Here is a 110,187-nt window from a genome sequence, read left to right as displayed (position 1 = left end):
GAGACAGATTTTTGCAAAAAAAGATAATTCATATAAAAGTTTGTACTGTGATTACATTACATTTTCTGCATGACGCTGAATAGTATGCATGTAGAATGAGCATATGACACATCAACAACACTAGTGCTAGACATTTCAGTTTAGTGGTCTACACATGTCAGATAAAACACCTGTACTTCTTATTCATTTGTTCTCTTCTTGTAAACATTATACAGGAAATATATTGAAAAATATGAAACCATTTGGTCAGATGGACCAATAAATAGAAGAGATGAAGATGAATTATTTCTGCAGGTAGATAATTATACAAGGTAAACAAGAAATACATTTCTAAACTTATCCAAATGACAAAATAAGTTCCTGTTTTCTCAAACTTTGCCAAAATAACAGTAGAACAAAACTACTTCCTGCTTCACAAGCTTAGCTGCAACATTTTCAAACTTGGACAAAGTGGAAAAAAGAAAAAGACAAGATTTTCAAATCTTAATTTTGGCTTAAATGTCAAAAAATCAGGTTAAAATATAGTCATTGACATCTGGCTAAAATAATAATAAAAAACTAGCCAAGGTACAGTTTTTCAAACTTAGCTAAAATAACAAACAATACAAGATTCAGTCTTCTCAAAGATGGACGAAATGACAAAATAAGATGAGGACCTGCATTCTCAAACTTAGCCAAAATTACAAGAAAGCAAGATGAGATCCAGCCTTCTTATGCATCGTCAACACAACAATGGAAAAATAAAGACAACATCCAGCCTTATGAATCAAAACGAAACAATAGACCACCAAGACGCGATTCAGCCTTCTTATTTACCTTGAAGATGTACATGCAAGGTAAAAGTTATTATTGGACATAAACAAACTTATCTAAAATGCTTCCAGACTGTTCTGAATAAACTAAGAAAATTAGAGAGGGAGGAAAGATAGATGGAGAATATAAATTATAAATAATAATGATCGAATTAAAATTGTACATTCGGAAATAAAAAAGGATCAACTTGGACTAATTGAACTGAATCTTGTTTATAAGCTTTCATGTATAAGCTATTGTTTTATTTTAAAGCTATACAAAGGGACATCTACACCATGTTTATTGCTAAGAATCGAACGTGGGATTTCAGCATAGTAAATCTGTAAATTTGAGGGCAAAGAAATTGGTTATAGTAAGAACTCATTTTATTTTACTTTGGAATATTCATAACAAAGAAATTATGTACTTTAAACTGGTAGTTCTTAATAAATAAATACTTAAACCAATTTGGCATGGTCTCGTCGTTAATGTGCTTGAAGTGTAAATCTGCAAAAACTTTCTTTGCATTCTTGGGCCACGAGTGTGTTATAAGAATGACAAGCAAATCCTATTACTCAGTAAAACAAAATTAAATGGTAAGTGCTGTGGACTAGATGTCTTCTCTAGTCTTAAATTCAAAATTAGGAAAGGCTGTGTGCAGACAGTCCTTGTGTTGCTTGGAGCGATAATTCTAAAAACAAACAAACATACCTGAATTTTGTGAACATCATTTAGCTTCTTATGAATTCGTTCCGGATTTAAGCCCTTCTTCAAACCACAACAGAAAGGCTTTTCGTTCCAAGAAAAAATATTTTCCTGATCATAACGGAATCTACGGTTTGCTCGACGTCAGAAAAAGTTTAAATTGGGATCGCCAGTCTGTTTGTCAAACAGTCAACCACATCAAGTAAATAAAAAAGTTAGTTATTGAGTACAGGATCAATATATATTCATATATATAAACTGGTAAATAGCTGGGTACTATTTTGTACAAACCACAACAGTTAATGTTATCGTTCACTATCATAACATCATGGATTAGGGTAATAGCAAAGGACTATATATGACGGGAGTTCTATAGCTGTTTCGCAGTAAACCCATAACCTGTTCAGAAGTTTCGTTATTATGGTTCAATAATCAACGTTGGTAACAATCAACATGTTTTTTTCATGCTGCTTTAATATTGAGACCATAATCGACATATGAAATTAATTAGTGCCTTGTTAGCGGCCGATAACTTAGCACAGTTACGCAACATTATGTGTAGAGACTAAAGATCAGTTAGTTGATGTTGTGTTTTTCGAGAATATATTTTGCGAACTATAAAAATCAGCTTTATTATAACATTATTTTATTTTCGTGGAGTACATTATTTTTGGACTTACTTTGGCTATGGAAGTCAGTTACATTTTACCTTTACAATTCACGTATGTGAGTTTAATTGAAAAACAAAATTTCTTTAAGATAGAAAAAAAAAATTATATCTTTCAGAACAAAGTTGTAAGGAGAGTAATAATCACTCTTCTTCTAGGTATGGCGGATGTAATAAAACCACGACTAAAAGTAAGTGATTTTATAACAGCGGTGTCTTACGTCAGTGCTCCCTATTGATACAGGCACTGTGTCTGCGGACTTAAAATGCTAGAAACCGGGTTTCAATACTTGTGGTGGGTAGAGCACAGATAGCCTATTGCATTCCTTTGTGCTTAACTTCAAACAAACGTATTCCAGCACTACGAAACACAGGAAGGGGTAGTTAGCCCTATCTTATTTATCATGTATGTGAGTAATATGCCACTGTCGGACCCAAAGTTAGGTTTTGCATCACAATTTGCTGACGATGTAGCGGTTTGGAAAAGTGCCTCCACTCTAAGAGCAGCAACAAACCTCCAACCAGTCCTGAATAACTTAGAAGAATACCACCAGAAATATAGAATAAAGATAAATATTTCGAAAAAACCAAGTAATATTATTCAGCAAATTAAATAAACTAAAAAAAATCCACCAAAATTATACATGAACGGATCACTTGTACAGACTACTCGGCTAAAGTTTTAGTAGAATTAACTTACGATATCAAATTAACGTGGATACAGCATACTAACAATATCCTGACTAGAATCTGGAAAAGAACAAATTATGCAAGAAGCCTATCGGGTAAAAATAAAGGAACATCACCTGATAATATAATAAAAATTTACAAAACATACATTAGACCCATTATAGAATACGCATGTCCAGCCTGGATAAACATAAGACAAAAACAATTACAAAATTCAATCTTAACCTCAGCTTATAAAGTACCCCGCAGTACTTCATCCACATTTGTGCACAAGTATGCAAACTTAGAAACAGTTTCCGATACTCTTGCATAATGCAATAAATTATTTTAATAAAAAATGGCATAAAAATGATTTATTGTGTGATCCCGACAGATACTACGTACATGATGAACATAGTCCTAAGTACTTCTCTGTAATGAATATATATTTAAGAAATATAAATCAAGCTGGCCACAATGCACTAGACGTTTAGAATTGGTATAATATTCATTTTATTTAAATACATATATAAATAGATTTAAAAAATAACAATAATACTAATGAAAAAAGAATAAAATAGGAAAAGAAAAATACATAAAAAGCGTAGCTCAAGACAATATATGGACATTGCCCTGCAAAGGGCCGGAGTACTATGGATTACTCTGGCCCTAAAGGACTACAACTACAACATTGTAGTAGCTGAAATGTAAGTTAGGGATGGAGGAAGAAGTCTTTTGCACCTGACCCTCCTGGGTATCTAAAATCCAACATACCCACAAAGAACAAAGCACTACGAAACATGGACAACAGACTCCAACAAACACTAGCCGTTTACATAACAGTGATTTCTCAACTTCAAATCTTAGATTATTGACGACTTGAGTATTTTTATAACAGGAATTTTTCTATTGGTTCAAATTTGTTGTCCATTTCTAAAAGTGAAGACCTCAAATAAGAAATCATTGTTATAAAAACGCATTTAATGTTCGTCACGGTCTGTTGTCTATTCATCAGATGTGTTAAATTACAAAATAAGTGTTATAAAATCGACTTTTTATCCTATGTCTGTTGTCTATGTATGAATGTACTGAAAAAACCAAAAAGTTTTATAGCGGTGGTTTCTTAACTCTACACCTTTAGATATTAATATTTTTTTGTTTATTTGTTGTTATGCATAAAGCTACACTGGTCTGTGTTGTACCTACCGTAAGTATTGAAGCCCGGGTTTTATATTTATAAGCCCACTGAGTTATCGCTGAACCACTGCGGGCAATATTGACAAAAGATCCCTAACACAGACTAAGTATTTTTAGCATTTTTATTTCTTAACTCAACATCACTAGACATAAAAAACAAACACTAAAAGTTTATATAACAGTTATGTTTAATCCAGATCTTATTAGACATGGACAAAGGCTTAGATGAATAGAATTCGTTTTTATAAAAACTTCTTAATTCATCACTATTAGACGTAAATAACAGACCATGTTTTAATCAGCATTTTCAGACGTGGACAACAAACCTCAATTTAATAAATTTAAAAGCACTCCACAAATAAATCTTTATATATAATGTTAAGCACTGCTTTTATTAAGTTTTGTTGTCATGCTACGAACTAAAAACGTTTGGAGCATTGTAAGTAGAGTAGAGAATTTTTATAATAGCTTTATCTGATACTGGTTGGATTCTCCGACAATTTCTGCAGATTTGAAAATCTTCCCAAACACTGTCAAGTATATCCCTGTTCATAAGACTAAGAGTTTGTTTGTTTATTTATTTGTTTGTTTTTGAATTTCGCTCAAAGCTACTCGAGGGTTATCTGTGCTAGCCCTCCCTAATTTAGCAGTGTAAGACTAGAGGGAAGGCAGCTAGTCATCACCACCCGTCGCCAACTCTTGGGTTACTTTTTTACCAAAGAATAGTGGGATTGATTGTCACATTGTAAGGCCCCCCATGGGCGAGCATATTTGGTGCGACCGGGATTCGAACCCGCAACCCTCAGATTACGAGTCGAACACCTTAACCCACCTGGCCATGCCAGGCCAAGATTGAGAAAGGTAAATTTGAAAATAGGAAAAGAAGAGGCATAACACTTAGATTCAATAATACTGATGTTAAGTGTCTAAGTTTATGTAGTCTTCGGGACAGAAGGGACTGATCTCAAGCATGAGAATTACAGAAAAAATGTCCAGATCTACACTATCAAGAAAACTGAATGAGAATTAAATATATAGTCACGTAGATGTTAAAAAACCTTTATCTCGACCTACAGATATTGTCAAGAGATTGAAACTGTTCAAAAGTTAGAAAAATTGACTGTTGATAGTTGGAAAAGTATTTTATGAACGGATAAGTCCAAGTTTGAAATGTTTTTCAAAACGTAGGTTGTACGTCTAACAGAAGAAAGGTGAAAATAACTTATGGGGGAGGTAGTGTGATGTCTTGAGAGTATTTTTTGCTGAGGCGATAAGAGAGATTTTCAAAACAAGTGAAATAATGGACCAGCACAAGTACCATGAGATACTGATCCATCACAACATACCCAGTGGTTTGCATATTACTGGCAAATGATTCTATTACCAAGAAGATAACGACCCCAAACATTCATGCAACCTATACATAAGTTATTTAAGTTAAGAAAGAAGCTGCTGAAGTCATTCAAATAATGCAGTGGTCCCTACAGAGCCCCGATCTCAACCTAATTGAGCAGATCTGGGTTTTGACAGATCAAAAACTTGACAATTGAAAAGTTACTTCCAAAATGCTTTATGGAAATGTATTTGAAGTGAAATCTTAAAAAAGACACATTGCTTTAATATTTTGCAACAATGCCTGAAAGCCTGTCTGCAGTTATTAAAGCAATATTAACTGTTTCCTAAACTCAAGCACTTTCACTTTCTGTTGTGATAAATACGAAGTTTAATAACATTTTAATGTTTTACCTGACACTATTTTTTACAAATAGCCTGAAATCTGATTTTTTACTTTGTTCTAACACTTTTACACAGTACTGTACATCCGTAATGCAATATATGATACACAATCGTATACTGACCCTTGGAACTGATATGTATCCACAAAACCTGTAACCATCCTAAGGGAATAAATATACTCTTCAAAAAAAAAAAAAAAAGAAACGCAAAAGGCAAAATTTGAGACAAATTGTTAACAAGTTTATTCCGGGTAGTTCTGTATGACATGTGTGAAACTTTGCACATTCACTGCTAAACATCCAAAGTCTGCAAAGGCGAAGTCCACGCTCACTAGTTGATGTTTAACGTCACTCAACGTCAATAACGTGTATGCCCCCCGTGAGCATCATTAACTGCTTGGGATCTCCTGCCCATGGAAGCGATGAGATGACGAATCACATCCTGTGGAATGGCTGTCCACTCAGCCTGCAAAGCTGCTGCAAGCTGAGGTACAGTCTACGGTTGAGATTGTCGCCGTCGCAGACGTCGGTCCAACTCGTCCCAAAGATGTTCGATGGGGCTTAAATCTGGTGATCTGGAGGGCCATGGAAGAACGTTGATGTTGTGGTGTCTCAAGAAGACAGTGGTGAGTTGGGCTGTGTGAGGACGGGCGTTGTCATGTTGAAAAACGTCATTGACGTTCACCATGATGGGTTGCACATGGGGCCTAAGAATCTCGTCGACGGTTGCGTACGGTCTGATCGGAAATCCTATGCAGCCCTGGTATGGTTGAGGCAGAAGACGTCGCAGTGGTGGTCCTATCCCGAAGGTGAAGTAACCGGATGTAGCGATCTTGCGCGGGCGTGGTCACACGAGGTCTGCCAGATCGTGGACGGTCACAAGTTGATCCATGTTGTTGGTGACGATTCCATAGCCTTGTGATGGTGCTTGGGTGGACATTCACAGCTCTGGCAATATCTGATCGAGATTCGCCTGCTTACAAGCGACCAATGGCGTTGTTGCATTGTGCTTCAGTCAGTCTTGGCGTAACTGTATTGCGTGTCGGTGGCTTAACACTGAGCTATGGAAACCGAGAACCCGTCACTTTTATAGGGATTTTGCACATGTTGCACTTGCAGAACATGCAGATCTCTCAAACAAATTTATTGACACGAATGCGCTTTGGCGAAAAATCCGATGTTTTCCTCCGTTTTCAAAGTGCACAACTTTTATTGTCATTTTGGTCTGACAATCAGTGCCTCAACACGTGTAACATCACATACTCTGAGCTTGTAACGTTATTACATATATTTCTCTTTAAAATAACAAAAATATCCCTTTTGCGTTTCTTTTTTTGAAGAGTATATTTTGTTTTCTATAACTTTGAGTATGTTGGTTTGTCTGGAATTATATGCATACTTATATTCATATTTATATACATGCACATGTGCATGTTTTCTTATGTATAAGTTTTAATTTTCTTAAAATGAAAATGTATTTCACAATATTATCTTTTCTCTTTTTGTGCTGGCCTGGCATGGCCAGGTGGTTAAGGCACTCGACTCCTAATCAGTGGGTCGCGGGTTCGAATCCCCATCACACTAAACATGCTCGCCCTTTTAGCAGTGGAGGCGTTATAAAGTGACGGTCAATCCCACTATTCGTTGGTAAAAGAGTAGTCCAAGAGTAGGCAGTGGGTGGTGATGACTAGCTGTCTTACCTCTAGTCTTACACTGTTAAATTAGGGACGGCTAGCGCAGATAGCCCTCGAGTAGCTTTTCGCGAATTTCAAAACGAATGTACTTTTCATTGGATATTTTCTCCAGGTTTTTGAATGATCAAGATGGACGTTTCCAATGCTTACCTACACATTCTTTTGGCGGAACATTCACTTCCATAACTTCAGTTTGCCCATTGGGGGTTGTTTAATAGTTTCATGCTTTATCTTCTAGCCAAGTTTTAGTACTATCTTTTTGTGTTGCCCTCTGTACGTGAATTTTTCAAAAAACACATGCCACAAGCCTTCATCATCCCTCTATTGGAATCCAAAGTTCCTTCACGTCTCTCATGCAAATCATCATGCGTTACCTCTCCACCAATAGGAGAGTACTACTTTCGTGTGAGGAATGTAATTCTCTTTACGCACCACTATTAAACTACCATTTCGAAGTCTGGCTGAAGGTTCAAGCACCAGAAAATTGTGGGAAAGACGGGTGGGAGTGTGAAAAAAGGGAAGTACATTTTCATTTAGGAAACTTATTCAAGGTTAGCTTGAATTCCACATTGAAATGGAGGAGGAACTAGTAAAGAAAAGCACAGGCTATCCACCAGAAGTGTCTAGATGACATGATACCCCCCAAAATGTAAGGAAGATATGAAGATGATCTAAGGAGGAACAGTGCACCACATCTAAGCCAGGTACCTCTTCAGCAGAAACATCGACATGATCAAGAGCATCAGACATGGCAGAACATGAAGGGTGCACATCCACATAAAAAAGAATAGTTTAGTAATGAGATATTAAACAGAAAGCAGAATCACTCAATCCCACAATGGAAAGTAAGCAAGTGAGGATGTGTCCCATGACGTAGAGTAGCTAGAGTGTAACAGACTACATTCGGTAAGTCAATTACATCCAAAACCTCATTTACCGGGTACGAACATCCTCTCGAGAGTATGTTAAAAATGATACTGTCTTAACCTCTAGTCCCAGAATTAAGAGTGTACCTAATATTCAATTCCAGGAATTCACAGGGTAGCCTAATGCCAGAGATCCAGAAATGTGTCATCTAGAATCTGAGGGAGATCCATCACATGCATGCAATTATGAAACTAACCCCAAACGACCCTAGGTCAGTAATAACCTCGTCACCAAATTAGGGAAATGGAGGACAGAAGTCGAAACAGGCCACATAGACCTTTTGATACCCATAATACAGAATAAAAGTCAAGAGGAGAATATGGGCAACCAAAATCTTGTGTGAGGACTTACTTGATTGGTTCACTTACTTGGTATCAACATTAGTGCGAGGGTAGAAGAATGGCACCCAAGTGGAGGGATGAACTGCATTTTGGCATATCAACTCCAGAAGTTAGTTAATCATCTGGAGAAGCTTGTAACTCTTTCTATACTGGTAAAACAACACTACCCTACTCTGAGCTGAATGGTTAGAGCCACCACTGTGGAACTCACCCAGCAGGTTGCCTCCATGTTCAACCATCCCAGTGGCTGAGAAGTAGTAAAGACTCCCGTACTCCACTGGATGAAAGGAGGAAGTGCAACACCCGATACAGTGCGATGGGTAATCACGAACCCTATTTTTGAAACAGACCATACCAAACTATTCAATCTAGGCATGGCAAGGATGAGGAAAAAAATTCCATTTTGCTTTACTCATGCCTTGTATGAGAAGTATGTTCAAAAGAAGCATATTATGACGCAATTATCACGAAGAATTTACACTACAGTGATCTTGTGAAACAATCTATCTCATGGGCGAGCACACATATTCAGGGAAAATGTATATGAATCGGCATGGTTTACAATGCAAAATTTAGAGCAAGAGGTCTTTGAATGGTTATAAATATTTAACCGGAACTCATTCTGAGTATACACAGAATACTTGGTCAAGCACCACTCGCCACAGAGTGAGATCCAAAGTGAAGCTGAAACATTGGCACTTGAAAAGGTTAGCGTAGGTAGAGACTTACATTGTGTCACAGCCACACCAAATTCTGTAGAGTAACCACAGACAGCAGATGATACCTGACGAAACAAAAACAGCAATATTGTGTAGGTAGTGGGAGATGAATATGTGCAGAATCATTCACGTGTCAAATTAAAAAAAAATTCTTTACATGACAAACGAAGATAAGGGATAGAGAAAGGTGATGGATTTTATGTGTTGAAATGTGAAAGAGATCATGCTAGGGAGGAGAAAAGGAGAAATAAGTAGACTGGATCAAACGTCAAACTCAATTGGTCAGAGTATCTAGAGAAACATCACGAGGAAAAGAAGGTTGCAAAGGGATAAAAATGTGGGAATGAAGACCTGGAAGAAACCATGCAAGCAATATAACAACAAAGGGTATGGACAGGACAGAGAAGTCTATCTAGAGCTGAGAAACAGAAGAGAGACAAGGGGAAAGGAGGACTGATCTTCTCGAACCACAAATGCCTTAGGGACGAACGCATGATCCAGAAAAAATGGGGTAGAATGAGTGGTACAAGATCCTGGTAATGTCGGGAGTAAAAATATCTAACCTACAATATTCAGACTAGAGCAGTTCTCAAACATGTGAAGGCATGAAGAACCACATTAATATTCCAGTCTGGGAGCAATGAACGCCTTGGTCGCCAATGGAAGAAGAAGAAATGGATTAACAGGGAAAGGAAGGGAAACAAAGACCCTGTGGAAATGGGAAAAATAGAAGGTATGAGATACTGCCACCAAAAACCGAGAAATTGAGGAAAATAGAAATGTTCTTAAAGAGCCACATGAAAAATTCAAAGATGCAGCCAATTGTAGGGTAAGAAGCTCAGAAACCCAGTTTCAATGTGCTGGAGCAATGAATGTTCCACTTTCATGGATAAATGATCAAAGAATTAGGACAAATGGAACGGGCTAAATGTGAACATACTCGTTTAGAGAAACTGGAACTCCACCTTAAGGACCTGGCAAAAGCGGGCATGATAATGGATGGTACAGGATGGAGCACTGGTGACTGTGATTGATGGAGCAGGTTGAATCAGAAAGAAAGAGGATGAACTACTTTGATGATTGATATAAGCCACCATGGTAGAGTTGTCAGAATATATCATAATCAGCTTATGGCTGGCAAGAGAAAGAAAATGATTTAAAGCTTGATTAACAGCCATAGATTCGAAATCACTGATGTGGAAAGAACTCTCCTTCACAGATAGCTTAACAGCCTAAACCTTCCTGGTGATCCATTGAGGTACTCAAACCCTAAATGTCTGGGCCATGTTTAACTACCGATGTAAATCATCTACAATAAATAAGGAAAGGGATACAATAAACCTCATGCTCGACAACTGACATGAGATGTGGAAGTCTTCAACATAGTTTGTTAGTATTTGTAGGAGGGAGTTGCCAGTAATGGCATTAATCTTTACAATGAAAAGTGTGACACTCAAGATATAGCCCTATGGGACAGAACTGGAAAGCCTTGTGTCAAACCAATACGGACTTGGAATAACTGGTCCATTAAAAATGGTTGATAAAAATGGGAAACTGGTCAAACAACCCACAAGAATGAAAGTCTCGCAAAATGCCATACCTCTATGTAGTATCATAAGCTTTCTAGAGGTAAAAATGAATAGAAACAAGATGTTTTCACTTGAGAAAGGCTTTCCTGATTGACGTCGGTGGACAAGAGGAGGTTGTATGATTTAAAGAACCAAACAAGACAAGCATTAACCATCTTAAGATCTTATAGAGACAGCTCGTCAAAGACACTGAACAGTAGTTTGAAGGAATCCTTCACGGGCTTGGAAAAAGGGAGGACAATAGCCCGACATCAAAATTCAGGAAAAGCATTCTCCTGCCAGATCTGATTAAAAACAAGTAGAATAGTAGCAAGAGAAGGATGGCACAGCATCTTGTAATGAATTTCATTAGGTCCAACTGATGTATTGCCAAACAAGTGAAGAGCAAAACTTGATTTCCAACAGTGTAAAGTGGCAATTTTAGTCATAGAGATGATTAGTCTGAATGGAAAAAGCGATCTTTCTGCCCGAGCTTTGATGGCTAAGAACGTGGGGTATGAAGCAGAAGTGCAAGATGCACAACAAAAGTTTCTGTCTAGAGTATCAGCAATTTCATGGCCAATAGGGAGCAAGATGAAATGGGGACAGAACTATACTACAGTTTTAAAGTGTGGATACCAACGAAAGATATCCCAGGCCCGTTTTGGGGTTTTCCATACCATGTGGTAGGCAGCATTCTGGACGAGGTTTCAGCAAAACAATGAGGAGCTGCTTAGACAATACAGTCAGTAACTGCTGCCATGCAGTCATATATCGATGGCTTACAGATAACAGCAGAATCAAGTTCTAAGAGAGCACTCAAAACAGGCCAGTTGGCCTGATCCAGCTTCCATTGAGGCACGCAGGTCAGATGGCATTGAACATGGTCAGTCTCTCTGATCAAGTGATCAGAACATGATCACTGCCCCATGAGTTATTGTCAACCCTCCAAAAAAGGTAAGAGAAAAGTGAAGGGGAGCAGAGAGATATCAATAGCAAAAAAAAAGACTGACTAGGTGCATGAAAATAAGTATAAGAATCAGTACTGAAGAGAGAAAGGTTGTAATTCAAGAGCATAACTCTATGAAACAACTCCTCCCATCATTCTCAGCATCACTCCAGAGAGGATTATGTCCGTCAAAATTCCCAAGAATTAAAAAGAAATAGTAACTGTTCAATGAGGGCATTAAAGTCTAATTGATTATAGGTCTCTCCAGGAAACAGGTAGAAAGAACAAATAGTGATGGTACAACTCAAAGAAAAATGGATGGCTGCGGCTTCCAAGGGTGTATTGAGTGGCAAAGATAGAGTGGGTACATGCTGATCGACCAGTAGTGCTGCCCCTCCATCACACAATCTGTCATTTCTGTATAAAGAAAACTGCCAAGAGGTTACTGCATTGGCAGGTTTCAGAAACGTTTCCTGCAAAGACATACACACAAGATGATAAGAGTAAATCAAATCCCCAATGTCATCTATAGTTGAACAAAAACCCCGGCAGTTTCACTGTGTCAAAGTGACCATTTTTATTAATGTGGTGGAGAATGGGATGGGGAGCTCTTTTGTTTTCCACCACGTTTTTTCTTTATTGGACACAGGTTTATCGACCTCTATAAATCCTGCCCTGGGTTGAGTAGATAGGTCTCTGTTTGTGGACGAAGATTCCAGTGACTGAGGGTGTAAATGAATAATGGTTTTGCTCCTCGAGCCTGGAGAAAATGGACTCTAGGAATTGCCCAAATTTGAAGATAAAGGAAGTGGACCCGACAGTGGTGGGGACAGGGATGGGAGCAGACCTAGATTCATCAACTTTTCTAACAATGGAGGGCAAAAGACACTTTGGATGTTTTGCAAACGACTCTGTTAGAGGCACTCCCAATGTGGCAATAGAATAGAGTGCATCAGCAATGTCTGAAATGGAGTGGGGGACAATAACTTCCGAACCTCTTAGTAGGAGATATTGTTCACAGTTTTCAAGTGTTGCACCTCTTTCTCCTCCACATACTTGGGACAAGAACTTGAGTAAGAATGGTGTGAACCACTACAGTTAATACAGTATAGTTTCAGTTTGCACTCATAGGTGTCATGGTCTTTGCCCCCACAACGAATACGTTAAATATACACAACATGATGGCTTCAAGTGACCAAACCATTGACACTAGAAGCATCTGAGAGGGTCGGGAATGCATAGCCCTACCCTACAGTTCAGATAACCTGCAATGACTATGGCAGGTGGATATGATGATGTACACGTCAATATTAGAACATTAATAAGCATTATAATTCCACCTTTGTAAGTGCAGATATGGTGCACTGCAAAAATACTTTGGCTGGAAAAACCAGCAAGAATCTCTGACTCGGTAATGTTCCTCATGTCCCTCTCATCAATAACTCCTCTTGAGCATAGGTAATAATTTCGATTGATATATTCCCAACGCTGTTCAAATTCAGGAGTTTGGTGTGTTGTGGTGAAGATTTTTTCACCAAGATGTCTCCTGAATACATCTTACTGATTTGGGGGAGCCAGCAAGCCCCTCTAACCCCTTTTGTATGGAAAAAGGGGGATACCTACCCTAAACATTTTTCAGACAATTAATGCAGAATGAGAAAATGAAGTGTTGAGACCAACGTTTATGGTGACTGTACAACAGAGTCGTCCACATGTGGTTGTTTTCCAAGAATGTTTTTTTTTTAGATTTTATTTGCAAATGGGGTTATCCATAGCAAAATAAGTATATTTCAGTGTCCACTGTCCCCACCCAACACAGAACCCTACGAGGGGACACACTACAATGCTATACAAGAACATCACAGCAATGCCAGACTTTCATGAGCACCATACCAAACACCAGCAACAGACACAATGTCCACAACACCTGTTGAGAACATCCAACACTGGTACTAGGTTGACCCCAGCCCAAGTGAACTAGTTACTTGACCCTTGGAGGGCCCACCTATCTAGAGGAATGCAAGGCTAAAGTGGTGTGTTAGGGTTGAACCCTTCAATCACCAGGATCCTCTCTTCCCCTTCGTGGGTTGCCATGCACAGCAATCACATGTTCAGATCTTAGAGGAGGTACACTGAAAGTTCAAAACCTTCTCTGGAAGGTTCCCTCACCATGCACAGGTATCCACCTTGAGGGGAGTCAGGACAGAATGATCCAAAGTTCACATAAAATGAAAAATACTAATGCTCGTTTGTTTTTTGAATTTCACACAAAGCAACATGAGGGTTATCTATGCTAGCTGTCCCTAATTTAACAGTGTAAGATAAGAGGGAAGGTAGCTTGCCATCACCATCTACTGCCAACTCTTGGGCTACTATTTTACCCATGAATAGTGGGATTGACTGTCACATTATAATGCCCTTATGGCTGAAACAGCAAGCATGTTTTGTGTGATGGGGATTCGAATCTCAGATTATGAGTTGAATCCCCTAACTGCCTGGCCATGCCAGGCCCATCTTGGAGTTTAACTGTTAGCTGGTTATTTAATCATAAATTTCAAGTATGCGTAAAAATGTTATGATGAAGACCTTGTAATTTAGTTGTTTTCTGTTAAAATGCTAGGACTGAGGACTTGTAGTTTGTTACCTGACTGTTTAATCAGGAACTTCTTGTGTAGAAATGCTAAGGCTTAGACCTCATAATTTAACTGTTGGCTGATCATTTGATCACAAACTTCTAGCATGTATGAAAATGCTAAGATTTATTTTTTCTAAGACTGAAAATGAATTGCCATTAGCAGTAGTGGTTACCAGCACTTCAATGAAATTTCAGAACAGAACTGATGATAAGAGTTAAATGACTCTAAATTTTTAATTTTTCCAAGGACAGCCTTGAAGAACCTAATTATCTCTTGTTGTGACTATCCAAACATTTCTAGATGTGTCCACATTAATGACTGTTTTAACCCATTCAACAGTGTTATGAGATGATTACTTAACAGTAACTCACTTTGTAATTGGTACGCACTTTATTTATTTGATGAATCCATGAAAAATGTTATGATCATAAATTACCATACAGATAAATACCAAAACCACATGCATTTGTAATATTTTTCTATTTCTTTAAATGTTCTTTAATTAATATGGACTATTTTAGTCAGTTTCTTCCTCTTCATTTAGCTCCCATCAATTTACAATTCTTCTCCAAATCTAAGAATTATCTTCAATAAACTATATAAAGTTTTTAAACAACTTAAAAAGCTAGAGAGAAAACTATATAAAAACCTGTTAATCTAAATTAAAATCAGGAATATTTATAAGTGATACCAACAATCCTCTATGAAAATAAATTAGAAAGATATCTTTGCACAAAGAGTGTATTTTATTTATTTAAAAAAATATATTTGTCCTTGGTTTCACCTTATAACATAAAATTCTCCTTGTAAATTAAATTTTAAGGTTTTTACCATTATCCAATATGTAAATATATCAAACATCACAATATAAACAAAAGTATCACCACATAACAAATGTGTCTGCATATGAAAACAAAAACGTATTAAATTGCTAACCATGAAACTGAGAAAACCATACAAAGAGATGAAATAAAAACAAATAAAATTACCAGTACAAACATTAAACTGAAATAAAAATGTGTTAAAAATAATAAATTACTTAATATATAACTTTGCCACAGTACATGTTAAGTCTCTTTAATGGTTATATTAAGAAAATATATTTCTTTATTCTTTTTAAATGGTTTCACATAATTTTGTTTCTTAATTAGTCTAACAGGAGTCTACAAGTGTGGAATTTTAGCATACAATATGTTTTCTATCTTTTTATATTAATATACAAATACTCAAATTTTAGTATTTGTAGTTTTACATAACACATTTGATCAAGGTCATCAAGTTTATTTTGCTCTAGTTACTTATTGTCCTCTACCATTTGCCTATGTTACCTTTTTTTTTTTGGTAAAGACATTTGTAGTAACATAAAGTTACAGTTATATTTTCTATTAGCAGTCAGGTGACCTCCTACAATAACAACCTTTATCATGTTTCATTGGGAATGACCAGTAACAGAGATAAATAACAACTGGGTAAGTCTGACTTTTACAAACAGGTAAATGTAAATTTATTCTGTCTTGAACAAGAGACTGACAGAGCTAGACTTGTTTATGATTCAATATTTTCAAACCTAATTTTTTGGTGCAGGTGACTGTACATTTTGAAAAGTAATGTATATATATATATATTTAGTGAAATTAAATAATTCCATTCAAATGAAGCTAAATGAACAAACAAAATATGGAGGAAAGGCTGTGTTAAAAACAGTACATCCCAACCTCTCATTAATTATATTATAATAATAAATTATCAAGCCATAAATAAAACACATTGACATGAACCAAAATATGCTGCATATTTTTTGAAAAGGATCCTAGGGTATATGCAACAACGTAGGATTATAAAATGTATCCTAGGTTTTGAAAGTGACTGAGGAAGTAGGATCCACATTGCAGTGTGGATACACCTCCTACCAGTCTTAACCTCCAATTCACTACTCTCACATAAGAGAATTAGAAATTAGGAAAGTGAGATGTTGGTGCTCAAGTCCACAACATCCCACATCTACATCACCCTTCACTGCCTGCAGACAGTTGTGGGAAGGTGACTGCTCTCCCAAGTTAAAATAAGAAAAAGATAAACATAAAACAATGAAAAATAAAAAATGAAAATAAGGTACTACCATTTGGGGGTAAGTAAGATAAAACTTACCTCCTGAAGTTGGTATTTCTGTCCCCAATATGGTAGAGGCACTAATTAACACAACATCTGTGAAGTGATGGTTTACCGTGACTGTTGTGCTTTTATATAAGACTTGTATTTTCTTACACGAGACTAGCAAATTGGAGATTAAGACTGAAAGATGGTGTATCCCCACCATAATGTGGTTCCTACTTCCACAGACATCACCAAAACCTAGGACACGTCTTATAATCCCACATTGTAGCTTGTACCCTAGGATCCTTTTTCAAAAATATGCAGAATATTTTGTTTCATGTTAGTGTTTTGTTTATAGCTTAAAAATTTATGGCTATAATATATATTCAGTGTGCCTACTACCCTATACCTGTGATATTTCAGACATGTTGGCTAGAGTTCATAATGGTGAGGCTTAGGCTATTACCATGGGCCTTGAAAGCATTGCAAAGCCAATCAGACCCTTAACTTTAGGTACATCAAAAGAAGACCTTGACTATTTCTTAAAGCATTTAAAGCAAATACCTTACTGAAATGGTTGGTCTCCAAAACAGACTGTCTAATACCTGATCATAAATTTGGATAGCCCAACTCTGTTTGTTAAATTTAATCAACTGTCTTGGATGTATACTTGCTACATGTCATGAGTCACACATAGCAAATAAGTATAGATAAACAGGTTGTTCACTGAACATACTCACGTTTGATGCAGTCAGTCCTGCTCCTTAAAGGTGTGATGTATGATCCTCTCCCTATGGCAGACATCCCATAATGTTTGCAAGAATATGTGAATTCATTAAGATCTGGGTTAGTTGTAATGCTTGAACAATATCAACACTAAGAAAGTTGTTAGAGGACAAAAAAAGTTCTGTGATAAAACAATGAATGAAATTATGTATCAGTGTGGAGACTGGCTATGGCTTTAGTGTGTAAATTGTATAAAAGAAGCTCATTCTAAATGCATAGGACTTCGTTTTGAATTGGAGATTGAGTATGGCTTTAATGTGTGAAGTGCAATCAAAGTGACTTAGTTCTGAAAGTACAGGCCCTTTTTATTTTGTGCTCTGATGAATTGATCTATTAATGTCCAAGTTACAGTGGTTAAATACATTAACAAAAGTGCATTATATAAATTGACTAGCTATATCTATACAATACTGATGAATTTCTAGTGCACTGGATTCAATAAGGAATGAGACCCAGAGGTTTAGGAGGAAAGAGCTAAATGTATTATATAGCTGTTCACAATACACCAAATGAGGAAGTACTGGATTTAGAGGCAAATGACTGCTCTGGTTGTCATCCAAACCACCAACAATAGCCTAGCAATTTATTTTACTGGGATTAAACCTGATCATATGCAGCTAGGATGTCATGTGCTTTAAAGATCACGTACTGAAAGGAAGTAACATTTGCTGCTTTGTGTTACTGCATGACAAAATATTGTATTCAATTTTTTTACAATTATCACTCAGTTACCTTAAGTCAAGATGGCTGGAGTGAATAGACATAATACCTAGTACATCATGCAACAGTTTGCACACTCAAGGTAGTTGCTAGAGGTTCAAAACCTTGTTGAAAGAACACTGTAATGTAAGCCTTGCTTTTTGAACTACTGAGCAGAAATTCATTGAGAGATAATCCCATGGATAACAAATGACAGCTTTCTAATAATCATAAGTTTGAATTGTTTATTGATTGCGATTTGCATCATTACGTTTTTTTTGCTCTAACTACTTAACCGTTCAGTATCATTCACCTAAAATAACATCTTTTGTCTCACTATTTATATTATATATTTAAAATAAGTTAAAAAGTGTTAAGAGATGATTTTATCTTTCCTGGCCAACAATGACTGCAAATGAACTGATTTTTAAAATATTTAGAATGAGTTTAAGCAAAACAGAAAAAAAACAGATGATGACATTTTTTCCTTCAGATTCAGTCCCAAATTTTTGTGGTTGCAATCATACTATAGCTTTTCTGGTCATATAACAAACATCTGATGCATATGTTTACATATGCACATGCACACACACACGAGTGTGACTCATAGATACTCATTAACAATCTGGATACTCACTAACAAACTGTGGGATTAAAAGTAATTTTATTTCAAATATACACAGGTGAATATGGTTATATTAAATGAACAACTTGAGAAAGTGAACTGTAAAAAAAAAGATTATGAAAAATATATTTTCATTTTACTTCCTTTGGTCACTTTTTCCCAAAATGCACTAATTTTTTTTCCACTCAACTAAGACAGTTTTGTCAGCTATGGATCCATACTTAAAATTGCAACTCTTTTTTTTAATTCTTCAAAATAAACTTTCAGTTTATGAATTTGCAAACTGATTTTTCTTACCTTTAACAATAGTAATAAATTTTCTATTTGCTTTATGTTACTATTTTTTGGTAATTGTTGACAACAAAGCATGTTCAAGCCATCATAACTAGCTGAGAAATAGTTCAGCATTTCATTTAGTAATATAAGTGTGCACTTTAATCAATAAGAAAATAAAAATTAATCACATAATAAAAACAGTATCATCAATAAGTTTTATAATAAAAATAACACATTCACAATAAATATAGTATTTTCAGTTTCAAATCAGATGTTTGCAGACAGTTTGAAAATAGCAATATTTCTCACTGTTTAAATTTATAGAACATGCAAGTTTCTCACTGTAAAAAAAAAAAAGTAAAAAAAAACTCCCAGAAGAAAACAATAAAAAAACACTGAATGTAAAGTATATTCTACACTTTCACCTAAAAGAAGTCAAACTATCATAACACAAAAACTTCTTCTATGAAATGAGTTCTCAAAGTTATAGCTTGCATAAAATTACATCAGAAAAACAACACAACTCACATACTTGTATTGAGCAAATGCTGCTATCATTTATTACCATAGAACATCAATAACTACTCTATCAAAGATAATAAATTATATACATTTAAAATGCCCAAATAACCCAGTTATTATATTTAACCACTATTCAACTGCTTCATTAATACCTGAATTCACTATTATAAAGTTTCTTGTTACATGGTTTGATTCACACAATTCAATCAGAACTGTAGTCACAGCAGGGTTTATGTAGATTTTTTTAGATATTTATTTACAAAATGGAGGACATGTTGAGGGTTAAAAATATATAAAAATTAAAAATGGCACTATCAAACTCATATATGAAATGTAAATACTGAGCTCATTACAACCCCTGTTTAATTTATTACAAAACAGTTTCTAAACATAGCTGTACCTTCTATTACAATTCACAGCAACATCTTGAAATTTTGGTTCCAAACATTTGAAATAGAATGCATTCAAGAGTTAATGAAACAACTGGATAGCAGCAGAGTATAAAAATTAGATTATACAGGTTATAAAAACACTAGCTTCCAAATTTTATTGTTATTATTACCTTTTAATACAGAGTTTTCCAAAAAAAATTTTTTTTGAATACATTGAGTTTATAACAATATGAAAAGCAAATTTAAATAAAGAGATTTTAAACTTTTCTATTGCATTAAATTGCCCTATATCATTTAAGTTTCAAATGTTATGTAAGAAACTTTTAATGTATCCATTTACATGCAAGTTTATCATACAAGTCCGTAATTTTCTCTTCATAGCTGACACCCATCATTCAACTTTATATTTTATAAAGGACAGATATCTGAAATACTAAAATGATTTTATGTATACACAAGTTTTGATTTAATGTTTTAAGTGTTTGTCATAAGCCTTTCTGCTAAGTATTTGTGTATGTTAAGGATGGCTTTACATCAACTTAAACCTATTTTTCATAGTCACATTAGTTTTGAAGAGCTCAAAACAACTGTAAAAAAGAAACTCTACAAAAAAAAAAGTCAATTATGTTTCTTGAATAACATAATGAACATAATTTGAACTGAAACAACTATAATCAAATTGTTGTCTAACACTATTAACAACAGATATCATCTATACAGACCCATCATTTTTAAGTCAGTGCAAAAGGTGATTCTAAAGACTTAATTTTGCAACTTGAGAAAATACAGATATTCTTATAATAAGCAATTTTTACCATTTACACAATTAAAACTTTATTGAAGCAATACTTTATACATTTACCCCTTTTCACATTGCTTCACTATTACTTACATATTTGTATTACTATACTTTTTTTTTTATCATTATAATTTATCTTGTCATATACTAACATAGACTTTTGATTTGCTGGTCCTTTGTCTCTATAATACTTGTTTTTTCACACTTCATTATTTCCTATGTGCCTTTAATATAATACCACAAGGTGGAGCTAAAATAAGTTTTTTCCTATAATATTGTATGTTGGTTAGTTTTAAAATTTTCAGCTATAGCTGAGGTTATTTTATTATTTCTTATGTATTCCATATGTTCTTGCAATCTGTATTTTAAATTTCTTTTAGTTTCATCAATATAAATATCACCAAGACAATTATATAAAGTATTTAAAAAATAATGAAATTTTTATTCTATCTTCAAACCAAGAAATAAGATAAAAGACATAAGGAATACTGAAGATAAAACAGAATTAACAGATAAAATGGGTACTCAGAAGATATAATATGAAAGTGGTAGTACTTATATCAATTAAACTAAAAGAAATTTAAAGTAAAGATTGCAAGAACATTAAAGTTTCCATAACTGACAAAATAAAAACCTCAGCTATCATGGCCAGGTGACTAGGGTGCTAAACTCATAATTTACGGGTTGTGGGTTCGAATCCCCATAATACCAAACATGTTCGCCATTTCAGCCATGGGGGCATTATAATGTTCAGCCAATCCCACTATTCATTGGTAAAAGAGTAGCCCAAGAGTTGGCAGTGGGTGGTAGTGACTAACTATCTTCCCTCTAAATTACTGCTAAATTAGGGGCGGCTACTGCAGATAGCCCTCGTATAGTTTTGCTCAAAATCCCAAAAACAAACAAACCACAGCGAGAGATAAATATGTCATAATTATCCAACATGCAATGCTATGGGGAAAAAAACTTTAATTTTAGCTCAGCCTGATAGTATTACAGCACTGAATAGTAAAGAAACATGAGGAATAATGAAATATAAAATACAAAAAAAGTATTTGAGACAAAGGACCAGCAAGTCAAAAGTCAGTATGCTGACATATAGCAAGATTATATACATAATGATCAAAAAGAAGAGAAAAAGTAGACCAAAGAAATATGTAAATAACAGTGAAACAATGTGAAAAGCATGGCTTGTGTCTTGTAAATAACTCCTGAAGATGACATAGATCACATTTACGGTGTTGTTTTAAAGTGGAAACTGTATTGCTTCAATAAAGTTTTAATTGTGTAAATAGTAGAGATTGTTTTTAATTATTACACGTGTGCCAGTAACACAAACATATATTCTTTATGCAAGATATAAATTTTACTATTCATAAAATGCTGTAATGGTTGATTTAAACACCAACAGTATTTTTATTTGTAAGTTAACCATTAAATTTGTTTCTAGTGGCAAGAGAAATTTTAGTTTTACTTCAAGACTTGTGTCTCTCAGTGAACTATGATCAGCTTTTGCAATGATTTATTTATAAATATCCATGCAAGATCACTGTATATCAAAATAATTAAAAAACAATAACATAATTTCATATTACAAACACAATTATCTAATGGATACTCTGAAAACATCATCTTAGCCAAATTAATTATTATGTAATTTCATATATCTTACTGAAACTTCAATGCAACAAAATTGTATGAATGTCACGAGGTTTATTGCTACAACTTTCTTGGATATGTAACAAAAGAAAAACAAAGAAATCAAACATACTCCACATTTACCATTAACTTTTAAATGTTTATTACAGCTTCAATAACATTCTATGAAGATATAATGATTCTGCATTTAACAGTTAACACAATTATGACTTAAACCTTTAAGAAATAAGTACTGCAGTGGTTTATTGAATCTTTCTTTAACAATCAAGATAAGTAATCGTTCACTGAATTTGTTTGACAAACCATAAATTTTATTGAACCTATTTAACACAAACAAACTATGATGGTATACTGAAACTCATGTTCATAAACAAGTGGTTTAATGAATATGTAACTGGAATTCATGAACTGTGAAGTACAAATAATGAATTATAATAAATCAATATACAAGCATAAATAATTTTTTTCAATGTAAGTGCAAAAATGTTGTCAAAGTTGAAAGTGCTTTATACTGAGCAACAATATACAGAAACTCTGAATGCTGAAACTTTGTAGAATGGATAGCAATTCCCTGTTGTGGAGACACAAGTGTAGAGGACAAGGTTTTGAAAGTCTTCTACCTTCCAAAACGTCGTCCTCTACACTTGTATCTCCACAACTGGCAGTTGCTGTCCATTCTACAAAGTTCCATCATGAATACTCTGCCTAAATAATCTATAAAAGAAAAACTCTGAATGCCTTCTAATGTTTGCAATAAAAATAGTTCTAACATATTAAAAGGTCTAAATGATTATGTTTAATAAAGAGATGCATTAGAAGTGACACACTAAACATATTTTTGATATCTGATTAAGTTAACACTGTTTGTAAATATTATTTCAGAGACTTGATTAAAAATGTGCAAGTCTCTGATACTTTATGTACACAAGCTATACTATGTTACCAAAATAGTTCTCCAGGAAAAGCAAAGCAATATGATATGTTAAATATCTGGATATTAAAAGAAAAAAAGATGTCTTGATTTCAGTACCACATACTATACCTAACTACTGAGATGGACTTCAGTAAAACATAAAAGAAAGTTTATAAAAAAACTTATAACAATGAATACATACATCAGCTTTCATTAAATCAGATCTTTTTTCACACATATTTTAACTCTTACTTAATGTTGTACAGACAAATATTTTCTAATCTACCAATCACATTTAACATCACAGAGGTAGGAGTAGAAAAATGACCACAAAACTAACTGCTATACAACTGCTGAGATAATAGCTGTAGCAGTCTGAATGGTAAAAATTAAAACAGGAAAATGCTGTTCTATTAGGCTAAATGAGACAAGTTGGTCTTTGTTGTTAATTAATTCTGCCAGCTCATCCTCTAGTCCAGGAAACAGTGCATCATGGTGAATCTCTGCTTCACTTGGCGATAATACCAAGTGCCTAAATAAATAAAAAATAATAAAGCAAAGTTTATAGATTCTTGATTACGTCTCATGTAAGTTGAGTACTAAATCATTTAATGATGAAGCAAAACACAAACATCATAAAAGGAAGCATTTATGTTTTGGAATCATTACAGTTCCATCATAATTAATCTAGAAGTATGAAACTAACAACCAATACTCATAACTACAACAGCAAATATATGCACAAGAAATAAAAAATTGAATATACAAACAACAACATTTCCTTCATCTGGTTGGGTAATGATAATATTTTTATTTCAAAGAGTTCTTTGACAGCTGTCAGTTTTTCAGAGTTGTTAATCTCAACAAAACTATGTTAAAAAAAACTTGACATTCTTAAAAACTACAATAGATTCAAACTCATAAACAAAGAACCCTTAACCCATACTTTACAACGTGAAGGGAAATCTCAGAGATTTCTTAGAAACCGAAGCTAAAAAGAGATATTTATGATTGTGTCAACAACAATTTATATTCCACGTGGAATATTATATAGTCTGCTAAAAGTTCACAAACCAAAAACTCCCTTCCAACCCATACTTTTTGCCTTAGGTACTCACAGTTATAACCTAACTAAATCCCTTGGCCTCACCTTTTAAGAATGAATTTACAAAATCTGACTACTTACAGTTTCTCCAAAAAATCAGTACAGTACCCACTCTTAAAATCATATGACTAGCTTCAGTATTATATCTTTTTCTTTACTAATATTCCTCTAAACTCCATCATTAATATTGCACTGTCTATAATCTCTTTTTAAAAACATTCTTTTTAAAAGACATTTTAAATCTTACTTCAAATCTATGTTTGAAATCTCAAATAAAGACCATCTTCTCTTCAACAATACTTTACATAAGCAGATAGATGATGCTGCTATGGGTTCCTCACTGGGTCTTATACTTGCTAACATTTCACTCCTGTAACCATGAACAGAAGTGGATTAATAATTGTCCTTTGAGCTTCAAAGCTGTTCTCTACAGAAGGTACATTGATGATACTTTATGTTCCACTGTACTGATCACTTGAATGCTTTCTTGACTATCTTAACTCACAACACTATACAGTTCACTCACAAAACTAAGGCAACTCTATTTCATGTCTGGACATTCTTGTTAACCATAATATTAACAACTTTGCAACTTCTATCTGTTGTAAAAACAAATTCATTGACCTTTTCATTCAGTTTGCATTTGAAAAAGAAGGGTATAAAATTGTCAATCTTATCCCCTGTTTACAAAATAGAGCCTAATACTTACATCATTCTATCTATTGGGTTGAGGAATAATTCGTGAGCATTTTTTTCAAGTTAAAAAAATATATTCATAAATGAAACGCTTTTGCAAAATATTTCATGTCATTTGGTAGATAATTTTTTGCTCTAATAGATGGTGTGTTTGATTTTTATATGTCTTTAATTTTTGCTTTCATTTTCAGCTCATTAAATGGAATGTCAAGTGGACAAAATCGAGCGTTTTCGACACCATCTGCTTTTCGCATTTAATTTCTTGCAATTTCGTTTACAACAATGCATACTATATACCTAGGTATTACATGAAATAAAGTATCATAATAAATGTTTTGCGTGTAATGTGTTCATGCATTGAAGTATTGTATAATCTTGCATGTAATGCTTGAATGAAATTATTTAAAAATGCTCACGAATTATTCCTCAACCTAATAGTACTTCACAGAGCACTAACTTTGAAACAGCTGCCCTAAGCACTTCTTGGAGAAAATAACTCTCTCATTCTTAATTAATTTGTTTGTCAAACCAACTAAGATATCCTCTGTACCCAAACCTCCTTTATACAACTGTTTATTGTACCTCAAGAGACAGAGCTTCCTTATCATGAAACAGTTAAAAAAATTATGTAACTCTCACTATCTCCAAATTGACCTGAAATTTATTATGAAACCCAATTTCAAACTAAAAAAAATTCTTCTCCTACAAAGATCATTTGTTGACTGTGCAATGTTCACATCTTGTCTACTTATAGACATGCAGAGTGTGTAAAAGCCAAACTTCACCTGAGGGTACAAGCACGTGAACACATGGACACATCTATAAAAACTAAAAGTAAGGTTATAGACCCTCCCAACTCTGTTATTTATCAGCAAAATACAGAAACAGAATGTCCAATTTTTCTCTCCAACAAAAACAATTCTCTGAACAGCCAAACATGATACTAAACTAGTTATAAAAGAAATATTATAAAAAAACTATTCTTCCATAATATAGTCTTCACTTGATTTAAATTTCTTTTAACTGTTTCATTTGTGTACCACATTTTTCATTTTCTTGTGTTATATTTGTACATTCAAACTGTTTACTACTTGTATATACATTTCTGTTGTAATTACAAATATTTTTTCTTTGTTTTGTACCTCTAGATCACTGATGATGGAATTATAATAATTCCAAAACATATAATAAATGCTTCCTAATAATCATGTTTGCGTTTTATTTTATCATAAAATTTTCCAAAAATAAGTCAATTACTAAATTACTTAAGTACTTACACTACAAGTTGTTCTTGTTAAAACCAGTCCAAATGATTTCATTGAACAGTATATTTGAAAACGTTTGTATGTGAAGCTCAAAGGATGAATCTGAAGCATTTTAGTTTTCTGTCACAACTCTTAACCAAAAGTGCTGTTAAATTGGTACAATAAAGCCCAACTTCCAACAACAAGAAAAATTTTAATAATACTAGCTGAGCCAAACAAACTGCTTCTGAAACAGTACAAGTATTGTAACTGATATTAATTCTTATGTCTTCCAGTACCAGCTTGCAGCAGAAAAGAAAAGTGAATTAACAGTTGTAATTAAACTCCAAAAACATTATTTTATCTCACCAACATTTTAGCTTATGCCATTTTTGGGGTAAACCTCTTTACAATAACCAACATGCTGCAATGTTGCTGTAAAAAACTCTTTACCCTGAATAAGATGTAAGCCAACATTTATCTGGAACTAAAGTAATATTTTACTAAAAACATATGAATTAAGAGTATTGCATTTCTAACTCAACAAGTGATAACAGTTTACATAAGCTGTTTTTAATGCTTTTTTTTTTAACACAACATCCACTCTACTTTATAAACCTCAAGAATTAATGATGTGATGTGTCATAACAAAGCACTAAATTTGACTTACTCATCCCTGGGAATGTAACAAATGATATCAGAAGGGGTGCTACTCAATATTATGACTGTAACGTCTCAACAGACCAGGAGAAGCCCTTTGTGGTGTAAATGTATGAAGAAAACAAATCAAGTTTTTGAAATATTTGTTGTTAACTAAATGTATAGTTATCTTATACTTCAAGTATTACACTAAAATATTAACAAAATTGCTGAAACAAAACACACTTGCTGTGGATAGTTAACACTATACTCTTATAATAGCTTTTGTATGATGTTGCTTAACAAAAAGTATAATCTAATATTATTGTAGTAGAGAATTGGAATATAATGATGCCAGTAACATGAAAAGATCCACAAACTATTGTAGAGGAAGAGTTACGGCCAATGTATATAAAGCTCTCACAATGGAGAGGCTCTTTTGCAGATCTGTGGTACATAATAAGCCCTCCTTCTCAAAGTGCTGTCAGACAGAAGTAACTAGCCAAAACTCAACCTCCATTACCTGGTTAAGACTATTGCAAGGTTATACATATTAAACATTGTGTGGAAGTTCATATCCAAATACAAAAGAACAAGGAGGTTCTTGATCTCTTGAATATCATTTTTTTATAGCTTTTGAATATTTATTTAGCACTTGAAGGTTCATTTGGCAACATATACACCAAGGAAATGAGGTTTATTGGTGCAGACTGACCCCAGAAGTCAGGTGGAAAACTACCAGAAATAAAGAAAACATCCAATGTCAAACATTTCTATTATCAAAATGTTTACAACTCTGATCATAGTAAGGATATTTGCTTTATAATTACTAAAATTGAAGGTTCCTTGAGAAGTTTCTTTAAATTTTTATTAAACATAAGCAGTCTGCAAGCTCTTGGAATTTTTGTAGAAAAATGTTCGAAGAGTTGAGTTTTAAGCATGGTCTTATTTATGATTTTTTATAATTATCTAGCCAATATTCTTAGATGTTATGCTGTTCAGACATCTTGAAAAGGTACCTCCTGTTCTTTTCCACTTGGCATTTAATATAATATACCAGCCCAACAAAAGTCCTAACTTCCAGTGCTCCATCTATACTAGTATCTGAAGCATTTTGACTTCTCCTTTGCATGAATCTGTATCTTTTTCTTTAGGCATTCAGTTAGTTGTTATAAAGGGCAAACACATTTAATACACATATATGTTTCAAAACTGAAAAGCTGATTAACATCATAAGATTAAATAACTAACATTTTTGGCCTTTCTTACAAACACGAGAAATAAAATGTTAACCAAGAAATGGCATTTTACACGAGCATCAAATTAAAAAAGTTCTTACTTTTTAAAGAAGTTACGAGGCAGTCCACGAGAGTCAAGAAAAGCCCGTTCTAAAAGCAGCAGCTGATCATTTATACGACGAATTGCCATAGGACTAAGAAATAATGTAACAAAAGAAAAAAACACAGATCTAATAACTAATATCTATAATGATAATGAAGTTCCTCATACAAAAACAGAGAGTAACAACAGTTTAAAAAAATCAATTTCTTCATCTTTTTTGTGATGACACAATACATTAAGTAGCATCTAATTTTATGGCTGAACTGTTTTACACTAAACCCAAATCATATCAAAATGTATCACATTTGGAAATCTTATTGAAGACTAGAAAAGTAAGTCTTATAATAAAACCAATGTATAGTCAGTCAAAAATGACAGGGTAAGTACTACCACCCCTTCACCCTTACTATACCCTAACCTCAGATTTCATAGCTAACCAAAATAAATACATTTTGGGAAATAATGCTTGTTAAAAAGAAAAGAAGAAAAGTGCAGATGAGGCATTCAAACATCAGGAAATTTAATTCCTATGTGAGCCAGTCAAAATTATGATCATTCATTAAATGAATTATAGAATATTCCCAGAATTATTGTTTAAAATCAGTTAAATTAACAACTTCTAATCTACAGAAAAGCCTGTGTGTTTTGTTAACATTATGCTCCAATAATAGCTTTTATATCATGTTGCTTAGCAAAAAGTATAGCCTAATATTGTTGTTAGTTTGTGTACTGAAAGTATAAAATGAAATATATAGACTGCAAAACTGGAAAAATATTTGTTGGTTTCTTAAAATCTCCATTGATTAAAAAGGTAAATTATTTTTATCAGGAAATGTTAGTGATGTAACAAAAATTAGCTGAATTAAGAAATAATTTAAGTTTAAAACTGAATCGGTACTCTTATTTTCATGCACTTGGCTCTAAGCTAGGTGATCCCCCACTATGTCTTTACTTTAGTCTTATTATACCAACACTCACTACACTTATAAAGTTTCACAGAACCCCACTACCCCCATCACAGCCCCCTTGCACCCTTTTACTCAAATCATAATGGACAGATAATAACTGAACTATTCTATCTGGATAAATGAATTTTGGAATAAAAGTCAATGTTTATAAAATATATGTTAAATTGATTGATTACACTTGGCAAAAATATGACAGAAACTTCAGACTTACTTCTCTTTGATAAGATCTCGATGAAATCTAACTATCTCCTTCAATGGATTTATACAGTAAAACATACTACATTCTCATTTCATGTATATTTTACTCTAATTACCAGTATTATATATCCAGTTAAAATGAACTAAAATCTTAAATATAAACGAGTGACAATTAATGCAGTTATTTTTACAAGATTTTTTTTTCAGAAATACTCAACATTAACTAAACACATAAGAGCTATCAAATACTTTGTGAAGAGAAAAAAAACAGTAAACATGCATTGAATTGTTTAACAGATAAATGCAGTAAACATGCATTGAATTGTTTAACAGATAAATACAGTAAACATGCACTAGCTAATTTAACCTTCACACTCAACACAGGTAGAAACAGTAAGCACACACTGGACTGTTTAACATTAACATGAATTGGTTGTTTAACCCTTCTAATATGGGTGGGTGAATTCCACCCAGCAAGTACTCTCCAAAAGTAACCATAAAGGAGTTATATTGCAACTATTTAAAATGTATACTCATCTTCAAGAAGTTTTGCAAGTTATCAGTACACATTAGAAGGCATTTGTGTACAATGTATCAGATCTTGAATTAATATTAAATAATTTTTAATTAATAATTTGCTTGTGCATTTTTTATTTTTTATTACAGACCATCCCACATGCGAGTAATTTGATTTGAAGATCAAATGTACTTTAATGTAGCTGAAAATTTTCACATATGAAAAATCTCCATAGTCTCCTACTATCCTCCATATAATTATCAAACCTTTTTATTTTATAGAAAAAAATGTTATATTTTATCTGTTACTTTTATTATTGCATCTTTGTATTGGTTTGATCAATTCTACCAACTTCATAACCATAATAAAAAATACAAAATAGATATAAATTACACTTTTTTCGTTCTAGAATTACTATAAATTATAACAAAACCACAAATGATTAGTCCAAATAGGCCAAATTTCATAACATTTTACATATACAAAAATGTATTATTTTTTATTCTCCTTTGAACAGTGTCTGACTAATGTTATAAAAGTTAAATGATGTACATGTGCATGCATGTTACCATGTGCAATAATATAAAACTGGCCTTTACGAACTGACCCGTCTTGGCTGTGTTCTAGTGGACCAATATTTTGTAAAATAAATTCACATTTCAGTTATAATACATTATATATACATACATTATTACTATTTACAAATAAGTTCTTAAATTTCAATTATTTATTTCAAAACATAGAACAGAAAAAAAAAAGAAAACAATATAGCTTTTATTTGTAATCAACTTGCTGCTTACTGTAATTTGCTAAGCCTCATCGAATTTTCTATGTGGAGAATGTAAAACAAAATATATTTTAATAATTTAAAAGTTTTATATATGCATTTTGAAATAACAAAAGTCATAAACTATAATGTAAATACCACATAATTCCACTATAATTTATCAGGCTCACTTAGCTAAAGCTGAATTTGGATCTAAAAAAAATATTTTTTAAACTCAATAATATCTTATTTTACCTTGGAATAGGCATGAAAAGAAAGGATTTCCTGCATAAATCCTTCACAAAGGCTCAGTATACAACATGGGGAACATTCTAAACTTTCAACTGGTTATTCACATGTGAATGATAGAAGCAGGTGTACATAAGCACGTTTCCCAAAACAGAAAGAGGTGGGCAGGACAACTGTGTTTAATTCACTAAATGTAAAAATATCTCAGCAAACAGAAAAGAAAGGAGATTCTTATTTTATATGCTAGTTTATCAATACTGATAATTTAAATTCCTAGTTTTTAGATTTCATATTTGGACATCATAAACATCTAATCTGAACCAATGCTGCATTCAACATTCCATGTGACACACAAAAATTGATTTATAGGCTTTTTAACACTTACTTTCAAACTAGAAAATTAACTAATGTATAATACTCAAATTTGAATTAAAATCTATAAGTTTACACCAAACTTATTGATATACATTCATAAAACAGCAGTTTGATAAAATTTTGAATGCAAGTATACAAATATGAGGATGTGGGTTTTCACCAGTGACCACAAGAATACCCAGCAAATCCATATAGACTCATGTGAAAAAGATAGGACACCCTATGAAAGCCTGTGTATTTTTGGATATACAAATATTTAATCTTAATTTCAACAATACTGAGAGATTATAGGAATATAACTAAACAATTAAAACTGAAAAAACTTTAATATCTTCTGAAAATGTAATTCTACAAAAATGCATATTCTAACTGAGGAAAAAGTTAGGACACTCTACCCCCTAATAGCTAGTGTTACCCCCTTTGGCTGAAATAACTGCAGTGAGATGCTTCTTGCAGCCATCTACCAGTCTCTGACATCAATCTGAAGAAAGTTTGCCCCACTCCTCAATGCAGAATTCTTTCAGCTGTGAGATGTTTGAGGGGTTTCTTGCATGTACAGCCCGTTTCAAGTCACCCCACAGCATCTCAATGGGATTAAGATCTAGGCTTTGACTCGGCCATTCCAGGACTCTCCATTTCTTAGTTTTCAGCCAGTTCTTGGCAGATTTACTGGTATGTTTTGGGTCATTGTCATGTTGCAGGGTCCAGTTCCGCTTCAGCTTTAATTTTCGTACAGATGGTCTCACATGATCCTCAAGCACCCTCTGATACACAATAGAATTCATGGTGGATTCTATGATTGTGAGCTGTCCAGGTCCTGCTGCAGCAAAGCAGCCCCAAACCATGACACTTCCACCTCCATGCTTCACAGTTGGTATGGGGTTCTTTTCTTGGAATGCTCTATTTGGTTTATGCCAAACATGTCCTCGGTTTTGGTGTCCAAATAATTCAATTTTGGACTCATCTGTCCAAAAAACATTATTCCAGAAGTCCTGATCTTTGTCTACATTCACTCTGACAAACTTCAGTCTAGCCTTGATGTTTCTCTTAGAAAGCAAAGGTTTCCTCCTTGCACACCTCCCATGCAAGTTAAACTTGTGCAGTCTCTTTATGATTGTAGAGGCATGCACTTTCACATCAACAGTAGCCAGAGCCTACTGTCGATCCTGTGATGACATTTTAGGGTTTTTGGAGACCTCTTTTAGCATCTTGCGGTCTGCTCTCGGGGTGAACTTGGTTGGACGACCAGACCTGGGCATGTTGGCAGTTGTTTTGAAAGCTCTCCACTTGTTGACTATTTTCCAGACAGTGGAATGGCTGATTTCAAAATCTTTTGGGATCTTTTTAAATCCCTTACCAGACTCATAAGCTGCTACAATTTTCTTTCTCAAGGCCTCAGACAGCTCTTTTGCTCTCATCATGGTGCTCACTCTCACTTCAACAATCAGGAGCACACCAGACTAAATGTCCGAGGTTTAAATAGGGCAAGCCTCATTCAAAATGCTGAGTAACGATCTTCTAATCATGTGCACCTGGTGTGGTGCACCTGTGTGTGAGTTGATCCATTTTAAGTGGGAATAAATGTGGGGGTGTCCTGACTTTTTCCTCAGTTAGAATATGCATTTTTGTAGAATTACATTTAAAGAAGATCTTGAAAAGTCTTTTCTTCAGTTTTAATTGTTTAGTTATATTCCTATAATCTCTCAGTATTGTTAAAATTGAGATTAAGTATCTATATATCCAAAAATGTTACAAAAATACACAGGATTTCATAGGGTGTCCTAACTTTTCACATGACTCTAGGTATGGTTAATCTTAACACCTTTAACAGAAACAAATGGGAAACATGCACTGGATTGTTTAACCTTAACAACTAACATTATAAAACAGGGTTCCTGCACAAGATTATTTAACTTTAATACCAAACACAATAAAAAAAAGCAAACATGCACAAGATTATTTAACCTGAACACCTAGCATGGATAAAATCAGTAAGTATGTATTGAATTGTTTAACCTACCACCTAGTAAGGATAAAAAGAGTAAACATGTACTGAGTTGTTTAATGTTAGCAACAAGCTTAGATATAAACAGTAAATATACTTTATATTCTATAATCTTAACAAGCACAGAAAAAAACAGCTTGATGACTGAAAAATTACAATCTACTCAGAACAACTATTCTATATACACCATACTCAGACAAATCAAGATGTTCTTGGCTGACGTGGAACTTGTAAGCAGCTTCACCAAATTTCTCAATTACCATATCCAAAGTATCTAGAACAATTAGAAACAAATACTGAATTATTGTAATATCTATAAAAATGATCACACAACATCTGAGCCTTCTTATTATGCAAAGTTACTAAAATTATCAGAAAAATGATAATTTGATACATTAAAGAATATAAGATTAAAATGATGTTCTAGTCCCATGAAGTGAGAACAGCAATACAATTAACCAAAAGTATTGTTGTAAAATAAAAAACAGAATTTATGATGACAAAGAAATGAAAACCTTTACTTTTTATCATTACTTTGTATAAACATCCTATGCATAAAGTTGTTTGATATAAATTCATTTTTAATATATACATCATTTATCTTCATTTAAAGTTGCTTTAAAGTTTTTTTGTTTTGGAATTTCGCACAAAGCTACTCGAGGGCTATCTGTGCTAGCCGTCCCTAATTTAGCAGTGTAAGACTAGAGGGAAGGCAGCTAGTCATCACCACCCACCGCCAACTCTTGGGCTACTCTTTTACCAACGAAAAGTGGGATTGACCGTTACATTATAACGCCCCCACGGCTAGGAGGGCGAGCATGTTTAGCGTGATGCGGGCGCGAACCTGCGACTCTCGAATTACGAGTCACGCGCCTTACACGCTTGGCCATGCTGGGCCTAAGTTGCTTTAAAACAGGGGATATTTGTTTCATGGATAGACCTTTCTTTTAATTAATAGTTCAAGGTCAGAATTATCATTACAAATAATGGTGAACCCTGAAAAAGTTATCAGATGTGCAGTTTCATCTCTGTGGTTCCAGGTCGTCAAATTGTGTAGATTTAAGAAGATGTTATCTGATCTCAGTGGATAAAAACAGCAAAATGTCATTTAGTTTCTCTGATACAGGTGGCTTTGTAGTTACCATGCCTATTTAATATGCAATCCATGAGTAAAGAGAGATAGATAGATCACCCTGTGTGTTAAAGAGATGTTTTAATGTAAAAGATGCTTTGAAAATGATGTGAAGTTTGATCTAAATTGTTTAGAAAGTATGACAACTCTGTTGTCCTAGATAAGTGATGGTCAATAAAACTGGGAATTTATTAACTGTAAATATTTTTATGAGAGTTTCAAATCTTTTGTTAAAAAATATCCTGTTGAGGCTTTCAATCTTTTCTTAGGGTATCAATTACAAAGTAATGTTTCATCAAGAAAACCAATATCAGAGTGTGATATGAAATAAGAGTCAACTAGACATGTTACTAGGTTGATTTTATAATCTACAGGAACTATCAAACTGGGTAAGCTTTCCTTTAAATGTTTTCTTTCAAAATACTGATGTTAAAAAACTTGGAGTACCTTGGATAATTAGCACATATAGAAAAGCTAAAGAATCCTTTTCTCCAATTTCAAACTCCCATGAAAATATTCACAGGTGATAACATCCAGTTTCATTCACCACAACTTATCTAGGACAACAAAGAGTCATACTTTTTAAACACAAATATTTAATGAAAAAGTTTTATCCAAACAAACTCAATATTATTTTAAAATCCATCCTTTGAATTAAATCATCTCTTTAACATACAGGATCATCTAGCTATCTCTCTATCTCAAATAAAAAAATGAGATTAAAAACCTTTACCTTTTTATTATTATTTTTGTATAAACACCTCATGTATAAAGTAGTTTATTAAAAATTTCATTTTTTAGCATAAGTTGATTTAAGACAAATTAAGTGTATAAGAGGATTGTGTTAAATAGAAAATAGGGACATTTGTTTTATGGATAGACTATCTTTCAATTAACAGTTTAAGGTCTTAATTACTGTTACAAAGAATGACAAATCCCTTTGCGAGTTATCAGATGTCCAGTTTATTGTTTGTGGTTCTGGACTGTTGAATTGACTGGACGTAAAAATCTGTTACATGACCTCAGAGAAACTTTCATGTGCTTGTGGATTTGAATGGCAAAATGTCATGTAGTTTTCTTCATATAGGCATCTTGCAGTCACTACACATGTATTTCTATACTATCCAGGAGCAAAGAGAGATAGCTATATGATCTTGTATGTTAGAGATATTTTAATAATTTATAATAAACCACTTTATACACAAGATGTTTGTGCAAAAATAATAACAAAAAATAAAGGTTTTTAAACTCATTTCTTCATCCCTATAGATACTGTTTCTAATTGGTCAATAATAATGCTGCTTAATTCATTGTTGTTTTTGCCTCATGCAATTAGAACATTATTTTAATCTTATATTCTTTAATGTGTCAAATTGTTATTTTCTCTTGCCTGATAATGACCTCAGTAGAGGGCCAAAATGTTGCATGGTCATTTTTATATATATATGTGTGTGTGTGTATTTTTCCATAATAAGCATTTTGCAAGTTATAAACATTGAAGTATGATATTTTTTGTGATTACAATAGTAGTTTTTATACTCAGACCTGCTAAGTTCACCTGCTAAGTGGTTTTTATTTTGAGTGCAAATAACTGTATTAAATAAATTTTATCAGAAATAGTTGAAAAAAATCAAATTTAAATTTTTATTTTTCTAAAAGGAAAGTTCTTGTTCAATTTCAAACAACTTAATCCACCAGTTTTATTTCTGGAATGAAATACAATGATAGCAACATTAGGTCCTATGTAGGAACCAGTAGTCACAATATATGGTTTTCATTTTTTGTATAGAGTATCTTTACTAGGATGAATAACACAAGAAAAGTGTAGTTTGGGGCTACATTACCTAGATATCTTATATATCTTTTTTGGAACTCCTTGTTTTCTATGTTGGCTGAAATCTTCCTTAATGAGATAGAACAATCTGAAAGAAATTCAGCATATTCCAGTAGGTTGAATGGGAGAAAAAGAGAGTCAGCAAGATCTCTAAGCAGTTCTCCAAGCACTTTTGTCACAGTAGCATGATACTGAAAATAAGATTAAGAAATAATAAACACAGTTCAGAGTTTTAGAAACACACATCAAACACACAAAAATGTTACTTACGTTATAAAACCCAAAGTTTACTTCTCTTAGAAATTCATACAATGAAAGTCTACTTATTTATGCAAATTATTATTGTTTAAACACTTCAGAGGTTTTATGACAAAACACAAGGAGAATATTAATTTTAACAAAATCAGAAGGGGGTGGTGGTCTAACTATTTATCCTGACTACATTTTGTGATAAAAAGTGTCAGAAATTAAGAAGGAAACTTAAATTTGTTTTCAAATTTCTTTGAATGGTTAATTCTTAGAATATCTGTACCCAAAAATATTGTCATAAAACAGCTTAAGCAACTAACTTACTTTGAATGTTGGATCTATAATATTTTCAACTACTTCAAGCATATCATACTTGGAGTGAATAAGAGGATAAGATACATGCATAGCCTAGAAGGAAGATATAAATCAAGTCAATTCTCTTTATTGATGGTTTTATCATTTTCTTTTTTCAAATGCAAAAATTTCTTTTTTTTTTTTTATTAGCACATTTTATACATTTTTTCTTTTAAGTTGAAAACTTAACTTTAATGGTACTTTAAGTGCACATAAGCTACAACAATTTACAAACTTCTTTTGTCTGCAGACCACTTCAGTGAGGCAAAAGACCCTGCAAACCACCTACCAGTATTATCCTACCTGTTCTGTTCTCTTACATGATCATGGTCATGCACTGCATTTTAAACCATCCTGGAAACTACACAGAGGACCCTTCTTACCCAATAGGAGCATAACATGCTCATGACTCCCTTTATTCTCCTTTAACTAATCTTCACTTCAAAGTTTGGCAGGCAAAGCAAACATAGGAAAAGTAGAGATGAAGGAGGTAACTAAGTACCTATTGAAAATACATTTTTCATATAGGAAAATTATAACTTTTGATACAGTACTTACATCATCTCACAATATTAATTAGAATCCCACCTTGAGAATGAGAAGGGACCAATGCAAGAGAATAATAAAAGCACACCCAGAAGTGTCTGAAGGATACCCCTGACTATGAGAGAAAGTGGTCTGGAGATCAGAGTAGGGGAACTACATCACTTATGAACCAGGCATACTCTTTACCTGTATGTAGAAATATGTAAAACACATTGATGAAAATCACAAGGTAGAGAGTGGCTCGGGCTTATTGGACTGTACTTGGCAAGTCAACTGTATCTGAAATCTCCTCTATATGATACCGATATTCACACAAGAGTAAGGATGATGATCATACCATCTTCACCTCCAATGCAAGAATCGGGGATTAAGAGCTGCATCAACTTCTGGGAATAACACAAGAATCAACACCCTACAACAAACCAGGAATGGCCCTCTGGCATCAAAAGGATAGACTCCATTTGTAGAAGGACTTATGTTGACTGGTTCACTCAAATCCAATACCTCAACACTGGGATCTGATGACTACACAAAAGTAGGATGAGTGCTCCCCAGCAAAAGGGGGTGAACTACATATGTGACAGATTAAATACAGGTGACAGATCAGCTCACTGTATGGATAAATGAAAAGTAGAGGAGGCCACACCAATTAGTACAGTGATGGATCAACTCCAACAGTTGTGCATATTGCTAAATATGTAGCAAGTATAAGGAAAGCCACATCATCCAGGGAGGTAATGGATAACTCCTGTGATCATGTATATAGTAGTGTTAGGAGGCCACATCATGCAGGAAGGTGAAGATCAACTTCTGTTACTACATGTATAGAACCAAGAGGTCACATCATCCAAGAAGGATGGAACAATTCCCATGATTGCATGAATAGTATCAGGAAGCCATATCCACCAGTAACAGGAATAGATCAACTCCTGTGGAAGCTATATCATATCTACACCAGCAAAACACTAATGCTCAACCTTCAACTGAATGGTTATAGCAAACCATTTAGTGAAAACCTTTCAGAAAAGCCTCAGTGGTCCACCACTACCAACTGGTAAGGACTCCTATACTCCACTAAAAGAGGAGGAGTAAAAGTGTATTGGAGAGTCCACACAACTGTCATCACCCTATAAAATCCCCCAGAGATTCTGTAAAGAGCCTCTGACAGGAGATAAATTGAGAAAAGGCATTGCAACAAAATCAGCAGCATAGCAAAACAAAATCAGGAATGCAAGTCCCCTTTTAGGTGAATGGGAAATTTGAGACCTGCCCTCACAAATAGCCAAAACTGAACCTAATAATGGGGGATCCAGACAAGGATAGTCTGCCCACTGATGAGAGAAAGCAGACTGATCCAAAGCATGTACAGGACAAGATATAAGAGAGGCAAAATGCACAGCATGAACCCAACTACCAGAGGATGGAGAAAAACCAAGTAAGGTTGGAAGCCAGAATTATGTTAAAAGGAAGGACTTGGGTAATAAATTTTTGAAGCAAGAGACAAAAATTACATACCTCAGAAATAAAATCCAACAAGAACCAAACTTAATCTTCAGAAAGTGTGTGGGAAGGTACAGAAAACTCTGGAAAAAGAAAACAACCAAAATCCTCGTCAGCATAGCTAGGATTGAAAGGCACAGGAGGAAGAGGGGCAGCAGTAAGGAAACAAAGATTGTCCATATTATGCTCAATCTCTCCACAAATAAATGCCAATAAAACTCCCAACAGTTTGCCTACACCAGCAGCCTCAAGTGTGGTTTCAAATGAATTAGATGGACTCAAAGTGGTAACATGAACTTCAGAATAAATGCTTGAAATTATACAAACAAGCAAAAGATCTGGCAACAAAACACAGATAAACAAATGCTTTGAAAATGAAGAGAAAACTGTTGGTAAGTAAATGAAATAAAGTGTATATTAAACTCAAGTAAACCACTTTGTGTAAGAACTGGAACAAAAGAAAGGCATCCGAACTCTAGCATTACGAAACGAGGAACAAGGGTTCATTAGAGAAGACCTAGAGAACAAATGTCATGATTCTGCATTAGAAGAGATTGAATATTTTTTTATATTTCTTTAATTTATTAACTATATCTTGATCTCAAATTCACTTATATCCATAGATAATAAATGACTTTAAATTTTGAATGTAATTCTCTAAAACATCATGACATGAAGACCTCCCTGTAGAGAGAAAGTTAAAGTTATTTCTTTTTATTAAAAGATGTTTCTTCTATCATTAACTTCCTTTTAATCACATTAAATTAACAGATTTTATGGGCATCTACTATACCTACAACTGACTGTAGATAGTATTCAATAGTGGGGTTTAAAGTGTTTTGGTTCTCACATTTAAGCTTTGGCTCCTATTCAGTTTTCCTTGTCAGCAGTCTTGTTTTTCAACCATGTCTGGTACACAGGATACTATCAACACTTTTAGAAACTATTGTTGAAAAAATTTTCTTTTTAAAATTATGCCTTTTGTACTCTCCTCATAAATGACTCAGTTTTGAAAATTTGTTTTTGCTAAACATTCTATTATTTTGATTTTTGATATGAAAACTTTTTCAAAATGTGTGTTAAATTTTGCTTTCATGCATTTGGTTTTGCTTTTTATATTTTTTGTAACTTTTATATAGTGCCAATTTTCTGCCTAGTTGTATACAACATATTTTGACTATTTTTATTTATTCTCACACATACCAAACAAAATTTTTGACTGGTCCATGGCCTTAGTCAGAATCCAGAGGGATGTATGTGCTCTCTGGAGTATTCTAAACTATTCTGATGTACTAAGTATTCATTTCTTTTACTGTAGAATGTTCAGTAAACACTGGACTTTTGCTATTTTAACATAGCTAGTTTGTTTGTTTTTCAAATTTTGCACAAAGCAACTCAAGGGCTGTCTACACTAGCCGTCCCTAATTTAGCAGTGTAAAACTAGAGGAAAGGCAGCTAGTCATCACCACCCACTGCCAACTGTTGGGCTAGTCTTTTACCAATGAATAGTGGGATTGACTGCACATTATAATGCCCCCACAGCTGAAAGGGCAACATGGCTGATATGGATATTAAAACTTTAATTAAAATAAAATACAGAATGACATTTCAACCTTCTTAGGTCATCTTTGGGTTAAGAAAGAGAGTTGTAAATTAAAGTTTTACTACCCACATCTGCCCTCTTGAGAATACAAGATGGTTATTTGTTTTGTTTCCTCATCACAATTTGAAATTGAGTGAACATTTGCCCATGTGATTTTGGTACTGGTAGTAGAAGAGATACTAGTTGTGAACTTAATCCAAAATTTCTTTTGGTTTTGAAGTCCAACCTACCATGCACAGGCACTGGCTCGGTGAAAAACAATGTGGTACAAAAAAAGTGGAATACTTGGGATTTTTAAGCCTTGCATGCCTCCTGACACAATGACTCCACCATGGAAAATGTATTGAGGTCTTAAGAATAGACAGAAGAGCTGCCTGGACAATACAGTCAGTCACTGCTACCATGCAGTTGTCTATTGATATCAGACAAACAGCAAGGTCAAGTTCCAAAACAAGTGGTGAAAGAGGGCTAGTTGGTAGATACAACTTCCACTAAGGTACACTGTCAACCTTCTAAAAAACAGCTGACCAGTAGTGCCACCCCTTCATGCACTCATCCATCAAATAACACAGCACAACAATTTTTGCTTCCTGAAAAGTTTTTGCTGATTGTGACAGGTACCTGATGGGTATGCACAAATATAGTTTTAATTTTGCTTCATCACGTAGAAACTCTGAGAAATAGACAGTTAACTGTTTACTGGCAATAACGTATTTAATTGTGTTTATGTTTCTAATACACTATTAAGTTGCTCCTGATTTTTGTTTATATTGAATGTCCGGTGCATCACGTTGCAGTGTCCAACAGTAATCAGCAAGCATTGACAGATTCCAGTTGCCCTGATATCGTTTTTCCATTGTAGCAATGTCCTGGTGAAACTGAAGATTTTGATGAAATGGTATGTGATGGGCAAGTTTGATGTGATTTTCGTGATCAGCAGCCAAAAATCTATAAGGAACACCCAACAGCATTCAAAAAGCAAAAACTTTGTTGTGCAGTGTAATCTGTCATTTTGATATAAAGAAAACTGCTGAAAGGTAACTGTATTAGTATGTTTCAGAAATACTTCCCATACATAAAGACATATGGAATGACAGGAATCAATCCAGGTCTTAATATCACCCAGATCAGAATGGAAACCTTGACGGTTCCACTGTATCAAAGTGGCCATTTTCATTTAGGTGGAGGAGAACTGGGTGAAAAATCCTTCCCTTTATGATCATGTCAAGTGAGCAGGTCTCTATGGAGATGCCAGAAGGTAGGGTTGAAGGATGTGGATCTGTGCAATGTCTGGAAGTATTGGTGAGAATAGAAACAGGAGTAGACGTTAAACTTGCTTATCGAGAGAGGGCAAAAGATTCCTCACATGGTTTAAGAACGACTCTGTTGGAGGAACGGTTGCAGTGAAATATAGTGTAACAACATGTATCCAAGTTGCAGTTGGGAGAAAAACTTTTGAAAAACATAAGAAATGTTGTTAATCCTTTTCACTGTACCTCTTTCTCCTCCACCCACTTGGGGCACAAACAAAAAAGTAAGAGAAGCAAGAGCCACAACAATTAATACAGTGAGGGTCCAGTTCACACTCATAAGCATCATAGTATTTGCCACTACATCAAGCACATGTTAAAGAACCATGACATCATGCCTTTGAGTGACAGAGCCACTGACAATGGAAATATCTGACAGGGTTGGAAATAAATGGCCATACCTTACAGTTCAGATAACCCACTGTGACAGTAGCAGGTGGATGTAAACATCAAAGTTAGAACACTGATAGGCAGCATAATTCCTTCAATACAAATGGAGATATGCCTAACTGCAGAAACTCCTTGGATGGAAAAATGCAGGTAAAAGTTCAGATCCCAGAGGAGGTAAACTGAAAAGACAAAACTATTTCTGAGAGGTCTCTTAACCAAGTACATGCATCCTTACCGAGGGGTATAAACATTTTATTTGTCTTATTAGCTTATTACATGAAGTTATAACTAACCTAAGTCTCCAAATGTAGTCAAATCTTATGAGATATTACTAAATTTACATCCAAAAATATTATCAACAGTGAGGATACCCAAGTTATGAAAGTGCATTATAATCTTCGTAAGTGTAAGAAGAATACATTTAATTAGCTATACCTGTTCTCATGTTGGCTTTTAGTGTTTAAGTAGAGTCTGTTTTAATTGAAAGTGATTATTAATATTAGTCATACATCATAGTTCTCGAGATTTCATGGCTACTTCATGAGGTGCTAATCTCCATTTTTATCCATGCAGAAATTAAACATATTGCATTTTGAATATAAAATATATTTTAAAAGGGCAAAATTTTGTGTAAATGTACAGTCTGCATCAGTGTAACTTACATCACTGTTCATAATACAACTACTGCTATCAACATAACTTACATCCTGGTAATGCTTCTTACATAACAATATAACATACATCCTTACATATAAAAATATATACATCAAACAACATAATTTAAATTGTTGCAGTAAACATCTAATGCTGAAAACACAATTTACTTTCTTGTATATAACGTAAAGCTAATGCCCTAAATATTTATTACTTACATCATGCACATATGAGACATCTACTGCTGAAATCCCTGCACGGGTTACAAAAGGTAAATAACCTCCTCTAGTATCAAATTCTTTTACTCTGTAAAAAAATTCAATAAAATTGTACAGTTTTCATGATACAACAGATATTAAACATTATTAAAAAATGATAAAGAATTTCAAATGGAACTTGTAATGGTAGTAAAAATTCTTAAGTTCCAAATTACAAGATGCAATGACATGTTTATGAATTCTGCATTTTTCAGATCATTATAAATGCTGTTTAACTTGCACTCTAGAAAACTGCTAACAACATATTGCAGAATGAAATTTTTGAAAGTCTACAGAAGATTCAAAGGGGTCTGCTTCATCTACTAACATGCTGAAAAAGTATATTTTTACAAGTTTACAGATAATTTAACTGCAACTTTGCTTTATCTATGAATAAACTACATACAGGATTTTAATATTATATTTCAAATACATCTACATACTTTGGTGACCACAACTTGTTACCTAACAAATGCACAGTACCAGTATGTAAGCATTAACTGAGTAATACAACTTTGGCTTGAGCCAATACTTAAACCACAAACTATACACAAGTTTTCAGTATCCTACATTGAGCACATATGTTAACTACAATCAGCTTTTAACAAATGCATGATGATGATTTTCCACTTTAATCAAGTATGAATGACAAATATTTACATTTCTCTTTTGTTCCACCTTTTTGGTGTCTATGAACATGGTGGTTATATAGTTTTATTATGCCTTTGACATATTCTTCCATATTGGCACTGTAAATGAGCCGAAGATTGAGACTGATGGTTGTGGAGTTTCTTCAAGGCTCTTTACATCTTTAGACTCTTGAATTTGCTTTAATATAAATGCAGCAGTAGAACAACAAGTTAATGACCACAAGTATGCACTGTCCTGTGCCTTTTGCTCCCAGCTTGCAACAGCTATCACAATTTTTTAAGTTGGTCTTAAAATGTCCTTATAGCATTTACTTTAACTACCATATGTACATTTTCCTTGGGCTAAATCACAGTATAAAAGCTTTTTAGCAGTCTACTGTCAAGCATTTTCACAAAATGACATTCCTATTTGTCCCTTCATAACCATTTCCAAACTACCTAATACCAGTATTTAAGTTTTAATGTAATTTAATAAATCTATGACTTGAGCTAGTATTAAACTACAAACTATATCCAGTAAAATTATTTGACAAGGTACTTTTAATAACTGCAAAAATAATACAGTAATACTTATTAAACCATTAAATATGACAAGCATTAGACATATGACTCCAAGTACACAATTACTATAATAGCTGACAAATGTACAAGCTTATATAATTCAATTCCACTATAAAACAAAAAAGAATGTATATTTCTAGGAAATAGCTTACAATAGAAAGTGCAGTAAAATAAAATATATATACTAATATTTTCAAATTCACTAAACATGCTTTATTTTTAATAAATATTTTCTCACATAACATAAGCTGTTTTAATGTTCAGTCTAATGCAGAAAGCAACAATAATGTATGGTTATTGCCACTGTTTGGTATGTTGCAAGGACTGTGAAATACACTGTCGACAAACAAGCTGCATGTTTTCTCTAATCAAGCATATTATCAATAGGATCCCCATCCTAACTGTTTCCACCACTATGGAAAAACCTTCTGATACAATTTAACATATACTCACTTTTTTTACAATCTCTTCAACTCATGTGAAGGTGTATAGCACCAGTCAGGAAAAAAAAAAGATTATCTCAGAAACTTTAGAACACTGCAGGGCCTGTAAAACTTACTGAAATAAACTAATCCACCTATCTGGTTTTGAAGTTAAAAAGATGTATTAATGTGCAAATAATATAATTACATAAATTCAAAATATAGAGGAAAATTAGATAACATGCAACATTTCAGTTGACAAAATGTGATTCACAAATATGATAAATACAGAAAATTAAATCTTTTCACAGGAATTATAAAGGCACCTAAGAACCCTGCAAGACATTATACATGAAAACAACACACACTGCAGGACTGTTACAGAATAACAGACACAGTTACTCTTATTTCACATTTTTACTTTCATAACTGAAAGGAAGGCATAAAGAACAATAATTTGAGGCTTTCTTTTATAGAATATGATCTGATTAAAGCAGAAGGAGAATTATAACAGTGCACAACGTATATGTAGAACTCTCCAGCTTCACTGCTGTATACATTCCCGATTATAAGAAATAACATTCTTCAACTTCTGAATACAAAAGGTTATTACTTTGATGTTCTTAAGCCAGAAATACATGGCATAATGTTCTTGAAATTATTGTCCTTCATTTCTCATCATATTAAAACTTTGCTTTTTGTAATTGCATCACAAGACTTCGAACGTCTAATTTCTTACCTTGGCCGAACCATTAACTTTGCTGAAGATACATAATTCTCTAAAATTCCTAATTTGCCATGTTGCTCTTTAGCAAATAGAAGATGGTATAAAGGAAGCGAAGTGTTTCTTGATACTGGAAAAGTCTTTTTCCATTTCTCATAAACTGTTTCAATTCCAATCTCTTTTTCTTCTTCATTTGGATTTGGTACCTACTCAAATATTGAACAAAACAAACAAAAAATTTAATAATGTGTGCCTTTAAAATTTCATAAAAACTTATTCCATGTAATGCTACAATGAAATATGTTTTGTTACAGTACCTGTTTTTCCTTAAAACTGCATATAAAAATTGAATATTAAAAATTAATGACATAAAACTTTTTCTAGAATTCTCAATCAAAGTCAGTTTCACCAAAAAAGTCAAACTGATTTTTATTCGTTTTCTTTAAAAAAACAAATGAAACAAGAAATATAATTTGGCATTTAATGGTTAAAACAAAAATTAACAACAGTATTTGCAGTTACCTCTTTTGTAGAATTAAAAATAGCATGGTAGAGAAGAGGAGATGCTGTCACTGAGATGGAGGAATTACCTGGCAACATACAGAACTTTACTAAACAATCCATGTATGAAGAATCATTTAAAAAGAAAGCACATTAATCTTTCAATACAGGGTGTGTCCCAGGAACCAACCACATGATGATTTTAATTTGTATGTAGTTTTAATACATTAACTTTGTATGTGTATCTTCACAAAGTTTAGCAGACATTTAGTGCACATTACAAGTATTTTGAACACAATAAATCTTTTTTTTTAATGAATTATTTACATTTGTCTATGAATAAATCAAGTAGTTGTTTTGGATAAACTGGGTGAAAAGTAATTTCATTTTTATATTGAAAATACTTTTCCTCGTGTGAAAAATCTCAGAATTGACTGTGTATTCTCTAAACATTTCAAATATTTGTTTTCACTAAATCTTTACATTTTATATGTTATTTTCTCTACCTTAACTCTATACAACACTGGTAAATCTGACCAACCCTGCAATCATCAAAAATAAATAAATAAATAAATTGAAATTAAATCTAAACTACTCCTTTTTAGAATGGCTTAAATTGTAACAAGAAATTACAGTCCTTTATCCTTAGCAGATTTAAACTTGTAATGATATACACCCATTTATAATTTAATTTTAATGTTTTATTGCCATTTGAATCATGTCTGTCTGACTACTATTTGCACCATTATAAGGTGTAAATCACTTGGAGAATGTGGAAGTCATGTTTCTCAGTCAAATTACATTACCCATGAGCTGCTAGCATGCATAACTCATGAAATATTTTCATTATATTATTATTTATGTAATTAAACCTTAGCTAACCTAAGGGATCACTGTTTTTACATTTTAGTTACTTTGATGATAATAATAAAATTGAATAAACATGAAAAACAAGAAATAAAGTACTCAACTGGTGTCTTACTTTTTTGCTATCAACTGTCAATGACACTTAACCCTACCTTCTTATACTAATGTTACTGGTGGACTAAATTTTATATAATTAAACAATGGACAAAAGAGCAGAGATAAAAATATGCAAAAAAACAATATATAACTTTAACAATTTTCCTTTTTTATTTACTTTCTAACAATGTGACAAGAGCTTTCATACATTCATTCAAACTACCTGTTCTCTTTCCTGCAGGAATGAAGCTTGTACTAACAGTAAAATTAATAATTCTCTGTTCAGAAATCAATCTTACATGTTAATTGAAAGATGAAAACCTTGGCTTTCTATTAGTTATAAGTAATATAGGATTAAACGTAACAGAGAATTTCTCGATAATGAGAAACCCACTTAAAATAAAAATGTATCTCAGAACTGCTGGTATAGGTATTAAAACTTTTATCGATAAGCAGAGAACAGTAAGTGTTAATCCCTGTTCCTACCATTCTGAGATACATAGCAGAGAACTATTAACAAACCCTGAAAGATGTGGCAAGAAGGGTCTGATATTCTATTTGATAGCTCTGTAACCAAACAAAATTGAAGGCTATAAAAATTATGGTTAATTTGATACATATTTGAAGGGTAGAGGAAAAACATAAAGAGAAAATACACAGAGAAAGTGTATCAAAACTATCACAGATCAGTACCAAAACTTAAATTTGAGCATTTGAAACTTCTCTTGCTAGCTTTTTTTTTTTCATACAAATTACACTAACTAAATGTTACAAAATAAGAAAATACCAATTATGAAATATTTTAAAGTAATAATTAGAACTAATATTTTTTCTATCTTCAAATCTGAAATATAGGTTAATACTTGACAAAAGTTTGAATGGAGTTAACCCTTAAAACATAGGTACCACTTTTAAACATCTTTCTGTACAAGTCACTGATTTACATTCGAAATGTAACTAAACAACCTTACCATCAATATGTATCCATGAAATTAACATTTTAATGTACATTATGATTTGAAGTTTATTGTTATCCAAGGTTTAATTTGTTTATTCCAAAAGAAACCTTTACAAAATATGAAAACTCCAGTTTTGTGTTATCACATAACCCCCAAGCTATGAAAAATATCAACTTTCATACTTTTTATCTTGACTCAGACAATACCAGTCTTGTAATTGTATGTCAAGACAATAATTATGTTTACTTGCCTTAGTGACATATAAGTTTTAAAGCTCTTACAAACAAGTAATACATTTTGTCAACTGCTGATGGGTGTCACGCCTACCTTCTATAATTAGCCTTTAAATTTACAGGCCATGTGTACTTAACAAATATATGTTTAACTATTAAAAAAAAAGAGCTCAACTTTACACTATAATCGAACAATAGTTATTTTAAAATATACATTTGCTTGTCATCATCATATAGATGTAACTGCTGATTTATCAATAATAGCACTTACAGTTGTTTCTCACCTAAATATGTTAAGGTTAAAGAGACAGTCGAAATGGTTTTATGGTTTACTTTTATATCTTAGTTAATTATAGATATAATATCTATTAAAAGTATATAACTAAAAAATTTAGAACTTTCTTATATAAATCCTAAAAACTGCTTTTGTTCTTAAGGTCTACAATTTTCCATAAGTGCAAGATAATTTTGCCACAGACTTAAGCATCTCTGCCAAGCATACTGTATTACACCAAGAAGACACCAATGACTTGTTCTGAGATGAATAATAAATGGTATAGGAGAAGAAAATAAAATATTAAAAATTAACTATGTATGTGAAAAGAAGAAAGACCTGAAATTATTAACATAACCAGAAGAACTCTTAAGGTATTCTACACAAAATTGAAAGGTATTTACATTTTTGTATTTCTAAATTTTAAACATCTCATTGTACTGTATATATTAATAATAATCTCTACAATTAGTGATATTGTTGAGGAAATGAAAAACAAGATTTGAACAATTACCTCTTAAAAACTTCTGATATTCATATAAGGAGGTTTTAAGAGGTTATGCAAATAAAAATTGGAAACTATAAGATGAAAATTAGCAAGTCATTTTGATGGATATTATAAAATCACAAAGCCATATGTACTAGAACTCTGAATTTACCAGGTATATCTATAAAATATGGCAGGTCTTTGGTAAACATTACATCAGTTGTACAGAAAAAACATTAATGAAGTATTTTTACTGATGATTTGTCTCTAAACTTCCAAAGCCTTTGTTAAGTCAGAGTGAAGATGATTTTCATAATAAGAATAAAATACTTCTTGTCATACAGTTTTCACACTTCGTTTCCATGACCTGTAGAACCTTCATAATCAATACCAAGTGTTTTAAGATAAAGTTAATATTTTATCTGTTACTTTCTCTACCACAATACTGACTGTAGCTAAATCCTCAAGGTACAGTAAAATTAAATTTTGAAAACTACGAAATAAAATATAAACAAAAAACTTCATTTTAAAGTCTTTTTTGGAGCCGTCATTTTATTTTCTTATGGGTATTGAAACCTGGATTAAGTGTTATAAGCCTTCAGACTTATTACTGTGTTAATTAGGCACTCAATAACTAAAATATAATGTTAAAAATTACTATAATCTAACTGAATTTTCAAATAAGCTTCAAATAGGTTAACAAAAGTTGTTAATGATATGAATATCAAATTCACTCACACACACATTACATCAGTTATCTCTGCATTAACATTATTAGTACTAAATTCAAAATAACAAGTACAAGCTTGAAATAAAAAAAGAAACTACCTACTGATCACAAATGTGTGGTTTTTTAAAACTGCTTTGAATGTTAAGAATAGATAGGTGGGGCTTCTGTTATGGGTTGGGAAAAAGTGAATGATATCTCAGCATATGAAAAGTTAGGATTACAAAACTACATTAGACCCAGACTATGTTCATGTAGAAATGCTACACTTCTATAGTTACACAAACTAAAAGGGAAGAACTAAGAATAATGCATGTCATGACAAAAGAGACAACTAAGAATTTCTTTAAATATTTTCTTCCAAAATAAGAAATTAAAACATGGATAATATAAAAATTTGAATTATGAAGTACACCTTGATGCAGACTTTATTCACATAATTTGATAATAAAGTTATTTATTTAAATTTTAAATATAATTCTCAAAAACATTTTAATATGCTCAAAAGAGCCAGGACTGTACTCAAAAGAATAAGTTAATAAAAAATTTAATTTAATGACAACTTACAATTAAAAAGTCCACTAGTGCTAGCTACTCCTACAGATCATCAGCTGTCTTTATAAGAAATAAACTGCAGTCATATCTATTCCATTTAACCACATATCTGGGAAGTTCTACAATGTAGCCCCAATAGATTTTTTTGTCTTTGACTTTTTAAGTATGCTTCAAAATCAGATTTAAAACATTAACCAACGTACAAAATGATGCAAACAAAATGGGAAGGGCACATTAACATGACTGTTCCTCAATGAGTCTGAATATATGGAAAAATAACTTCAGTCATCATAAGAAGCAGGGGAAGCATATAAAACATAATCACACACAAAAAAAAAAAACAATATTCAATCATTGTTTCAAAAATACATAAGTATAAAATTTGAAATTTAAAACAAAATTTAACACAAATCATGAAGATTATTAAAAGGGTTTTGAATAAACAACTGAAATTAAACTTACCTGTGACAACAATTCCAACATTAATATAAGCAACTGCTCTATTTTGAAGAATTTTCAAATTTTCCTATAACCAAACAATGTACAGTATAATCAAACAATATACAGAATAAACAATTTAAAGCATAATTAAACAATGTATAGCATGCCCCAAAATACACAGTATAATAAATAATGTACAATGTAGCCTAACGTGTTATAGCATAGCCAATGTACTGAATAACCAGCACATGGTATAAACAAATGATTTCAGGCATAACTGAATACTGCACAGCACACACAAAAATGTACAGTATTGACAAATAATGTACACTACAATGTTCTGCACAGCCAGACAATGTAGAACATAACACAATATATAACACAACCAACCAAAGTATAGCATAAGAGTTTTCAAAATAAACAATATACAGCATAACTAAACACTGTATAAAAAAAAACAAAAACACAATGGATAAATAAACAATGAACAGTGTAAATGAACAATGTAATGTGTTATGTACATGAGAATATCTAGTTAAATTACTGCTCAAACTACTACCAAATCAGAAAAAAGAAAATTATAACACAATACTCAGAAGTAGTAAAGATTGATTAAAACAATAAACAATATAACATGGCATATGAAGCACCTAATTTAATTATTTTCCAAGTTACTATTGTCAGTAAAATAGTGCAGTATGCTACAGAATACACACAAGAAAGAATTTGTTAATGAACAAATCCATCAGTCTTCACATTGCTTGTTTACTTCTACTTCTATATTTAATGTACTGTTTTTTTGTTTTTTTAAATATTTATAATTAAATCAGTGTTGATAACTGGAAACTTATTAAATGTAGCTTGGCTTTAAAGTAACATATTCACAAGATACACTTATTTTAATGTACCACACTGGATACTGAAACACCATGTGATAAATGTTTAAATATTAATACAAAAAATTATAAAGCAAATCTAAAAGTAAACAACCATACCCCATAGATTCTATGCTAGACAAAAAGTACAGAAACACAGTATCAGGGAAAAGGATATCAATAGTTCTGCTTATTAGTTATGAGACTGTAAAACCCCAGATGTTCCTCTGGTGTGGTATTCAGTAATGATATAACTGAATTCTAATGTCAGTTAATACCACCATGTAATAAAAAAGTGATATTTTCTTTCCATTCTGTGAATAATTCTGTATTTCTTTTAACTTCAGAAAATCCGAACTTGACATTTCTGATTCATAGTTTTTTAGTAATAGAAACAGAATTTTCTGATGAGTGTTTTATGAAGTTATTCTTTAAAGTTATTTTAGTAAGTTTCTTCTCATCTTGCAAATGTTTTTCATAACCTTAATTAATTATTCTCTTATTTTTCCTTAATTTTTTATGGCCTTAAGCTACAATTACACTATCTTCAAGCAAAACTGAATTTCAACAAATGTCAGACAGGCAAACCTGCAGATAACAGCAAATTCAAACTACAGAATATATTTCTTATATTGTGGTTGAATTTTTTACATCCGTGAGAAATAACATATTCAATACATAATAACAGTGAAAATAATTCCTATTTAGAGATTAAAAAAAACAACAACCAGTGCCTTCATACAGACAAATGGAAATGACAAACCCACCTGAAGTGAAAATGTATCTCAAGATGGCTGATATGGGTATTAAAAATTTTATTAAAGTAAAGTAGAGACCACATTTCAACCTTCTTTTTAATACCCATACCAGATGTCTTGAGATACAAAGACAAATAGATTATTACTTCTGTAGGTCAAATGAATGACTTACCAGCTTTCTATCTCTTCAAGATGAATATCTGCTGAACTAGACATAATGAATACCAAGTAGAACTGCACAAAGAAAGTGCACCTGGATTTTAAACATCACCATTGGTCATTTTAAATAATTTAACCCAAGCTCAAGATACAGTATGAAATGCAAGAAATGTTATTTAATAAAAGACCAAAGTGCTGCAATAACTAGAAAAAGATAATGTTAAGACACCCTAAGCCATGTGTTGCTGCCACCTATATATGGAAACAAAATATTCCATATTTTAGAAAAACAATTATATCAATAAAGATGGTAGGAGAACATGGTCTGTCTGCATATTACATAATTATCAGTGCAGTTTTATTCCCCCGATTCTTATAGCCTCAAGTTACAAATATCAATATAGTTTTATTCTATGTTGATTTATAGCCTTGAGCCTACGTTTAACAACACAACCTCATTCTATATAGTTTTATTACTTTGAACTATAGTTAGCAATGCAGTATCATTCTGTCTTGTTAATTTAATTAATACTCCCTATAGAAGATATTTATTAATTCCAGTGTGTTTCATTAGGAAGGTATTGATACATCTAACAAAGTGCAATGATTACTGCTATCAACAGAAAATGTATGACTAACAACACTAACACAAATAACCTAGTTGAGACACAGAACATGTTAATTAGAAAAGATGTACCCCACCTCAATCCATTCTGTTGAGCCAATCATGTTGAATTCTTCTGCTCCCCAACTACAGAAAACGATCGTTCTTCGAGGTCGCCAACCTACAGTAAGCAATAGAATAACTAAAACTGTAGCAAGAATTTGTACTTTAACATAGAAACATTAAACTCTAAAACAGAAAAGTTTACAAAAAAAAAGGTTTTTCCTTAACAGACTCAGTCAGAAATTTACATATAGAATATAAAGCTCAAGGAAATGCATCTAAAATAAACCATATTTCCATTACAAGTTGAAAACAATCAGGTTTATCATTAAAGGTCTAAAATCAAGTGCATTATTAACTCTTTCCACAGATGGTCTGTCAAATACATTAATTTTATAACCACCAAGTAAGCATACAATTTGGCAAGTTTTCATTAAACACTACAAGTCTTTGCACACACACACACACACACACATTTTTTTAAAAGTGTTTTTCCTAAAGACTTGTCCTTGAACATATGGAGTCAGAATATTGACTAGTCCAAGTTCAGAGTGATTTTTCATGTTAAGATTAAAAATACTTTTATTCATTAGAAAACTTCCAAATTTCATGTGTAACCTATAAACCTACTGAACAAATACTTAACTTTCCAGCAGTAAAACTTTATGTTTCATGTGTTACTTTTTCTACCTTAACTCTATACACACTCAGTTGATTTAACCATCAAAAAAAATCTAAATTACTTTTTTTTCATTCTAAAATGTTTGCATTTAAAATATTCACTTGTACAACATAAACTGACACTTTTTTTTTACAGAAAATTATTTTTTATTCACTGAATTTTGTGTAAAGCTATTTGCAGTCCTTAATATTGAAATTATAGACTACAAGGAAGGCAGCTAGTCAATATCACTCTTTGCCAGCTCATGGGCTACTCATTACCAATGAAAAGCATGATTAACAATCACATTATAATCCTAAAATGCTTTAAAGGACAAGTGTATATGGTGACAAATTTTGATCCTGTAATCATAACTACCAAATCAACACGCATGACTGAAAAGACCAGTGTGTACAATGACAAGCTTTAATCCTGTGACCCAAACCACCAGAGTAACAAACAATCTATGGAAGATATTATGTTATCATGCTGTGTGTTAAAAAGCCTTCAATTAACACAAACTGGTGAAATCATATAGATAATTTCTATTCCACTTAAGACTGACATGGTGCACTGGCCTGTATATTATGAGTTTTGAAGCTTAAAATTTAATGTTCAGTAATTATATATAAATGAATAATTTTGAAGCTCATGACTTAATAAAACAAACCTTCCTGAAGTAACTGTCCAAATACTCGTGATAATTCCATAAGCACAGCTGTTCCTCCTGAAGCATCTGCAACTCCTCTGATCCAAGCATCTCGTTGGTTCCCAATTAAGACATATCGATCTAAAAAAAAGGTTTTGTCAAGTAATATTTATATATATTCAATGAAACTATCTCTTGGGAGAGTTTGTACAAAATACAGAATATTGGATTTTACATTGTCAACTATACTTACATATTTAAACTCTTCCTAATATTGGAGATTTCAGAAAGGGATACTGATGAAAAGTTATACAGTGACAGTAAATCATTTAATACAATTGCATTCTTTCTTGATTAAATCAATTAACTGCACAAGTATTTGTAACAATTATCACATTAGTAATATAAAAAATAAAAAACAAATTATTATATTTTTAATACAATAAGTTCATGTAATCTACAACAAAAATTTTAGCAAATGGGTGAATAGCAAACTATTAAAATACAAAATAAAGAATAATCAGAGATGAAACAATGAAATTCATCTACACATATAACAAACTTTAAAAAAGATGTTTTTGACTATGCAAGTACCCCTAAAACTTTCAAGAATAAATACTGTATGTAAAAAGTATGACTTCAACATACCATTTCATCTAGGTTTATCACTATTGTCATAACATTATTCAATTTAATCATAAATTATTTTATGTTACATTAATCAACATAATTGCTATTCACAACAGGTGATCAATTGTAGCAATCAATTTAATCATCTGGGTCTTAATTGCATGTTTTCTTAGTACATGCTACATTATACAATGTCTTGTTACATTACATCCTCTCTTAGTACATACAATTGAATCTCATTAATAAAAACATAATAATAATAGAAAACTGCTTAAAATGAACAACACTATGAAGTACCTTTGAAGTTACATTGACACCATTGTAAATGAACATCTTTTAGAACAAAGTTGCTTACCACAAAATTCCATTTACAGCAAACTGATTTTAGTAATAAAAGAACAGGTTTTACATATATATAGTGATAAAAATATTTAGCAACACAAGCTAAGAAACCACAAAAGGACTGACTACACAAATTTGCATTAGTGCAAGATGAAACCATTTTAAATTGTTAATACAATGAGCTAAACAGAACCCACCCCATCAGGAAGCCATTGTTTTAACAATAGACATTTTGCATGTTTAACACGATTAGTTAATGCAAAATTACTCCCTCAAATTCATGAATAAAGTGTGAAATAGTGATGCTATGATTTTAGATAAATTGGAGCAGTTTCATGAATGAAACAGAACTTACGCATCATCTTTAAGATCTAACAACTAGTATACCTACTAAGCAACATGATTTATCTAACAACTAGTATACCTACTAAGCAACATGATTTATCATTGGACAGCAAAGTACAAATAATCAAAGCTATTCTCAAAGCAAAAGCCAGAGAACTGGAACAAAAACTGAATTATCCCAACTTCAAAGCCAGCAATGATTGGTTTGACAGAGCATCACCTTTAAATCAGTTTATAGGTGACATTGCTACTGTAAGTGATGGTACTGTTATTGAGTGTCATTGTCATTATTTGCACTAGTCAAAGGTTATGCCCCATGAGATATATCTTATACACTGATAATACTGGGTTGTTGTTTCATTTGATGCTTGACAAGACTTCAACATTCAAAAAGGAAGTCAGGAGAAAAGAACAACAAAGAAAGAATCAGCATGATGTTGTGTACAAATATGAATGGATCAGAGAAGCTGAGTTCAAGACTGTGGACTCTATACCTGTTTATTATCAGCCAAACAAACAATCAAAGATGAATAGAAATTTATTCAGAGATTGGATACTCAAAGTTTGTCAACAACTGGCCAAATTACTCATGTTTCTCCTACCAAATACAACATTAAAACAGCAGTGAATGGACCAGAGGATGATCAGAAATTTCAAAAGCTTTTATCAAAAATTGGTTGTATGGAAAGTCTATGAATCTGGAAAAAAATCTACCAACAATCAATAAAGACACAACTAATATGCTATATTCATCATGGCAGAAAGTTATTAAATCAACTACTGTCAACTGCTTATGAAAGCATCATCTTGTCATATGTAAAATACTGCTAGTCTCAGCAAGGAAGGAAATGTTGATGACATTGCTGAAAATAATAATTCCAGTAAAACTTCAGCTGAGATCCTAAATGAACAATTCAGCTGTTTTTGGAAAAGCCTATAATGATATTTTTTTTGGAATTGTGTATATAATGAAACTGAAGTTTGGGAGTCAGAATCTGATGTTATTTCTTCTGAAAAACAAAACAGTAAGTCAGATGAAAACACTATTATTCCCCATTACTACCGAAAAGTGCCATCAACATCACAATGTTAGCCACATTGCACGAGCTTGTAGTGAGAGTTAACTGTTATTTCTATGCAACATATTATTTTTGTTACAAAATAATATCAGTCTGTCATTATCTTTTGTTTCCATGCAATACATTCTCTTCTAAACAAAATACCATAAACCTGCTACTAAGCTATACAAAGGTCATTACCAAAAATTCACAAACATGGCTGTTCTATTTAACCTGTAGTGGTTTGTTACAATTATAATTTAGCCAAATTATTAAACTTTTTTTAATGGTTAATACAGAATTCAATGATGAAGTAATTATAACTAGCCAAGATAACAATTTTTTTTTTATTCCCAAATATACTTTTATGTTATTTATTTATGCTTGGAATGTTTATATTTGTTCATCACATGTGAAGATGAAGGTCATTTTTCATTTCAAGGTTTTTGACACTTGTAAATGAGTAGTAAACCAAATACTTGCATGAAACCTTGTTGTGCACAATGTGCAAAGGAGAATTATGGATTCAGGCAACTGACTGTAGAATTTAGGAGACTTGTGAAGTTTCTACTTTGTTTCTGCATGCCTAACACAGCAATATCCAAAGCCATATGCTTCACTGGGAACTAGTTTATGCCACAAAATGCATCTTGAGCTACCAGATTCCAGTTGTCAACATTAATATTACAGAGCTTCACTGTTGAATTCAAGCAGTCTTTATGCAGTATTATTGGCATTTTACCATAATTCAAATGCTTCAAGTATTGACAAATATGCCTATTACAAAAAGTTACATGTGTGCAATAAAAAGATATGTATATACACTGAATAAAGGCAAGAAGAAAAGTATACAACAAAGATCGACTAAAGAGAAAAAGTATGTTAACAATAAACCTAAAATATATTAATGAGAGTGCTATTTATGATAGCTATAAACTGACACTACACAGTCATGAAAATTATTATGGGAACCTCATTAGAATGACCGAAAACAAGATCATTATCTACAGACTGACACACTATTAAAAAGTAAAAGCTACAAGAAATATTTACAATAACTCACTCCCAGTTACTAAAAAGATATCCATCAGAACTTTGATGCAGAATCCATTTAAAAAATGCAAGAAGAGATAAAAGAAAGTAGATGCTAATTTACTAACTTTATCTCCAACCAATAATCAAGTGGTTTTGTTTCTGATTCCAAGAATTATGATGAGATTGCAAAAATAAAGTAATTAAGTGTCAGATCTACTTGTGGGTAGACATGTATGCTAGTTGGAAAGTTGTATGAACACCAGATAGATTTAGTGCAAGAACCCATGTTTTGGGTTAGAAAAGTCTCCTGGCATAGAAATTCAATCTCTGCAAGTTGAGAAAGAAGATCTAAGAGAATAGAATTGTCAGTCAGAAATTGAGCTTGGGACTGCCAAAGAAATCTTTGTTAGTCTCCTAGCAGAGAATTGAAAGTCTCTACAGTCTCCAGTCTCTGAAGAAGAAACCCATGTCTACAACCATGCTGAGTGTGTCAAATATTTTCTGCTTAAACTCCATGCAAGTTAATTATTGCTGTCACTTTCTAGAACTGAGTAACAGAGCTACAAATGAATGAACTAAATGTAATAACTGATAACCTATCGGTAGCATTGAGTAATGTAATGGAAGTCATTGAAAGTATAATCAAAGAAAAATTACCAGTTCAAATTGATGATGATGTTAGTTTTGATATTAATATGTTTGAAGATACATTTGGCAATTTCAATGTAGCCAAGTATCTTGATAAAGTGTATTAAAAAGTGTTGTTTTTAATCTCAGTCTCAGAATTATTTCTCTTTTCTAACAATAATCTCCTTGACTTAGAGAATTGTGTACTCCACCTTCACATTAAAATATTTTTAAAAACCCTTAATTTACCGTAGTGCCACCCACATGATACACTTTCTTTATGCATTTTCTCTATATTATATTCACCACCTCTCAAAAAAAATAGAAATTAAATTATTTTCTATTTTCATGGCTTTGTGTCCAAACAAAATTGGTTATAAATATTGTGCCTTGTCTGAGCAATGAACATTTTGTAGTGTGTAACTGATATTAAATTTCATACTTCTGGGAGGAATGTTAGAATAAAATAAAGGATAGCAGATGCTTAGAGAAAATATCTCACATTTCTCACACTAGGGAAATTCAGAATTTTTTAAAATACTGTCTTATAAAATTAATAACATAAAACTTACATACTATTAAAATATGAATTATAAGATACTGTTTTATGCTATGCTAATTGGTGTAACATAAATATGAATTAGTCTAACTGTCTCAACATGTCTTCAGACTAACCACATGATCTTTTTGTATCTGGCTATAGTCTTTTAAGATTTAACACTTCTAACTTTCAATATAGTGTTTACATCTTCACAAAATCTGGCAGTATTTGACTTACAGTATTACAAATCTTTAACATACAAAACATCAAATTTTTAAGTGAAGCATTTTTAATAAAATAACGATTTGTTCATGTTTTTATCGGTTATAGGTAATATAAAATTAAACATGAGTGAATTATTGACAAATTACGAAAAAGAGGATGTGACAGGTGGATGTGATTTTCTATTCAATAGCTCTGTAACCAAAGAAAGTTGAAGACAATAATAAATGTGGAATCTCTGAGCAATGGCATTACGTTACATTGTTTTCTGAAAAGTGACTTGTCAATTTCTCAGTTAGTACAAACAATGTTCTCACAGGAAAGATAATGACTAGGATGAGCTTTTAATGGTTTCTGTCAAACTGTTAGAAAGCAAAAAAAGTGTTAGTAACAGGAAATTTACTGTTGCATGTTATTATTCTAAGTGCTTTGGTACACTGGTTAATTAAATACAAAATATTTTAGTGAATTACTACCATTAGAGTAAAAAAAAAGGCACCAGGTATGTACATTATTTCTTGTTTGTCATGTTTATTCTTTATTTATTATTATGAAAGTAACTAAAATGTAAATTTAAGGATCTCTTTACCTTAATTAAGGCTAGTTTATGTAAATTAAATAAATAATAATGTAATAAAAATGTTTCATGACACACACATACAAGCTGCTTGTACTAGTTGCAGTAGCTCATGGGAATTGTAATTTTATAACATAAGCTTCACATTCCCATCTGATTTACAACTTATAATAGCATGAACAGAAGTAGTTAGTTGTTCAAAGTGCAATTAAAGAGCAATAAAATAATTAATTTAAATATAAATAGATGCATAAGACTACAAGTTTAAAGTTACTCAGTGCAAAACAAATGTAGTTTCAAGTTAAAATACGAAGTCAATCTAGAAAGGAAAAAACAATAATGTAGCATTATTTTGATTTTTTGTTGTTTGGTTTTGTTTGTTTGTTTGTTTTGTGTACAACATTGGTCAAATTTACTGACCCTGTATAGAATTAGGGTAGAGAAAATAACAAAAATGTTTATTGAAAACAAATGTTTGAAATGTATTTAGAAAGTTTCAGAAATTACACAAATAATATTTGTGATTTTTGAATGTTTGGGACAAAGAATAGTTTTTAAAGAAAATGAAAAAATCACTGCACTCAAATTTTGTAATGAAACAGATTCAATATATTCACAAACAAATCTTTAGTAAATATAATTCATTAAAAATATTTTCTGTGTGTGCAAAATTGTAATATTTACTAAAAGTCTAGCTAATTTTGTGAAGATACATATACTGCATTAACAGTTATAATGTAAATACTTAATGTAACTGTGAATATGAACTTGTGCATTTTATTCCAAGCTTGTTGATGAAAGATTAAAGTTGATCTAGTCAGATTCAAAATTATCAGAAAATGTGTTGTGTGCACATAGATTAGATTCTACAAATTCAACAAGCTATTGTTTTGTAGCTGAGGTCTTAAGTTTACTGACATTCAGAGTTTTCAGTATTTTTATGCCTTGGGTCCTTCTAATTAGTTTAACATTTGTTGCTTTACTTTAGACCCTCTCAAATGCCAAAAGCAATTATCATATAGGACATACATTTGTAGACAAAAATAAAATTAACTGTACAACTTTGGACTTGGTCGTTTTAAGCAAACGTGTAACTATCTTGTAAACAGGAAACTATACAAATAATAATTTATAATACAGTATCTTCACAAAACTTGGAAAGTTTTCAGCAAACATTATAGGTATTTTAAACATAAAAACTGATATGTGAAATTATTTTTACTAAAGATCTGTAAAAGTACTTGCACTTCAAGTGCAATGTGATTTTCATGTTAAAATTATTTTTTTTTTAATTTTACAGCTTTTAAATTTCATTTTCATAACCTCAGTGAATATCAAGTTATTTTCAGTAAAACTTTTTGTTTTATCAGTTATTTCCTTCACTTTAACACAAGCTGTAGTAAACTCAGCAATAACAGGCAAAATAAAAAGTTGAAAAATCTAGAATGAATGATAGTATAACATGCTGTTTATTCTTAAAGCCAAGGTTAGTACTTTTCAAAATTGCCCTTCCTTTATCTTATTGCTTTACAGCTGTACTTTAAAACCTTTTAAAATTATGGCAAGAAACAATCATACTGAAGAGCTTTGTGCAAACAAATAATCAAAACACAAACATGCTCACTGAAATGCAAAGCAAACAATTTCCTACAGCTAATATAATTTATATGGCTTTCTAACTTTGACTAAAGAGAATTTAAATCTTACTTTAAACTTGTCAATGGGAACACTGCAAAAAACTTTCAAACTGAAGACAAAATAAACAACACTCTATATTGAAAACAAAGTAATATATCACGTCATTTGACTGATTAAAACTTTGTCTTTCTAGTGGTTATAAATAACAGTATAAAACTAACAGTAATTTGTGATAGGTAAATGTAGCAAAAGAGGACTGATTTTCTAGTTTGTAGTTGTATGACCAAATAAGATTGAGAATTATAAACATTATGCTTTGCCTGAGTAATAACAACATTATAATAAATAATTTACTTTAAATTCCATATTCCTCAAAGGGATGGTAAATAAGGAAGAAAAGAGGAAAGATCTGGAGAGTAAATATCACAATTTTCAAACTATGGGATATTTAGGATTTTTTTTTTTTAAATACTGCCTTATAAAATTAAAAACTTAATACTTATATAATATTGAATTTAATTTATTGGTGCAGAAAAGGGTACCAATAAGGAAAGTATTATTAAAAGGTGGTTATTCAGTGCAAATACACCCTTGTTCAAATTAATTGAAACAAGATGGAAAATTATGATTTTTTTCAATATTTTGCATTTTATTTCTGAGAATCCAAAAATTACTCACAAATTAATACATGATATGACCACCTTTATTTTTCAAAAAATCATTAATCTGCTTTCACATAGAGTCCACAAGTTAACTGCAATCTTTACTAATTTTTGGTTCGCAGTACCACACCTCAATTATGGCTTCAATCAGCTTATCTTTCATAGTAAAATCTTTTCCCTGAAGTCTTTCTTTAAAAATTGCCCAAAGTTTTTCAATAGGATTTAAGTCCGGAGAGTTTCCAGGCCAGTCCAGCACCTTTATTCGCGTTGTAGTCATAAAATTCTTCACAAGTTTTGATGTGTGGCACAGAGCCAGATCTTGCTAAAAAATGCCAGAAATCTCTTTTTTCAATTCTGGAATGACTCTTCTCTGCAAAACTTCGATATACTGTGGTTCTCTCATCATACCTTCTACGACATGTAAACCTCTGATGCCATAGTGGCTGAAAGAGTCCCAAACCATCTTTAATGGATGTTTTACGAACTGATTGATGTGAGATTCTCGAAGTTTCTCACCTGGAGATCTGCAAACATGCAGACTTCTTTGACCCTGTACGAAGAAATGAGTCTTGTCACTGAATAACACCTTCCTCCATTGTTCTTGCATCCAGTTCTTGTATTTCAGACCCCACTGATACCATTTTTTCTTCATCGAGTTGGTAACAACTTGTTTTTTTGACTGGTCTCCTTGCCCTTCTAACGTAATTACGATTTATGTAACATTCCTCAAAATTTCATCATATATATCCCAAAAATAGATCGACTGTACTGCAAAACCCAGCTAATGACGCCGTCTGTGTGAAAAAATGACTATTAAAGGAAATCAGTGAGTCCAGCGAGCCTACATCACCTGGCATGCTGAAAATATTGTAAAATGACCATTTGTTTCAATTAATTTGCACAAGAGTGTAAAACAAACAGTCAAGAATAAGCATCAAAATGCTACAGCTTTTATTAGTAATTTAAGGTATTTTAATTTCATCACTTTCATAATGAGAAATTACTTATCAATGATATTTTATATTTATTTTTCTCACTTTTAACATAAAAATCATATGATTTAGAACATAGCTGCTCATTCTAAAATGTTTTATACTGCTTAAAGTTTTTTACTTATTGATATTTAGCTACAAGTTTCTACAATTTCTGTAATGTAGCAAATACAAATCTGAAAATGCATACCCAGTTTTACTTTTTTATATCAAAAATACATATCTGATGTCTGTACAAATTTCTAATTTTCCTGTGATGAAAGTAAATACATAATAAATAAATAGGTGTGTATAGTAGGCTCTACTTTTCTTCTCATGTAACAAGTATTTGATGTTACAATTATGTGCTTGATGTGTGTAGGGCTTGAGCCCTAGTTTTCCTTTGATATATGAAATATATTTTTGAAATTTACACGTTGCATTTTTTCTTTATTTTTTTAATAACCTACCAGGCTCTACTTTTCCCATGATGTATCCCAGAACATTACTGATCTTTTTCTTCTCTTGTTGATTGTTCACTTCCATATATAACTTCGTCTTGTTATTCAAGAAACCAGGCCCAAGCCTGTAAGTGAAGTTGAACCCTCCCTGCCATGACTCTGGAGCTTCTTCTCCAGCCAGAGAACTAAAGACAAGCACACAACAACCAAAAATCAACATAAAAACTTAATATGTGTAAATCTGTATTAATTTATGAATAATCTCAGTTTAAAAATTAGTGCTTATATTTTTAAATCTGCAAGTGGACAGAATTTTTTTGTTTACAGAAACAAATTTATGGCAGTGGGAATGTTGTAGGTATCAGCATAAACTGATGATGACCACCGTTTATGGGTTAATTAAAAGTATTCAAGTTTAAGCTTTTAATTAATTTTTTTTATTTTTAACCTATTCACTCCTTAATTAACAAAATAATTCAAGTAAGCTGCAACTTTAAAGATGTGACTATTTTTAAAACATGTGGCTGTTATCTGATAACTTCTTTACACTCTTAGTAGTTTTTTTTCTACTGCATTAGACTACAGGATGTATATTTGACAATACACTGAAACAGCATCTTATACTTCATACATTTGGTTATTATGCATTAAAATAAACATTTGTTTTCTTACTTAACTATATTTCCCTGCTACTGACTATAACTAAACAATACTACACAAATATTTGCTTATACTGGTGGTAGCTTTTCTGAGGAATTTTATAGAATCAATAACTCTATGTACATGACTAGCAATTTTTTGTCAATTAATCTTATTCTGTTTTGTCAAGTCTTTTGTAATGCTAAATGTGCATTACTGTTGAACATAACAATTTAACGTAAAGGCTTATATGAGAAAAGAAACCTTATAATGCTTTTTTTCCAGTATCAATATACTAGTCAGCTGTGTACATCTTAGAAACAAAACTTACTTTTCATGTGTTTGTAAGTAATAAAGTGAGTTTTATTTTATTAGCTCAAATGACTGAAACTATTATTAATTTTTACATTTATAAATAGTGGGATTCAAAATATCTTTAGCACATGTTAATAGGGAGGAAGTCCAACTGAAGAGCCAACACATTCTAACCCACATAGATTTTAAGTTTACTCATGTACTGATTTAAGATCTGTCAGATATAAATATTTTTACCTAATTATGTGGTATGCATCTCCATAGCTCAAAGTCTGAATTAGAACTTTTGGTAGTTTTAGCTGTTCCTGCTCAATTCTGTAGGCTGTTTCTGAAACAAAAGGGAGGTTTGTTTCTATTACTCCAATGAACAAAGTAATATGAAACAACATATTCACAAATAAAAATACAAATTAAATCCCCAAAGGTTTCCTTCAGTCATCATTACACAAAACAATTTAACAACCCAATGGAAATCTTCATATCAATTTTATTATCTTAAGGAAGAGATAATACTAAGTGACAAAAATGTTTCTTGAAACAACCAGAACCACCATATGAAATGACTAGTACAAACAATTTGCAGTATCACATGAAAAACTAGAACCATCACATCAAAAATTAGTACCACCACATGAAACAACTGGAACCATCACATCAAACATCAGCACCACAACATGAAACAACTATTACCACCTCATCAAATATTAGCACTGACACATGAAACAACTAGCACCATCATTTCAAACATTAGTACCATAATGTGAAACAGCTAAAAGTACTACATCAAACATTAGTACTATCATGTGAAACAACTACAACCACCACATTAAACATTAGTACTGTCACATGAAACAATCAGAACCACCATATGAAACAAGCGGTACAAACAATTAGCAGTATCACATCAGTGAAAACAGGTATTAATAAAACATACATTCTCAATTTAGGAAAAGGTTAATTTCCAATGCATGCATACCATTTACAGGTAGAATCCCACACTGAGAAGATGAAGGGGCCAGTGATAACATTATCAATAGTGTCTACACAGACCATGGATGTATCAATAAATGACAAGCACCCTAGTTGGGAAACTGCACTACCTCCAGAACAGGTATGCTCTTTACCCTGAATTTAATTCTTGTATCATGGGTGGAACTTTACATGAGTGATCATCACTCTAGGCCAGCCCCAACCCTATTCAGGGTTGAAATTAAATGGTATTGGTCTCTGTATCCCATGCTGGTGCCTAGGACAATTGGACCACAATAAGTATACATATATTCATGACTGGATCCCAACCTGTAACCATAGAATGATGCATTCTGAGTCACTGCAATAAAAACAAGAAAATAAGCAATATTGAAATGAAGAAACCTTCTTCTCAACATAAAAAAGTCTAAAAGGTAACACCCTTGGCTCAAAATAACAGGATCTTGTATGTCATACTCAACCAAAGGAAACGAAATTTCATCCAGTCTGTAATTATGAAATTTCATCCTCACTCCCCAGTCGTGTGAGCTAGGCACATTCCACCTGCTCGTGAAATCATGGGGAGAATGTGGAACAACTGTGCTCAACTAAGGACACACTAATTATAGAGATACTGAACTCTCTTCCATGAACAATGAACTGAATTTATACTGATCAAAGAGAAAGGACAGGCATACTCCAACCTAATAGTAAAGCATCAAACCTAAACCTGTATTATGAATAATCTCCTGAACAAGCTGGTGTCACATATACCACTATCTGGGAAAAACATCCGGGGACCCAAGTAGGAGGACCTCCAACTTCACCTCTTCTCCAAGAGTGAAGGAATTTACTCAAGAACAATGAAATTTGAGAAATAGGAATATTATTTGAGAGTTGAAAATTCTTCCAGTTGGTGATGGTAGGCTAAAATCACAAAGTTCTGGCAGCATATCAGATAATGCATAATTGTCCCCTTCATATAACTGAGAAGTAAATCTTCCAGTCCAATATCTGTGGACTGAGAGAAAACTAAAAATATACTTCAGACCTTTCAGCCATCAAGTAAAGAGCAGGCTCAAAAGCAACTGAAAAAAACTCAAAACATCACACTCTCAAAGAACCAACATTAGAAAACAAATAAAAAGTGGCTTATTCCAAAGTGGCCTTTTTTTAAATATTTTGTTTACCATTGATTGGAACAACTTTTGTGAAGTATATTTGTTTTGTTAGAGCAAAGCAGTGTTGAGCTATCTGCCATGTTCACCAAAGGGAACTGAACCACATACCCCAGTGCTACAAGTTCGCAAACTTACTACTGCCCCATAGGAAGACTAAAAAGCCAACAGGTTAAAATACAGCACAGAAAAAAACAAACCCATTTGCTTCCAGAATTGAGCATTTAGAGGCTCCCAGAGAACCACCACAGATCCCTATGCATGTCTATCTCTCTACAAGTAAGATCAATGACAATCCCAAACAACAGTTACTCCCACCTCCTCCCGCTCAATTATCGTGCAATGCTAAGTATCAGAGACAGGATAACAGGGAATTTATATGCCCCACCACACCAAGCAAGAACAAATATCAGAACAATGCTTAAATGAGCAAAAGAAGAAAACCTGGCAATCAAGTGATAGTTATAATTGGAGATGAGGTTTTATTGAAAAGTATAACGACACAAAACTAAAGAAATTTAAAATAAACTAATCATATGTATCAATAACAGCAAGAAAATGGGAAAGATGGTTAACAGAAGAAGTGTAGCTCATGATGACATGAAACTACAGGGCATATAATCACACTAACAAATGTAATTTGTGTGTATGTGTTAGCTTTAATTCCACTTATAATTACACTGCCAAAGGACTCAATTCCTCAAAATTAGAAGACAGTCTTTTATCAAAATGCATCAACTGAAAATTAAACTTTTCTAACACATTAAACATTGTAATGAATAAAGCTAGACACAACCAAGTGCTAATCTTAAAATTTATAAATTCAATCTTTATAGTACTTCAACAGTAACAAACAATTATCTTTTAGTCATGTGATTAATCTCTATAAACAAGTGATCTAAAAGCTGTATCTTCCGTATTGTTCTTCAAGATTCTTTGAGATGTGCCTTACCATGTAATGTATACATCTCTCTAAAATCATGGTATAATACCCTTTACAAATAATAAAAACAATGTAAAAACTTTGTGGCCAAATAAGTCTTTAGTGAAACAGTTCTCACATAAAAAAACAAACTGTATTGTTCATTACAATTTAAACTTTTATATGAAAAGAGACTGGGACCAGAACATGAACCCAATACTTTTGACTAATGGGGCCAAAACAGTGCTTTGCTACTGAGTTACTTTGTAACTAACAGAAACAAATAATATATCTAAATTACTATTATTTTTCTTTCTAGAATGACTTAAAAATCACATGAAATTACACTTGTTTAATGTTTTGCAAATAGCTTTACACTCATTACAGTACACACCTATTTATTATTAAATTTACTGTTTATTGCCATTTTAGCCCTGACTAATTACAACTCTTGCAATTGTACATTCTAAACCACTTGGAGAAGATGCAGCTTACATTATACTATTGAATTACATTATGCACTAGCTACTCATGACTGTGTCTCCTAATTTTTTTTATTATTATTATTATTTATTTCACCTACATGAACCTTAACTAAACTAGCATAAAATGTTTATTTTTTCAGTTTAGTTACTGTTAAAATAATAAATAAAGAATACACATGAAAAACAAGAAAAAAGTACTTAACTGGGTCTTCTTTCTTTGGTGTCAACTATTAATGACACTTAACCCATCTATTTTTTAAATATATTAAAAGGTACTACCGTGCTAAATAATTTTTTATTTAATTAAATAAAGCAACAAAGAACACAGAATAATAATGCCCCATAAATGTCACAATTTTTCTTGTTTTCTACTTAGGTGCCAAGAGCCATTAAAACTATCTTAGCTTATGTGTTTCCCATTGAAATAAAACTTGAACTGAAAGCAAATTGGACAATTAATTTTACAGAAAACATTTGACAGATGAAAACATTGTGTTTTCTGTTGGTTATAAATAATATAGTATTGAAAGGCAAAGAGAACTATTGGAAGTTTCTAAAAAAGAGGATGTGACAGGAGGGATCTGCTTGTTTATTTCATGGCTTTTTAACCAAATAATATTGAAAGCTATAAAATAAAAGTCATGCATTGCCTAAATAAATAAAATAAAATATTATAAAAATATTAACTTAAAACTTATAAACTTTTAAAATATGGATTATTTGCTATGTTTTTTTATACCATCATTCATGATATATAAAACAAGGAAAGGTAGTAGCTTAATTAAATTTTGAATGAAATTCACTAAAACTTCATGACAAGACCAGAAAAAGATGCCCATTGAAAGAGAGAGAGAGAATGAGAATTGAGAGGTTTATTCTGTCTTAAACTTGTGTAGAAGAATGTTAAGAAGTAGAGATATTTTAAAATTATATTATACTTAAATAATTTTTATTGAACTTAGTAATGGCATGGAATGTGAACTCTAAATTTTGTAATAGGCTAGTGCTAGTTATTTCAAAATTATGATATACTTAAATAATTCTTATTACACTTAATGGTGGTATTAACAGTGAAGACAAAATTCTGTAATACTCAAGAGCATTTTACATTTTTTACTTGGTATCAAGTTAGAATTGATACAGTTTCTTCTATGGTAGTCACAGCACACACAATGAACTGTAAACATTTTTTAATGAATTGTAGGAATATTCTATATCACACAAACAAGAAACAATGACATTGGGATTTTAGTAACCAGATTTTTTCATTCTTATGAAAAATTATTAATGGTTAAAAATTTGAAATAGTTTGAAAACAACACAGAGTGTTAACAGAATAAAAGAATGTGTACTGTATTTGTATTGCTTCATATACATTATAAGTTACTTCCACATATTTTATTAAAGTATTACATAATTATTGAAGATGTAAGTTGTATTACCAGCATAGTGACAGAGGTAAAGCTGGGTGATTATTTGTAGTTGTGAACTGGTTACTCGACAGGGTCACACTTGGAGATGATAATAAGCCATGATAGGATGGGCTGACAAGTGAAGACATCAAAGTCATCCAAGGACAAACCTAATTTAACCAACTGTGTCTGCATACAAAGGCCAAACGAAACAGTAGCAGACCATCTATTCTGAAAAAGCATGGCCCACTAAGGATGGAAAACTCTAAGAAACTGAGGGATGAAGCAGAAGCTCTAGATGCACAAGAAACATTTTTGCTGAGAGCATCAGTAACTTCCTGGCCATCAAAGAGAAAAGCTGAAAGAGAGGCACAAGTTTACTGCTCATTGACCTTCCAAAACTTGTCCCACATAACTCTGGAACTCGTAGTAGAAGAGATACAAGTTGTGTACTTAATTAAAGACTCCTTCTGCCTTTGATGTCTGATCTGTCAAGAAGATGCACAGGCTCCCTGAAAAGCAATGCGATTCGAAAACGTGGGATACCTATGAAAAGTATACCAGGCCCGTTTTTGAGTCTTCCATGTCATGAGGCAGGCAGGATGAGTATACTGTGGTGTGTCACGGTTTTAGGAATACACTGAGCAGCTACTTTGACAATACAGTCATTCACTACTGCCACTCAGTCTTCTATCGATGGCAGAATCAAGTTCTGAGAGAACAATGAAAGAGGGCCAGTTGGTCCGGTCCAACTTTAATCAAAAAACACGTGTAGGGCGACATCGACCACAGCCAGTTTCTCTCAAAATGACAGGAAAATGGTCACTGCCCTGTGGGTTACTGTCAACCCTTCAGGAAAAATAAGAGAAAAGTGATGGGGAGCAGAGATTAATAGCAGTAAAAAACTGACTAGATGCATGAAAATAAGTGGGAAGAGAGAAAGATTGTGATCCGAGGGCATATGCTCTATAGACCAACCTCCCTCCCATCAATGTCAGCACCACCCCAGATAATTTTATGGACTAGCTTGTTGCTAGTAAGAGATAGTAAATAATGGCATTTTAGATCCAGAATGTATAAAATGGTAATCCAGAAACAAAACAACCCCTCCCATCAATGTCAGCACCACCCCAGAGGGGATTATGTCCATTAAAATCCCCCAGGATTAAAAAGGGAGATGGTAATCGTTCAGCAAGAACATCAAAGTTCGACTGATCTTAGGTCTCTCCAGGAGACAGGTAGAGAGAACAAATAGTGATAGTATGACCAAAAGAAACATGAACGGCTATACCTCCAAGGGTGTATCGACTGGCAAAGACAAGGCAGGCTAATGCTGACTGACCAGCAGTACTACCCCTCTGTACACTCCTCCATCACACAGCCTGCCATTTCTGTATGAAGAAAACTGCCGAAACGTGATTGCATTGGCAGGTTTCAGAAACATTTCCTGTATGGAAAGACAGGATGATAAGAATCAATCAATTCCTTAATTTCATATACATTTGAACAAACCACGTGTTTTTTGTTGTTGTTGTATTTTTTATTGGACAGATATATTGACTTCCATGAATCCTGTCTTGGGTCAATCAACTATGCAGGTCTGTCTTTGGATGAAGATTCATGTAATAATCATTGTGCATCTTGAGGCTGGTGAAAAATGGACCCAAGGAAATGTCTGAACCTAAAGACAAAAAAAGTGGACCCAAGCAGCCACTAAAAGGAGTGGCAGGAATAGAGATGGGAGAAGACATAGACTCATCAACTCTTCTAACCATGGAGGATAAAAGACTCTTCAGATGTTTTGCAAACTACTCCATTGAAGGCACAGAGAAATCTCTCTGCATTCCCACTGTGGCAGTGGAAAGTAGTGCATCAGCATATGTCCGAGATGGGGTGGTAGAAAATAACTTCTGAACCTCTGGGAAGAAAACATTGTTCACAGTACATGGCATCTTTTTCTCCCCAACCCACTTAGGGCCAGAACTAGAGTAACAGGAGTATGAACCATTACAGTTAGCACAGTGTGGTTCCAGTTTGTGCTTGTAGGCATCATGGTCTTTGCCACCACAACAAGCAAGTGTTAAAGAAGAATAACATAATATCATCTAGTGACCAAACTACTGACACTGGAAACATCTAAGATGGTTGGGAATGTATGGTTTTACCTTACAATTCAGATAACCTGCTTTGGCTATGACAGGTAAAATGTGGTGATGTAAATGTGAAAATCAAAACATGGTGTCATAATTCCATCCTTGCAAAAGGAGATTTGGCACAGTGCAGAAACACCTTAACTGGAAAAACCAGCTAGGATCTCCAAATCTAAAATGTTTATCTCAACGATAACTCCTTTGGAGGAATTCAGGGTCGCATGGGGAGTAACTTCGATTGGAATATTCCCAATGTTCTTCAAATTCAGGAAAAGTTTGGTGTGTTGTGGGGAAAATGTTTCCAACTAGATGTCTCCTAAGTGCAGCTTCATTACTGATTTGAGGGAGCCAGCAAGCCCCTCTAATTAATTTTGAATAAGAAAGGGGGACAACTAACCCAAAGATTTCTCAGATAATAAATGCAGAATGAAAAATGGCAGTTTTGAGTCTGAGTTTGATGGTGACTCTTTTATAGTCGTTCATACATGGTCATTTTCCAATAATCTGTTTTGTTTTCTGTTTTTCGTTTGTATTTTTTTGGTCACGAATGGGGGTATCCATTATAAAACAAGAATAATTCAGTGTCCACTGTCATCACCCACCACAGAGCACTATGAGGGGACACACTGCAATGACAAACAAAAACACTGCAGAGACACCAGGATTTTGTGAGCACTATGCCTGAATATGAGCAGACACAATGTGCACAACACCTTTTGAGAACATCCAACCCTAGCCCAAATTGACCACTTGACAGTTCCAGGAGGTGCCACCCATCTACAGGAATTCAAAGCCAAAGTGGTGTGTTAGGATTGGATCCTTCAATCACCACAACTCTCTACTCTCCTTTACAGGTCACCATGCATGTCAAACATGTTGGTGGATGTTCAGATCCCAGAAGAGGTAAACTGTTTTACAGAACCTTGTCTGGGAGGTCCCTTCACCAAGGAGAGGAAGTAATCTCAAGGGGCAGTTAAGGAGACATTAACAATAAAGCCTAATAAAGAGAGTAATGTTTATATCCAAAAATCTCAAGGAGGAAACAAATAGAAGAGCAGGTATGAAGAAAGAGGAAATATCAGGCCTAGCAGAAAAATTAACAGCAAGATCCTAGGGATGAGGAATAAAAGACCATAAGAGAGGAAACGTGGAGATAAGAAGGGTGGTAAAATGATCAAAAAGGGATATGTCTAACCAAACAAACCTCATGAAAGATGGGGGGGGGGTCAGAAGTATATATGTAAAATTGGCTGGTAAGGGTTCAGAAAATTTTTTGTAGAGGAGCGAACAACGTTTCAACATTCTTTGTTCATCATCAGGTTCATAAAAAACGAAAGAGATAACTGACCACATGTTTGGAGGGGGTTATGTTATTGAATATAGGAAAGTAGAGGGCATGGTTAGATGTATGATTATATTTATTAACATAGGTATAAAGGTGTTCCTTTGTATTGGTTTATTTTGGGCTTGAGTTGTTGTACAAGTAAGGATTCTTTAATTTTGTATTTGTTTATGTTTGTTTCTTTAGTTAGTATTTGGGTGTTTTTATGGCTATGTTGTGTTTATTTAATTTGCAGTATTCAAAAAAGTGTGAAGATGACGTTTTGTGATCTTTGAATCTGGTTTCCATTTTTCTGCTTGTTTCTCCAGTATAGAAGTCGTGGCAATTATCACATTGTATTTTATAAATAATGTTGGTGTAGTGTTTGTCAGCGTAGTTTTTACACAGTATAGACTTTTTGAAACCAAGCACTAGTAACAAACTAGAAACTAGTAACAAAATATGACATTCCGGTTAATACCAAATTTATTCAAAAACCAGGCACAAAACTAAGGTCTATACTATGTAAAAACTATATTGAAGCATGTAGTAAAGACAGTTGCAAACAGAAGAGGTGCAAAGAAGGTTCATGAGACACCGTATATAAGCTCTGAACTGGGAAAGTGCAGAAAGCCCCGGTGCAGAACCAAAGTCCTTGATGATGAATGAGGACTAGCATTTTTAAGGCTGAGGTCCTGACAGAGCTACAGACCAGTGATCCATAGTAAAATTTCGATCAAATATAAATACGATATATCTTTAAAAAGATTGAGAAAGGCTTCTCTGATTGACATTTCAAGTTAAATCAGGTGATCTATGGTGGAGCTCTGTCATCAAAACCCACACTGGTTGTTTGATTGTAGGAACCAAACAAGACAAGAATCAACCATCCTCTCTTAGGTCTTACAGATACAGCTTGTCAAAACAATTGGATGATAGTATGAAGTAATCTTGTGATCCTTCCCAGGCTTAGAGAAAGGTAAGTCAATAGCCTGGTACCAGGCACCAGGAAAAACATTCTTCTGCCAGATCCAGTTGGAAACAATCAGAAGAATAGCAAGAGAAGCAGGAGATAGATGGTGCAGCATTTCATAGCATACATCATCAGGTTCGACCGTTGTACTGCCAGACCGATGAAGAGCCAGTTTAAGTTCCACCAGTGTAAAGGGATGACGATAGTAACAGAGACAATCAGCTCAAAAGGAAAGAAGTAATCACTCTGCCCTAGTCTTGATGGTTAATAAGGTGGAGGAAGAAGAAGTGCTAGATACCCAGGAAAAGCTTTCACCCAGAGTATCAGCTACTTCCTGGCTGTCAGAGAGCAAGATCAAGAGAAGGACAGAATTTTATCGCCCACTGACCTTCTGAATCTTGTTCATATGACTTTGGAACTGGTTGGAGAAGATATGCTGGTTATCAACTTTATCCAAGATTCCTCCTGTTGTTGATGTCTTACCCATCAAACATATGCACAGGTCTGCTGGAAAGCGATGCAGTGCAAGAGTGTGGGATACCTACTAAAAATATCCCAGGCCTATTTTGTGAGCCTTCCATGCTATGTGGCAAGCAGGATTCCACCACAGACAAGGATATTGTGGAAAACATGTCGAGGTTTGAGGAATACACTGAGTAGCTGCCTGCATAATACAGTCAGTTACTGCTGCCACACAGCCATCTACTGATAGCTTACAGACAATGGCAGGATCAAGTTGTACAAGAGCAGTGAAAGACGGCCAGTTTCCTTGATCCAGCTTCCACAGGAGCATGCTGGTCGGGTGGCATCGACCACAGCCAGTCTCTCTCAAAATTATAGGAAAACGATCACTGCCTTGTGGATTACTATCAACCCTCCATGAAAAGTGGGGGATTAGTGAAGGGGAGCAAACTGAGAGATCAGTAGCAGTAAAGGTCTGACTAGGTGCATTAAAATAAGTATAAGAACCACTACTGATAAGAGAAAGGTCGTGATTAGAGACCGTACACTCTACAGAGCAACCCCTCCCATCAATATCATCACTTCCCCAGAGGGGATGTTGTCCATTAAAGTCCCACAAGATTAAAAAGGGAGATGGCAACTGTTCAATGAAAGTACCAAGGTCTGATTGATCACAGGTCTCTCTAGGTGACAGGTATACAGAACAAACAGTGATGGTACAATCCAAGGAAACACGGATGGCTACTGCCTCCAAGGGTGTGTCGAGTGGCAAAGACAGGGGAGGTACATGCTGATCAACCAACAGTTCCACCCTTCCACGTACTCATCCATCACACAGCCTGTCATTTCTGTACAAAGAAAACTGCTAAAAGGTGACTGTACTGACAGGTTTCAGAAATGTTTCCTGTAAGGAGAGACATACAGGATGGTAGGAAGCAATCAGTGTTTTGATATCATCCAGATTGAAATGTAAACCTCAACAGTTCCATTGTATCAAGATGGCCATTTTTATTTACATGTAGGTGAATTGCGTGGAGAACCCTTCTGTTTATGACCAAGTCTTTTTTCTTTGTCTTTATTCAAGGAAGATCTATTCACCTCCATGGATCCTGCCCCAGGTCGATTGGGAAGGTCTATGTTGTTGGAAGAGGATTCTAGCGAATGAGGATATGAACAAATGATCATTTTGCATCGTGGAGTTGGAGAAGATGTATCCAAGGAAATGCCTGTACCCAAAACCAAAGGAAGGGGATCTTGGGATTTGTTGGAATGTATGGAAGGGACAAAGATGGGTGTTGAAGTTAATCCATCAACCTTTTAACCATGAAGGTCAAAAGACTTTTCATTTGTTTTGAGAACAATTCTTTTGGAGGCACAGAAAGATCTGTCTGAACTCCCACTGTAGTTGTGGAATGAAGTGCAGCAGCATACGTTCGAGATGAAGTGGTGGATGATAAGTAATATTACGAATTGTTTTCAAACGTTGCACCTCTTTTTCTTCCAACCATTTAGGGCAAGAACGAAAGTAGAACACGCGAGATCTATCGCAACTGATGCAACAAGGATTCGTTTCACACTCATAGGCATCATGGTCCTTGCCACCACAATGAGCATAAGTTAGGAACCACGACATGATGTCTTTGAGTAACTGAACCGCTAACACTGGAAACATCTAAGAGGGTTTGGAATGTAAGGAAATACCTTGCAATTAAGATAACCTGTCTTGATGGTGGCAGGTGGACATGGTGACATGAATGTAAGAATGGGACATTGGTCAGCATCATAATTCCATTTTTGTGAGTGGATATATGCCTCACTGCAGAAAATCCTTGGGTGAAGAAACCAGCAAGAACCTCTGACTCTGGGATGTTCTTGAAATCCCTCTCAACAATAACTCCCCCTGATGAATTCAAAGTAGCACAAGGTGTAACCTCAATAGGTATATCCCCAATTGCCTTTGAATGCAAGAGGAGTTTCACTGTGTTGACATGTGAATGTTTCCACTAATATGTCACTAGATTGAAGCTCCTTCACTGACTTTATAAAACCAGCAAGTCCCTCTAGTCCATTCTCAATGAAAAAGGAAGACATTTGCCCAAAAGTTTGTCTATAAGTGAATGCAATATAAGGAAATGAAGTACAACAGGTGATACAGATGGTGAGGATCGCTGCTCAGAACCTTCAAGACATGGTCGTTTACCTATGGGCTGTTTTTTCACTATTTTATTAAAATTTTTAATTGGAGTATCCATAATGAAAAAAGAAATTTTGTGCCCACTGACCACACCCACCATGGAGCCCAATGAGAGAACACACTACAATGTCAAACAAGGACACTGCATCAACGCCAAGGTTTTGTAAACACTATACCCAAATACAAGCATCAGATATAATGTCCACAACACCTGTTGAAAACATCCAACACTGGTACTTGGTTGACCCTAACCTGAATGGACCAGCCAATTGACCCAAGGGGAGCCACCCCAAGGCTGGCTGTCTACAGGAATTCAAGGCCAAAGTGGTGTGTTAGGGTTGGACCCCTGAACCACAAGGATCCTCTCCTCCCCTTCATGGGTCACCATGCATGGCAAACACATAAGTGGATGTTTTGATCCCAGAGAAGGTAAACTGAAAGAACAGAACCTTCTAACAACAGGAATCCACACAAAGGGGGGGAGCAAATAGAAAATACAAATTATACAAATATGTGTTGTAAAGCAATTATGATAAAGTCTAATTAAACTATAAGACTGAAGATATGAGGATAAGGAATTTGAGCATGAGATAACAGCTAATGTTTGAAGGAAATAGTGTAAAATATAATAAATAACAAGGAGAAAAATATGATGAATCCAAGAATTGAGGGCCAGGAACAGAGAAAACAAAAAATACTAAAAAGCATAGGTAAAAGAGATGGAGAGATGCATAGAGAGAAATCCAGCAACTACAGGGTGCAAAGTAAAATAATTTTACAAATGGTAAAGTAACAACCAAAGCAAACCACATAAAGTTTGTAACCTAAAAGATCATTCCCTGCTGAGAAGAAAGAATTTCAGCCAACAGGACAGGGTTAGGAGGCCCATAAAGCATGTGGTAATGAACAATGACTCCAATGGCTATAAAAGTTAAATGAGTCTCCAAAGGCATCAGCACAAGTAAAGCCAGAGTACAAACAATGTCTCACACTCATGACTAAGTACAAATCAGTTGAGAATTTTTAATAAAAATTTGAAAGCTTTTGAAACAATAGCCAAAGAAAACAAAAATCAAAGTGAATCCATATAAACTGAACACAGACATGAAAGTTAAACATGTCTGCACTCTACAGTCCTTAAATAAAGTATGAAGCTTCTTGAGTGCAAAAGCATGGAAGAGGGGCTAGTGTATACAGAGGTGTGTCACCTTTCAATTACTGTAGGACTTTTGTATCAAAAAGATGATGTCATCACACAATGGTGCTATTCACACAAAAACACATGCAAGTGTCTCAAATTATCATCTCAGAATTAAAATATCTGTAAAATGTAGGAAATAAAATGTATTAAGATTTTCTTACATTGTATAGTGTATCACACAATATTCTTACTGATGTGTCAAAGCAGTATTTGGTATTTAAAAACCTTAAATTTAAAAGTGTTTAACCATAATTTCCCATATTTTATTTTTACTTTTCTGTCAAAAAACTGAGTAAATAAAGGCTAAAAATAATTCGCCCAAAGAGGTTGACTAAATAAATGAAAGTTATATTTCTAATCAGTGGATTAACAGCTACTCAAAATGTGTTGTAAAGCAATTACAATAAAATATAATTAAACAACAGGACTCAAAATATAGTTACTTACTACCTTCATCTACTTCCTTCAGATGTTCCTCTATGGAGCCACATTAATAATTAATAAATATGTAAGCAAACACAATGGAAAGCTTTGTAAGAACTATGTTAACAGAAAAAAACTGTGTCAAATAAAAAGTTGTATATTTTGAAATTAGTTTTAATATAACAAGAAAGAAAACAGTTATTTTCTATCACATGAATAACGTGATTTTCACCCAAAAAGACGTTTTCACAAACCATTTACAGATTTTACAACTATGACAGAAATTAAATGTAGATATACAACAAACAGTGAAGATAATTTCATTTTCATGTGGAGAATTCTTGTATCTTTCATTATTCATCCAACACTTTTTTCATAAATATATCATTCTCTAAAAAAACTTAACAACAGAAAAGAGGTTTCTATACATCCTACCTGTGGCTGGGTAGCCTGGAGTTAGTGGATCACCAACACTATTTTGTAGTAATGAGAAATGAGGAATTCCATTAGCTCGAAGCCACAATGTGTCTGAATGTGACTTTCCTCCTAATAAAGGTGGATTGTATAATTTGGGATATGGATACAGAAGCAGTCCTGCTACATTGTACTTTTGCACTGTCTGAATCTTAAAAAAAACAACAAATAATGTCATTCACAAGCATACTTCTGGAAGCAGAAACAATAAAACAGACAAAACTTATGTTTTCAATGTAGTTTATTCAGGATCAATTACAATGGTACAGTTTTAATTCTAAAACACTGGCAATGAGCTTAGTTTTAGTATATGCGAGTTTTGTTCTTTGAAATGGCACATGTTGTAAATATGTTTTCTATTATAACTAAAAATCTTGAATATTAACACTTTGAATAATAGTTATTACACGATGAAACAAAGTAACAGGAAAACTGCAATAAATAAGTAGTTTTATTAAATAAGCCAACAAAGAGTCAAAAAAATAAAAGATATGAGTATATAAACATATCTGTCACATCAATTATGGGAAAAAAAAATCTCTATTGAATATTTTACCAAGACATTAGAATACTTAATTTAAAATGTTATGAAAAATCTATACTACTATTTTAAAGTAAAAAGAATAAAAAAACACAACACAGAATTGTTTGGTTTAAGAAATTACTATTATTATACTAAATTTTATACCCTACTAGATTCATACAAGCAGTTTACACCTAATCTGCATTGAAACTCGAGAAACTACAAATAAAATTATTATCTAAACTACTATATAATTTCCAGAACAACAAATATGAGATAGTTAAAAGTGTCTGTTCAACTGCTATTGTATGTTTGGTCTGTTGAAAAGTTGGAAAATAAGAAAAACTTGTCTTGTGACTCTGAAGTTAAGAAAACAAAAGAAACTCACTGTTGTTCTAGTATATGATAAAACACTAGAATTGCAATGTTTACACAAATTTTCCAAATAACTACAACCATGGTAGCTTATTCTGCTTTAACAAAACATAACATTTAAGTAAAGGAAATAGTAAACATAAAAATATAAAAATGCTTAAAATCTAAAAATTAAAATAAGTTTTTTGTTCATATATGTATTGTGAATTGTGGTGTCTCAATGAATGTTCATCTGTCTCCCATTTGAAAAGCTGCACACACACACAAAATTCAACATTCACTTTTGAAATGACAGGAGAATAGTCATAAATAATGTTTATGCCAAATGTTATTTTACAAGCAGAATATTCTATAATAAACAGTTAGGAATTAATCACACTATCACTGATATTTCCAAATGAGACATAACTTTAAAGATTAAAAATGTAGATTTATTGCCATATGTTATAAGTGAGCATCAAATAGTGTGACTAAACAGCTCAACAATTACTTTTTGCAGTGGGTAGTATAGGTAGCTCACAGCTTTGCTTCTGAATGAAACTAATTGGGTGATGCAATTAATGTTTTTAAAAACCACAAAATAATTTTTAACTGATCAATTAACCTAAACTTTTATTACTAGTAATAAGTGCAGAGATGCCAACTATTTCAAATGACTGAGCGTAATGATTGTAGACAAAGCCCGTGCAGATATCGTACAACCACTGGATACAGTTTTGAGTCATCCATGTCTGTGGATCCATCTGTAGCTAAACTATAAACACTGTAAGTAAGTATGCTTGAAATCATTTTGTCATCTTCACAACCCAGCATTTGTACAATGGCTGTAGTTTTGGTTCTAGCACTGCCATATTTTTACGCTATATCAGAGTCTGGGAACATTTTTTTGAATTGATGGCCTGCATGATCGGCTAGAGCTAGGGATAAATTATGAGCAATGACGAATTGCGTGAATATCACTTCTGCATTTATGGTTTCATATTCTGAATTCTTACTCATAAATGTCGTTATCTGCATCATTTTTGTCTTTGCCTCAGCCTTTTGTTTGTGAAATGCCGATTTTGTATGTCTGGAACAATCGTTTATCCGTCATGCGCCACAGAAAAATCGATGTGACAAACTGTACAAAATGCATGACTGTCACTGACTTTTGATGCAATGATTGAATACTTTGCACTATACTCTTTCCTAAATTTTTGATTCACAGTTTTAGTCCTTTTAGATTTGCCAGAGCTGATTGGCTGACAAGCACTGATGACATAACTATGGATTCCCCCATGTACTTAGTATGAAGAAGCACCACACTTAAACTATTGGTAGACGGAGATACAAATATTTATTATTATTTCAATAACAAACATGATTATTGCAAGTAGTCATTTGGACTATGTCTTATTTATTATCAAAATTTATTTGTATCTCACTAGAAATTTTCTTTTCACCCCTTTCAAGCCTTGGGGGAACAATTTTTCAGTTTATTGTATAGGCCTATATAACATATAATAATTTGAGAGTTGCAACAAGTCGCAATATTTGTTTGCATGAGTGTATAGTTGTAATGTATACACCAAAATCATAATGATTATGCTCAAATCTTAATGATCGGCATCTCTGCAAGTGTTTTTACTTGTAAAACCAAAATATACAAAATAGCTTATTATACGTTTGTTTCAAAGTTTCACACAGAGATTATCTGCAAATAGAAATCCATAATCTTGAACTAACAGGCTAGAGAGAAGATTGATAACACCCCTCTACTAACCATCAGGATACTGTTATCTGACCAAGTAACGAGATTTGAAATTTGTAAATATCGATCACAAAGCTACGTCCAGCTCAAATGGATGATTATAATATAGCTGCTACATTATACATGCATCAAATTTGAACAGTGACTTCTACTGAACCTCACCTGATCAAGTAATTGTCCAGGTTTTATCTGAGCAATGAGGATCTTTTCACTTAAGTTAATATTTTTTGACTCTTGAAGGAATCTCAGGTTATCTTCCAAACAGTTTTGGCAATAAACTAGATCCCCCTATTAAAGATAAAATAAAGTGTAATGTCAGAAATATACACAAATTATTCACCTTGAACTTTATTCTGACTTTAGAGGATTAAAGTATATATTTATGCCAGTAATTGAGAGAAAATACAATATTTTAACATTACTTCACAAGAGGATCTACTATACACAGATAAAATGATCATTTTGCAACTTTTTATAAGTTTCATCAGTTTTTACTATGCATATATATGGATATACCACATAAGAAAATTTTGATATTTGTACTCAAGTAAGATGATACAACATCCTTTCAGTTACACAACATTCTTACTTTTTAAACATTTATCTCTAACCTTAAACTTAATAATTTAGTCTTATCCTATATAATGTGTATTTCTTGGTTCATAACCAATAGATTTATAGAAAGGTATCAAGAATCCCTTAAATCTTTTAAAAAATAGATCATATTGAGCAAGATCGAATAACGTGTATGCATATTCCATACTTTGTATAGCTGGTGAACAAAAATATGTAATAAAAGGAAATAAATATAATAAAAAATATATAAATTTTATAAAGGCAAGCAGGATTGATATGTATACATAACCTAGCTAGCTACAGTGACACAGAAAATATTAATGCTACAAAAAATATTGAAGTAAGGAAATCAAAACCACAAAAACTCAGTTAGTTAAATTTTAAAACATTTATCCCTGATTCCACAACTTATTGTAATTATGTTAGTCTGATTCAAAGTAGAATAAATCTTTTTCATTTTAAGTAACTCAATTTTTGTAGTGTTGACTGTTGTTTTAATACATTTTGTAGCATTAAACTTTCTGTACAACTATAGCTAACTAGGTTACATGTATATGTCAATTCCTACAGGTTTTTGTAAAATTTATAATTTTTTTTTATTCTTGTTTCATATATAAATACATCACACAACTAGGCATTTTATAACATTTTTCCCGATTTTCATCCCATAGCTTATGAAAACTTACACTTATATATGATTTCTTAAAATCATAGCAACCACAAAACAATGGGACTTAAATAAAAAATGTTCATATGCCATTAAACCCAAAGAATAATTTCTTCTGAATTTGCATGAAGAATACAACCAATATTTAGGAAATGAAACTCATTTTAAAACATCTTGGACAAAGTTTATTTTTGTACTATTCTCACAAACTTTCATGATGGAGCTATTCTGGACACTTTAATCATCTTGTACTTCAAACTGAATTATTTTGTTTTGATAGCTGTTTTACACAGACCTTGAGAAACATTGTACCAATATTTTCTTTTATGCCTCAAAAAATAAAACTGTGCAAAAATTGCACTATACACATACACACACACACAATCTTCTGACTGCATTGAAAAAAACAAAACAACTTCAATACAAACAGTAAAACCAATTTTTACATTTACAGGATTTAGTTACTTTAGACCAGATTCCAAAAGAAAACTCTCAAGTTAATTCATATTTTGCTTTGATTATCAGGTGTATGTTTACAGATATCCATGTGTTCTTCAAAAATATTGCTATATAAAAGTTGCGTATTTGTCAGTTAGTTTATAATGAATACTATTACACAAAACTCGATCAGATCCAAGAAGCTTTATAGATAGTGGTATACAAAATTGGATCAGTTTTGAGATAATTCACAAGAAAATTGCTGTACAAAAGTAGTTCAATTCTGACAAATGTTTTGGGAAATATTTCTATACTAAATAAGCTTACTCCTAACATGAATTTCAAAAATACTGTTATAAGTATATATATAAATTAAAGCTTCACATGACAGTATTAAGGTCATTTAATTGCAGTTACACATTTCATGCTTCACTGATCACACTGCATTATAAAATGGCGGGAAAATATAGAATGTTACTACATTCAATTGTTGATGAGAATGTCAGAGTCACAAAGATACAGACTCATTTCAATATTTGGACTTTACATCTTGTCATCCAAGACACACAAAGACTAACATTCCTTTCAACATGGCCCAGTGCATATGTACCATAGTCTCAGACCCCAAATAAAGGAACAAAGGTTGCAAGAATTGTCAATCTGCCTTCAATGAAGAAACTACCCAATAACTTTAATTGAGACGGGAATAGATCGAGCCAAAAATATTCCAGCAGATACCCTGAGGGCAGTCAAACAAAGAGAAAACAATGACAAAAAAATTTCATTTGTACAAACACACAATCCAAATAATCCAGATATTTACAAAATAATTCAAGCATCAAAGGAAATATTCTACGGATCAGAAAAAGAAAGTCTACATAATCTGGCTGATGCAACTTAGGTGAAAAGCAAGAGACAAGCCCCTAATTTAAAAATAATTCTTAAAAATTTGAAGTTTAAGCAGTCAACCAAGGAAAACAGGGCTAAACAATGCAGTCACCCATGTTACAAAACATGCAAACTCATTCAGGAAAAGAAAGACTTAAAATTCAGAAGTTCAGGAGAAACTTTTCATACCAACACAGAGATGGACTGTACATCAAAAAATTTAATATATTGTGTAAATGTGCAGATTATGGATTGGATTACATTGGACAGACTGGGGACCAATTAAAGAACAAAATGACTATCTACAGACAACAGATAAGTTACCCAGAACTGCAACAAATCAGACCGAGTAAACATTTAGACCAATGTGCAAAGAAAAAGCACCCAAAATGCAGTGTAATATCATTCTATAAGGTTGGAAAAGACTGAGCAAACCAGAAAAACTATGGAGAACATTTCATTCATAAATATAGGCCAGAATTAAATGAAATTCCTCTAAAATAGTGGTATAAATAATTTCATGGAAACTTTACAAATTGCATGACTTTGATGATGTTCTCATCAACAATCGAATGCAGTAACGTTCTGTATTTTCCCACCATTTTATAATGCAGTGTAATCAGTGAAGCATGAAACATGTAACTGCAAATAAATGACCTTAATACCGTCATGTGAAGCTTTAATTTTTATATCAAGTTCGTGATTAGTTCATGTTTATTTTTTGTGTGTATATATAATTTAAATATTAGAAATGTAGATTTACTGCCATGTTATTACTGAGCATCAAACAGTATGGCTGAACAGCTCAACAATTACTTTGTGCAGTGGGCAGTATAGGTAGCTCACAGCTTTGGTTCTGAATGAAACTAAAAGGGTGATGCAACTGATGTTTTTAAAAACCTGTGGCACAGTGGTACATCTGCAGACTTGCAACACTTGAAACTGTGGTTTGATATCAGTGCTAAAGCAGTAATTGTCCACTATGTAGCTTTGTGTTTAACAATAAAAAAGAAGCTTCTTGCAAGATATTAATCATGAGCTCAAATCTTGGATCTTTTGGAGAATTATTACTGTAAAAAATCACATCAATTCTGAGACAATTTAAAAATTTTCCAGAAAAAAGTTAAAGTAAATTCACCCTCTGGCTGTCCTCCTCAAAAATAAACATACAAAAAACAAAAACATTTCTTTAATAATGATTTCTTACTAAAGAGAAGCAGGTAAATTTGTACTGATAAACATACCGTGACATTTCCATTTGGAGAGTAGGCAACATACAGTGAATCTCCATGTTTTTCAAATGAAATATTAGAAGAAAAGAAGACACTACCATCTTCATTAACTATATTAACTTTGTTTGGACTACTTGCATTGGGAAGGGACAGCAATACATCGTAGGTCACTTTTTTTACATTTTCAAGCTTCTGAGTTTCCCAAAGACTCTTAATGTACAATGTTAGCTCCTGGTCTGCCTGGCTCCCAGCCACACGAGGTGTGTCACTAAACATCCTGTAAGAATCAAATATTCACTACAGACCTTTACAGTGTGATACTGAATCAGTTAATAATCAGATAAAGTTTTACAACAGAAAATCAACAGTATAAACTAACCTCAAATTAGCTTTGATGTTTTTTGGATCCACCAAAGCTAGGATTTTGGATCTGATAGATGGGTCCTCATCCTTAATAGAATATAAAGCAACAGCAAGACTTGGTTTACAGTTAATATGTCCAGAATGTGCAAAGTAGCCAACAAGCAACCCCATAAGTGCACCAAGCAAGGCTACTCCCACTCCACCAATAACTAGATTTCTGTTTGAAATAACTCTATTACTGGAAGTTTTCTCATAGATTTGAACTGTACCAGCTTCTTGATCACCCCAATCCATCTGTTCATTTTCTATGCCATCTTCATCTCGGTATGGTCTATACTGGGCTGCCATTACCTTACAATCTCAGTATGTGTTCAAACAACAAATATCACTAATCCACACGTTGTAATCTTGCAAACAAAACAAAATGCTGAAAAAAAAAACAAATAAGAAATCTAACTGCAAAATTCTTGAACAAGAAATAGAATCAATCAGTAAATCCATTTATAAAGATTAAATATCTTCCACATATATATTCCATAAAATATCTGGTGCAACTGCTTATACTTCACTTTATCAAGATTTTGTGCAAGCTTAATGCAACATAATTACAACATTTAATTAGATACAACTTCATAAGCTACACTCTAAGAGAAGCAGAATATTACGTATATTCAATCTCAGGCAGTCTCATTCATTTCTAGGACAGCAGGTAAATAATCAGTTCTGGGGTAACAGATCCACATAAACAGTCAGGTCTAGGAGAACAGTTCAACAATCAGTTCCAGCACAACAGTCATTTCAGTAAAGCAGATTAATACCCAGTTGATTGATTGATTTAGTGTTTTATGACACAAAGCAGTGAGGCTATCTGCGCCAGACATTTGGTAAAAAAGTAAAAAATAAATAAATGTAGTAATAGACATAAATGGAAATGAAGGTAAAACAAGAAAGTATAAAACCAATGTTGACACCTAGTCTACAATGTTAAGATATAAGGCAGAGTATAAGAAGTTGTAAGGTATTTACTCCAGCAAAAAGGTAATGATCATAACCCACCAGGAAGACTAACAGGTAAGTTCAAGAACCACCGTCAGTCACCTGAAGTTAGTCTTTCCAGTCCTGGTTCCGGGTTATGTGTCATAGCAACCAGTATCAAAATGTAAAAGAATAGAAGTTTTAAAAGATACATAGCAAAATTGTAACAATGAGTAGCTAAATGTCCAGTAAAAAGATAAAGTCAAGAAAATGGAGTAAAATTTGTAAAAGTAAATGAAGGTAAAAATAAAACAGCAATTAAAACAGAAAATGGTGTAAAAACCAATGGTGACATCCAGTCTTCAAAGTTGTAAAATATTTACTCTAGCAAAATGGTAATGATCATAACCCACCAGGAAGACTAACAGGTAAGTTCAAGAACCACCGACAATCACCTGAAGTTGGCCTTTCCAGTCCTGGTTCCGGGTTGTGTCATAGCAGCTATTATCACAATGTAAAAGAATAAAAGTTTTAAAAGACACTCCACAAAATCGTAATAATGAGTAGCCAAATGTCCAGTAAAAAGATAAAAGTCAAGTAAATGGAGTAAAATTTGTAAAAGTAATTGAAGATAAAAGCAAAATGGCAATAAAAACAGAAAATGGCGTAAAAACCAATGTTGACATCCAGTCAACAAAGTTGTAAAGAACTACCTGTAGCAGAATGGTAATGATCATAACCCACCAGGAAGACTAACAGGTAAGTATAAAAACCACCGTCAGTCACCTGAAGTTGGTCTTTCCAGTCCTGGTTCTGGGTTATGAGTCAATAATGGCCAGTACTAAAAAGTAAAGTAGTAAAAGTGTGAAATGATATGCAGCAAAAGTATAATAACAACTTGCCAGGACGACTAAAGAGTAGTTCAAACGGATAGTTCAAACAGTAGCGTAAGTCACCTGAAGTTGGCCTTTCCAGTCCTGGTGTCGAGTTATTTAACATTCTGGCCATTGTCCAATGTCAAATTGAATGAGAGAGATTAAAACTGTAAAAAAGGTGTAATGAATAAATATGCAACACTTAAATGAGATTAAAAGATTAATGGCCATTAAAAAATTAAAAACATTATCAAGATGGACAGAGTCACCATCACCAATAACTCTGTCCAATGTTAGAGACTGACCCTGAGAAAAAATATGTTTAAAATATTGCCGTCGTTGAGAATTGTAACGATGGCAAGAAAGTAAAACGTGGCTGATAGTGAGTTGAGTGTCACACAAACTACACATAGGTGCATCAGTTCCAGATAAAAGAAAACGATGAGTTAAAACACTGTGACCAATGCGTAGCCTAGTGAGAACAACTTCCTCCTTCTGAACTTTATGGAAGCTAGATGGCCAAAGTCCAATTTTGGGTTTGATTTGAAAAAGTTTGTTGTCGCGTTGCTCACTCCAAGTGGACTGCCAGCTGGCACAGAGCCGAGCCTTGAAGACAACACCATAGTCCATGTATGGAATAGGTATAGGAGTGATGGTGCTGGAGCAGACAGATTTAGCTGCCATGTCTGCAAGCTCGTTCCCGTGAATACCAACATGGCCTGGTATCCAGAAAAACTGGATTGAAGTAGCTGCTAATGAGAAATGGGCCAGTCGGTTTCGAATATCAGCGAGAATAGGATGTGAGCCAACATGTAGCGATTCCAAGGCAAGTATAGAACTAAGCGAATCAGTATAAATAGTGCAGTTGGAGTACTGCTCAGCTGCAATATGATCCAGGGCAAGAGATATGGCATACAGTTCAGCAGTGAACACAGAAGCTGTAGAAATGATTCTGCGCGCAACTACTGACCCATAGCAAACCATAGCAAAGCCCACTGAATTACCTGATTTGGAACCATCTGCATAAATGGGAACTGAATGATTGTTTGAAAGATATTCATTGAATAAAAGACGGTACTTCCCAATCTGGAGTATCTGCCTTTTTTAGGTGACTGAAAGAAAGGTCAAATTTGGGGGCTGTAATAAGCCATGGTGGGATGGGCTGACCTGTGGAATCTGCAATGGTATCCAAGGACAGACCCAATTCATCCAATTGTGCCCGGATGCGAAGGCCAAACGGAGCAATGACAGATCGTCTGTTCTGAGAAAGTACTGCCTACCGAGGAAGGAAAACACATTTCCAGGTGGGATGCTTTGGTAAAGAATGAAGTTTACAAGTATACTGTAAAGATAGTTGCAAACGGCGAAGGTGTAGAGAAGGTTCATGAGATTCAATGTATATACTTTAAACTGGAGAGGTACGAAAAGCCCCAGTGCAGAGTCGAAGTCCTTGGTGATGAATGGGGTCCAGCATCTTTAAGGGTCTGGCAGAGCCATAGACCATTGATCCATAATCGAGTTTCGATCTAATAAGAGCACGATATACCTTCAACATTGAACAGCGATCTGCCCCCCAACTGGTAGAAGAGAGAACACGGAGGATGTTCAGTGCTCTTGTGCATTTGACCCGAAGCTGCTTTAAGTGTGGTATAATGGTCAGTTTAAGATCAAAGATAAGCCCCAAGAACTTGGTCTCCAGGACCACTGGCAGCAAAACTTCACCGATATGAAGTTCAGGATCAGGGTGAATACCCCGTCGACGGCAGAAGTGCATGCATACAGTTTTGGAGAGAGAGAAATTAAAGCCGTTCGCCAGAGTCCACTTCCGTACACAATTGAGGGCGGTTTGTAGTTGCCGCTCAATATATCTCACGTTTGACGACTGACATGAGATGTGAAAGTCGTCGACATACAGCCCATTCGCAACAGTGAGAGGGAGTTGTTCAGTGATGGCATTTATCTTTATACTGAAGAGTGTAACACTCAATACACAGCCTTGAGGGACTTCAACTTCCTGCACAAAAGAACGGGAAAGTGTCGAACCCACACGAACTTGGAATCCCCTGTCCATTAAAAAAATTTTTAATAAACATGGGTAGATGGCCACGTAACCCATATGTATAAAGGTCTCGCAAAATGCCATACCTCCATGTTGTGTCGTAAGGCTTCTCTATGTCAAAGAATATTGATACAAGATGTTGGCAGTTGAGAAAGGCTTCTCTGATAGATGTTTCAAGACAAATTAGGTGGTCTGTGGTGGAGTGCTGTCGACGGAACCCACACTGGGTGGGCGAGAGGAGGTTGTTTGATTCAAGGAACCAAACAAGACGAGCATTAACCATCCTTTCTAATGTCTTACAGAGACAGCTCGTCAAAGCAATTGGACGATAGTTTGTAGGAATTTTGGGATCTTTCCCTGGCTTAGAGAAAGGTAAAATAATAGCCTGGCGCCAGGCATCAGGAAAAACATTTTCCTGCCAATTCCAGTTGAAAACAATCAGAAGGACATCAAGAGAAGCAGGAGATAGATGGTGCAGCATGTCATAATGAATAACTTTAGGTCCAACAGACGTACTGGCAGACCGATGAAGGGCCATTTTTAGTTCCACCAGGGTAAAGGGACAATTATAGTCAAAGAAACTGTCAGTTCGAAAGGAAAGAGGTGATCGCTCTGCCCGAGTCTTGATGGCCAGGAAGGTGGAGGAACAAGCAGAAGTGCTAGATACCCGGCAAAAGCTTTCACCTAGAGTGTTAGCGATGTTCCAAACATCAGTCACCTCCTGACTATCAGAGAGTAAAATCGAGAGGGGGAGAGAATTGTAGTGCCCATTAACCTTTCGAATCCTGTCCCATATGACTTGGAACTGGTGGTAGAAGATATGCTGGTTGTGAACTTAATCCAAGATTCCTTCTGGCTTTGACGTCTTACCCATCTAGCATGTTGTAAAGCAACCCGGTTTGAAAGTGTGGGATATCTACGAAAAGTATCCCAGACCCGCTTTTGAGCCTTCCGTGCTAAGTGGCAAGCAGGATTCCACCACGGACGAGGATATCGTGGAAAACGTGTCGAGGTTTTAGGAATACACTGAGCAGCTGCATGTGTAATACAGTCAGTTACAGCTGCTACACAGTCGTCTATTGATGGCTGATTTACGATGGCATGATCAAGTTCTGCGAGAGCAGTGAAAGTGGGCCAGTGTGCCTGATCCAGCTTCCACTGGGGCACGCAGGTAGAGTGGCATCGACCATGGCCAGTCTCTCTCAAAAGGATCGGAAAATGATCACTGCCTAGTGGATTACTGTCAACCCTCCATGAAAAATGGGAGAATAATGAAGGGGAGCAAACTGAGAGATCAATAGCAGTAAAGGACTGACTGGGTGCATGAAGGTAAGTGGAAGAACCAGTATTGAAAAGAGAAAGATTGTGATCAGAGAGCATCCGCTCTACAGATCGGCCCCTCCCATCAATAATAGCACTTCCCCAGAGGGGATGATGTCCATTAAAATCCCCCTAGGATTATAAATGGAGATGGCAACTGTTCAATGAGAGCATCAAGATCTGATTGATCGTATGTCTCTCCAGGTAACAGGTACAGAGAATAAACAGTGATGGTATGACCCAAGGAAACACGGATGGCCCCATCCTCCAAGGGTGTGTTGAGTGACAAAGACAGGGTGGGCACGTGTTAATCAACCAACAGTGCCACCCCTCCATGTACTCGACCATCATACAACCTGTCATTTCTGTACAGAGAAAACTTGCCAAATGGATACAGTATCAGCAGTTTTGAGAAATGTTTCTTGTAAAGAAAGACAAACAGGATGGTAGGAAGCAATCAGCATTTTGATATCATCCAGATTAGAATGTAAACCTCGACAGTTCCATTGTATCAAGGTGGCCATTTTTAAGAACGGGTAGGTGAAGTGGCTGGAGAACCCTTCGGTTTACGACCACATCTTTTTTATTTACTGTCTTTAGTCGGAGGAGGTCTATCAACCTCCATGGATCCTGCTCTGTGTCAGGTGGGCAGGTTTTTGTTATTGGAAGGGAATCCAGTGACTGAGGACGCGAACGAATAATTGTTTTGTCTCTTGTGGTGGGAGAAAAAGATGTATCAGAAGAAATGCCTCTATTTGAAACTGAAGGACGTGGATCTTGAGGTTTGTTGGAAGGTATGGGAGGAACAGAGATGGGTGTGGAAGTCGATTCATCAACCTTTTTAACCACGGAGGTCAAAAGGCTTTTCATTTGTTTTGAAAACGATTCACTTGGAGGCACAGAGAGATCTGTCTGCACTCCCACTGTAGTTGTGGAATGAAGTGCGGCAGCATATGTCCGAGATGGAGTTGTGGACAGCAATTTCCGAGCCTCAGAATAACTAATGTTATGCGTCGTTTTCAAATGCTGCACCTCTTTTTCCTCCAACCATTTTGGGCAAGAATGAAAGTAAGAGGGGTGAGAACCATTGCAGTTTACGCAATGTGGGTTCATGTCACAGTCATAGGCATCGTGGTCCTTGCCTCCACAACAAGCACATGTCAGAGAACCACGACAAGATGTCTTTGTGTGGCCGAATCTCTGACATTCGAAACATCGAAGAGGGTTTGGTATGTATGGCTGAACCCTGCAAATGAGATAACCTACCTTGATGGTGGTAGGTGCACGTAGTGAAGTAAAAGTTATATCTTGGGCATTTGTTGGCAGTGTAACTCCATCTTTGCGAGTGGAGATGCACCTCACTGCAGAAACTCTGAGTGGAGAGGCCAGCGAGAATCTCTGACTCGGAAACGTTCTTCAAATCCTTTTCAACAATAACTCCTCGTGAAGAATTCAAGGTAGCATGGGGTGTAACCTCAATAGGTATATCCCCAACTGCCTTTGAATTCAAGAGGAGTTCACTGTGTTGGGATGTGGATGTTTCAACCAATATGTCACCATATCGAAGCTTCTTTACTGACTTTAGAGAGCCAGCAAGTCCCTCTAGTCCCTTTTGAATAAAAAAGGGGACATTTGCCCTAAAGGTTTTTCCAAAAGATAATGTAATATAAGAAAATGAGGTACGTGTGTTACTGATGTTGAAGATTGCTGTTCTGAGTATTCAAGACGTGGTTGCTTACCCATTGACTGTTTTTTTACAATTTTATTTAAATTTTTGGAGGATCCATAGGAAAAGGAAAACTTTCGGTACCCACTGACCCCACCCACCATGGAGACCTACAAGGGGATGCACTACAAAGTCATGCAAGGACAATGCAGCAATGCCAGGGTTTCGTGAGCACTATACCCAAACACCAGCATCAGGCACAATGTCCACAACACCCATTGAGAACTTCCAACGGTTGACTCTAGCCCAAGTGGACCAGCCGATTGACCCAAGGGGGGCCACCCAAAGGCCGCCCGTCTACAGGAATTCGAGGCCAAAGTGGTGGATTAGGGTTGGACCCCTCAACCACCAGGATCCTCTCCTCCCCTTCACGGGTCGCCACGCACGGCAAACACGTGGGTGGATGTTTTGATACAAGAAAAGGTAACCAGATAGAACAAAACCTTCCCTGGGAGGTCCCCTCACCCCTTACAGGAATCCACATAGAGGGGATTAATACCCAGCTCTACAGTAAAAGACCTACATAAAAAGTTAGTTTCAGGACAGTAGTTAAACAAGCAGCAATGGGGTAACAGACCTGCATACTTGTTTAGGCTTTCAACAGCAGTCAAAACAGTCAACTATACAGTAACAGACACACACAGACACTAAAACACTCAGGTCTAGGATAGCAGGTCAACAGTGAACTCTTAGGTAACAAACCTATACAAAGCATCAGGACTAAGACAGTAGATTAACAAACAATCTGGAATTACTGAATATATCAGGGCTATTATATACGTACTCCATGTTAGAAGAGCTAACTGTTAATTGAGGTATAAAATAGTAAGCCTTATAGATAAATCCTATATAGAATGACTAACATTTGATTATCTAAAAACAGTGAACAGCTACCTGGAATAACTTCCAGTATTTGAGACATATTTAATTATTACATACACTCAAGACACAAATAATTAGTCTTATGTTGGTGCAGAGATGTGCTTAAAAGTAGAGCAGTGAATACTGAAAGTAATGTGTTGCTTTAGTAGTTCATTTTATTCTCTGAGCCTACATAGCACAGTAGAAACACCTCGCAACTTCCACTGCAACACAGCATTTTAGCCCACACTGAGAACAATATTTTCAAAATAAACAAAGGTGGTTCATCACAACACTAGACATTAGTGGATACTAGTGTTAGAAGAGCTACTCCTGAAGGAATTGGTACAAGATTAAAGATGTAACAACTACTTGTAATCTATACCATCACAAAGGGTACACGTGCATTCACAACTTCAGAGAAATCTGTATTATGTAAAATCCATTAAAATAATTATTTCATTCCCAAATCATTAGCCAGCCAGATTTTATGAACTATATTGCTTTTTACCTTGGTAATTATGTAGTGTTCTCTTAAGTCCTTTATCTTCAGTGATGAGGTATTATTTTATAAATAATTTTATCCTTCTACCCTAGTGATTAGATAGTATTTTATAAACTACTTTATCCATCTATGTAAGTGATTAGACTATTTTATGAATGGCTTAATCTTTTTACACCTTAGTAATTAAGTTATGTTTATGAACTGTTCAACCTTAGTGAGTACCTTATACTTTACTAAACATTCTACTATAGTAATTTGGTAGTGTTTTAGTAACTGTTTTATGCTGGTGATTAAACAGTGCATTACAAACTTTTTTTACTTTAGCAGGGGACAAAACAATTAAGTGTATTTGATTAGCAATTAGAAAATATTGCATAACATTAATATATTCTCAAGATGGCTGGTACAAGTTAAAACTTTACTTAAAATAAAGTACAGAACATTTTGATCTATGGTCATGTTCAGGTTTACAACGTTTGCAACTGATCAATCAGTTTCAAACTATTTGTTAACCTGAACATGACCTAAGAAGGTTGAAACATAGTTCTGTACTTTAAGTAAAGTTTTAATGCCTATACCAACTGTCTTGAGATACATTTTTATTTCAATTGGGTTTCTTGCCATTACAAATTGCTTGGCATTATTTTAACATTCATCATTTTAACATGTTATGGCAACTAAATCCAACATTAAAATTCTTAATTATTTGCAAAGATACCCACTAATGAAAGAAAACAAAAAACAGGTATAAATGGTATGCTTTTATTAAGCTTCAAACTCTAATATTTCATTGTACCATATACGGTATTTTATGAACAAAATAACTTCTGGTATATAAAGTAAAACTTCAAAATTACAAGACTGCCAGAGACCTTCAAATTAATCTAGTTTCATTATTTCTTTTTGATGAAACCTCATCACTCTCTTCTCTTAGCTTTTTGAAGAAGAAAATGTCTAATGACTTTACAGTATTATTTAACCCTCTCACCACAGGTATCCTTTTCTGTGCATATCATGAGGGCTTAAGTGAGATTTTCATATGATGTTGTCTTCCATACATAAAAATGTTAATTTTTCTTTCAGTGCAAGCTTTATGCCACATAGAAAAACAGAAAAAGTGTAATAGTTATGGGACATCTGATTTTTGCATGTTATTATGTTACTATCCTATGTTCTTTGATGCATTATTCAATTACATAAAAATTATTTAGTGCACTACAATGGGTAGTATAACAAAATAGGATTAAATATCATCAACAGTCCACAGCAAAAATAAATAAGGTCCAGCTAAGTTCTTTATTTCATGTTTTTCATATATATTATTTATTAATTATTATAAAAGTAATTAAAATGTAAAAATAGGGTATATTAGGTAAAATAAATAAAAATAATAAAAAATGTTCATGAGGCACACCCATGGGTAATGGTAATTCAACAGTGTAATGTGAGCCTCACATTCCCAAGTGATTGACATTTACAATTTATTATGGTGAAAATAGTGCTAGTGGTTAAAACATGGTTAAAAGGGCAATACAACAGTAAAGCGTAAGTATAAATAGATGTATGTTGTTACGAGTTTAAAAATGTAGTTTTATGTTATAATTTCAAATTATTCTGCAAAACAAAAAACAATAGTTTAGATTTTTTAAGCTAGATTTTTGAGATGAAAAAATATTTTTAATCTTAACATGAAAATCATTTTACACTCACACTGGTAAAAAAAAAAAAAAGGCTCAACATATTCCTGGACAAGTCTCAATAAATATACTCCATTGAAAAATTGATGTTTTGTGTACAAGACTTGTAATTTTTACTAAAAGTCTGTCAAATTTTGTGAAGACATATACTGTATTAAAAGTTATAGTATTACAATCACGCACCAGTAGAAATTGTCAGGTAGTAGTTCTTTGGAACTGAGCCTATACTGAGTACTTGTACTGTATGTACATAGTCTAGTTTAGTTGGCTAGGCTGCCTAGGCATTCCAAATCTCATAAACATACTATTAAAAAGTGTATGTAATATGCACATGACAAAGTCTGAAAGTACAGTATACGCCATCTGGCAAGAATTTCCATGAAATGAACATCAGCTTTCACTTTAGTATATCAAACTAAAACATTATGGCACTTTCACTGTACTGTGGAAGGTTTCAAAGATAACATACAAGTTAAAGGAATGATTCACACATTATCTAAAACAAAGAGGAAAGTAATTTGCAATTAGGGTTATTTCCATTTGCAAATTGTTATGCAAACCCAGATATTTTGATCCATGCTTAGTCATTAGGCAGTGTTTTATGAATCATTTTATCCCTTTGATTTATTATTGGACATCTTCTCAACTCTTATTACTTTGCCTTTGTAGATACGTAGTGTTTTAGCAACTTATATCATTTTGCTATCACCAGATATTGTTACCAACCTTTCAATCACATCTCTTACTTGTTTCCTGGAAGTAACAGAAATGAGCTGAATAGTTTTGTTGTGTTTTTTTTTATGTATTATTTGAAAAATAATTCTAAAAAAGTATAACATATTAATATTCAGAAAAAAAAAGGCTCAATAGTTTCTTTTACTTAAGATATTATCAGATAGCACTTTTAAATCATAACTCTGTCACCAGGTTTTTACATAAAATACCTAAAGTGACTTATTTGAAAAATCCCATATGAATAAAATAACCTTTATTTTGAAAAAGTCAAACTGGTCCATTTCTGGAACACAATTCATTATACAAGCTTCATGTGCATTTATACTTAATAAAACAAAACTATAAAAGCCAAATGGATTTCTAAATCCACAACACTATAATTTTTGAGCAACATCAAATGTATAATAAAAACAATTTTTAGTAGAAAGTTACCAAAACCTGCTTTTGCAAATAACTTAAGAACATGATACAAAATTAAGCATGCATATGCTTTCTTCACCAAACTCAAAATAAGCCTGCTAAAATAAAAAACAATTCTCACAGTAAGTTTATAAGCAGAGATATCTCAAACTTAGCAAGAAAAAAGGGTATTTCAATCTCAGCCAGAAGAACTGATTTTATAATAAATGGCCCCAACCCAGTTATTCCCAAATGATAAAAGGTAAATACAATATGCTTAAATGTTAGATAAAAGAAATTATGAACTAAAATTGTAACTTTTGGATTTTAATAAATTAATTTTATAGTAAATATTTAAAATTTCCTAATTTTAAATACTAAACCCAAAAATAAGTTGTTAATGCTTATTTCAATAAAAATCTAAAATTAGCATTAAATATTTCAATGCCTTTTAACTTGTAAAGGGTATGAGATCCATAAAGGAGTTCCAGGAAAAAACATGTGTATTATATTATTAATACTCACAAGAGTATTCTCAACTGTTTTAGCACAATTTTATATTTCCAAATACAAACTGTATTAATATTTATTAATTTTGAAACAATTTTTATATACCCAATACACAGGTTTAAAATTAGCTTACAACAGGCACTATCGGTGAATATGAATGCTCATAATTATTTTCTGAAATTTAAAATGTATTTCCAATAAAGCCGATCTTCCTTTGCCCACAATAGCACTGATCTTTTTCTTCTTTTTTTTTTGCTTGCTCCAATCTTTTATACCTCACTCAATTTCCCTTAGCCATATTTGTCTCAGGACACTCTCCACAAATGTCAATGCACCCTTTATCCTGGTACTGTATATACGCACTTCATTCAAATAATCATATTACTCTTTAGAAACCAACTCACTACCAGCTCTTAGTGGAAAGGAGGAACAGAAGAAAATTATGACTTTCAAAACATTCATACCTCCTCTCCCCCTTATAACTAGAATTCCCCATTGATAAAGTATAGGGGCCAATGAGGGCATTATCCATTGAGAAAGTATTTAGACATGAGTATGTCAGTAAAAGATTGGCATCCTAGTGGGGGGAATTGCACAATATACAGAACAAGTATGTTCTTCACCTCAAACTTAATTCCAGTATTGTGGGTGGTATGTGCTTCATCATCACTATAAGCCAAGCCCCAACCAGATAACCAAGGTTCCACTGCTTGGGGTTGGAATTATAGGACCATGGTTTCTATATCCATGTTGGTGGCTAGGATAAGGAGGGCCACAATAAATGTATATGCTTATAATGGGATACCAACTTACAACCATCAAATGATGCACTCCAAGCCACTGTAAATCACAACAAGAAGGTAAGCAACACCAAAGTGAACAAACCTAAAAAAGCCTCAAAAGCAACACCCCATGCTCAGAATGATGTGATCCTGTACGTTGCACCCAACCTGACAAATGAGGAAACAGAACTCATCTGTTCCAGAATTGTGAACACTCATCCTCACTACCCAACCTTGTGGGCAAAGCAACTTCTATTTGCCCCCAGAATTATGGGAAGCCCATGAAATAAACTGTGCTTAATCAAGGACCAAGGATAGGACCACTCTGCATTTGGAATTATAAGGAGACAATGGATCCTTTTCCTGAACAAGGTAAAGAACCAATATTGATAAAAAAAATAAGGGTCATACTCAACCTAACTAGACAGTTGAACATCATACTGAGCCAGTATTATGAGTAGACTCCTGCATAGACTGGTGCCTCTTCTATCAATATCTGAGAAAACACACTCGGGTACCTACCCATGTAATAGAGAAGTCCCCAACTTTGTTATTTCTCCAAGAGTAGAGAAAAGTTGCTCTAACACTCTGGAAGAAAAGCCTCTGACACTCTAGTGAGTGGACACTAGATGAGATAAGGTCTTCCCAGTTTCACTAATAGAATATGGGTGGTAATGCATGTTGGAGAGTCCCAAGGAACAGTGCTCTGGAAACAGTGCAGTAGGTGAACCAAGTTCCCTAAATTTTTAAAAGCAAACTCAGCCTGATTTATTCACTTCAATGATCTGCAGGGCCCCTCTTATGATTAACTCATGACAGTCCAAAAGAGGAGGTTGAGCATAGTACAGTGATATCACCCAGTCAGCATGAATGTGGTCGCAAGAAACACCATACTTCTAGAGAGTCTATTGCAACCTGTATAAATCATATTGAATTTGTGGTTGCTAGTGTGGAACTAAATTGATAAAAGCATACCTGCCAGAGTAACACTCACCACAGAGTGGGATTCTGTGAAAACAAAGTAAGGAACCTTAAAAGGTAGCAATGAAAAGACTCACCCCTCTGTGTAACCTCTTTGAAGTGATTAAGATAGTTACTGGAGATGGACAAAAATCCTCAGGTGAAATGATTACCAGATAAGCCAATGAGATAAAAGTATTGGAAGAGGTCCTCATAACAGTTTGCACAATGTGCTCCAATGGGCAAATCAACCAGGCCACTAAAAACAGAAATATGACAAATCTGATTATACATGACTTACAGAAGGCCTCATTGTCCATTCAAGGATCCTGGAATTCCTGACTGTTGGTACATGCAGGTGATCCTTGAAGAAAGACATTTCTGTAAAGATGGAACTCTGGACAAGGGGGCCATATAGGAATCAATACTTTAGTAGCACCCCAACTTAACAACCCCTCAAGAATGAATACTGATTCTGAATAAGAAACCTGAGGAATCCAGTGAATTGATGTTTATGATCTATTGGTAACATTAAAAGGATCATTTTTGCTTTTGTCCCAAAGGCAGGAGGAACTGGAGTTAGCCCACATTTCCAGAAGAGAAAAAAACATCCTTACAGTGGGAAAAGGAGAGGTGAGTAAAAGTTCCATTTCAGGTACCACAGCTCAGAACTGAATGCAAGTCAGGTGAACCCAAATGAAAGACATGAGAAAAATAAAATATCCAGACTGATGACACATGGAATTCGTGCAATAATAGATGTTTCGGGTCTGAGAGTTAAGCCTGCTTTGATGATTTCTGAAGGTATAATTCTTGTATACTGTTCCAAGAACTGACAAGTTGATGACAGCAGTAACCAATCATCTGTGGAAATGGTGTGTGCACAGAACTATGATACTAAGACAACAAAAAAAAAACCTTTATGATTTGACACAACCCATGTAAAACTATGTTAATACAAAAAATTTCCATGGCAGTAGAATCTAGCCACTATGGCAATGTGCAAATAGAAGCTCACTATAATGAACTTGAAAATTCACAATCCCAGTAAAAACTCTCAACTCAGATTGCAAAATGAGTAACTTATAAATCTTGGTGAATTAGGGGCACTGATACATACAAAAAATATCAATGTCTGGTCATCAACTTCGTATTTTCTTAGGCCCAACAACTGGCAGAAATTAAATCCTTAAAGAATTAGCATGACTCTCTCACCATCCCTTGACCAACCAAACACTGATAGCCCTAGAATTAAGTTTCAATTCACAAGGATCTACAGGAGACAGAAATGCTACAAATTGGGTGGATAATAGTGATGGAGATGTGAAATGAATGACTAGTTCCAACTCGAGGACCTGTAGTACTCCTGCATCTGTTGGTGAGGGTGCTGTATGTCCAGAAATACTCCAAGCCTAGCCCACTTAGAACATGAAGGCATACATTAAACACTACTGCCAATGATGGCAACCTGTGAATATAAAAACAATCTATTCATGGTACCAATGTACTAAAAAGTTGATGTTGGGACCTTCAAATAGGGACAGAACTAATATCTCCTGTAGGAGTAAAGAAAATTTGAGATATCAATAACAACAGGGATGAATGTAGAAGCCAACATTCAAATCAATGTATCCATTAACAATGGTTCCAGCTCATTATCAATAAAGCTGGTGAACCTGAAAGGCTTTCAACAAAATGTAATATAAGGATACCAAAAGGTTGTAGTTTAGAGTTGCAAGTCCACAGATATATCCTGTCCCACCATGGAATATCAATGTATTCAGTTGAACCACAAACTCTGAAACAAAAATGCAAAAATTCAAGGAACAGATGCATTATTTGAGAGTTAGAATGTTTCTAACTGGCAGTGGTAGGCTAAATAAAATTCTGACAACCATGTCAGACAGGGCATAACTGTCCCTTTACATAACTGATAAGTGTGCCTCCCTGCATGAACCACAATATTTATGGAAGACAAAACTAAACATTCCTTCCAGACCTTGCAGCCCTCAAGTAAGGTGCAGCTGGGAAAGACCCAAAACATTATACCTCAAGGAATCAACTAAAAAAATGAATCAAATGTAACTTATCAAAAAGTGATCTCTTGTTTGTATTGCATTTCATTTAAAGACTATGTTGAGTGGAACAACATTTACTCAGGTAAGTTTGTTTTGTAAGAGCAATGCAATGTTGGGCTATCTGCTGTGTCCACTATAGGGAATTGAATCCAGAATTCCAGTGTTGCAAACCTATAAACTCTACGCTGTCCCACAGGAGGAATGATAAGGCAACAAATGAAAAGAAGGCACAGGAAAAATCAAATTTAACTTCTCTCCAGAATGTCAAGGAACACCTTCAACTGTGGCCTGAGACCCTCAAAAATATACCACAGTGCTGAATATATGTTTCCATCTCATTACAAATAACACCAATAACAGCCTCAGCCCAGAATGACCCTGCCACCCTAACTGTTGTGTATGCCAGATATTAGATGCAGGATCAGAGAACCATGATTGGCCTATGTGCTGGAAATAATAATCCAAGAATTCACATTGCTTTTGAATACATACCAGAGACAATAAAACATTTTGGAAGTCATTTTCAGTTAAAAAGATATCAATCAAAATCTTGCTTCTATAGCACAGCCATAGGTACTTATTGTCCCTTTGTAATGAGGACTTGAAATCCAAATGTACCATCATTTACAGTTAAAGCTCCTAGTTCAATTACAACTTACCCATAGATTTTGTTCATCTTGTTCAAAAAGTAAAGCACATTTAAAGAGTGCAGCAGCATCTCATACAACTTAACTACCAATCTATAGCTAATATATTCCTACATTCTTCATTACTTTCACTTACAAGTTCCTATAAGCATAAACTGTTACATTGTGCATTATACAATTATGAATGTGTCAAAACCTACATAAAAAAATATTTACTGTTTAAGGCTTTTTCAACATTATTACAAAAATAAGAAATGAAGATTAACAGAAAAAAATAAGACACTGTAAAACTGATTCAAGAATATTGTGATTCATGATACTTATTAAGCAATATAAATAGTTTTGTTCATAAAAATTTTCACTTACACATATTATCATTACCAGTGATGGTATTAGCATAATTGATAAATACTAACATAACATTAACTGAGAACAAAAACTTCTTGTTTCATTTAGGCTGTCCTGTCCATTAATTACATACATTTTAAAAACCCTCAAACCCCTCCCTTATTCAAAAAATTTATCAAGGTCTCCTTTAAACTTCCCTATGTTAACTGTATCCAGTACATTTCAAATTAACTCATTTCAGAGACCAGCCAACCTGTTATAAAAATAAGGCTATCTTAGCTGAAGATGACTCACTATCAATTCACTTAACAATCTTAAACACTTCAATCAGATCCCTTCTCACTCTTTTGTTTTCAAAATAAAACAAATTCAGATATCTTAAACTATCCGAGTATGATAACCTTTTCTATTTTAGGTAGTGTTCTAGTAGCCCTCTCCTGACCTCTTGCCAACAATTCAATATTCTTTCTAAAGTAAGAATTACCAAGAATGAACACAATACTCCAAATGTGGCATAACCAATAACCCACACAATGACATAATAACCTCTTTAGACTTATGAGTTGTGTTAATATTTCTGTATATAAAACCAAAAATCCTATACACTCTACCACTAGCAATGCATCAACCAAAGACCAAGATCTTATTCATTTATAATACTCTTACAATTATTTTCATCCATGAAAATTATAATTCAAATTGTAATATCTCACATGCATTATTTTGCAATTGTTATAATTAAAAGCCATCTGCTATTTATTTGCAAATCAAATAATCCAAATTATTTTATAATGTAATGCAGTAGCATCCTCCTCACATCTAGCAGCATTCAAAAACTTTATAGTCATCAACAAATTTTAATAACCTACTGACCATGACTCATTGAAAATGTTGGTGTAAACCAAAAAGTGCACAGATCCTGAAACTAAACCTTGTAGTATCCCACTCATAAAATTATTCAGTTTGATCGAATTCCACGTAAACAACTTTTTGCTTTCTTCCATCTAGCCAGTTTTCCATCCAGTGAACTAACCTACCCTCCACACTTAAACTACAGAGATGACTAGATTCTCATTACCACTGACATTACAATTAATATTAGTTCCAGCTATTAGATGTAAAACTAATAGCAATAGTACTACTAATAGTAATAATAATATTACTATTTTATTTCAACATCTGTGATTCCCACAACTTTGCACTTCTCAGTAGTTGGGATTGTATAGTTGAGTTCATCAATTAAAACATAAACTAAAAATGAAATTTACATAACTTATACACAAGCACTAGCTTAATTATTGGATAGTCTCTCATGATGTTATTTGTCACTTTTAAACGCAACTGAAATATGGCATATATTGTCTATGTAGGCTGCAGTGTAGTGTAGCCATTAGGCCTTAGTAATAGTAATACTAGTACTACTATTTCCACTGTGTTGAAGTCCGATTGTAATCCAGCGGTAGTAATAATAAAAAACGTCGAATATTAGTAATAGTGTAATAGAATTATTCAGAAAACAGAGGAGATACGGAATAGCCTTAAAAGCCATTAGTATTACCACTACCAGTAATATAATGGGCATTCAACTTGCACTTTACAGGAGTCAGTACCACTCGCACGATCACAGTACCAGTTTTTTAAAAATGCCATACCCCAACGGGTAGGGCACTAACATTTCATTATATTAAACTTAAATAAAGACTGTTATAATTACCATAACGTTAAAGAGCAACGTTATAATTACCAACTTATAGTTAATAAGTTTCTTTGTAAAAACTAAAATTAACATTATTAAACGATAACGTTAAGTTTCGGTTGACAACACTGACAATTACCGAGTTACTTATATTGTCACGTTTTTAGCATTTTTTTATTTACAGCTACAAGTTACATACAACTTAAGTCACACAACGAAACGTAGTTTTACTTTACTTTTACTCAATAAGTTTTAACTTTAGATAGAATCATAATTTCACTAAAAATCTTGAACTTTATAAATTCGTTACAGAAGTCATTAACGCCAAACAAACTTACTAAGTTCTGCACATCAGTTTTCGCAATTTCTTCACAATTAGATTACCGAAAAATATATAAGAATGACTTAGAGACACACTAAAAACGTACGATATTTTACTTAGGCAGTAAATGACTTCATACGTTTTATACAAGTAAATCTATTAGCCCATCCTTGTAGTAATATAATGAACATTTAAAATACAAAAATATCTTGAAAAATCAATAAAGACATTAGATAACAAACTTTTTATTTACAAGTTCTAAATATGGTTGCAACAAATGCGTTCTCGTTCTACATGAACATTAGCAAATTGGTCTTGAAAAATCATCTAACAATGGAAAATATTTTACTAGATGAAACAAATCTGAATCCACTTTACAAACTAAATAAGGCTCAATAAGGTTTCAGTTCTAAAACAGTTATCCAATGTCAAATACAATTTCAATACATTTCTCCAGTCCTGGAATAACAATCGAAACCGGAATGCAAGATCCAGTAAAAACTACAAACCTGAAAATATAATCCCATTTGGACCTCCAAGTACAAAATAAGAAGTAATGGTCGAATCTTGAATACGATCTCAATTAAATATTTCAAACCAGAATAACAATAAAATTCTAAAAGTGTTATTGTTGTTTAGTATAAAGCTACATGAAAGGTTAAAGGAATTCTATCCACCATGCGGAATCGAAAGCTGTAATTTATAAGATTTATAATGAACGTTTCCAAACCTGGAATAACACTCGAACACTAAATATCAGCTTTAAAAGGTATCCCAAACATGGGAAACATATTAATAAACTTTCAATAACTGATCCTTACTCGAAATAACTTGATGTGTATATTTCTAGTCAGTGGAACAAAGATCTAATAATAAATATAAGTTCCAGAATAAATCCAAAACTTGGACCAAATATTGTACTCTGAATACAAACTTAAGCATATACTCAAAATTTTGAATAATTATCAGATATTAAATGCAAGCTAATTTTTTTTCTTTTTTGGAATTTCGCACAAAGCTACTCGAGGGCTATCTGTGCTAGCCGTCCCTAATTTAGCAGTGTAAGACTAGAGGGAAGGCAGCTAGTCATCTCCACCCACCGCCAACTCTTGGGCTACTCTTTTACCAATGAATAGTGGGATTCACCGTCACTTTATACACCCCCCACGGCTGAGAGGGCGAGCATGTTTAGCGCGACACGGGCGCGAACCCGCGACCCTCGGATTACTAGCCGCACGCCTTACGCGCTTGGCCATGCCAGGCCAAATGCAAGCTAACGAAAATGGTATGGTAATTCAAGGTTATACTTGCACACAACTACTTGATCTCCGCAAAATTAAAAGGATCGTGAACCTCGTGTGTAAAACAAAATAAGTGTTTGGTGACATATAGAATGAAACAGACAAGCCTGGTGTTAAAAATTAAATGTAGCATTTTATTTGTTACTGTAACCAAGAAAGAAAAAAAGAATGAGTTGAGGAAACATGACAATTGGACGTTTCGCAAATACATCACTTATTCATTAAGGGCATGCTGGGTCCATTCAATAAAACTTTAAATTGAATAACATCTTGTAAAATTATATGAAAATTATTACCTTCAATAAGAGTAGGTACAATCGTCAAAGACGTCACAATATGATCACGTTCTACTAAAAACTAATCACACGTACAAAGAAGCTCTTCAACTAATTAACATGCAGATAGTAAAACAAATAAAGCAAAAATTAAAATCCTTAACAAATGAAAATACAATAACTCCTTGAAACCGAAATAAAATACATGCGTTTTGTGCTTTTCTTACAGCAAAGCGACATTTGGTTATTTGCTGTGTCCAACGAAGGTAATCGAATTCCTGATTGTAGCAATGCAAGTCCAAATGTCTTACCGCTGTCCAAGCGGGAATGAATGTCGTCGGTATTTGGGTACATACCCTGGAGGCTCAGGTTCTCTATGACCTCTTATTTTCTTGGCTGATTGATATTTATGACTGTGAACTGAATTTTATTTGATCCTTTTCAGGGCAATGTCCATGTATTTTGGCTCGTATACAGTTTTTATTCTATAAGCAGAATGTCAAGTTTGCTGGTGGCATTTTTTTAAATACATAAATAAAGAAACTATAAAAAAAAATTAATTTTGATTTAAATTTTATACTTTTTATAATTATTATTTAAAGTTTTTATATTTTTATTTATTTTTATATTTGAAATATAAGTTAATTGGGGAGAGATATTTAGGACTAGCTTCATTATGTATGAGGTACCTGTCTAGTTCGCATAGTAATTCGTTTTTCATCCAATTCTTATTAAAGTACATAATTGTAATATGTAGGAGTCTATCTGGTATGGTTGATATGTTCGAGTATTTGTGAATGAACTGAGATGATATAGTTCTTGGAACTCTGTGTGCAGTTCTGAGGAGTGTGTTTTGGATTGTTTGTAGTTTGGTTTTAATTATTTTATTACTTACAATTATTCATGCTGGAGCTGCATAATCTAGTACAGGTCTAATATATGTTTTATAGATTTTTAGTATGTTATCTGTAGATGCTCTACTGTTTTTACCAGTTAAACTCCTAGCATAGTTAGTTCTTCGCCAGACTTTATTTTTAATTTCGTTTACATGATTGATCCAAGTTAGTTTTGAATCATAGGTCAGACCTAAAAATTTTGCCGATTGGGCAATCTGGAGTAGAGTGCCATTCATATACAATTCTGGCTGTTGTATTTTGTGTTTTGTCAATTTCGTAAAGACTACGAGTTGTGTTTTTGCTGTGTTTATTTTTATTCTATATTTTTGACAGTATTCACTTATTCTATTTAGTTGCGGTTGTATGTGGCTGCTATCGTGGATGTTGCGGCACTTTTCAAGACTGCCACATCATTTGCGAACTGTATAGAGAATCCATGATTTGGATCCCTCAGTGGCATATTGTTTACATACATGATGAAGAGTACATGGCTAACCACCCATCCCTGAGAAACACCAGCTTCAGGAGTAAAGTACTCAGAAAATGTACCATCAACAATTACTCTACACCTTCTATTTTCCACAAAGTTAGATAACCAACGAATAATTCCTTGCGAAAGTTCCATTTCATTCATTCGGAACCTTAGACCATCGTGCCATACAGTGTCGAATGCTTTCTCGATATCAAGGAAGCAAGCGACAGTACATTCTCTTTTATTGGAGCTATCTTTCAGTTAATCTGATTAGGTTGTCTGTCGTTTGTCTAAATTTCCTGAATCCATTTTGTTCTTTTGGAAATTTTTATGTTATCTCCAAGAATGTGGAGAGTCCATTACTGATAATTCTTTCAAGAATTTTGCCTACACAGCTGGTTTCCCTCCTTGTGGAACATTAATATATATATTTTCAAGCTTCCAAGAAACTGGGATGTATCCTGAGAATAGAGATAAGTTAAAAAGTGAATTTAGGTGGTCAAACAATTTCGAAGTGCTCTTTTTTAGAAGGATAGCTTGTATTTCATCTTCACCTGGTTCTTTGTTTTTGTGTTTTTTATTGCTTCGAATAGTTCTTGAAGGGATATTTCATTTGTTAGTAACGTTCTTGCATAATCTGTGTCGGAACTTGTATTTGTATCAGTTATGTTTATTGGAAAAATTGGTTCAAATTGATGTTTATTGTTTAATATGTGATTATTGACTTTATTGTAGAAATATGTATCCATATCTGGATCAGTGTGGGTTTTAAAAGTATTTTGGAGTTGATCTTTGAAAGCTTCGGCTATTTCTTTATTTGTGTGTGCTATAGTATTACTATATTCAAGTGGAGGACATTTCTTTGTGTCTGTGTTTTCACTTGTGAGTCTTTTAAGATGTGACCAGAATTTTTTCAGGTCAGTTTTATCATTTAGTTTATTGCAGTAATTGTCCCATTCATTTTGTTTTTGTTGTTTTATTTGTGTTCTGATGTGATTTCTAAGAAGTGATGGTAGGTTTATTGGTTTGTTTTTGAATTTCGCGCAAAGCTACACGAGAGCAATTTCATCCCGAAGTGTGTAATGTAACACTGGAGGGAAGGCAGCGAGTCATCACCACCACCGCAAACTCTTGGGTTAATTTTCTACCAACGAATTGTGGGATTGATCGTAACATTATAAATCCCTCACAGTTGAAAGGGCAGCATGTATTTCTTCGATTTTTGTATTATGGACACCAAAAGTATTTACATTCAAAGCACCAAGAAAAATAGTTTTTTTTTCATATACAAAGTGTATTCTACTTGACCAAAATCTTTCCTGCAAAATGTAAATACGAGATCACAAGTCATGCAAATGAGAATAACAGAAACTAATCATTCATGAAATAAGAACTTCTCAAACAAAAAAGTAAAAACAAGCAGCTAACAATTACATTTACTTTGTACTGTATATGGTTAACTCGTTATGACGACAGTGTTTGATTTGACTTTCAGATCGATTTTAGATATTGCAAAATTCACATTGACCATGTAAATGAATAATTTTAAGGCACATATTTTTGAGTTAGAAAGCAGCAAAATTATAATACAGGAGATTGCATGGTATGTGAATGTTATTATTTTGCATTAGTTATACAAAATAAAAATTTTATAGACTACAACCATTGTTACAGAAAAGTAGGGTTAAGTTTTGTCAGAGGCTGAGAGCAAAAAAGTGAGGCCGAATGTAGATATTAATTTTTTTACGTTTTTCATTCACCATTGTAAAAATTAAATAAAATATAAAATTTATTACATTATTGGATTAGATACAAAACGTAAGTAAAAATTTATTGGTGAGGTCTTCGTGCTAGTGCATGTGTATTACACAAGTTAATACTGCAACTTAAGCTACATGTTTGCTGTATTGTTTTAAGTTTTTATGGCTTCTTGAAGGGTTTATGAGTTAGACACAGTTCATAGATCAATAAAACGATAAAATTAAATAAAAACAGATGCATATTACTATGAGCCTGAATCAGGTTAGGATAGATAAATGTATTTTTCTGTTATCTGCAGTCTTTCTAGAAAGAAGAAAGAGTAATTTATAAATATTTTGTCTGATTTTATTGTAGTAGTTAATGGTTACGTGGTTGATCAAATTAACTGAGTCCGTTTAGTGTTAGGGTAGATAAAATAACTTAAAATTCATAGATTTAACCCTCTTGCTATAGATTGGTCAAATTGCATGTGACACGACTTTTAAAGAATTATATTTAAATCTAACTTAATTTTATAAGGAAATATATGGAAAATTCTCACTCTCCTCACGTATGAGAAATGTTTTCTAGATTTTCCCTCTTCACTAATTTATTTTCCACTTTTCTGAAAATTAGCCTTAAATTATATTTTAGTATTTAAATATATTTGAGACAAAGTACAAATTGTATATAATTAAAAAAAATTGTCCTCTGCGAGTACAGTGGTAAGTCTACGGATTTACAACACTAAAATCAGGGGTTCGATTCCCCTTTGTGGGCTCAGCAGATAGCACGATGTGGCTTTGCTAGAAGGAAACAGAAACAAACCATTAAAATTTATTTGTTTAATGAACCATGAACAAGAAAATCAGACTCACCACACCTCCTGTAATATCCTCTCTTTTACAAATTGCCAGCAGTTTTCTCATGTATTTTGGATTATATTATTTATGACCAATAGAAAGCCAGAGTTTTAATTTAATAAATTACATATTTTTTACATTGTTTTCAGTATGACATGTAGTCTACTTCTTTGTTCACTTTCTAATTTGCTTTTACAGAAATCATACTGACTAGCTTTGCTGGATATTTAAAGTCTCTTATTTTATAGTTAGAATGCTGAAAAAAACATAATAGATATAGGACATTGTTGACTCTTGTTATTATTCAATGTTCTTAAGAGCATTATATATCAAACAGTATTTAATTATTAGTGTAAAAGATTATCCTCAGTGGACTCAACAGATAGCCCTATGTGGCTTTATTGTGAAGAAATACACACAAACACACAGTGTAAATGAATAGGCTTAGGTTTCATTGAAAATTGACATAATAAGGAAAGAACAGGTAAGTGCTATATCTCTTGCTCTTCATGTGTTTTATTTGTTGTTATAAAGCATCTAAAA

The 110,187-nt window shown here is 33.5% G+C and overlaps 1 protein-coding gene across 9 annotated transcripts; it reads right to left on the bottom strand.

Annotated features, from left to right (window-relative positions):
- Positions 1-18,824: 18,824 nt before the first annotated feature.
- Positions 18,825-106,022, bottom strand: LOC143230673 (putative N-acetylated-alpha-linked acidic dipeptidase). Of its 9 annotated transcripts, XM_076464612.1 has the most exons (19): positions 103,638-103,681; positions 94,912-95,012; positions 85,619-86,029; positions 85,252-85,516; positions 81,601-81,726; positions 78,752-78,941; positions 64,864-64,954; positions 63,682-63,857; positions 54,585-54,704; positions 53,289-53,371; positions 50,816-50,879; positions 46,177-46,244; positions 45,670-45,860; positions 43,259-43,346; positions 37,008-37,091; positions 36,445-36,625; positions 33,661-33,742; positions 28,389-28,481; positions 18,825-23,897 (listed from the first exon to the last, which is right to left on the bottom strand). In XM_076464612.1, the coding sequence occupies exons 3-19, from the start codon at positions 85,948-85,950 to the stop codon at positions 23,708-23,710; spliced, it is 2,424 nt and encodes an 807-aa protein (XP_076320727.1). In that variant the 5' UTR covers positions 85,951-86,029; positions 94,912-95,012; positions 103,638-103,681; the 3' UTR covers positions 18,825-23,707. The 9 variants fall into 9 exon arrangements, 8 of the variants coding, with proteins under 8 accessions (XP_076320727.1, XP_076320732.1, XP_076320725.1 ...); XM_076464617.1 differs by lacking the exons at positions 94,912-95,012; positions 103,638-103,681 and adding an exon at positions 105,901-106,022; XM_076464610.1 differs by lacking the exons at positions 94,912-95,012; positions 103,638-103,681 and adding an exon at positions 104,607-104,798.
- Positions 106,023-110,187: the final 4,165 nt, after the last annotated feature.

This window comes from Tachypleus tridentatus, chromosome 10 (genome assembly GCF_004210375.1).
Source record: "Tachypleus tridentatus isolate NWPU-2018 chromosome 10, ASM421037v1, whole genome shotgun sequence".
Classification (NCBI taxonomy): Eukaryota; Metazoa; Arthropoda; class Merostomata; order Xiphosura; family Limulidae; genus Tachypleus; species Tachypleus tridentatus.
Note: the sequence above shows the minus strand (reverse complement) of the source record. Positions and strands in the feature narration are given on the sequence as shown.

Coding starts and splice junctions, on each gene's coding strand:
- LOC143230673 (XM_076464617.1), bottom strand. CDS start 85,950: ATGGCAGCCCAGTATAGACCATACCGAGATGAAGATGGCATAGAAAAT. Junction 64,955..78,751: donor TCCAGGCTACCCAGCCACAG/GTAGGATGTATA, acceptor CTTTTGTTTCAG/AAACAGCCTACAGAATTGAG. Junction 36,626..37,007: donor TTATAGATCCAACATTCAAA/GTAAGTTAGTTG, acceptor TCTTATTTTCAG/TATCATGCTACTGTGACAAA.